General features: G+C 38.7%; 1 protein-coding gene and 1 long non-coding RNA gene across 2 annotated transcripts; both read right to left on the bottom strand.

The window, feature by feature from the left end:
* Positions 1-34,998: 34,998 nt before the first annotated feature.
* LOC308550062 lies at positions 34,999-37,537 on the bottom strand. Its single transcript, XR_013997831.1, has 3 exons — positions 37,353-37,537; positions 36,473-36,578; positions 34,999-35,716 (listed from the first exon to the last, which is right to left on the bottom strand). It is a non-coding gene; the product is annotated as an uncharacterized lncRNA (long non-coding RNA).
* A 2,150-nt stretch (positions 37,538-39,687) lies between these two features.
* On the bottom strand, positions 39,688-121,249 carry ENPEP (glutamyl aminopeptidase). Its single transcript, XM_081123408.1, has 20 exons — positions 120,366-121,249; positions 109,298-109,439; positions 107,227-107,358; positions 93,339-93,459; positions 90,478-90,632; positions 89,736-89,849; positions 86,873-87,007; positions 84,549-84,614; positions 78,412-78,477; positions 78,136-78,284; positions 68,222-68,301; positions 59,548-59,684; positions 59,384-59,439; positions 54,009-54,159; positions 52,950-53,023; positions 52,736-52,840; positions 52,477-52,647; positions 49,868-50,008; positions 42,159-42,237; positions 39,688-41,146 (listed from the first exon to the last, which is right to left on the bottom strand). The coding sequence occupies exons 1-20, from the start codon at positions 120,959-120,961 to the stop codon at positions 40,994-40,996; spliced, it is 2,823 nt and encodes a 940-aa protein (XP_080979534.1). The 5' UTR covers positions 120,962-121,249; the 3' UTR covers positions 39,688-40,993.
* Between the last annotated feature and the right edge of the window lie 2,281 nt (positions 121,250-123,530).

Below are 123,530 nucleotides of genomic sequence, written 5' to 3'. Positions count from 1 at the left end.
ACCAGGTTTTTCAGAAACTCAGCAGGCATCAAGCATGTGGTGAGTACCATGCCTGTGTATTAGTTGGACATTAATCAGTTCCAGGAGAAATGGCTTTGAATTTAAGATGTGGTTACAGCATGTTCATGTCTTCATGTAGTGTTACTGCTAAGTTCAGTGCACACACGAAATTCAGTGTCATTCCCATAGACAAAGAGAGCCCAAGTTTGTCATCACCCAACTTTGTATTAACCCACTTCCCCAAGAAAAACAGAATTGACTAAAATGTTTTACCAGTTACCTCCTGAGACAAATTAACACATCAAAGCAACTAAATAAATACAAATGTATGAATCACATTCAGTTGCCCTCCAGTGATTTAGAGACACAAAGAAACATAGGTTGGAGAAAGGGCATTTGCTTTTAAAGGTGTGGGTGGCTGGGGGAAGGGGTATTATAAAGGGCATTGCAGAGCTCATTCTGCCTTCTCTCCACCAAATTACCATGTTATCTGACACCCTCAATCTATTTGTGTCCTAGTTAACAGACAGTTTGACCAAGAGGTCATCGACTAGAGGGCTTGGGTGACTGCAAACAAGTTTGACAAGAAAGGAATCTGGGTGGGGTGCCACCGTGGAGGTGGAGAGAGGGATGAGACCATAGCTACTGGAGCAGCCTGGCAACCCCAAATCTCTGCTGGACACTGCATCCACACGCAAAGCCTTGTTAGAGAGCAGGGGTTCAGGAAGACCTATCAATTCAGCGGGGAGAAATTACATCTCTCTCCACATCCCTTTTCTTTCCCTTCTGTTGATTTCCTGCCTCTTTAAGTTCCTTCTTTTCTTTTTGTCCTTCTGCCACTCATTGGGCTCTCCCCAGAATTCTGCCTGCTCCCGGACTAGAGTCTGCTCTTTGAATTAAGGTTTCAGATTATTTTTAGTGTTTTCCAGATATGAAACATTTTATCCAATTAAGGATCTACCTGCAGACTATGTGTATGAATAGATATGGAGTGCTTGTATGAACCATAAAGGCACTAGGGCCAATAAGGAAAGCACACAGTGGGACCGTGCAAGTTCTTTAATAAAGTCCCACGGCACGTTGGGCATCCTGGAAGTGTCGGTGAGCACACTCCTTTCAAGGGTAAGGCAGCATTACCCTTGGTGTTAGGACCACCAAAGGGGTGAATCTCAGTTGAGTTTACTATTCTCAACTTGGCAGCTCCTCCCCCGCATGAAACTACCACCTGCGGCCTCGCACACATTGTCGAAACGTTGTGTTCCAAGAGAGCATCTCTACAGATACAGTGCTCTGCAGAGATGATATGTTACATATTTCCATATGAAGGTAATTCTTTTTCTTGGGCTATATCCAATTGTTATTGGCTCAACAAGATTTTATGGTGATTTTTCTTCCTTTTATGGTTGGAAAACACCATCATTGTCATCCTGCAACTCTTTCCAATTAGAATGTGGGAGAAAGGCGTCTTCTCCCACACAAGAGCTGCCTGATTTTAGCCTCTTCAGATTCCTTTTCCTTTCTAACTTCTTTCAATGTCTGTTTTAGTAATTCTAAATCTCACAGCTCTCTCCCCTTTTACTTTTTTGTTGGTGTTTGTTTTGTTAATCCTCACATGAGGATATTTTTTCCTTTGGTTGTTAGAGAGAGTGAAAGGGAGGAAGAGAGAGGAGGGAGAGAGAGAGAGAGAGAGAAACATCAATGTGACAGAGACACATGGATTGGTTGCCTTCTATGCACGTCCCAACCTGGGCTGGGGATCGAACCTGCAACCCATGTATGTGCCCTTGACCGGGAACTGAATCCATGACCCTTCCGTCTGCAGGCCAACACTCGAACCACTGTGCCACGTGGGCCAGGGCTACATTTTTACTTTTAAATTTTCATTTCTGGGTACACATTGTTCTCATACCTGAAACCTACCTTTGTCCATATTACTCCTTTGTCAGTTATCATATGGGTGTTTCAATGAGTTAAGATTTTTGGGGTCATTTTATTTTAAGCTTTTGTGGGAGCCTGACACAATAACTAGTAAATAGTAGATGTTCAATAAATGCCTAGTAATCAAACAGTATAATTAAAAATTTCTCTCACAAAAAAACGAATGTCAAAGATATTAAAGTAGAGTGAATTGGTATGAATTAAATCTCAGATTAATTCTAATTAATTTCCAATCTTTTTCCCAACAAATCAAACATGCAAAAGAATTCTGTAGCAGAAATTTTCTCTTAACTTTTTATTATCACTACCATCATCTTTACTATGTCAGAGCACTTTTAGGGTGATGAATCCTATCATTCATCATTTTGAGGATGATGATTAGGGTTCATAAGATACTGGACAAATTTTAATGTTTCTTAATATATATTAAAATAAAGATTTGAAAAACACAGGGTGGGGCAAAAGTAGGTTTACCGTTGTTCCTATGGAAAATAATACAATAATTAATAAACATTAATACAAGAATAAACTGTGTTTTGAGTACTCACAACTGTAAACCTCCTTTTGCCCCACTTTGTATATAGCTTGGGGACTATGTGGTGAGAGAGACAGAGAAAGGAGATGTGGGGAAGGGGAGCACATATAAGAGAGAAGTTTCCAGCTTACAGTGATCAGAACCAAGGATCATTTTACTAGTTAATTATATGATCTCCAACCCCTGCTGATATTTTACACTTTGAAAAATTTTACTATTCACAATACACAGTAAAATATAGTGCATCAAAGTATACTATGGACAAAGTTGTGTTTTCATTTTTATAGAGACAAGAAAACTTGAGAAGTTAAAAATGCTAGTCAACTCAAAAAGAACAACAAAACATATTAACCCAATCAGACTTTGATTAAATTCATAGACAAAACAAACCAATTATTTCTGCTAATTGTTGACCAGTAAGCCTGAAATGTTTTTGATTAATTTATTGGTGGTACAATATTTCTTAGATCACTTGCCTCGTCCACTGCCCCTTTCCAGCTGCTACCACAAACAAACACATATCACCAGAAAAAATGGGAAGAGTGGTATTACCTTTGATGAGACCACTATAAAGCATTTAACCATTCTCATTATAGACCAGAAATTTTTTTGTCTTAATATGCTAGAAAATGAACAAACAACTACACCTATGAACGAACAAACAAGTGAATGTGGGACTGGAGTGGTGGGGATTTTGAATGAACTGAGTTTTGCTACAGGGCTGTCAAAGAGGCCAGTCTCTGCTGGAAAATCCCTAGTCCTGGCCTTGCTGTTTCTTAGATGGAACTCCAGAAAGGGTTAGATGGCTGGGGATTCAAAAAATCAAGGAAGGGAGAGGATGATTGGGAACTTACAAAATGTGGTAGAGAAATTACCTTTGATTGGCTTAGGGACTATAATCATCATTTTAAAAAATTACACACCCATAAAAACGGGCCAATATTATTTTCACAATGCTCTAAATATCCTTTTACATCACACCCTGATTTATTTTTTGGATAAACTTTTCTAAATATAGGGTGGGGCAAAAGGAGGTTTACAGTTTTGAGTATGTAAAACAGTTTATTCTTATATTATTATTTATTAATTATTGTATTGTTTTCCATAGGAAGAACTGTAAACCTACTTTTGCCCACCCTATATAACTATAGAGTGATGCAGAAGACAATTTACTCTGTACTGTCTATGAGCCAGGCACTGGGCTAAGTGCTTTTCATATATTATCTCAATCAGTTCTCACAGCAACCCTATAAAGTAAATACTATTATTTCCTCATTTCACTGATGAGAAAACTGATGCTCAGAAGTAACTTGCCTCAGGCTGCCTTGTTAATGAGCAGCAGAGTCAGGCCCAGGAGAGGACTCAAGCCAGGCACAATCTGACAAGAGGTTTGTTCTCCCGACCACTAAACAAACGACCACTGTGAAAGAATTGCTATTCTTCTGTATTATTTTCTATCGCTATCATGAGAAAATGCCACTCATAAAATAAAAGAAAAATATGTTAAAAATGCTATGAAAATAATATTGCCTGGTGAGATTAGGAGATGAATACTGTTTGAAAAACTGATGATTATAGCCCAGCCAGCATGGCTCAGTGGTTGAGCATAGTCTAGACATGATCCAGGAGATCCCTGTTTGATTCCCAGTCAGGGCACATGTCCGGGTTGTGGGCTCGATCCCCAGTAGGGGGTGCGCAGGAGGCAGCCGGTCAGTGACTCTCATCACTGATGCCTCTCTCTCTCTCCCTCTCCCTTCCTCTCTCTGATATCAATAAAAACGTATTTTTAAAAAATGATAATTATAGCCTGGCTGGGCATGGCTCAGTGGTTGAATGTCGACCTAGGATCCAGGTGTTCGGGGTTCAATTCCCGGTCAGGGCATATGCCTGGGTTGCGGGCTGCTGCCGATCAATGACTCTCTCATCACTGATGTTTCTATCTCTCTCTTCCTCTCCTTTCCTCTCTCTGAAATAAATAAAGATATATATATATATTTTAAATGATGATTATAGTGACTGAGCCAAAGGTAAAGTACTCTTTCCCATGTGTTTCAAGGAGTATTTTTCAGACTAAAGCAGTAAACATAACTTCTTAAGATATTTTGAAATGCGACACTTTAGAAATTATAAGAAAAGAGTAAATTCTTGCTGATATCAAAGAAAGGATACACACATACACACATTTATCAGTTAGTATATGGTCAAATGCTTTCCTTGGTCTTGTACATTCCGACCTGCTCCCTTGTTTCTTGACTCGTCTCACCCCCATTGTCTCTTTTTGAGGCTAACTCTAGACTGAGCTTAGATTTCCCAGTTCTGAAAAGGCCTCCCTGACATCTCGGAGCTGGATTAGCTGAAGGTGCCACTGCTGTGAGCTTCTGTAGCCATATCAAAGCGCATGATCTTAACACTTTTGAAGATTATAGGCCAGTTATTTTGTGGAATGTCTTTCAGTTTGTGTGAGTGAGTGTGTGTGTGTGTGTGTGCGCGTGCTATTTTCATGTGATGAGATTCAGGTTACATATCTTCTATGACATTCAGGAATATCACAGAAGTGATGCTGTGTTCTTAGATATACAATGCCTAGTTATATAATATTTGGTGATGTTACATGAATGACTTGATTAAGGTGGTTTCTGCTAGCTTCTCTATTGAATTATCACACTTTTTCCCCCATTGTAGTTAGTATTTCACAAGTGGCTTTAAGGTAAGGAGCTGAAGCCTCCTGCCAGAAGCCATGTGAGTGAGCTTGGAAGTGGATTCCTGCTCTTCAAATGACTGCACCCCTGACCGAAAGCTTGACTGCAACCTAAGCTGCTCCCAGATTCCTGACCCTCAAAACTGTGTGCAAAAACAATGTTCATTGTGTTAGATGCTACGTTTTGGAGTACTTTGTTACATTGTAATAGATAACTAACATACTACATATTTATTTCCTATCTTTCAAAAGTTTGTGTCCCTTCGCCTTTGCCTTTGCTATAGTTTCTTCCTTTCTTCTTTGCACTTAGAGGTTTATTTTTTTTATTTCCTTTTTTAACTTCCATTTTAATAACATTTTAAGGGAAATAGGAATAAACAAATGTATTCAATTGACTTTTTTTTTTTTTTTTTTTTTGCCACAATTCCAAAAAGATTTGATGGGGTGAAAAGATAGGACTTGGTGCTGTGTAACAAAAACATTTGAGACAGAAAAAAAAATGAGATAAAATACTAAGAGGCAGAGAAAGACATTTATAGAAAATAATAAGTGACTGAAAAGATATTTTTATTTCATATTTAATTAATCTAATTTTGATTTAAAAGTATAATTTTAAGAATACTTCTTTGATCTGAGCACCACTCTCCTGGGACCAGAACCACCCTCTTTATGGAAGACCTGCCCTTCTCATTACTCAAACTGTGTTGTTCTCCTGGAGGCTGCCAGTTACAGAACTGGTCTCTTTGTTTACTGGAGGAGGCATAGGACTGAGGCTAGCCCTTTGGTCCCTTCCAGAGAATTTTCAAATGGGATTGAGAGAAGAGCAGTAGTTATTTTCATGGTGAGGAGATGAAGTGTCGAAAGCCCGTTCTCCTGGGAAGAAGGTTGCAGTCTCCAGTAGGAGAGGGAGCTGACTCAGAGAGAAACACTAATGAGAGCTGGATGGAAAGAGAATCCTGGCAGCATCCTTGTTCCTGCGATCCTTGTCCAGTTAAAACCATGCCTTTCCTGGGTTTTTGTTACTCAGGTCAGTATAGTTCCTGTTTCTTTCAAGGTAGTTCACATTGGGTTTCTGTTACTTGCAATCAGAAGAGTTCTTGCTTCAAAAGTGTCCCCATGGTGGGTACAAGGTGGTGGCATGAGAGGACACTGAGCTTACCCCCTCCCAACACCACTTCAAATGTACACCTACATGTAGTAGAGCAATTCCTCCTGAGAGATATCTGAGAGCCAATCAAACAGCTTTTGCACAACAAGCAAGGAGGGGCGGGTAGGGGTAGGACTGTGAAAGCTCTCTGGGAGCTGAGGGAACTATCCAGAACCACAAGAACTACTGAAAACCATTGTTTATGTTTCCCTTGCACTTGGACAACAGGCAAGAGCTCTATCCAGGTTCTCTGGCCAACCAGCGGGGCTTCTGTAGCATGTCTCCAGACATTCCTCCCAGAACTATATCCAGCAGGAAGAGGAGGAATCCATAATGCATGTGCATGGGGCTCCTCCACCCTGAGACTGATCTAGCAGTAGGAAGGGTGCTGCTGCATGCACCCACCAGGCTACACATGCATGTTGGGCTCCCCTGCCTGGAGAGAGTTTGGAACCAGCAAAACCCTGTGGTACCACATGCAGGGCTGCCGGGTCAGGAGAAAGTGTGGAGTTAGTAGGGCACTGCCAAACGCACACACCAAGCAGTCCCACCCACTCTGGGCAATCCCAACAGGAGCAAAAGGGCAAGGCTACATTGCCTGGAACCCATTCCTGGCCAGGAAGCACACCAGGCACTGCAGACATCCACCCTGACCATAACTGGCCTGCCAAAACTGTCAGGATACAGTGTGCACAGGGCCATTTTCAATATTGGAAGACATAGCTATTTTATCTAACTCATAGGAAAAAAACCCAGAAAATCAAACAAAATGGAGAGACAGAAGAATATGCCCTAAGTGAAAGAACAAGAAAGAATTTTTAAAAATGAGGATCATAAAAGGGTCCTCTGGGATAACATTGAGTGCTCTGACATTAATGTTTATAGGGATTCCAGAAGGAGAAAAAAGAAAGGAAGAGGCAGAAAGTGTATTTAAAGAAATAAAGGCTGAAAACTTTCCCAATCTGGAGAAGGAAACAGACATCCAGGTCCAGGAAACACAGAGAGTTCCAAACAAAATGAATGGGAAGAAGCCCACACCCAGACATATGTAGTGAAAATGGCAGACTTCAAGGATATAGAGACAATCTTGAAGGCAGCAAGAAGGAAACAACAAATCACATACAAAAGAAACCCCATAAGGCTAAATCAGCTGATTTCTCAGCAGCAACTTTAAAGGCTATATGACAGTGGCAGGAAATATTTAAAGTGCTGAAAAACAGGAACCTCCAACCTAAAATTCTATATCTAGCAAGGTTATTATTCAGTATTGAAAGAGAAATAAAGATTTTCCCAGACAAGTGAAAACTAATTTCACCACCACTAAACCAGCTTTACAAAAAATGTTAAATGGTCTTCTTTATGCAGAAAATAATAGGCCATAACCAGAAATAAGAAAATACAGGAGAGAAAAAAATCTCATTAGTAAAGGCAAATATATAACAAACACAGGGAATCAACCACTTAAAAAGGTAATATAAAGTTTAAAGGACAAAAGTAGCAAAATTAACTATAATTACAATAAATAGGCAGGAGACACACAAAACAAAGGATGTAAAATATATCAAAAACATAAATATCGGGAGTAAAAATGTAGAGCTTTTAGAATGCATTTGAACTTAAATGCCTATCATCCTCAAATAAACTGCTATAGATATGGATGAATATATATGAACCTCATGGTAATCACAAACCAAAAACCTACAAAAAATAAACAAAAAGCAAATTGAAAGGAATTCCATCAAAAATACCAAAGAAACCAGCAAAGCAAAAAGAAAGAGATCAAAAGAAGAACAAAGGAACAGAGAAAAACAACAAAAATAACTAAAAAAAAAAATTAGCAAAATGGCAATAAGAACATATCTATCAATAATTACTTTAAATGGAAATGTACTAAATGATGTACTAAAAATCAGGGAAAATGAACAAAAAAATAAGACCCATGTATGTGCTACCTACAAAAGATTTACTTTAAATTGAAACAAGCACACAGCCTGAAAGTGAAAGGATGGAAAAATATATTTCATGCAAATATAAATGTAAAGAAAGCTGGGGTAGCAATAGTCATATTAGATGAAGTAGACTTTAAATTGAAGAATATCGAAAGAGACAAAGAAGGTCATTACATAATGACATTAGGGTCAGTCCAAGAAGATGTAGCAATTGTAAATATCTACGCACCCAAGTATATAAAGCAAATCTTAATGGGCAGCATGGCAGAAAATAACAATACTACAGTGGTAGTTGGGGACTTTAATACCTCGCTTACCTCAACAGATGTATTATCCAGACAGAAAATTAATAAAGAAATAATGGCCTTAAGTGCCACATTAGAAGAGATTGACTTAATAGGCATTTATAGAAGCTTTCAACTCCAGATTACACATTTCCCTCAAGTGCACATGGAACATTTTCCAGGAAAGATGATATATTAAACCACACAATAAGCCTCAATAAATTCAAGAAGACTAAAATTACATCGAGCATATTTTCTGACCATGATGGAATGAAGCTAGAAATCAATTACATAAAGGAAACTAAAAGACAAACAAATAAACAAACACAAATACATAGAGATTAAACAACATTCTACTAAGCAACCAATGGATCAAAGAGGAAATCAAGCAGGAAATAAAAAACTACCTTTAGACAAATCAAAATGAAAACACCACTTATTTATGGGATGCAGCAAAAGCAGTCCTAAGAAAGTTCATAGCTATACAGGCCTACTTCAAGAAGCAGGAAAAATCCCAAATAATCTAAGTTTACACTTAAAGAAACTAGAAAAAGAAGAACAATGAAAACTCAAAGTAGAAGGAAGGAAATAATAAAGATCAGAGTACAAATAAATGAAATAGAGTCTTTAGAATAATAAAAAAGATCAATAAAATTAAGAGCTGCTTCTTTGAAACAATAAATAAAATTTACAAACCTCTAGCAAGACTCATGAAGAAAAAAGGAGGGAGAGCTCAAATAAATAAAATTAGAAATGAAAGAGGAGTACAACTAACCACAGAAACACAAAGGACCATTAAAGAATACTATGTACACTTATATGCCAACAAATTGGATAATCTAGAAGAAGTACATAAACTTCTAGAAATATACAACCTTCCAAGAATAAACCAGGAGGAAACAGAGAATCTGAACAGTCTGATTACTAGCAGTGAAACTGAAGCAGTAATTTAAAAACTCCCCCAAAACAAAAGCCCGAGACCATATGGCTTCACAGGTAAATTCTACCAAACATTTAAAGAATTAATACCTGTGTTCTCAAACTATTTCAAAAAATTGGAAAGGAAGGAACACTTCCAAACTCATTCTATAAGGCCAGGATTACCCTGATACTTAAACCAGACAAAGACATGAGAAAAAGCAGGGGCGGGGGGTGGGGATTAGAGGCCAATATTCCTGATGAATATAGATGCAAAAATTCTCAACAACATTCTAAAATACTAGCAAGCTAAATTCAACAATACATTAAAACTATTATATATCATAACCAAGTGGGATTTATACCAGGGATGCAAGGGTAGTTCAACATCCTCAAAACAATTAATGTGATTCATCAAAAAATCAAGGATAAAAATCATACAATCATCTCAATATATACATAAAAAACATTTGACAAAATTCAACATCTGTTTTGATAAAAACTCTCAACAAAGTGGGTGTGTAAGAAACTTACCTCAACATGATACAGGCTATATATGACAAGCCCACAGCTAACATCATACTCAATGATGAAAAGCTGAAAGCTTTCCTCTAAGATCAGCAACAAGACAAGGATGCCCACTCTCACTACTATTCTTCAGTATAGTATTGGAAGACCTATCCACAGCAATTAAACAAGAAAAAGATATAAAAAGGGTCCAAATTGGAAAGGAAGAAGTAACACTGTCAGTATTTGCGGATGACATGATATTATATACAGGAAACAGTAAAGAATCCACCAGAAATTAATAGAACTAATAAAGGAATTGAGTGAAGTAGCAGAATACAAAACTAATATACAAAATGCATTGTGTTTCTATATACTAATAACAAATGATCAGAAAAAGAAATGAAGAAAACAATCTCACTTAAAATTGCATCGAAGTGAAAAATTCATCAGAGATATGAAATACCTGCACTCTGAAAACTATAAGACACTGAATAAGCGGAAAGATAAACCATGTTAATGGGTTGAAAGAATGAGCATCATTAAAATGTCTTAATATCCAAAGCAATCTACAGATTCAATACAATCCCAATTGAAAAAATACCAGTGGCATTCTCAGAATAGAACAAATAATCCTAAAATTTATATGGAATCACAAAAAAACATGAATAGCCAAAGCTATCTTGAGAAAGAAGAACAAAGCTGGAGTTATCATGCTTCCTGATTTCAGGCTATACTACAAAGCTATAATAATCAAAACAGTGTGGTATTGGCACAAAAACAGACACAATGGAGCAGAACAGAGAGCCCAGAAATAAACCCTCATGTATATGGTTAATTAATCTATGACAAAAGAGGCAAGAATATACAATGGAGAAATGACAGTCGAGTTAACACATGGTGCTGGGAGAACTGAACAAATCCATGCAAAAGAAAAATGAAACCGAGCCACTCTCTTACATCACATGCAAAAATTAATTCAATGGATTGAAATTTTAAATGTAAGACCTAAAATCATGAAGCTCCTAGATAAAATAAAATAAAAAAATTTAAATAGGTAGTAAACTATTTGCCGTCAGTCTTGTGCCAGGACATCTTTTTGGATATGTCCTCTTAATCAAAGGAAACAAAAACAAAAATAAACAAATAGGACTTCATCAAACTAAAAAGCTCTTGTACAGGAAATGAAACTATTGACAAAACAGAAAGACAATCTAGTGAATGGGAGAATAGATTCTCAAATGATATATGTGATAAAGGTGGATATTTAAAATGTATAAGGCGCTCATAGATCTCAATAACAAATAAACAATCCAATAAAAACATGGGCAGAGGACATAAAGAGATATTTCTCCAAAGAAGACATACAGATGGCCAACCGATATATGAAAAGATGCTCAACATCACTAACCATCAGGAAAATACAAATCAAAACTACAATGACATACTACCTCACACCCGTCAGAAAGGCCATCATCAAAAATCAACAAAGAACATGTTGGTGAGGGCGTGGAGAGAAGGGAACCCTCGTGCACTGCTAGTAGGACTGCAAATTGGGATAGCTACTGTAGAAAACACACACACACACACACACACACCTGTTAAACTTTTCTGCCAACACAACAATATTTATTGAAGGCACTTTTACAAACATTTGTCCTGCATTAGTTCAAGAAACTAAAGTTTCAGACAGTTTCTAATTACACATGAGATAATACCTTTAATATAAAAGATGTTAAATATTAGTCTTTACAAAATAAAGTTATGAGCAAAGACGGTCCATACCTTTTCCATATTTAACACCTTTGGATGTCTCTTTTGCTTTCATAATAAAAATTTACCCCAAGAAACTTGAAATAAGATTTCAAGTGCAAATGCTATTTTGATATTACTATTTGAATGACTTGTTTCTAAAGATATTTTGAGAAACATTATAAAACATGAACAAAAAATCCAAACCAAACTATAATTAAATAGCACGACTTGCCTGGAATCCTAACTTTATTCATATAAGCTTGTGTCCTCCAAAGAAGTGAACTAAAACCAGTCAACCCAAATCTATATACACAGACTTACGACGGGGATAGTTGTGGTGTTAAAGGCATTAATTCCACTTTTGATTGTTGCTTTGAAACTTGGACAACTAGTGTTTGTCCAGTAATTTCTCATGTGTGTATTTTTCCCCCCTCCATCTTCCTCAGGGAAAATGGTTACAACAGCTTAGAGCTCTCTTCTGAAGAAATTTCCACACTGGCAAAGGCACCAACTTTTCACTTTCACAGTGGGTGGTCTGACACAGAAATTCCCCAGTGGCTGAGAATCTGGAGCCTGGCTGGGCCTCCCATTAGCTGCAGTATTTAAACATTTTTATATGTAATTTAAGATGTGAACTGTTAGAATAAAAAATGATTAAACTTTTTCCATTAGAAAATTGTAAGGAATTTCCAACGAATTTCCTTTATATAGTATACTTAAGACTATAAGTCTATGTCAAAAATTAAATTTTTCTTGCTCACTAAAAAACTATCATATCTTGATTCCTTACTTTGCTCTTCCATTTTTTATCTTATTTTCTATACTCTGCTAATGTTTTTTCTTAATTGTTAAATATACATATTTAAAATGTAATTCATAATATGTTTTTGTTTTCTAAATATTCATTTATTTAATAAAAACTTATTGAACATCATTGCAAGACTCTGTCTAGAAACAGTAGAAGATAGAGAGATAATAATTTATTAAGATAAGTGTTTTATACCCAACACTTCATTTCATTATGAAAACAAATCTATGAAACAGGCACTGCTTTCTTATTTTACAGAAAAGGAAACTAAGACACCGGGAGATTAATTAATTTGCCCAAGATCATCTAACTAGAAACTGGTAAAAATGAATTTAAATATGGGGTTGTTTGACATCAAAAGGTTTTCCTCTTTACCTCATAATAGTGTGTTCCTACTCACCACCCCAAAACCAATGTACAATACTGGCCCAACTCATTTCATGACAGTTCCAACTCAGAAACAACCACCTCTAAGTAAAGGAGATGTGCTTACTACTAGACAGGGAATGATACAACCAATGTTCTCAGGAAGCTTAAAATATACAAGAGGAGATAAATGATGTAGGCATATAACTTAACTTAGGATTCAGTGAGTACCTTAGGCGTGGTACAAAGTATCTCAGACTTTCAGAAAAGAAAATACTGGCTGGGAAGATCAAGATGTCATGTTTGAGATTCCTATTGGTTTTGGCTTTGAAAGGTAGGCAGGGTTTTGTTTTGTTTTAATATGTCTTTATTGATTTCAGAGAGAGGATTGGTGAGGGAGAGAGAGAGCTGGAAATATCAATGATGAGAGAGTCATTGATCGGCTGCCTCCTGCACGCCCCCAACCGGGGGTCAATCCCGCAACCTGGGCGTATGCCCTGACCGGAATCGAATGGCGTGGATGCTCAACCGCTGAGCCTCTCCCAGCTGGGCAAGCAGGGTTTTAATAAAAGTAGAAGAAGAACATTTGGGGCAGAGGAAAAAGCACAATAAAGAGTTAATGGTAGATGGGGAATGAGTTTGATGAATCAAGACTAATCCAGTGTGGAGAAGTAATGGAAGTTAAGGCTAGAAAGCTACACTGTGGCTGGAATGTGGCAGACATTGGAAGCTAGGCTGGGAAGTTTGGAGTTCACTGTATAAAAGTCAGATTTTGAGCGGTGCAATGAATGAATAGATGCTGTGCTTTAGCAAGTTAATGTGGCAGGGATGTGTAACCAAACTGCAACAACAGGTAAAATAAAAGGTTGAAACTCAGGCATAGTAGAAAGAAAAGAGGAGAGAGAGCTGAGAATGATAGTCAAAAGGCTACGTTGGAGAAAGAACACATTCAGATAAACTCCAAGTTTTTGAGTTTATGTGACTGACAGAATAATGAAGCCATTAACAGAAATAAGGAAATGCTATTCTTTTGAAAATTTTCTTAACGTGAGTGAACAAGAAAAGAAATCATGACAAGGAAGATATTGAGAAATACAGTCTTGGAACCCCAACATCAGAAAATCCAGATTTTCCTGGTAGAGAATTTACCAACTAACAAGTTCAGTCAAGACTGATGTTACTAAGAAGTCAAGTTGATGGCAACTTATTATGGTTTGCAAGGCAGTCAAAAGCTTGCTCCAAAATTTTCATTTGTCATTTTTATCCAATAATCCACACAATTAGATGCCTTAATATGAATTTAGGTATTGAAAACAAAAGGTTCCTAAATGTTATTAGATTGTTTAACTTCTTCCTAATCAAAATAAATCAAATTTTGATTAGATAGGAGATTGAAAAAGATTCCCATCTTGGACACTGGGAGAAGACTTTGGTAAGTTGCCAGTACAAGCAAGAGGAACTGGGTACCAAGAAGCTTGGGTAGGGGCACTCATAATCTGCCAATACATTATTAATCTATGCATCAATTGAAAAATATTTGTTAAGGATCTGCTGGTCATAGGGCATCTTGCTAAGTCCAGTGGAAGAAAGCAACAATGACAAAAACCTTGTTTCAATTCTTAAGGAATTTAGTGGGCAAAGGATAAGGAATTTAGCTTACTTCATAATTTTGCCAAAGGTTGGTATTTTGTGTATAGCCTTAGCAATTAAGTCATATGTTTCAGGTTTCCAGATTAGAATATTTTAAACATAGTAATCTTTAGCATTCACTTATTGAGTGGTTTGTCTGTCTAATCAATCAATCCTTCAAAACATATTAAGAGTTCTTGACGAAGTGGGAGCTGCCCTTTGCTTAGCATCCTGTATTATCATGGTGCATGAAAGAATGGAATCCCTATTTATATTTGCCAGAATATGGACTTAATGCATGTTTCATTTCTGTATATGTATTTATTTTATCAACTTTAAAAGTATAAATAGACCTAGAGACACAAATGTTTATCAACATTTTTATCAATAAATTGGGTTTTTAAAATTCATAACTTAGTACAGCTATCAATTATTCAAAGCTGGAGGCTGTTGAAGCCCAGCTGGCATGGCTCAGTGGTTGAGCATTGAACTATGATCCAGGAGATCACAGTTCGATTCCTGGTCAGGGCACTTTCCTGGGGTTGTGGACCCAATCCCTAGAAGGGAGAGTGCAGGAAGCAGCCAGTCAATGACTCTCTTTCATCATTGATGTTTCTATCTCTCTCTCCCTCTCCCTTCCTCCTTCCTCTCTCTGAAATGAATATATATATATAAAAGCTGGGGAGTGTTGTTGATATGACAGCATTAAAACTAAAAAATATCTGAATGAATTGAAATAGAGAATTGAAATTACAATTGAAATTTAATGATAGATATGGTTTCTAGGTTTAAAAAAATCAATAAATACCAAAAGGGATGAAGCTGGCTTAATAAACGTCCTAAACTTAAATTATCAGGGATTTTACTGGCCATGGTAGTCAGCCTTCTTGATATCCTCAATAATTCCTATAAGTTCCTATATTCATATCTTCTTGCTGTCTCCTCCCACAGTGAATAAGGTTGACCTATGTAGGTAATAGGATATTGTGGAAATGATATTGTGTGGCTTCCAAGACCAGGGCATAAAAGATACAGCAGCTTCCACCTTGCTTTCCTTTGGATCCCTCTCTCTGGCGGTCACTCGGGCAGCCCTATGAAGAAGTCCCTGTGGTGAGGAACTGAGGCTGCCAGCTGTGGCCAACAGTCAGCACGCACTTTCCAGCTATGTGAAGGAGCATCTCTGTAGCAGAAGGTACAGCTCAAAACTTTCCAATGACTACAACCTCAGCCATCATCTTGAATCCAACTTCCTGAAAGACCCTAAACCGGACCACTTAGCTAAGCTGTTCCCAAAATCCTGACTCACAGAAACTGAAATAGTAGATGCTTACTCTGTTTTGAGTCATTACCTTTTGAAGTAATTTGCTACACATTAATAGATAATATATTTAGAAGTGGGTTGCTACCATAATCTGAGAAATATGGGAGAAGCACTGGAATTAGGCAATGGCAGAAACTGAAGGACATTGAAGAGAGTGTTAGTGCAGTTGAAATGTCTTGAATCACTGATGGTCTTTGAGGAGGTTAATGATGAGGAAAATATTATTGGAAACTGAAGGAAAGGAGAATAATTTTAATATAGTGGCAGAAATTGAGCAACACTGTCACCTGCAGTGAGGTGGGAACTAGAAAATGTATCTAATAAAATGGATGATCTGATTAAGACATTTTCAGTCAAAATGTTGAAGGTGCCACTCAGTTTCTTCCTGCTGTTTATAGTAAAATGTGAGAAGGAGGAAGATAAACTAAAAAATGAATTGTTGACCAGCCAGGCATGGCTCAGCAGTTGAGCGTCTACCTATGACCCAAAAGATCATGGTTCAATTCCCGGTCAGGACACATGCCCAGGTTGTGGACTTGATCCCCAGAAGGTGGTGTGCAGGAGGCAGCCAATCAATGATGACTCTCTCATCACTGATGTTTCTCTCTCTCTCTCCCTTTCCCTTCCCCTCTCTGAAATCAATAAAGATGTATATATATATATATTTAAAAGTGAATGAATTGTTAATCCAAAAGGAGCCAAGACTTGTGAGTCTTGAAAATTGCCAGCCTCTCAAAATGAGAAAGAAAAAAAAAAAAAACTAAAACAAAGAAATAGCTTGTGGGCACAGATCAAATGCAGGCAGTGCCAGGCAATCATGATATAAAAATGAAGCTGAGGTTAATAATCAGGAGATTCCAAGATGGCAGATTGAGTGGAAGCTACACTGATACTTTCCCAGGACCAAACTGGAATTACAACTAAAATATAGAAAAACCAGCTTGAATAATCAACTGCAACTGAAGACAAGTTGGAGAGCACCCTCATAACCAAGGAGGAAAAGTGGAGACCCCACAGAGACTGGTAGGAAGTGCAGACGCGAGAGAGGCCTGGCTGGGCTCCCACAGGCAGCAGCTGAAGGTCCAGGGGGGTATCTCAGCTGTGGGAGGTTCTCACTGAGAAGCCTGGGGTCTAAACCCCATGCTGGGCTTCCCAGCCCAGAGCACCAGAACTGAGAAAGCTGCCCACATAACATCTAGCTGTGGAAAGCATCCAGAATTCTGTCAACCAGGGAGAGATGGCTGGAAATACAGGCACCCTCTTAAAGGGCCAACACACAAAGTTTTTGTGCAGCCACTCAACTTGGGCTCTCACTGAGGGAAAGCAAAGTGAACTAGAGCAGTATGAGGAGAACCCAGGGGGCCTGGCTGGGGGAATAGATCTCAGAGGGCACCCATCTGGACCCTGGTGCTGAGTCATTCTCCCATAAGGCAGAAGACATCTTTCTCAGGCAAACATTTACCTTCCAAGCAGCTCTTGCCTGGGGACGAAGCAATTGCCCCTCCCTGCTGAAAAACCTCTGGCCCCACCCTGTGGTATTTCTATAGTCTGAGGCTCCTTAAGAGACTGGTAACAATCAGCCACCCCACCCTGTGGAGTTTCTATAGCTTGAGGCTCATTAAGAAACTGAATAACAGCCTCTGGGTGCTTTGAGTCTTTGCCTGATTTGCTTCTGGACCCAGGGCTTGGAAAAGCAGGCCTTAATGCATATCTTGGTCCTGTCCAAACATACCCAGACCCAGGAGGGGAAAGCACAAGCTGTGGGGTGTGAAAAACTTCAAACAAGGTACTCAAGTCCAGTCACAATCAGCATCTGACTGGCTGCACCACAGACAATCCAAAAGACTGGGGGTCCTAGCAGATGTACTTAATACATAGAAACAAATCCAAATAGGTAGCCAAAATGGGGAGACAAAAAACAGGCCCCAAATGAAAGAACAAAAGAATTCTCCGGAAGAAGAGCTAAATGAAATGGAGACAAGCAATCTATCAGTTATAGAGTTTAGAATACTGATTGTAAGGCTGCTCCACAGCATGAAAAAAGATATAGAAACTATGAAGGAAATTAAGAATGACGTAGTAGAAATAAAAAAAAAAATATTGGAAGGAATGAACAGCTGATAGGTGAAGCTAAGGATCAGATGAGCGAATTACAAGAGAGGGCCAAAAAACAAATCACTCAATCAGAAATCCAAAAAGGAAAGAACAATTAAAAAACAAGAGAACAGTTTAAGGGAGCTATGGGACAACATGAAATGTAACAATATTTGCATCATAGGAGTGCCAGAAGAGGTAAAAAGTAAATAAAAGTTAGAGAACCTATTTGAAGAAATAATGGCAGAAAACTTCTCTAACTTGGTAAAGGAAAAAGTCACAAGTTCAGGAGGCACAGAGAGTCCCAAGCAAGAAGAACCCAAAGAGGCCCACACCCAGACACATCATAATTAAAATGCCAAAAATTCAAGACAGAGAGAATCTTAAAGGCAGCAAGAGAAAAGCAACCTGTTACCTACAAAGGAACTCCCTTAAGGCTGTCAGATGATTTCTCATCAGAAACTCTATAGGCCAGAAGGGAATGGCATGAAATATTCAAGGTAATGCAAAACAAGGATCTGAAACCAAGACTACTCTATCCAGTAAGATTATCATTCAGAATAGATGGTGAAATAAAGAGCTTTCCAGACAACAACAACAAAAGGCTAAAGGAGTTTATCACCACCAAACCAGAATGGCAGTACATGTTAAAGGGACTGCTGTAATTAGAAGTAGTAGAGAGAGAGAGAAATATAGGCATAAAGAAATAAAATGGTGATAGATAAATACCTATCAATAATAACCTTAAATATAAATGGATTAAACGTCCCACTCAAAAGACATCGGGTAGCTGAATGGATAAGAAAACAAGACCCAAATATATGCCATCTACAAGAGACCCACCTCAGAACAAAAGACTCACACAGGTTGGACAAAAAACGAAACTCCTGGAGGACTTTAAAGGAGAGAGCGACAGCAATACAGTTATAGTAGGGGACTTTAACACCCCACTAACTTTACTGGATAGGTCTTTCAGGTAAAAAATCAACAAGGAAACAGTGACCCTAAATGACACACTAGATCAGATAGGTTTAATTGACATTTACAGAACATTACACTCCAAAGCTGCAGGATAGTCATTTTCCTCGAGTGCACATGGGACATTCTTAAAAATAGACCACATGTTAGGACACAAAACAAGTCTCTATAAGTTCAAGAAGATTGAAATCATATCAAGCATCTTCTCAGACATTTATGCCATGCAATACTATGCAGCTGTACAAAATAAGAATTCCTTACCCTATGAAACAACATGGTGGGACAGGGAGAGTATTATGCTAAGTGAAATAAGCCAGTCAGAGGAAGAATTACCACATGATCTTACTCATATGTGGAATCTAATGAACAAAATAAACTGATGAACAAAATAGATCCAGAGACATAGAAGGATGGAACAGACTGTTGAATCTCAGAGGGAAGGCAGGGGTGGCTGGAGAGAGACTAACCTAAGAGCTTATGTGCATATATTCATAACCCATGGACACATACAATAGCCGGGTGAAGGCCTGGGAGAGGGGTACAGGGTGGAGGGAATCAATGGGGGAAAAAGGGAGACATTTGTAATACTTTCAACAATAAAGATACATTTAAAATAAATAAGAAACAAACAAAAAACATATTAAGAATCAGAAAAAAATTAAAATGAAGCTGAGAGCATGGTTGTAAAATCCTTTGCTAAAACCTTAGAAAGATCTAATGTTGTGACTCAGAGAGTCATTCAGTCAGACACTAGGGCTTCTAGGAAGCTTAAGGGTACTGTCTCTCAGTAATTGCAACAGAAAGTAAGTAGAAAAGGGCTTATCTCTAACAGATTTGTAGATGTGGCTTTTTCATAATGTAGTAAACCCCAGTAAGATTCACAGGTAACCCACAAAATTTTGTGAAAGTATTTAATTAGAAACATTAGCAGTGTGGACTGAAAGGAACAGAAATAGAACAAAAGGAAAAGGGGCTTTGGACCTGAAAATTTCTATAGGCAGGAAGCAGACTAAGAAAACTACACAGCTGCAAACCTAGGCTACCTCCTCATGAACAAAAAGTTTACTCAGAAGACAGAGCCAAGAGCCTAAAGCTAAGAGCCCAGAGATCTGGAAAATCATTCCTAGGAAGGAGTAGGAATAAATTCTAGTAGAAGCACTTCCAATATTTACCTAGCTGGATTACAGAATTACTGTGAACCAGCAACTCCCATATTCCTCTTGTTTTCCACCCATTCAACAGGAATGTCTATAATGGTTATTCTATTTCTACCCCACACGTTGCAGGTTTGCTGTGGGGTGTAGGAGGGCAGATATCTTATCTCTTTAGTTCACAGGTCTTCAGATCACAGAACTTTTCCAAGGACCTATGCTTTAGAAACCCCACCCAAAATGCCTCATCCACATCTGAGCCTCGTTAAGATAAGATTCTAGACTTTGAGATGATATTTTATGGGATGAGACTTTTGGTGGCCTTAAAAAGATATGCGTATACTTTACATGTGACCAAGAGTTTACTTATAAACTCTCTCATTGCGGGATAGAGGATGCACTCTTGTGCTAGCCTCCAACATGCCCATAAATAATCCCTGATTCCTGGTATTCATGTCCCTGTGTAGTCTTCTCCCACGCTAGATAGGGCTAACCTGTGTAACCAACAGTGTATTGTGGGGATGACAATGTGTGGCTTCCAAGACTAAGACAGAAAATATATTGTAGCTTCTGACTTGTTCTCTGCTGGATCACTCACTCTTGGGGAAGTCAGATGTCTTGTCATGTTCTGAGGATACTCAAACAGCCTTCAGGACAGCTCAGTATGGTAAAGAACTGAGCCAGCATGAACCTGATTGGCATGTAAGTGAGCCATCTTAGAAGCAGATCTTCCTGTCCCAGCCAAACTTTTAGAAGATTGTTAGCCCCAGTTATGATTTTAACTGTAATCTCATGAGACACACTGAACCAAAATTACCCAGCTAAGCTGCTCCAAAATTCTTGAGCCACAAAAGCTGTGAAACACAATAAATGCCTGCTGTTTTCAGCCACTATCTATGGGGAGTAATTTTTTATGCAGCAACAGATAACTAATACAGTGAATTACAACTTCAGTATGAGGCAATTGTATGAAATGACTACTTTAAAATGTTATGCACACTTTGACTGCATCATTTGAACTAAGGTTCTATATTAACTATGGTAATAGTCCACTTCGAGACTTACATCAATTTGTATGCAGTTTGAGTCATATACTTTGAAAGACATTGGCAAAGACATTGAGAGCTAAAGGATGATCAGGATAGTGAAGATTGACAAAATATAACATGAAGAATGCATGAGAACAACTGGTGATGTTTAAGCTTGAGTAGACAGGGGTGACGTGGCATTTGTACATGTGTTGAAAAAAGTAACACAAGAAAGATGTAATAGATATGTTCTGCATATCCTATGTTCCTTCAAAGGGGATAAAAAGAACAAAAGGCTAATAGAAGTTATTAGAATGATTTATAAGACTTAAAGTCAACTTGCATATCACAAAGAACAAAGAAGGTAAGCATAAATCATTTTCTCCACTGGGTATCATTTCATTATCTATTGTTTGAGGTCCATCTAGAGGGTCCATATGTGTCATACATGTAAGTGCTAAGCTTTCAATCAGCTTCACAAAGTCATGTAATTGTTGATGACGAGTTGGAAAAAGAACTGATGATTCCCAACTCTTAATTCTCAAGCTAATACTCATAATTTTGGGTCTTTTAGAGATATATTATTTTTTCTTAAATAATGAAAAAACTACACAGAAGATGAATCATTGTCCTCATCCTCAAAAATAACTTTGGAATTATTGTTAAGATAGTATTTGCAATTATAAAGACAATATATCTGCAACACTTTATTTATTAGAAATTTTTGTCTAATGCAATAATATCTCTTTAAACAGAAATGTGGAAAACAAAACCATAGTCTTTTAACAATTGTCTCTGAAGTTATAAAATAATCTTTGCTCAGTTTTACCACCTATAAATGAAGATTTATGTAGAGTATATATGAATGTTATGCAAACATTGATTTGTTATCTATTATACTTTGAAAATGAAGAAACTATTAAGCATAATTATATTTTTTCTTTTTTAAAATATGTATTGATTGATTGATTTTAGAGTGAGAGGAAGGTGAGAGGGAGAGAGAGAGAGAGAGAGAAAGAGAGAGAGGGAGATGGAGAAACATTGATTTGTCATTCCACTTATTTATGCATTCATTCATTGATTTTTGTATGTGCCCTGACCGGGGATCAAACCTGCAACCTTGCTCTATGGGATGGTGTGCTAACGAACTGAGCTACCCAGCCAGGGCTAGCATAATTATATTTTAAAAAATATTTTCATTTTTCCAATTATGACTAATCATATTTTTACTGGAATAATATATATTAAAATGTCAACCTTAAGTCTGAAGCAAACATTTTTTTTGACATTACACAGGCTCAGTGCTCTGAGCTCTTCCCCAAGAACGCCAAAGCCCATTCTTAAATTGTTTTCTTAGGAAGATCTTATGTTTAAGAATTTTTCTTATCATTGCTCCTCCAAGCTAAGCCTCCCAAGTTATTTTTCTACCATCATTATTTTTATTTTATATTACCAGTGTAGATTAAGTAGAAAAATATATAAGGCACAGTATTCATAAATACATCAACATTCAAACAAGGATACTTGCCTTTCAAAATCTTAGTTAATATGCCAAGATTTTCAGATTGTAGTTCAAAGTTCTTAAATCCTTTGCTTTCTAACTGAGGAAGAATGTCTGCTTTTTTCACATCTTACAAAATATGTTCCCAGCCTATGAGCCTCCACCAGTCCCTGGGATCCACTGGGATTAACATTTATAAACTGCAAATACACAAAAAGCCAAGGGCCAAGGCATTCCAAATAGATATAAATTTGTTTTCCTTGTGGTGGTAAAATGAGATAATCTTAAGTATCATTAAGGGGAATAGAGAACACTTATTTTCAATGTATATTGCAATTAAATGTCTAGAAAATGTCTAAGACAGAATATTTTTGATCATGATAGGAGTACCCACTTTTCATATTGGATGATTATTTATGTGTGACAATGTTAAATATGTAAAATACTGAAAAAATAATGTATTTAGTTCCCTTCTTAGAAAGACTGTGGGCTTTTAAATTTTAAAGCCATTGTTAAACTAGCCATGTGTGAAGATTTAGTTTTAAGGACATTATAACATAAACCAACTAAAATATTGCCACAATGTCTTTTACTACTGAGTATAATTTTTTTATTGCTATGTACTTATTTTCCATAATGGGAGGTAATCTCAGATAATTTTTTTAAAAAAAGAAAATTTTAAATGTAGAATGAATGAATTTCTATTTACCCAACTGTCTCTATAAGTTTATATGCCAGTATAAAAATATCTTATTGTTGTTGGCATGTAGAATATTTGTGAAAGTTTAATATTCTCTTTAAAGAATATTTAAAGTTTAAAGCGAGTTTTCACAGTGTTTGACTTCAAAGAAAATTAGTCCACCCTCATCTTTTGTAATCCTTAGTCCTAATATATTTCAGTTATGGTTCTTCCTTTATGGCTCTGATATTTACACTTAAATACATAGAATAGCATTTGGAATGACAACACTGCAATGATGGATATAGAGCTTCATATTTAAGAATATAATTTCATAGACACTTTGATACATTATTATGGTTTATAAAAGACTGTGATTAACCCAGGACATTATAACACTGTAGAAACAGGTACTACTTTAAATGGTGCAATAGGAAAGAAGATTCAGTGTGGAATACTCTAACCATTACCAGGGATTCGTAAGTCACCTATCCTCTCTCTTCATTCTTAAGTGAAGACAAGATCAAAACCACCAATTCAACAGCACAAATATTCAGACTACATTCTTTCGAGAAGTGTTTTAGGGAAAAGTGTTTAGAGAATGCAGTTTGGAGAACATCTGGCCCATCCACATACAAATAAATAGTAGTAAATACTTGACTTAGAGCTGCCAGAATTGACAATTTATATTCTAAACATGTGTCATATATTGGAAGACTTTAAAATTTTTCTTTAAACCCTGAGCTCCTATCATGGTTTCCCAGTGATAAATAAAAAGTAGAAACGTCACTCTTTTCAGTAAAGGATTTGAGAAAGCTTTTAAAATACATAGTTAAAAAAACACAAATGTAATTAAATTATTAGGGAAATTTTTATTTTAAAAAGATCACTAAATTGTGAGCTAAAATTAGAACCTCAGCTCCTAACAGTATCCAGCGTCAGGTAGAAATTCGCTAAATATGTATTGAATGAAATATTTCATGAATAAAAGAAAACTATCATTTAAAAATGTAACATCTGCCCTAGCTGGTCTGGCTCAGTGGTTAGAGCGTCGTCCCACAGACTGAAGGGTCCTGAGTTTGGTTCCTGCCAAGGGCATGTACCTCGGTTGCAGGCTCCATCCCTGGCCTTGGTCGGGTGCATGCAGGAGGCAACCAGTTGATGTGTCTCTTTTACATCGATATTTCTCTCTCTCTCCCTCCCTTGTGCTCTCTCTGAAAAGCAATGGGAAAAATATCCTCAAGTGAGGATAAAAAATAATAAAATTTTAAAAAATGTAGCATCTTTGGTATTAAATTTGGGGTTAATTCAATGATAATAACACAATGTTTATTTTGTTTTCAAGGGCCAAATCTATATCATTAAACATTAACATTTAACAGGTGATCAAAACTTAACCCTTTGCGACAGCATGGATGGACCTGGAGAACATATGCTAAGTGAAATAAGCCAGTCAGAGAAAGACAAGGACCATATGTGGAATTTAATGAACAAACTGAACTGCCAAGCAAAATAGAGACAGGCAGACAGCTCTGCTTTGGAGGGGACGCGTTGGGAGGGTGGATGGATTGAGTAGAAAAAGAAAAAGAGAGAATCATAGACATGGGCAACTGTGGATTGCGGAGGCGGGTGTTGAAGAGGGGGTGAAGGTGGAAGAGGGCATGGAGGGGATAAATAGTGATGGAAAAAGTAAAATAAAATAAAACAATACAATTAGGCATAATTGTATAAATACTATTTATTAATTCCATATTAATTTTTGCTTAAAAATATTTTTCTGGCTGAATTCTAAGTATTAAATATATCAAATAGGCTGCAAATCTAAATGAATTGCTGAGGGTAAGTCGCCAACAACTAAAAAACAGAAATGTATAGCAGAAATATGAGTAGGTCTGAACATCTGTCCCTTATATTACTAACTAGAATGAGAGTCTTCATTCAACTGAATGTGGAGTTTATTTGCATTTGTTTCAGACACTTGGAATCTAGCTATTGTTACTGTGATTGTTGTTGAACTTTTAATAGATTAGATGCTGTGCCTGTAATTTCTTGTCTAAAAGGACAAATGTGTGAAAGTTACAATAAAATGGAAATGATGGTAGATATCCAGCTTGAGTATTACTACCTTGAATTTAATCTATCTTATGTTTCCAAGCTTTCTTTTCTTCTCAGATGCTTTAAAGAAAACCTCTGAACAAATCTTCAGTTGACACTACATCTTTGCTGAGATCTCTCTCATCAATTCTGAATGTATTTTTACTCTCAAATTATGTTAAATGTCCAGATCCAGTCTAAGACTACTAAATGTATAGAACTAAGTAAAGGAATACTAATTTACTAAGAAGGATTGCTCCCTCTAGTGAATTCACAATATTACTTCACTTTTTGGCACTGCTGCACTGAGTAATTTAATAAAGGATATAAATGATGACTATTTGGTTGATGATAGTGGTCTGGCCTACTTTTGTGATATTACATTTTAATGTTTTCTGTGCTTGAATATAGGGAAGGTTTATAATGATTGATTAGAGTGCTTGCTGGATATTTTAGAACACTACATTGAAAAACCCTGCATTGAAAAAATAATTTATTTCTAAAACTCTTCAGGTTACTTTTGAAGCCCATTTGGAACCATGTAGTTTTGAGGGCTATGGCCATGTTGACATTAGCAAAGTTAAGTGGGGGAATTAAAACAACTGTCCTAATAATTAAGTGTTATGGTGGGAATAGGTTTAACTGGAAATCTAATTCTAGATGAAATGGCTGTCTTTGCTCTGGTTACCATATACCTCAGAAAAATTAGACATTATCAGCCTTACTTCTCTTTCCTAGTTAGAAATGCTGTGCAACCCATGATACAGATATAAAAATATTTCAAGGCCTTTGGAGTTTTACTTAAATTTAAATTACTATGCCTGAATATCAAGTAAAATACTGGGGCTGCCATGAAAGGAAGAGCATTATTTCTTAATTTGTTAATGCAGATCTGGTCTTAAAAGAATTAATTTCAAATCACAGGAAGGAGAAATTAAAATTGAGAAGTTCTGAGGGTGATTAGATTTATACAACTGATTAAATTAAATATGGCAATAATAACAGGGCAAAACAAAACAGAACCCATCAGGAGATTCATTCTTTTTCAAAGCAGGATTCCATTTTCTGTGAAATTTAAATTACCTGGATAATTATTTGTATACTGAACCACTTTGCCTCAACAGGCAAAGCCTTTTTACAATGTGATCTCAGCCAACCTAGCAGATGGCACGGGTTACCAAGCCCATCAAGTTATTGTTTTTTTCTGTACCAATAATAATAGGGTACCTCCAACCTTCCAAGTGCTCGGCAAATATTAATCCATCCCTGTAGCACTCCTAGGGGGAAGCTGAAAATTTTAATAAATAAAATAGAGTCTAGATTAATTTATTTGAAAGCACCTGTGAAAGACAAGCAGAGAAACTCACAAAAATTAAATGACTATATTAATCATGTGAAGGAGGGTCATATTGTTTCATGAGTCACTCCCCCTTGAAGTAATTTCGGGAGGAACTCATGGGAGTCAGGGGCCCGGCAGGTTTAAAAGGTTTGGATGCCACTCTCTTTTCCCAGGTGAAGGAACAATGAGCAGTATTTCCATGGAGACGTGACTCAGTGCAGGCGAGGGACCCGCGGGCCCTTCCCGCGCGCCGCCTCTGCGCGTCCCTGGGCCACCCCCGGGTCAGCGTGGCGGGCACCGCGTCCCGAGCGCGCCCAGCTCGTCGTCGGGGTTCGGGTCGCCTCCTTCCCCTGCGAGGCCGAGGGCGCCTTTGGCCGGGAAGCCTGGGGCTCGGCCCCGGTCCTCCGGCCTGTCCGCCCCTGGTTCGGGGCGCAGCGCGCGGCGGCCTGCAGGGGGCCCGGCTGGCGCGGGCGGCTGGGCGCTGGGGGCGGTCCGGGGGGAGGGCGGGGCGGCCCGGGAGGAGCGGGGAAGGTTACCCTCTGCGGCCCCCGAGAGCAGCGAGGGGCGTGCGCGCTCCCCGAGGGCGCGCGGGGTCTGCGCCCGCACCAGCCCGCGCCCGTCCGACTGATGGCGCCCGGTTAAAAGTCGCGGGAGGCGAGCGCGTGTGGAACTCCCTGCAAGGCCCGTCGCTCCCACGCAGTGACTCGCCTTTTCCTCAGTCCCCAGTTGGGGTCGCAGCTCTCGGCGGCTCTCCCCAGCTCCCTAGCACTTTTCTTCGGGGAACAGCTGTCCGCCCGGGACGCTCGCCGAGCCCCCGGGTCGCTCCCGCGGACGGGCTGTGCGCGCCCCGGCGGCCGAGCGGGCCCTGCGCGCAAACCTTCCCTCCCAGGGGCGCTCCTGAGCCTTGCTCCCCGTAACATTGCAGCAATAATTGGTGAGAAAGGACATTTTATTTACTTATTAGTCTTTAATTTCATAAGGGATCGAGAAACCAGGGGTTTGGATGAGTATGCGAGAGTTTAGAGGAAGGAGAGACGCAGGGTTATACAAGAAAATATTTATTTGGACCATTCCCAGCCTTTCTCCTGCCCTGCTGGAGAAAGGAGCCCCTTTTGGAAAGATGCGGTGAGATCCAGGTAAACTCGCTGTTTCTCAGGTGGAGGAGATATTTCTATTTTCCTCCAAGTATTTCTACTTTTGGCCACTCCTTGTTTAGATGGAGAGAAACGCCTAAGTGAGAGCTAGACTTCAGTTCCTCAAACCTGTCTGTCTCCATTTAGGTTTCTGTTGGTTGGTGTGTTTTTTTCCTTGCAATAAAATACTCACATCCTTCCCATGATTCAAGTATAGCTCATTCAGTGGATGGTCCCTGTCTACAAAGAATTTGAGGTAGTTTTTAAAACTACACATATAAAAAGGAACACAAATAAAATATAAGTATTAAGAACACTCAAGGTGTGGTGAAATTATGCATCATTGCTAAAGTCGATTAGCAGATTTGGCTCTGAGCTTCCTCAATTTCCTTGGATGAAACATACTCTCTGCTCAGAGCAAATACAGTCATGTGCTGCTTAACGACAGGGGTCTGTTCTGAACAATGCATCAGTAGACAGGTTCATCACTGTGCAAACCTCACAGACTGCGCTTGCACAGCCTGGAAGGTGTAACCTACTGCACACCTGGGCTCTGCGGGATGGCCCGTTGCTCCTGGGCTGCAAACCCGTACAGCGTGTTACTGTCCTGAGCACAGTGGGCAACTGTATGTATGTAACACCACGGTAAGTACTTGTGTATCTACACATAGGAAAGGTGTAGAGAAAATATGGTGTAAAAGATAAATGGTTCACCTGTATAGAGCACTTACCATGAATGGAACTTGAAGGGCTAGAAGTTGCTCTGGGTGAGTCAGTGAGTGAGCGGTGAGCGAAGGCCGAGGACATTACTGTCCACTACTGTAGGCTTTAGAAACTAACTTTAGAAACTAAATTTAACACTAAATTTATAAAACAACATGAGGTTGAAACAAGCACAAGAGAAGATGATGCACTAAAGAAACGTGGTAAATGAGATATATGAGGCTGTGTATATATATATATGCATAGCACTGCATTACTGTTTTACAGCAAGCTTTTATTTAATTTTAATGTTATTTTTAACATGTCTTTACTGATTTCAGAGAGTGGAAGGGAAAGAGAGAGAGAAACATCAAGGATGAGAAAGTCATTGATCAGCTGCCTCCTGCATGCCCCCCACTGGGGATTGAGCCCAAAACCTGGGGGGGGGTGTGCCCTGACCTGGAGTCAACCCCAATCTCCTGGATCATAGGTCGATGCTCAACTGCTGAGCCACGCTGGCTGGCCCAAGCTTTTATTTTTATAAGTAGAAAGAGTAGACTCTAAAATAACAATAAAAAGTGTAGTAGCCCTGGCTGAGTAGCTCAGTTAGTTAGAGTGTCATCCTGATACACACAGGTTTTGGGTTTGATCCTAGGTCAGGGCACATACAAGAATCCACCAATGATTACATAAATAATTGGAACAACAAATCGATGTTTCTCTCTCAAATCAATTAAAAAATATTTTCTTAAGTGTGTTAAATGGCCTGGCAGGGCATTGCTCAGAGGTTGAGCATCGACCTACGATCCAGTAGATCACAGTTCGATTCCCAGTCAGGGCACATGCCCAGGTTGTGGGCTCCATCCCCAGTTGGGGGGTGCAGGAGCCAGCGATCAATGACGCTCTCACTCATGTTTCTATCTCTTTCTCTCCCTCTCCCTTCCTCTCTCTGAAATCAATAAAGATATATTTTGAAAAATAAAAATAAAAGTGTATTAAGTGAATGGTGATTACCAGAAGAAATGGGGGGGTGAAGTGGGTAAAGGGTGTCAAATACATGGTAATGGAAGGAAACTAGATTTTGGGTGGGGAGCACACAATAAAGTACACAGATGTCAAATTATAATCTTGTACACCTGAAAATTATATCATTATTAACCAGTGTTTCCCCCAATAAATTTAATTAAAAAAATTTTTTAGAAAGTGTAGTATTGTAAATACATAAACCTGTAACATAGTCACATTATTATCAAGTATTATGTACTGTACATAATTGTAGGTGCTATGCTTTTATACGACCCACAGCACAGTAGGTTTGTTTATACCAGCATCACCACAAACACGTGAATAATGTATTGCACAATGACTTTAACACAGCTATGACATCATTAGGCGATAGGAAATATTCAGCTCTGTTATAACCTTATGGAATCACCATCATATATGTGGTCATTATGGGGCATATGACGATAGTAAAAAAAAATAAAAGGCATTTTGGTTTCTGCAAGGCCTCTTGTAAAATCCTTAACCTGCCACTAGAGGCTGCTCTTAATTCTTAATATGTGAAGGCTAATCTAGTGAAAAGAGTTTTTTTCCACAGTCAGTAAGGAAGGAACTGGAAATTACTTTGTAAACTGCATTGCTTTGCTATTTACGTCTTGATGATTTTTTCCTCTATTAACAGACTTTTCATTTTAAATTTTTATTATTTTTGTTTCATATTAGTCCTGTTTCATATTTTGTTAATGGTATTTAAATAGAAGATGAAGGCACACTTACTTTTGACTTACGCTTTTATATATCAGCACTGTATGTAGGGGTGTTTTTTTATTGTTGTTACTAAATTTCCTTTTTTTGCAATTAGAAATAAAACCTTTTTATTGTTTATTGAGGCACAATTTATGACCAAAATGCATTGTCTATCACTTTTCTTATTAATCATTATAGTGAATTAAATGGTTTTTCTCTTTTACCTATTCTTTTTTAAATAAAATAAAGGATATTCAAAAAGAACTTTTCAAATAAACAAGATAAATTATATTTCAAATAAGCAAATACTGAATGAGTAAAGGGGGAGCTGTGCTCCACTTCCTTGAAGGTAGAGTATCTACATTCATTACGTGGACTTCAACACAGGAGACTTTGTACTAACTCCTATTTATTAATTTATTTAATCATTTATTTAGATCAGTGTGACTCGTGGATATTTATTTTCTACTTTGGGTTATAATTCAATACTACTTTATTTATCAAGGCAGTCCAGCTTTGGCCATTGGAACCCTTTCAATTGTCTCCTTGTGTCCCTCTGACATACCTGCAAATCATGAGGTTTTTGTTTTGTTTTGTTTTTCAGCACTTTCTTACTTTCTGACACTATAAGATGCTCTGGACTCATCTTGTATATTTCCAGCCCCAGTCCTAGAATCTGTCATTTCCCCAAGGAGTCCTGGTTTAGTTTATTGGAGAACAGTCTTAGAAACAAGATATGGGTGCTAAATGTGCTCAAGACTATTGAGGTGTTATTGCTTCTAGTTTTTGTCATCTGATAGAGCAAAGAAATATATGTGTGTACACTGATCTCTCTCTATACACATCTCTATCAACATCTCTATTTGAAACCATCTGTGGCTATATTAAAATATACATGAGTTCACACTGATGCCACAAACTCTAATCTATTACCACATGGATTTTTCTAACCTCCTTCCCTTGCTTATCTCTAATCTCCCATTCCAATAGTGAAAAACCTGGCTTCCACCATCTGCCATCCATTTGCATAATTGTTCAATTCTACCACACATGTGTAGCAGTATTAGATTTGTTAACCAGAACTTCTTTGGGAAACAACTACATCAACTACGGTACAGAGCTTATGTATTGTTTCTTCTGCCCTTAGTCTTATAGTCTCCACTAATTTTCACAGTCCCAGAGATCAGCTCCTTTTCCTTCACCCCATTCAGTGAGGTTGTAAATAGATTTGTGATAACAAATTTAGTCACATTTTGTATTCTGAATGCTATGGCCCCCCTAAAGGAACTGGTAAAAAAAAAAAAGTGCATATTAACATTTATTCTTTGTGCTGTAAAATTCTATGGGTTTTGGCAAATGCAAGAGATTGGACTTTAGATATAGAGTTTGGAGGCACCCCTATATATATGACAGATAAAGCCATGCAGGCATGGAGCCCTAGGGATAGCAGCTGGAATGAAAAACAAAAAGAAGGGGCACAAAATCCTGGGACAAACCAATATTTGAGGGTCAGGCGAAGGAAGGGGAACCAGAAAAAGAGAGTGAGGAAGAGTGGGTCACAGATGTATGAGAGGCCGCTCACACAAGAGAGACAGCCCTAAAGAAGCCAGAGGAGAAAATGTCAAGAAGGAGAATGTTAAAGGTTGAGTTGTGTTCCCTCTCCCAAGTTCACATATTGAAATCCTACCCCCCGCCCCCCATACCTCAGAATGTGACCTTATTTGGAGATAGAGTCTTTACAGAAATAATCAAGTTACAGTGAGATCATTAGGGTGGGCTCTGATCTAATATGACTGGCATCCTTATAAAAAGGGGAAATTTGGGCACAGAGACACATGCAGGGATAGTGGCATGTGAACATGAGGATGGCTGTCTGCGTCCTGAATCGAGAGCCAGACCAGATCCTTCTCCCTCAGCCCTCTGAAGTAAACAGCTCTGCAGACACCATGTCAGGCCTTCACAAATGTGAGACAGTAAATTTCTACTGTGTAAGCCACCGAGTTTGTAGTACTTTGTTATGACAGTGTTAGCAAACTAGTAGAGAAGGAGTGGTCAGTTATCTTGGTTAATGATTGTTCATTTAAGAGAAGAAATGAAAAATGGCTCATTGATTTAGTGATTAATAGGTTAATGGTATTTTAGCAAGAATGATTTCAGATGCGGAAATCATATGGTGGTGAATTGAGGAGTGAATACTAGGTGACCAAATGAAGACTAATCATTAGTTTTGCTTTAAATAAACTTGGTGATGCAGGGGAGAAAGGCAGTGTGTCAAGGTTCTCATCACTTGAGATTTCTTGCCTATTTGTACTTGATTCTGTTGCTACTTCTATCCACCTAGCATTAAACAAATCAAATTAGTATTTCAGTCCGTATTTTCAGTATATTATTTCTCTATTCAAAGATTTTAGTAGTTCTGTTATGACTTTGTTAAATTAACATTTGCTAAGTGGAGCACAGGGTGCCGGATAGCTAGTTGCAGTTCAGCAACAGATCAGAAGAGAAATGGAAATAAAGAAGTTCTTTACTCACAGGTCCTGGCAGAGGAACACCACACACCTTGAGGGGCCATAAGAGGAGGTCAAGGAAAAGACCAAGAGGAAGAGAGAGTAGGGGGAAGTGGGGGGGGGGGGGGAGAGAGGCACATTGCCTGGGGAACATGCTTTGTTAGGTTCATGGGTGGGGTGATTTGACGGTCCCAGGCTAAGGTGGATTTGGTCAATTCAAACTAAAAGAGCAGGGTTTTGGCAAGCTCCACAAGGGGAAAGTCCTGGGAGGCAGGAGAGGCTGTTGACCACAGGGCCCCTGGGAAGACATACTGGGAACTGACATTTGCTCGGGACTCTGCAGGCTGTTATCTAGAGCATGCGCTTTCTTGAGGGGGCTGGTGTCAGATTAAGGCTCTCGCAGGCCATTTAGACAAACCAAATGGATGCCAAGGCAGCAAAACAAGGGAGTTATTAATTTAGCTAAACACTCCTGACGCTTTCCTTAACTGCCTATGAGATAAAGGCCTCAGGTGAACTTTCAAGATTTCACATATTCTGGCCCCCACGGCATCAGTTCAGGTTTGCTCTGCACCGTCCTGCTCCTCCTAGTCCCCGCTGGGCAGGGGGGTTACTCCTTTATCATGGGGCCCTGGAGGACTGATGACTGGTTGCCTTTGTTTGGATCATAATGACTATTATATTGATCTTAGTAACTGGGGCAATTATTTAATTTTACCTCTCTGTTTTAAAATGGAGAAAAACATTGGGACTCCTGGAAGACAAATTAGGAGATTTCTTCTCTTCACATGCTGATATGTGACCATAATTGTGACTATTCTCTTATCTTTCCTTCCTTTTCAACTAAAGAGCTTCCTTCCTCTCTCCTTCCTCTTCCTTCCCTTTTCTCTTCCTTTTTTTCTTTGTTTTTTTCTTCCTTTCTTCTATCCAGTAACCATGGTTGACCCTTTCAATTAGCCTTAACACTTGATTTTCCATAACATGTCCCCCTAGCTACATAATTTCAGGGGCGGGGAAGGGAGAATGTGAAGAAACATTATATTGGGGCTCTTTAATGAAAGTGAGAGAAACTCAATTTAAACTGATTTAAATATAGAGAAGATTATTTATAGACACACGTATTTCAAAGATCTAGGAAATGTATATATATATATAGGCAGCTCGATTCAGAGGCTCAAATAATGTAGCCAGGACTCTATCCCTCTCTTAACTCTGCTTACTTCTGCTTGGCTTCTCCATGTGGAGAGATCAGCCCTGAGGATCTCCTAGGTTAGCAACCCCAGCAGAAAGAGAACTTCTCTTCTTTAACACCCATGTATCATAACCCAGTACGTTAATTTGCTCTGCTTGAGTCGACTGGTCACTCGAGCTTACCACTGTCCTCCTGGGGATGGGTACTATAGTGGGAGGGAGGGGAGGTGGGGGACATGAAGCACTGTGACTTTTAATTCAGTCAGGATCACATGGAGTCCTGGTTGATGAAACATTCAGTTTAAGAACCAGCTTCATCTTTGAGTGAAAATGTAGGATCTTATGAACTAAGAGGGCAAAATTCTTGAATCTGGAAGTAGAAACAATTTTAAGGAGACAGATTTCTGCATCTTGGCAGAAGGAAAATTGTCATTAGCTATTGCAGACAATATAAGGCTTCTGCATGAGCCAGCACTAATGCTGTGCTTTTGTTTATTGAGGCTCCAAAGAACCCTTTAAATAATAGTTTTACTGAGATATAAGTCATACACCTTAAAACTCACCCCTTCAAACTATTACAACTCAGTGTTGTTGCTGTTGTTTTTTGTATATTTACAGGGTTGTGCAATCGTCAGCATCGCTATCACACATGGATCATTTTCATCGCCTTGAAAAGAAGGCACTGCAGTCACTTCACATGTCCTTTTCCCAAGCCCCTGCCAACCACTTACCTGCTTTCTATCTTTGTAGAATTGCCGATTCAGGGCATTTCATATCAATAGAATGTGCAGCCTTCTAAGTGGCTACTTTCACTTAGCATGATGTTTTCAAGGTTCATCCATGTTAAAGTATGTATCATTACTTCATTCTTTTCTGTGGCCCAATAATAGTCCATTGCATAGCTCTACCACCTATTGGTTACCCATTTGTCAGTTAATGGACGTTTGGGATATTTCCACTTTTTGATTGTTTATGAACATTAATATGTAAGCCTTTTATGTGGACATGTGTTTTTACTTCTTTTGTGTATAATTTTAGGGATGGAATTACTGGGTCATTTGGTAATTCTACATTTAATGTTTGAGAGAACAGGGAAGTCAACTTTGGTTATCAGTGGTGCCTCTGTATCCCAACACAGAGGGACACACTGCTCCAGTTCCTTTCCCTTTATTACAGGGAATGTGTTCCAGATACCACCTATTGTAACTCCTTCTATATTCCAAAAATTGTCAGGTCCTGAGTGGACTCTTTGAGGGTCAATCCAGTCCTTCAGTCTGTTCCAAAGGATTCAGCTTGCAGCTTTTTATACGCTAAGAACAATGGGCAGGAAAGAAGCACAAAAATGCAAAGCAAAACAAAATCTGTAGTTCCACTTTGTACCTGTCAGGGGTCAGTTCGGGAAATACACTAGATGTTCCAAGCAAAAAAGGATTTATCCAGGGAACCAGGTCCAGTGGTCCCTCAGTTTTCAAACATCTTCGTAGGCGATCATTTTGGTTTACGAACACCATAAACCTGGAAGGAAACGCTTCGGTTCTCGAACACGCCTCGGAAGTCGAACATGCCACACGGCTTCTGTTGAGGGCAAGATCCTGAGGCCCAGCTGTCGGCTGCTGATCCCTCGGTTTTCCAACGTTTCAGACCATGAAGGGTCTTCCGGAACGGATCACATTCGAAAACCGAGGGACCACTGCACTTACATGTCACGGAAAGGCCTGGAGAAATGGAAGTGAGAGAGTGAGGGCCGGGCTTTCGGTTTCAAGGCTGCATAGCACCACTTTCCTCACCCGGCTATCAGAAACCCCTCGGTACCCAGAAGTGAGGAAACTCCCAGTGTCACATCAGGGCGACCCTCACCCAGAGGCAGTGAATATACAAGAACATGGAATTCACAGGCTCCCAACTCACGTCTACCCCAGAAACTGCTCTCGCTTGCCCTGTCCTCAAAAGTGCTCTTTTATAACCCTTCTCTCCTTTCCTTCCAAATCTCATTCAAGTGTGTGGCATTGGCAGAACGTAAATGGTATAAACCTAGGAAGTGCTGTTTTTAGGATCCCAGCCTGGCAACACAGGAGGACCGGGACGTAGAAGGTGGTAGAAATGGTGGCCCAGTGTCAGTAGACGATGTCTAGCACATCTTTAAATCTACCTAAATTGTCATCAGGTCATAAACATTTTACTCACGTATGCAGCAAATATGAATATTGATGGGCTCTGTAGGAACATCAGGTGAAAATGTTGTGAGTTGCTGGCATTAGTCCCTGCCTCACTGCTTTCTCCTGCCCATTGGCGTCCTCCCACCTCCATTACTTCTTTGACTCAACTTTTCCAATTTTTCTATTGTCTTCTAAATTCACTCCTAAATCTAGGACAACCAGTACTTTGGCTTGTCACTCCTAAATCTAGGACAAACGAGGCTTGTCATATAACAGATACTTTATAAATTGTAGTGATGTGAATGAATACCTTACCCAGTACTCCGTTCACTGGCATTCTTTTCCCCAAGCTTCTCTCTCTCAGCTCTTCAGTTCACATAACTCCAGGCAGATTGCTCCCAGTCAGCAGCATCCTCCTCACCTGTCGCCGTAGGAGGGCTGAGTCATGCCTGCAGCATCTGTTCCCAAGTTTAAGGTTAGGCAGCGATTTCCCCTGCGCTAATTTGGCCACACAGAGGACAGTGAGCAATGTTTGGAGACATTGTCGGTTGGGGGAGGTGCTACTGGCAGCTAAGGATGGAGGCCAAGGGTGCTGCGGAACATTCCACCGGGCGCAGGGTCGCCCCCACGACAAAGAGTCAACAGGTCCCAAGAGGCAACGGTGAGAAACCCTTACTGAGAGTGGGGGGGGGGGGGGGCATGAATGTAAAATAAGAGAAGATGCGATCCAGCAGGGGTCGGCAAACGTTTTCTGTAAAAGACCCAGACAGTAAATATTTCAGGCTTTGCGGACCATATTTCTACCGAGACCACTCAGCACCGCTGCTGCAGCAGGACCCTGGCCAGAATCAATACACCGATGAATGTGTGGGGCTGTGTTCCAATAAAACTTTGACACTGACATTTAAATTTCATATAATTTTCACATGCTATGAACTATTTATTTATTTTTTCTTTTTTTCAACCATTTTAAAATGTAAAAACTGTTTTGAGCTTGCAGGTCTTACAAAGATAAGCAGGCAACGTTTGTTAACCCCTGATAGAGGAAAGCGAGGAATGAGAACTGGAAACAAATAACTACGGTTGAGCAGTTAGTTTGGGGTTTATATCCGACAAGGGAGGCTACACGATGCTGAGGTAACAGAGAACCTCAAAAGCTCGGTGAGTTACCGTAAGGAAGGTATGTCTCACTCACCGCGCCTGTGCCCTGCGCTGGTGGCGCTCTGCTCCGTGCTGTTTGCATCCTGAGTTCAGGCTGAATGAGCAGCCTCAGCTGGAGCACTGCTGGGTCTCGGGCAGAAGGGAATGGAGAGCGTGGCAAAGCGTGCGGGGCTCTGAACATTTCTGCCTGAGATCCACATACTTCACTTTCACTATTTCACTAGCCCAAGCAGGTCACATGCCCATGCTGGACTTCAGTCGGATGACATAATGGAATCCTTCCCAGGGAGGGGAGTGACGATTTGGGAACGATCACATCGTCTCTCCTTAGTGCCTTCCGTTGCTTAGGTTGGGTTATTCCTGAACCAAGTTTATTATATTCTCCAAACCACTGTCTTAAGTGGGAACTGGGGGATATCATAAGAGCAACAATAACAGCACCTGTCAAACGTTCAGAAATAGCCAAAGTAAAACCGATGAACCACCAAAGTAGTAATTAGTAAAAATTTATTGTGCACACACCAAAAAGACAGTTCGAGAACTGGGAGCACTCAAACCAAAACATGGAATGAGGCTCCGGGGTAGGTTGCTATAAAGCAGCTTATAGAGTGAGAAGGCAAGTGTCTGTTTATTTCTCAGAGCGGTGGGTTATAATATTAGAATGTTCTTACACGATAGGGAATTGGTTAGTGATTACCTCATAGCAACCTTGGAAAGCGCTGTTTAGTTTATGATTTCCAGAGGTATAAACAAGAAATGACCCAGGTCAAGTTAGTCTTGAAAACGAAGGTAAATTAAGCTTTGCTTGTACGGCTAACCGGGTTTTGTCTGCTCAGGGAGTTTTCAAGGCTGGTCTCCGTTTGTTTTGATTTTAACATATCTAATGTTTATGGAATGGTTGTTTCCCACACATGCATCCCTTACATGCATTTTTGCATTTAATTTGCATAACCCACTGAGTTAGTTGTTATTTTTATCCCCACTTTATAGATGAGGAAACGGAACAATGAAGAGATTAAGGGCACTGGACTTCCAAGTAACTGAAATTCAAATCCAGATCCCTCTAATTTTAATGTGTGCGTTTCTACTCTAACATAGTGGTTAAGGACATAGGTTCTGGTGATAAACGCCCTGAGTTCAAATCCTGGCTGGTGCCAGATACTACTTTAATGGCCCTGGGCAAGTTCTGTAACTTCTCTGTTTCTCCATCTGTAAATTAGGGATACTAACACTACCACCTCATGGGGTTTTTGTAATGTTTAAATATAAAAATTAATGCATATGGAGTGCTGGTGTTTAGAACAGTACCTGGTAAGTAAAAAAGTGTTTGCTATTATTATTGTTGTTGTTGTTGTTGTTATTTAGCAATGTTTTGGAAAACTCTATCAGTAATTCTACTCCCTTTCCTTTTGTTCCTTCCTTGTTCCTAACCTCCTTTGAGAATTACTGTTCCTGAGATTTTTGTTTCCATCTCATATTTATCTATTTTGAACTAATACTTCACCAGCATGGAAGGTAAACTGTAGGAATACCATCGCCTTCAGACCAAGCTGTATATCTCTGCTTTCCAGACCTTCCTTGCTTGTCACATTTACATTCATGGTTTATTATTTAAGCTTCTGGTTTGTTTTATGTGGTGCACAGCAATGATCTAAAACACAGGAGTAGGCTGCCTAGAGGGAAGGCAGTAACATTGGCCCTGCTTCTTGCTACATGACCTTGCCGGTCATTTTTTCCAGTTATATTTTTAAAGTTGATGGTTTTACTATGGTTTAATTTTGGAATCAACATACTAATTTATTCCCCTGTGAAAACTGTGGCCAAACCAAGTCAGTACAGTAGCAAGTTGTGCTTGGCACAAGTCTATCTATTGGTCATCTGCCTTTTAAAAACTAGACACTGTTTGAGAAGGGCCTGATGGGCCAGTAAAGTGATTATGGCAAAGTGTGCACAACTAACCAGTTCATTCTCAGTTTTAGTGCTTAAAATAGAATAGAACAGAATGGCTTATAGACAAGTTGATATCGGTTTTACTTACCATCTTATATTTTTTCTTAAAAAATTCATTTATTACATAAAGCAAAAAGGTAAGCCATCCTACTTCTTTGAGTCTAAATCCCCATGAGCATGCTATAGTTTTCCTGACAATTTATGGTGTTGATGTGTTTTCTCTTCTGAAAAAAATTTAAAATAACATTTTTAAAGTTTTGGTCTAGAAATTTCTTCTTGTCTTTTAATTTCTTCCCAATCTTCATTTGAATATTTCAGTTTAGCTGTGTGGATTGAGAAATGGTAAGAGACAGCAGTGAGAAAGTTTAGGAAGTTTGAGAGAACTCAGTTAGGGCCTGTTATTAAATAAAGCCAAAGCTCAGATTTTGATAGTTTTTATTTGCTTCAACTACCATCAAGCCAGCCGCCAATTATCTTATACTTCTGAAGGTTCCAAATAAATTTAGATTTTCTAGACATAGCAGATTGGAACATAGTAATTTACCATCTTTTCTGCTTATTGGACTTAAATTGTGGATCAACTAGGCATCAAGTAGCATATTAAACATAACTGATGTCTTTAATCAAGTCACGGGTATAAATTTGACCCGTGCTACTCTGTATGGATTAGGATAGGGCTTTATACGTAAATGTTCCTATAAGAAGATATATCCTCAGATATGCAGAGTCATGCTGGAGACGTCCATGGGTTTCCTCATTTTCACACTTAGATTGCTAGGTTAGGTTGAAGCTAAATTCTAATTCCATTTAGTTTTATAGCATAATCAGCCTCTGCTTCTTCCTGACCAGTTTCCAATTATTTCGCCTTTTTCCTCTAAAATCCATGGAGCAGAGTTCAGCACTATCTTCTCTCTAATTTCATAGCATATTTGAGGGAGCTTTGCAGGGAATGGAACAAGTTGATGCAGTACAAGCATGAAAAAGCTGAGTTCTTGAACCATGGTTGCATTGCGCTATGTTATTTGGGGGACACGGCAGTTATTATTCAAGAGTAAAGTGACACTGAAAAACAATATGCATTTTTTCAAGGTTATCATTCAGATTTATTTTTAAAAAGGAGTGGGTAGTTCTCTTATTGATTTTATAAGAGCAAAGGCAACAGTTAGCCATTTCTTTGGCTAATTCATGCAATCCTGGAGTAAAATATAAGCCCCGTTACTTTGGTAAGATTTACAAGAATAAGACATATGTGAATAAAATGGTATTAGACCTGTATAATTCTGAATCATAAAATAAAAATTAAGATGGTAATATTGGTCCCCCTCAAGTACTGTTATTCAAACTTTAAAAATCAATCAAGAGAAAAGATTAGTGGTGTTTCTTTGGTACTAAAAATGTAAAGCTAAGACCAAACTGTTCTATTTTCACAGATTTAAGATACAAAGAATGATATTTAAAGACATTTAAAATAGCTATTAAATTCTCTTCAGTTTGTAAAGAATCTCCTATGAAGTACACTTAGAAGAAATCCCTGAGTATGTTAACTAGCCTATTAGCATCTTCCCTCATAAACAAAGGCGGACAATATAAAACTTTGCAAAACATAATACTTAGCAAAAGCAGTATCTGTGTATAAGGTTCCTTCCACAGTGCTTGTAAATTAGGTCACCAAATGCTTAATAGTAGAAACAACAGATTACAAAATTAAAATGCTACTTGAACACATTAACCATTCCGACGTAATCCCAAAAACCATTCTCTTATGCTCTCTCTATTTTGCTTTAGCCATTCAATATTGTTTTTCACAGTTTCCAGCACTTGCTCCCTCGGTTTTTCTCCTGCTCCAGCTTCTGGGTATCTTTTGAAAAAACTCTCCATCTATAAAAGAGAGGAAAATAATTTTAAAAAGTTATTTTAAGCTCAGTTACTCTAGAATTTCATTTACAGAACTGGATGTGTTTCCTCCTTCCCTGGAAATTCTGTATCACTATACAACATTGAGATGCATCTTTTGGGGCATCATTTAGATCGAGCCCATCTCTCAGCACAGCCATGATCATCCATGGCTTTCGGACACCCAACAGCACGGCAAGCCACGATATACTCTAACATATTGGGGAAGGACGGCAGCATGCTAGCAGCTGGCACGCCCATTCCTGCGTCTGTTCATTTCTCTGTGTTCTGTGCACGCCTTAGGACAGTCCTAGGAAAATCTGATCTGCAGAATGATGGCTTTGCTTAGTCTTTCATTCCAGGGGTCAGGAGCATTTAATCTACTCTCAGTTCACTTATTAAGGACTCAAAAAAAATTTTGTTAAACTTGGTTCTATCCCCCCAGTTTCCTCCAAAACTCAACCATAGTATTATTTGCTATTTACAGAAATAAGAATTATTTTGTTTCTTAGTATAAAGAAGAATGTTAGTATTCTAATATCTAATACACAGATATTGAAAAGCCATACAATGTGTCCAACGTTAATATACATTTTTCCCTCTGGCAATTGAGATGTGTGAAACCTAAAAGATTTGGGTTAAGTTTTGAAATTCCAAAACTATGAATTCTGAAAGGAATCACGTCTTGACCAACTTATTCCAGGGTAACATTTACCAGGAAAAGAGAGACATACTGTTTGTGTGTTGCAAGCTGAGCAGTCTCATGCAGATTTTTAAAGCTCACCTTTCTCAGATTTTAAAGTTTGTTTATCTGTTTCTTATTTGATTTTTTTTTTTTTTTTAGTTTAGAAAGAATAGGTATACATTTAATTAGATACAGGAATTACTCCTTTCTCCTTGTCTTCTCTGATCTGAATAGAGAAAATACCATCTGTGTTTTTTAGAAAAGTTTATTTTGTCATTTCTCAGACAAGTATGGAGAAATCATTCTGCATACCTGCCAGAGCTGGAGTTCAGTGTTGAATGGCTCCGCTATCGTGACAATCCGGCCAAGGCTTCTGTCATTGAGTGTGAATCTGAAGAGATATTTAGGTCAATAAAAGGGCATATCAGTATACAGAATGAATTGGAAGGAATAAACAGCAGATTAGAGGAAGCTGAGGATCCAATCAGTGAATTACAAGACGGTAGAAAAAAAATCACTGAATCAGGAAAAAGAATAAACAATTAAAAAACAGGAGGACAGTCTAAGGGAGCTAAGGGACAACATGAAATGAAAAATAACAATATCCACATCATAGGAATGACAGAGGAGGTTGAAAGTAAGCAAGGATTAGAGAACCTGTTTGAAGAAATAATGGCAGAAAACTTCCCTAACCTAGTCAAGGAAAAAGTCACACAAGTTCAGGAAACAGAAAGTCTCAAGCAAGAAGAACCCAAAGAGGCCCACACCCAGACACATCACAATTGAAATGCCAAAAATTCAAGACAAAGAGAGAATCTTAAAGGCAGCAAGAGAAAAGCAATCTGTTACCCACAAAGGAACTCCCATAAGGCTGTCAGTTGACTTCTCATCAGAAACTCTACAGGCCAGAAGGAAATGGCGTGAAGTACTCAAGGTAATGCAAAACTATCATTCAAAATAGATGGTGAAATAAAGAGCTTCCCAGACCAAAAAAGGGCTAAAGGAGTTTATCACCACCAAACCATCACTGCAGGAAATGTTAAAGGGACTGCTGTAATTAGAAGTAGAATTAGAGAGAAACATAGGCATAAAGAATTAAAATGCAATAGATAAGTATCTATGAATAATAACCTTATATGTAAATGGATTAAATGCTCCAATAAAAAGACATAGGGTGGCTGAGTGGATAAGTAAAACAAAACTCAAATACATGCTGTCTACAAGGGACCCATCTCAGAACAAAAGACTCACACAGGAAATGAAAAAAAAAAGCTGGGGTATCAGTACTTGTATCAGACAAAATAGAAGACCATAACAAGAAAGGTCACTACATAATACTAAAGTGATTGATCCAACAAGAGGATATAACCCTGATCAACATATATGCACCCAATACAGGAGCACCTAAATTTATAAAAAAAACTTCTAGAGGACTTTAAGGGAGAGAGCAACAGCAATACAATCAGTGGGAATTTAACACCCCACTGATTTCACTGGATAGGTCTTCTAGACAAAAAATCATCATGGAAACAGTGACCCTAAATGACACACTGGATCAGATGGATTTAATTGACATTTACAGAACATTCCACCCCAAAGTTGCAGAATATACATTCTTCTCAAGTGCACACAGGATATTCTCAAAAAGAGACTACATGTTAGGACACAAAACAAGTCTCTACAAATTCAGGAAGACTTATATCAAGCATCTTCTTGGACTACAGTGGCATAAAATTAGAAATCAACTACATTAAAAACACTAAAAAAAAATTTAAACACATGGAAGCTAAATAGCATGTTAACAATGAATGGGTTACCAAAGAGATCAAGAAAGAAATAAAAAACTTTCTGGATATAAATGAAAATGAACTCACAACAACCCCAAATCTATGTGACACAATGAAAGCAGTCCTGAGACAGACTCATAGATAGAGAGCAGGCAGACAGCTGGGGAGGGGTGGAGGGCAATTGAGCAAAAAAGAAAAAGACAACAGTGTGGTGTTTGCAGGGGTGGAGGGGAATGGGTGGAGGTGGAAGAGGGTATAGAGAGAATAAATGGTGATGAAAAAATAAAATAATTAAAAATAGTAAATAAAATTAAATCGCCTGGCCGGGCGTGGCTCAGCGGTTGACTGTCAACCTAGGATCCAGGAGACCGAGGTTCGATTCCCGGTCAGGGCACATGCCTGGGTTGAGGTCTTGATCTCCAATGACCCTCTCATCATTGATGTTTCTATCTCTCTCTCCCTCTCCTTTCCTCTCTCTGAAATCAATAAAGATATAGATATATATATAAATAAATAGAATAAATAAAATAAAAGATTAAATCAAAATTAAAATAGATAAAAGCCTACATTCCCTCAAGTTATTCCTCCTGACTGATTTATGATAAGCTGGCACCTGGCTCCCGGCCATTCCACCATGCTGGGCAACTCCAAGGTCCACATGGGTGATCGATGTAACATCTTAGCTCCTCAGTTTCTTGACCTCTTCATTTCTAGTGATATTTTTTCCTCACTACTTCAGCCACCCGTTCCCCTCGCCATACCTTTTGATCATCCATAAGTACTTTCCCACTAAAATGACTTGCTTATGCACCCTCCATGGCATAGTTTACCTTTCAGTCTCCACTCCAACCGTTCCTTCACTTTATCTGGATTTCTGGCCCATTGGCCATCCTTACCCCTACTTTCTCCTGGACCATCAGCTGTTCCTTTTCTTTTGCTTATTTCCTTATACAGTTTAGATTTCACAGTCTACCATTTTCAGTAACATTTTTGCCTAAACCCTAAACTCTCTTATAATTTGTGTCTAGTGAAAACTCCAACTTTGGATGAAATCAATAGCCATTTTCTCTGTGTTTGCACCAAATGCCAAGTTCTATCAAGGGAGGTCACCCAGCTTCTCCAAAATGTCTCACTATACCTTAGCGGATATGTATCTTAAATAAGCTCTCCACTGTGACAGTCCTCCTACATTACTCTGCCCAATTCATTTTCTTCCTCTTTGAGTTGCCTTCTTCAAATGTTTTCACTCTCTTCCAACCTCCAAACACTCCTCTTCTTTCCTTCCTCCCAACAAAGATGACCTTGCCATCTGCTTCACGGAGGAAATATACAATAACTCCTATATCTTTTAGCCTGTGAATATACAAATATGCCTGTTTTCCTCCTATCACCTGTGCAGTGTTTCCTACTTTTGCCCCCTTTCTTAAAAACTCTATTTAAAAAAATATTTTTTCTGTCTTACATATTATATCTCTCTTTCTTCACTGGACCTTTCTTATCAGCTTTTAAATATATTAAACATCCTAAAATTCCATATTTTAAAATACACCCTTTCCTTTGATCTGGCATCTCTCTCAATTTCCTTTCTCTCACCTCCCCATTTGTAGTCAAACTTTTCAAGATATTTCTCTACAGTTCTTGTCTCTATCTCCTCACTTAACTCATTCATCTTTTTTCTTTTAATCTGGGTTCTTCTCCCATAATTCCACTGAAAAACTCTTTTTAGAGTTATAATAGCTTTTATGACAATAAATGTAATGAGCATTTTTTTTAGTCTTCAATTTATTCAAACTTTAAGTAGCCTTTGATAAGGAACTATATGAAACATCTTTACTTGACATCTCAAAAGAGAATCAAAAGCATCACATAGAAGCCCTGGCCGGGTGACTCGGTTGGTTGGAGTGTCATCCCACATAGCAAAGGTTGAGGGTTCAACTCTGGTCAGGGCATATACCCAAGTTTTGAGCTCCATCCCCAGTCGGGGTGCATGTGAGAGGTAACCAGTTGACGGTTCTCTCATATCAATGTTTCTTCCTCTCTCTCTCTCTCCCTCTTTCTCTCTCTCTAAAATCAATAAAGACATATCCTCAGCAGAGGATTAAGAAAACGAAAGCATCATATATAACAAACCAAACTCATTATTCTCCTGCGGTCAATTTTATCTTTTCTAAAAATCTAGGCATTATCTTTGACACCTCACTTTTGTCTCTCATTTCTAATCTGCTACCCAAATCTAAATGTTGTTCTTATGTCTTTGTCTTCATCATTACATCCACAGTCTAATCCACTATTATCTTTTGCTGAAGCTACTGCAATACCTCTCTAACTGCTTTTCCAGCTTCGCTCCGGCTCCCATCTAGGCCTGTGCTTTCTCTCCCCCTTCCTGATAGTGAGCATTCAGCCAGGGAGGCGCCCCCTCTGTTCACCTGCTTAACTCCTGCCCTTCCTTCAGAGTTCAATGCAACCATCACTTCCCCAGGGAAGCCCTTAACCTCCAGCTTCTCTTGACTTGGTCAGCTTTCCCTTCGCACCCTTTCAGTGCGCCCTGAGCCTCTTCTGTTTGTAATTATTACAATTTAAATTATCCGTGCATTTGTGTGATTCTTTAGTTAATATTGGTCTCTATCACTAAATGCTAAGATTCATGAGAACAGGGAGCCAGGTTTGATTCTCTTTACATTGTGTCTTTAATGCTAAGCATAGTGCTCAGCACATAATCAACCCTGATGGTGTTTACCGGGTGAAAGAATTATAATTAAAAATGAGATATCAGGTTTCATGTACTCAATTAGCAAGAGTATTTCAAAATGACAACACTGGCTATTGGCAAGGATTAGAAAAATAGGTCAAGTTATTAGGAAACATTTTTCTGGGTAACAATTCTATGTTACTTCTAGTATTATTTGTATCTTGAGGAAATTGTCAAGGACATTCAAAAAGAATAAAGAGATTCAGTTTCAAAGATGTCCATCAATACATTATTTATATACTGGAAAGTGTAGAACAATTCTGTTATCCAACAGATGGAGACTGACTAAATAAACTAAGATGTGCCTACATACCCCAATACAATTGAACATTAAAAATAACATTGAAAAAGGCATACTTCAAGACATGAAGAGGCATCTACAATATAGGATGATATGAAAAAAATCTTATAAAACCATTTGTATAATATGATTCTGTATCTGTAAATAAATAAATAATCAGCCATAAAAAATGACTCAAGGACAAAAGATAGTGTGACAACAGAGGTTATTTCTAGGTGGTGGAATTATGGGTGATTTTCATATCTTTATTTTCACTTATCTGCATTTTGTGCAAAACAACATATACTCATAATAAGAAAATGGGGATTTAGGGGGTGGGGGTGGGGACTGGATGAAAGAAGGTGAAGAGATTAGCCAAAGAACATATATGCATAACCCATGGACACTGACCACAGTGTGGTGAAGGCCAAGGGAGAGGGGCTGGGTGGAAGTGGGTAATGGGGGAAATGGGGGGCATCTGTAATAGTGCCATAAATAAATAAATAAATAAATAAATAAATAAATAATAGGAAAAAAAGAAAAAAAAGAAAATGGGGATTTAAAAAAGGAAACCACACTAAGTTGCCATCATGCTATTCTACAAAATAAAAGAAAGTCTGCTGATTACAGATAAGAAAACATTTTTATCAGTAACCTTCTATAATTTCAGTAATACATCTCTTGTGTTTTGTTCTTAGAAACTAAAAATTAAAGGATATGTTTGAGAACTAATGATGAATAGGTTGAATAAAAACTACAGCTACCTGTATGAATATTAGAAGTATAAGAACAAAATATGTTCATTCCCAAGAAACCAGTATCACATAAAGTGTAGCATTTAAGGAGAAATATGTTATATATTTATCATATTGATTACCTTTAAACTAAAATAAGAATTTAATTATATCTTAAGTATTTTGAAATATATAAAAATAATCTTCTTGGACTTAGTATTTACATAAGTATTATGTTTCTCATGATTTTGATGCACACAAAACTTTTACTTATTAAACTATTTTGCTTATGAGGTAGTGTTTAGTGCTTTTAGTCATATTCCATTGACTTAATATTTCAGCTATAGTCATAAATTAAAACCAAACTTAATCATACCACACTATTGATTTATTGGGTTCATCCAACTTCCCAGTTTCATCTAAGAGTTTAGTGGAATAAATAAAAGAAAAGAATAAATTCTGAAGTATCTTTGGAACTTTGTGGTTAAGTCTTAGACTGGATAGGACATTATGGTGTGGCCATCAATTGTGATAAAAATCACATGACAAAAACTTTGGTAAAAAAAAAAAAGCAGTCTATTTCAGAATGACAATAAATTGTTCATAAATGGAGGCAGTAAAACCACTCATTTTGAAGTCTGGAAAATGTTCAAGAGTTTTGAAATATTTGGATAAAACTCGGCTCATTTCTGTTTAATTTTTCCTATCCAATTTTAATGGGAAAATTTTATTTATTCAAACTAGCCATAATTAACATTGGACATTTTGTGTGTATGTGTGTGTCTGACATGTGTTTATTATGTAATGTTATGCTTGAGGCTATTTGAAATAATAGCCAATGAGAATTAGATCACTAGACTATGAAGAAAGATTAAAAGCTTTGGGTGAGGGTTTTGGAACTAGCACTGGAAATAGTTTATCAATTTCTTTTTCTTGAAAAAAATTCAGTATTATGTCTAATAGATTTATTTTAAGGTCAGATGACAACATAACACCTGATTTTTTTCTACTTCTTAATTTTTTAAGAGGAATAACAATGAATTAATTTTTTAAAATGAAAAATTTCTTATTTGAAATAAATTACACTAGGGCTATTTAAATAGACCTTGAGAAATACTCTACTTAATAAACAATTTACAAAATTAACATTATTTACTTGTCTTTTCACAATAGTTCAAAAGTAAGCATTATTCTTCATCTACACAGGTTTCTTGCAACATATACCAAAAAAAGTTTTATAGCCTTTTCAATTAAAACAAAATACACAGTATTTCTCAGTGGGCATATATCTTTCAAAATGGAAGGTATTAACTTGCATAATATGTCTGCTACCTCCAGATAACAACATGTTCTGAATAGGTAGATTTATTAATTCTAAACCAATCATTTTCTTGAAACAACTATAAACAGATGAACAAAGCATCAGGTGCTCATGCATGTGCATCAATCAATCTTTACAGAGATGGATGAGCCATTACAATGAACCACTGCAAGAACAGAGAAGGCAAAATATTATCACAAATAGGCCAAAAGCAATGTAGTCTCGGTTGCAAGCTAGAGATTTAATCCAGATCTCAGAAGGATGAGAAATGTGAATCATCATAATGGCACTCTGGTGAATTGTAGGGTAGCAAAGAGAATATAAATCAAAGTTATCATCATAGTTAGCATTTCTGATAAGGCGGTCAATTAGGCAGGGCTGCTGGGAAGACAGAAGAGACCAGAGGGGACAGCAGAGGCTATTTCCTGGTGTGGAGATTACAGATGGCCAATTTCTTTTGGTCAATGCTTTCACATTTATTTGGGATATACAATCTATATTCTGTTTTATACTCTGTCAAAGAAATATCTTTTTAATGGAAATACGCATTAAACTTAGACATTCAGGACTAAGAATAACAATATTTCTTTTGTATGGGGCTGAAGAAATAAAAAACTGGAGAAGGCACCTCTTTGATTAATTTGCTATTTTCCATTTTTAAACTGTTATTGCCCAGGAAGTATGGTTTCCTCTTAGGAACTGTTCAGAATATCTAAAGTTTAATTATCTGGTCAAGGGAGATAAAAGTTATCATTCATGTATGCTCAGTAAGATATAGGGCTCTAATTTGAACCCAGGTCCAAGAATTCTTATTTAGTTTTCATTAAATATTAATTGAGAACTAAAGGTGTGTCTGGTATGATGCTAGGTGCTATCACAACAGGCAGAATTATATTGTTTTAAGCAAACTAAAAATAATGTGATTTAGGCATCTCTCCAGGTCTCAGAATTCTATGGACCAGATGGAAACAATACTTTCCAAAAACAAATTATGCTTCCCTGGAAAGAAAATATCAAGATCCTTTACCTCTGATAATATGCCATTTCAGATACTGAATAGATGTCAGTGAAAGTACAATAAAGAGAAAAAGAAAGAATTGTAGATAGTATCCGACAAAGAGAACAACAAAACATTTTCTGATCATCCCACCTGTTGACTAGATATTCCCAGTTGAGCTGTATCCAGTTCCAAGCCATGCTCTTCCCATAGCTGTTATATGAGATATATCGGATGACCGTAAACACATCCTGACTTTTAATAAGGTTTGAGTCCTTGAGCAAATCCAAATACCTAAGAGGAGCCAAAAATTCAAAATGAACTTTTAATGTTCACCCTTAGCTGAATTCCAATAGAACATAGCTTTCATGCCTGTAATTCAATTCTTGAGGCAACAACCAACAAAGTTAATTAAATATGACAAATAAGAAAACATAATTTAAACTTTTCTAAAATATTTCACTGTTTTTAAAAACAACCTGTGCTTTTGAGGACTAGTGAAATGTAAACTATAAGAACATTAAACTTTCAAAACATTGAAGTATTTTGAAAGTACTAAAAATTTAAAAACACAATTTTAACTATTAATTATTTGCGACAACATGGATGGATCTTGAGAATATTATGCTAAGAAAAATAAGTCAGACAGAAAAAGTCAAGAACCTTATGATTTCACTCATATGTGGGATATAAAATTGAAAGCAACAAATGAACAAACAAATCAAACAAAAAACTTATAGACACAAACAACAGTATAGTGGTGACCAGAGGGCAAAGGGGGTGGGATTGGGATTATAAAGGGTGAAAGGGGTCAAATACATGGTGACAGAAGATCTGACTTTGGGTGGTGGGCACACAATCCAATATGCAGATAATGTATCGTAGAAATGTACACTTGAAATCGATATAATTGTATTAACCAATGTCACTCCAATAAATAAATTTTAAAAATACAAAAAATAATTGTATCTATTGAATAGAGGCACTTTAACCCACTGACCTATTATCCCACTGAACTATTATCAAGGAGCTAGTAACTTAAGGGAAAATATTTATACTCTAATTTTCTGTGGGATAACAGTAGTCTTATTGGTTCTTTCATGGATTGTAAGAAACAGATTCCTAATGTAACCTATGTAATGTTGGATTAATTGGCTATAATTATAGTATAATGCAAATAAGTCTAAATCATTAGGTTAAGTGAGCAAACCAATAGATTTTTATTAAATTTAGGCTGCGGCTGTATCTAGAGGGAAGATCTCAACATTCTCTAGTCCACGGAACTTCCAGAAACTGCAAAGGAGTGGGGGGGCCCTGAATTGTTGTGCAATTATCTTTTACCCTTTAGTTCATAAGAGTTTAAGCATCAAAGTACTTGCTAATTTTCTCATCAGATGCAATCAGCACAATGCCATCAAAGTAATGGGTCGCCCAGCCAGGCATGGCTCAGCGGTTAAGCATCGACCTAGGATCCAGGCGATCGGGGTTCGATTCCCGGTCAGGGCACATGCCCGGTTGCGGGCTTGATCAATGACTTTCTCCTCATTGATGTTTCTATCTCTCTCTCCCTCTCTTCTCCTCTCTCTGAAATCAATAAAGATATATTTAAAAAGAAAAAAAAAAGTAATGGGTCAATATGATGTTCTATGGACTGTCAAGATGATCAAGTTCTGGGTAGACTACCTTAGAGCAGTGAGCAGGAGAATTGACATATAGCCCTGAGGCAAGATGGTGAAGGTGTATTGTTGGCCCTGCCAGGTAAAAACAGTTTCTGGTAGTTCTTACAAATTGGTTATTGCATGGTTATTTATAATTTACATTCTGCCTCTGCCATGAACCTGTCAGTCTCTAAAGGGTAGATAGCATGCCTTATTCATTTTTAGCCCCACAATCTATATACCTATACATAGAAAGGATATCATAAGATTTGGTTAAATGAATGAAGTAAATAACTCAGAAACCATAACTAAATTTAAAAAATGAATTAAGGCAGAAGTTAGTTGACTTCTGGTATAGGTGTGGAGTAGAAGAAGATTCATAGATGAGCTTCAAGAAGTCTTTATACCTTTTGAGTGGAATATAAACACACTTTATGTATGTGTATGCATATTGTGGCAGACACTGCTCTGCTGACAGAAACCAGTTTTGTTCTGGACTTGGATCAAGGTACCCTTGATGGTAGGAAAACCAGATTCCTACCCCAGCCTTGGAGTATCATGATGGAGCCAAGTCAGCCAAAGGAATTCAAGTTCATCCTAGTCCACAAGTGATCATGTGGAAGACCCAGAGTATGACTCAGAATGATCAAGTGTGGCCCAGTCTGGATTATGAGGGGAAGCGGAGGTAACAGGCCTCTTAACATAAAAAGCAGAGCCTTGTGAGGAAGAACTTTTTTGATACTGTCTTTCTTCCATTGAACATATACGTACGAAGACAAAATGTTTGGAACTCTGGAAGTCATGAGACACCCAACACGTTGAGGATGACAAAACAGAAAGAGAAAGAACCTAGGTCCTCGATGAAAACATTGAACCACTGCACACAACTGAAAACTATCTTCCTCGAGAATTTTTTCATATGAGATTACATTTCTTTACTGTGTAAGCCGCTACTACATAGATAGTCTGTTTCTTTCAGGGAAAAGCATTTTTCATAGATTTTCTTGGAAACATATCCTACTTTAATGCCATCTATAAGAGACTGTGACGCATAACCCAGCAAATACCATTCAAAGAAGTAAAAAAAGAAAAGCTCCAATTTACCTTGACAAAAGAGTAATATTCTTGACTGAGGCTAATGCGTACAGCAGCTTTTCTTTTTCTTGAGCTAATGAAGTTTTCTGATATTGACTAAGAGTGTAGTTCCATGAAGTCTCATTGCCAGAATTCTGCATTCCATACCGATACACCAGAAGTCTGAGATTTACAGGAATCCTAGAAGAATAAACAGTGTTTCAGAGATCTTCATTTTTTGTTTCACAGTTTAGAGTCTTCTAGAAATGAACACATGGTGAGCAGTTACCTTACGTTCCCGGTGAGCCACAGCTGAAATAACTGGGAAGCATTGCCCAAGGCTTCGCTGTCTCCCATCTTGCAGGCAAGCCCCAACACAGAGGCACGGAGTAACCTTAGAAAACAAACACACGCAAAGCAGGGCCGTAAGCATTTTTCAACACATTTTAAAACACACAAACAGACACTGAATGGATATTAGTTTTAAAAATGTAAAAAGTCACTTTGTGAGATGGTCTCCAGAATCATTCCATGACAGAGAGTCTGCAACCGGCTTCACTTGACCTCGGAAGTACTCCTGAAATAAAAGCACCACATACAATGAGTAATAATTCATTATTTGTCAACAATCTTTCAAGTATTATCATCTGCAGCCCCCTGGTTATAACCTTTTTTCTTCCTAGTTCAGAAAACTGTGGGCCTGTCATTAGGAAAGGGATAGATTCAGTTATGATCACATTGTAATATTGCTTCAGTCCTGAAGATAAGAACATCCTGAACATTCTCTGGTGTTTTATACAATGTTGGGTAAACCTCTTTTAGCTTCTGCTTTTCACTTAACATTTGTAACAAATAGAATAACACTCGACATACTTGCTCAAGTATTGATGAAATAGTAATAATGACATTATCTCAGTATTTGTGTATTGCCTTTGGATTTACAAAGGACATTTATATTATAAAATCTTAACTATCCCATTACCATAGGCAGCCAAGTGCTGACATTCTTATTGTACAAAGAAAATTAAGACTCAAAGATATTAAACCATTTGTCCAAAGTCTTTCATTTACTAAGTGGAAGAGCCAGAGATTCGAATTTAGAATTTGTGTAAAATTACAAGTGTCTTGCCAAAGTGTTACAGAAATCACAAAGTATTTAAAATGGCTACCTCATAATAAAATCTCAATGTGGAAATAACAGCAGTTATATTTTGGGAAGAATAAATTCATTTTGACCTAGATGAATCCATTAAAAATAGGACCTAGTTAGTATATACAATTTAAAATGTTGCCTATTTTAAATGAAATATTAATTATTGTATCCCTTGTAACACTAAAATATATCTTAAAGAGGTATACTGAACCAGAAATACTGATACATTTCAAGTTGAAAAAATAAATAGCATCTCTTTGCTTTGACTAGTCAAGTCATTGTACTTTCCTTTGATTTCACTTGGCAAGGAAGCTATGTTTTTGTCTCCCAGGAGCTCCTCCTCTCAGAAATTTTCCTATTCTGCTAATGACTAAGCATTTACTTTCACAAGATAAACCATTAACATCACCTCAATCACAGGGTATAGCTCTTTATCATCTTCAAACATGCTAATGATATAGGTTACAGCTGAAATGACTCTCTGCCATGGTAAAAAGTCATTTTCCGTATTGAGATACTTGGTCAAGTTCAGAGCCACTTTATAATCTAGAAGTTTAGCTCTAAGGAAGGAAAAACAAACCACAGTTAATTAAAAAGATAAATTAGTTTCCATGTAACTGAAAGAACTAATATAGGGACTATAGAATTCAAGGTTAATGAGAATCCTTCTATTACACCATTAAGAAAAATGCATGTATTGTTGAAGCCTAATCAAATAATTTTGTTCACAATGATATATTTTCAAACATTCAATAGTAAAGGGGAAGACAGAACATTAAGATGTACATTCGAAAAATCCCTGCGGCAAATTTTCAGATAAAACAAAAGCCATTTAGCTACGTGGTTGATGAATAAAACTTTAAAATGTTTGGTTCAGAAGCTAATTATAATAGACAAATACGATGATAAATATCTTATTGAAATTATTTGCATTGGAAGAGGAAACATGAATAACTGTACTCACAAATCATGAATGCTTAAAACATTCCAACTGAACTTGTATTTCCCATAAAACATCTTCTTTTTAATACATTTCCCAATAATATGGCTAAATAAAAGTGAATTTTGTTCCTCCAGAAAAGTTACTATGGACATTTAGAAGTTTAAAGAATCCAATTTCTTCCTCCTTAGAAGGGATTCTGGACCCCCTGAAATCATGTTCTTAGAAATCTCTCATGCTTCAGTGTTTAGCCTAGGTTTTAGAAGGAATTTTATGGGAATCTTGTTTTTCCAAATTACATTTTGAAAGTTTAAAGAATACATTTTAAATTATTGAATTAGTGATAGTGATGCGCTGAGTGCTGTTGTACTTGAGATCATTTTGTGAGTAGAGAATGTAATTACATCATGAATTCTCCCTAAGAGTTTGATTAGATGATGAACTAGCATTGGAGAGATAAAGAAGAATAAACATCTTCGACATCATATGATTTTTACTAATGAGAGATGATACAGAGTTTTCTTTTCAATTCGGAGAGCTGATTTCTCTTATTTTCTCAGTTCCTGAGCTGAGTTAGCAGGAGTTATATTTTGGAGCATTCAACCTCCCTAGGAAAAGTATAAATAATATTGAGAAATGGAGTGTTTTATTGAGAATGTTTGTTAAGTAAAAAAATATAGAAGTTGTGTTGACATTTGAAACTTGATAATTTTCTAATTTTAATGATTCTCTATTTTCTTCAAGGATAGAGCAACAATTAGGTCTAGTCAGTGTTTTCTTTGGATACTTCTGAAGAATAGTTGTTGCTCTAAGGATCAAATTAGCAAAGAGGCTAATGAAATTTTAGGAAGAATGGCAGATAATTTGGTCAGAAATCAAGTGGGCTGCACATTTCTGGCAGGTGAAAAGATTGGAGGGGTCTTGGTTACAAGGACCAGAAGAATTGGCTAATTGGGTATCATAAATCGAAGGAGGGAATCTGATGATCCAAATGTGAGAGGTCCTGACTAAGTACTATGTATTCAAATGTTGAAAAATCAATATCCTGTCTTAACATCTTATTTTTCCAGCACACTTGATAGCTATGAAAGCGTTCCACTTTGATAGCACTTGCTTTCTTTAAGTCTAAGTCATATGGTCAGAACACTGGACTGGGAGTGAATTTTTGATGCTTGATATTACAGAAGATAATATTTTGAGAATTAAGATAATGTATTCTGCAGCTCCTCCCCATGGAATCAGTGATATCTGATACTTCAGAGGAAAAGCAATACCATTTAGAACCAAGATTCTCAAATTTGAGCATATATCAGCAACACTGGGCAGTTGGTTAAATCACACATTCTTGGGCCCCATCCCCAGAATTTCCGATTCAGTGAGTCTGAAGTAGGGCCTAAGTATCTACATTGCTCACAGGTTGCTAGGCAATGCTGATACTGCTGGGACTACAAGTGAAGAACTATCTTTTCAGTGCAAAGGCATCTATAGTGCCCCACCCAGATCTCTTTACAACGCTGCGTTGGCTAACAGCTGCCGCCTGCTTCAGGCAACAGCCCTTGACCACATACACCTATCTTGCTTCTAAGAGGTTCTGCAACCCCTACTCCTAACCACTGATCAATCGTCTGGTTCAGGAATGCAACAAACCTGCCTGGGTCCCTCTAATTGGTCCCACTCTGTGGGACAATTCATAGCTTCCCGGTAGAATCTGGCAGAGCTAGACTCCAGATGAGGCCATAACTCTGCTCAGCTTCCCCCGCCCCCCAGCCCCATCCTGCTTCTTGCACTCTCTACCTTGAGAGATACTCTGGCAATAACTACATGGACTAGAACCCCCATTTCAGACTCTGCTTCTAGGGAACTCCACCCAAGAGCATTCTTAATCAATTTTGAGTCTCAAGTTCCATTTCTTTTTAAACCTGTAGCAAATAGCAGTTCTGAAAGCCAGGCTTGATTGAGAATTTTCTTTGTTCCAAAAGCTTCCATTTAGACAGTGAGAACCAGCCGGAAGGCCTCGAATCATAGACTTTCCTGTAATTGCTAGTGTAGAAAGGATGGAGGTTATCACTTAAAGAAATTCCCACCAGACTCATGGAGAAGAAGAGAATGAAGGGGCCCTCCTATCTTGGGCTGGGGCACGCAGGAAGCTCGGGGAGTCTTGTAACAAAGGTTTGTTTCTGCTTCCCTGGGTGTGGCCTGGAAGGACTGCACAGTCCTCAGAGAGAAGTCCAAGTTCAGCACAGTATCCTGTTAAACACGGCTCTTAAATGGGATAGTAGAGCAACTGAGAGAGGTGCCCAGGTGGATGGGATGGACCCCAGGTGCTCATGCTCAGCAAGGCCTCCAGGTGCTGTGGAGAGTTTGGGAAAGTTTCCATATATCTGGTCTCTCAGCATTAACTTGCCAATTAAATTCAGGTTTCTGTCTTAAAACAGTCTCTTTGCAATCAACTAGACCCCCCTTTATCTTTTCCCATTTTCCAACTCCTCCTTTAAAAAAAAAAAAAAAGGTGTGGGGGGGCATCCAAGAGACGTAGGAAAGTTCTTTATCTGGTTCTGTATGGTCCTCTGGTCACCTCTGCAAGCTGGTCAACTTGATGTTCACCTGGGGGTGTTTATTTGCTAGCCTGTTCCTCACCTTGCATATTGTTGGAGCCACTGGTCCTTAAAACCTGGCTGGAATTCCCTTTGCATCATTGGCTTAGTTGGTCCTTTAAGCTGTGCTCTGTGCCATGCTTCCCTCTCCCAGAAACTCCTGCTCCCACCCCTGGGCTTGTTAGCCAGCTCTCCGCTTTCCCTTATGTTAGCCTTTACCCCTCTCCTGGCTTTAGCACACAGAGGGCTGCCGAGCACAACAGAAGTGATCAAAAATGACAAACCCTCCTGCAACAGGGGTACAACAGAGGATCTTCTTGTGTCAGTTTTGGCAAGGCCCCCAAACTAGGCCCTTTGGCCTACACTCCAAAGTAAGATGCAGGCCCACCCCATCGGGGCTCACATGGTCAGGAACAGATTTTGTGACCCTTTGCTAATAACGCACCATCATCCTAATAAAGAGGTTGGAGCAGCTAAGGGGGAGAGAGGGACACTGTAGACGAGGGCTCTGGGGAGTGCTGTCAGTGGACTATGAGGTTGTCCCCTCACATCAAGCCTAGGGAAGGGGCCTGTAATGGGACCACTTGGAGAATTTTATAGGTGTGTCCTGGAGCTTGGAGGCACAGTGGTCTGGTGTCTGACACTCCGAGGATTCTAAAGGAGGAGACACCGTGTCTGGCTAGTGCTCTGACCTCAGAACCAAGAGATGGGACTGCATGGGATGGCTTGTCCTTTCTGACTTTGTTGGGGCAAAGAATAAATGAATACTTGCTAAGGACCAGAAATGGGTCAGACGTGTGCACTTGCCCCTCAAGGTAACTGCAGGAGAAACACCCTTGGTCATGGAATGGGTGTGAGCACCAAAAAAACACCACCTCATGAAGGGAGCTTTCACCACACAAGGAGAAGAGTCAGTGTTAAACATCGACGAGGTTCAGAGAGGAGCAAAAGCAGGCCCCGTGTCCTGAGTGTTCCTCTCTTCACTGGCTCTACTCACTTGAATGCTGGGGAACCCAGAGGCAGCATGAGTGAGAAGCAGAAATTCCATGCAGGGAAATGGAGGGGAAATCAAGGCACTGATTTCCCACCGCAGGTGGCCGGCCTGAAGCTGGCCGGAGCTGGAGGCTTGAAATAACTTTAAATGAAGTTGAAAACGTTGATGGTTTCATTGGACTGGGCATATAACGAACTGAGCCTGTTTGGGAGACTCAAGGGGACTGGGTGAATTTTTACTCCATATCTTAACAAATGTGTCCAGCTTGGTATTTCATCCAGGGCAGTGAGAGAACTAGCTAGCTCCTCAGATCTGGGGACAGGGGAGTCAAGAAAACATTTCTTTTTAGATGCGCCCTTTTAGTCCTGTTTATGAAACAGGAGAGTTACACTTCTTTTTGAACACGTGAGTAGATCTGCATAAATTCACCCAGGCACTTACTTGCCTAACTACACAGTCCTCCTTTTTTTCTTCCTAAAGTTTCAGAGTGGTCTGGCCCCATCTCTAACTGAGCCTGGTGGAGTCTGCTCCTCTCCGAGTCCTGTTTTGCTCATGTGTTGCAGGAGGTTGGACTGTACCTCAATAGCTCAGGTCATATCTCAGGTATTTTCTGGATTGGTTGTTGTGTGATTCTTCATGTTTTTTCATTTTCAAATTTGTTTCAATTTCTGCCTTTCTGCAGTTCTTCAGAATGTTACGGGGCTACGGCCAAGGAGCTGAGAAAATGTGACTTGTGTGAGTTGTTGGTTTTACGCATAGATCCTCAGAGGGAACTGTTCAAGAGGCTTTCACTCCTTAAAGCACAAAGAACTGTGTGTGTTGTGTTGTGATGGGAATTAGTCTATAAAGATATTACAACATCTGTGTAATTTTTAACAGCAAAGGTGCTAAGCTTTGGAAATGATCATTATGTATTCACAGGAGAGTTTTCCTGGAAAAAAAAAAAATCTAAATGGTTCTATTACATTTTAAAATATTAATCATCTTTTTTCACCACTTAATTTCCCAGGTCTACGTGGCGCCCAGGCCAACACTGTAACCACTGAGAAACACCAACCAAGGATAATATCAGTATTTTGGCTATGAGGTTCATACGTACTTTAAAAAAAAAGTTAAAGAAAACAATTATGTTATAAATAGTGGCTTTGAATATTTTAAACTAAAATTCATTCTTAAATTTTGTTGTAATTCATTAAAAAAAATTCATGACAAAATCCACAGTATTTTAAGTGATCTAGTCTCATTCCAAAACCCACCTTGCCAAGGCAAAAGCATCATCAATAAGACTTGCACGATCAGCAGAAGAAAAACTCTGGAAAGAGGAAGAAAAAGAGGTAAAAAATGTGGTTCTTAAAGCAAAGTGTTAAGATGCTGTTCTTAGAACAAAAATAAAACAATTCACAGTCATTGCTACTCTTACCTCACGGTTGGAGGAAAGATTGGTAGCGATCAGTTCCCAAGTTGGTACTTCATAATTTACACGATAAAACCCAATGTGATCTGGGTTTATTTTGAGAAAACCATTTCCACCAGGCTTAGGAGAGTTCAAAGTTATTCCTGTGGTAGTAAATAAACACTAATGAGAAACATATTTGCATATAATGTAAACACAGAAATTAGACCCAGAGGGTAAAGAAAGAAAAGAAATATTAGCTCAAAGACCTGAGTTTGATTTGGATCCTGAGCCCCAAAGCCTAATTCTTATTTAGTTGCCCAACTGTAGAATGTCACTGTAGTGCCTAAGCTGAAAAAAAAAGGAATGTAAATTAGCGTCCTGTAATTTGTGACTTATACTTTTTACTGGCAGAAGCTTGCCAAATGTGTAAAATAATTTTGTGCCTCAATCCTTCACTAAAAGAAAACAGTACCTAAAAATAGAGAAGTTATAATGGATTAATTAATTACACAAAAAATATTCACTGGAACAGCCTGGGGAGGCGACAAAAATGTAAACATTTAAAAGAACAGTTTGTTTATTTAAATCAACATTCAAATGGATGGAAATGGCTATGGCTAAGCAGAATAATGACTGGAGAATCAGCAACGCTTTAAAATGTCCAGAAGGCTTGCGATAGAACTGAAATCCAAACATGACATTCTTGACTTCATAATCCATTTCATACTTGCTCTTCCAATTTTATTTATCTTTGTAAAGTCTTCTACTTCCTTATTTCAATTGATTACATCAATGCCTTTTCATCAATGGATTTTCTGAATTAACTTTCTAAAGTAGCATCCACTATTTACATAAGGCTCTAATAAATAGATTTTAGAAGCTCAACACTGAAGGAACAGAGGCTTATGTTTTAGGTAAAATACACCCTTAAAGTAATAGCTATGCTCCGACACGACCAGATTTGTTAGGATCATGTGTGTGTGTATAAATATGGTTTGCATGGACAAAGTACAATTTACATAAGGGTGTGGGAATACTTAGTATATTAACATATTTGAGGAATTGCAAATAGTTGGATGTAGTGACAGTGTAGGATGTGATATTGGGAAACAGGAGATGAGGCCTGAAATAAGGGCTGGGCTTCAGTGTGGAGCCACGTTAAGGAATCCATCTGCTGAGGACGGTAAGATGGTGAAGATTTTTAGCAGAAAAACAGGCTTAAGTTTGTTTTCTAGAAAGACAATTTTGATAGCGGTATGAGAGACCAATTGCAAGGAGATTCTAGAGCCCACTGCAATGATCTAGGGCAAGAGAGAGGAGGGCTTACACTAAGGCAGAGACGGTGAAAACAGAAGAGAGGCGATGTATTCAAGAGACACACCGCAGGCGAAATCAACACCGTTCTTTTTTCTGTTCTTTTTTTTTTTAGCATTTAAAGAAGCCATTTATTGAGTTTATCGTTTTGTTTTTGCATATTACACTCTTTTTTTTTTTTCCTGCCGTGGAGGGTTAGGGGAGGGAAAGGGCCTGCACGGTGGGACGAGCATGTCACGCTGCAGAGCAAGGAGAGGGATCCGTTTGGGAGGAAAGGTGATTTAAATTTTGGAAGTGGTTGCAAGGTTTGGAAGGTATCCAGGACACGGTAGTTTCTCCTAATATATATGTGTGCCCTCTTCAACAGGACAGTATGTTTCTTTAGGACCTTTCAGAATAGACACTTGACAAATTATAAACTTTTACCTCACTCATGTAGTATTTATCTTTCTTTGTCATTCTCCCGTGGACAGGTTGTTAAAAGGAAGCTAATCTTTTGGCAAACGCACCCTCTGAATGTTTGTATCAGGAGGAGAGCCTCTGGCGAAGCACAGGGCCATGTGTTAGGGGAGAAAGAGAGTGGACTTGCGGGGCTGACAGATGGAGGAAAAATCCTTGCTCTGTGACTTACTGGCTGTTTGATCTTGGCCAAAGCACTTGACCTCTCTGTGTTCCAGTTCACCATGAGGGAGCTAGGGATAAAATTCCCTCACAGGGCTGTTGTGAAGATTAAATAAGATAACACAGTAAAGTGTTGGTCATATAGTTATGTGTCCAACAGATGGTAGCTATCCCATTATTATGAAAGGGGATATGCCTCCAGTTCTATAAATAGCAAAGCAAATATAAATAAAGTTGAGAAGTTCCTGGCAATCCATCTAAACACTGCAGTATTTTAGTGTGCTTTATATATACCTAGTTAAGCCTGTCTAAAGTTACTGTGATTTTTCTCACTTTATAGATGAGGAAGCTGAGATCCAGGAAATTAGTAGTTAAAGACTTTCCAGGTTCATGCTTCTTTCAGAACAGTTGTCAACAGCGAAATCCTGCTGGGTTGTTTAGTTACACAATGAAGCAATTAGGAGTAAAATATTGATGCTTATTCCAGAAGTAACATTATGTTTTTATCTTCTGTGTGTGTGTGGCTTTCACATACATGCACGTAAAAACACACAATACACAGAATGGACCCTTACTGTTTTTATGATTAGTAATCTTTTTCACTTGAAATTATATTGTAAGCACCTGCAATTTTGTTTTATATACATAAAAGTGTAAATTTAATGGTCACATACTCTATTACTCAATTTATGAAATACTTTGTTTCTTTTCATGCTAATTTTGTGCACAGAAGTGTTGAATGAACTATTTCTAGGTAGGTGTTCTTTCTAGAAAATTATTTTTTTCTTCTATTGTTTTTCTAGATGGTATAGAAGACAAATAATTACCTTTCCAAAATTTCATGCAGAGGTTAATTTCAACCCAAATAGATTTCAGTAACAGAGCACACATAACAGCTCTTTAATGTACTATTTTATATGAATAATTATAACAAACTTTAGACAACTGGACAGCTTGTGATAGCCTGAGATTCCTAGGAAAAGAAACATTTTTCTTTGGTGATAAAAATTCTGTGCTGCATTAATCCTTATGTGAATTATTTTTCAGTATAAAATGACAGCTTATATCTTATTAAATTTTGTGTATTATTTAATAGTAAAACAGCTGAAATATACAAGGATAGTACTTTTTTACTAATGCACACAAACTTTACTAGAGAGCTAAAAATTTCAAGCAGATTGCACTATCAGGATTTGGGGTCAAGGAGAAAATTTCAATCTCTGGAATTAAGACTAACATGAAATTTGTAAAATGGATTGCTTATCCATTTATGATAATGTTTTCAACAAGTTACTTATTCAAGAAAGTATTAATGATTGTGCCCCTTCTCAATTCCAGCACATGGCCTAGAGAATCTCCCAGGGAAAAAAAAAAAAAAGCTGTAGTATTGCTATGTAATACATAATATGCAGGAATCTGGAAAGATGCAACCTGACTGTGATGATGAAGGATTATCATTGGCAGTGGTTTTGGTGATGGAGAAGACCTCCTGCAAAGAAGAGTTGGATAGTGAAGGTCTGTCAGTGTGCCTCCAGCCTGCCCAAGGAAGCAGGTGCCCAAGTGAGCTGGTATATACGTGCCAGATCTTTGGACAGAGCTGCTTCTACAGAAAACAATGTATGTGGCAAAGACTTGTTAGTTATTTAGCACACTGTTCCCATTTCCTCCTGGGTACAGTTACACTCTAATTATGAGCTTCCTTTGCAGTTAGGTGGCAATGTCTGATTGAAAACTGGCCATAAATGTGGGTAAAAGTAATAAATGCTCTTCTAGGCCTGATCCCTTCATTATCTTCCTCTGCCACCTGGCCAAATGCGAAAGATCTAGCAGGGGTGCCCCAGATGAGGGGCAGGAGGGAATGGAACCATAAGAAGAAAGAAAACAGAATTGCTAAGTCATTTTTGGGGGAAGAGCCACTTAGGAGACATGGCAGGTCAAGAACACTTTCATTGGATTGTTGCATGAACAAGAAATTTTTATTGCGTGGAGTCACTACTGATAGCCTCCAAATGCAATAATTAGACTCCCCTGGGTAGTGCGATGTGTAAGGCTATCACAGTTTGATGACATCTCCAAAATAATTGATCTACCTTAGTTCTTTCTTTACCCTTATTAAGTACACTTTCTTCCTGGGAAAAGAAGCCTAATTACCTGAGTATTCTGGTTCACTGTGGCAAGTATATCTTTATTTGTGTAAATTAACAAATTAGCATTCTCATGTGTTTGACTTATCTGAATAAATCTTCCAAGACTTGCTTGACCAGGGCTGAACTGATGAAACTGAGCTTCTCAACCTGCAAAACTGAATCCTTAATGATTCAAAGTCTAAACATTCCATGAAGCTCAACTTGAAAGAATAAAGACAGTCTCTTGTTCTCTCTTTGCTATTAAATTTAAAAATATATTCCCATTATTATTTTGATATGAAATACTTATATATAACTACTATCAAATCTTAGTAATATCCTACTTATTTGATAGTTAGGATTTGGCTATCTAAACCATCCAGAATGGATTCTCAAATTTGAAAGAATTACGAAGACAGTCATCACACGGTCATGGTGAAGGACTGTGTCCTAGATCCTCTCCTAGACCCTATGTATCTAGGGATGCCTATTTTAAAATATTATGTTTTAGCAAGATTGATTATCTGATATCACGTGATATCCTTCAATTCTTCTGGATGTTAGAAAGCAGCAGATTAAAAACAAAAAGGTGGTATGCTACTAAATGTAGATGCACTGCCAATAGCCATAATAGTGGCTAATACTAAAGATAGAGAGAGGTATGAAGTACACACAGGTAACCTCTAAAAGCACAGCAGTGGGGCAGACATGCTTCCAGTGAGCAGTGACTTCCTAAACTCACCCTACTGGGAACAGGGCGGGCAGGGGACAAGGAGAGTGACCTGTAGTTAGTGTATTCCCAGAGCTTGTAATTTACTTAAAAAAGAAAAGTCAGAGCATATGAAACTTAAACAACAATGATGATGTTTTAAATATAAAGTAATAATACTAAGCATAAGGATTAATAAATCTGACAGCATAAACTCCACTATAGATGGCAAGAAGAGAGATTTTTTTTTTTAGGGCAAGTTAGAATAACCAGAGAAGCTTCTGTGATAGAGGTTCTCTTCTTGAGTTATAGATTGCTTGTTTATTTTTTTAATGTTTAAAATATTATGTAAAACACAAATGTAAATAAAAGGCCTTGGGGGAAGTCCCAGCATTGCCTGGGAAGTTTCTAGCTGATGACTCATCAAGGAAACCTAGAGGAGGGAGGTGAGGCGGGTAACCTGAGCTGACAGCCCACTCGGTGCTCTCAGGACTTGATCTTCTCTGTGCCCTGAGCCGAGAGCAGAGGAGGCCCCCAAACAGGAGACAGGAACTTAGAGCACAGCCTAAGAATGGAGCCGGCACTTTGAAGTAGGAAGAGATGTCTAGTTTGCTTCTGGCTAAGTGACCAGTCATGATTCTGAAGTTTCAGATAAAAATATGTTTTGTCACCAAAGCTCTGTGGACATTAGAGTTTATTAATTCGTTCACTGATTGGTTCATTCATCCATTCAATAAAATACTAGGTACCTGCAGGAGATACAGAACAAACACACACACACACACACACACACACACACACACACACACAAATAAGCTCCATTTCCCCAAGGAATAATCTATGGGAAGGGGACAGACAGGTAAGTCATTAGTTATAGCCAAAAAAAAAAGTTCTAACTCTAACGACAGAGGGCTAGAGTCTCTGTGAGAGCCCTGCTCTCTCACTTTCATCCTAACATGCTCTGTCCAGAGCACAATTCCTGTCTCCACTTGGCCAAGGCTGTTGCCCATTTAAACTCTACCTGTAGGCCCCCTACCTCTAAGCCTAGATGTCTTCTTTAGTAATCTTTCCTGAACCCCCAAATCTGGGCCAGTGCCTCTCCAGTGAGCCCCTTTGGATATTATCACAAGAGGCACTTATGACACAATATTATATTTGCCTGCTGACCTGTCCACACCCTCCCTAGACAGTAAGTGCCACAGGATAAAGACCGTGCATTTTCCCTTTCAGTATTGTCTCCATGCCTATCCCTGTGTCTGGCACTTAGGTTGTCCTCAAGAAATCCTTGCTTGAAAGAGCTAATTAATAATTTAACTAATTAAAGATGAAATTCATTATTCAAATATTCTGTCTAATATGTATATAAAACATGTAAGAAAGATGTTTATTGTTGTTAATGCTTGAAATTTATTTAATGAAGTACTTGAGTAAGCTTTAGTTATCTGAGAAATTCACTTGTGTGGAAACCTCACTCCATAAAAAATGATAGGCAAATTGTGTCAGTGTAGGTGAATTATTCATGCTATTAAATTTGTAAACAGCAAGTCAAGCAGCTTCCAAGACATTTCTCCAACCTTCAATTAACCAATGGCGATCAATGGTGAAAATATGCAGTAATAGTTAAACCAAGTTCACTGAAAGCCTCCCAGTGGAATCCTGGCCTCGTTATGCCTTGAATCAGTGCTATTACACATTTTGAAAGGTGCCTTTTTCTCTGATTCTCCATTTTCCTTTGGCAAATGTGCTTCTGAGTAAGAAAATGGTCAGAAGACAGTTTAGGAAAAAATAGAGCTTGGTACTCAAACACAACATAATCATAAAATGCCGAGACAAAATTGCATTGATCGGGGAATTCTGGAAAGATTCAACAGAGTCGTTGACCACTATAATTAAATTGTCAGCATAAATGGCCAAGAAAAAGTTTTGTTGTAAAAGCAACAGAAAGGGATCTTAGCTTGGCAGTTGCAAAGCTGGTAAAGATTACAGTAAAAGTAAAAATAAAAAATAAAAAATCACAAAAGAATTTATAATGAAAGTAAAAAAACCCAAAGTTGAAAAGCACCTATTGTACCCACACAGACTTGCACACAAGTGTTTATAGCAGCATTATTCACAAAACAGCCCAAATGCCCATCAACTGCTGGATAGATATATAAAAGGTATATTGATATGACACAAGTATAATTTGGCAATAAAAAGAAATGAAATACTAACACATGCCATGAGATGAACGAACCTTGAAAACATTATGCTAAGTGAGAAATCCAGTCACAAAATACTACATATATCATTCCCTTTATATGAAATTTCCAAAGTAGGAAACTCTATGAGGATAGAAAGTAGATTAGTGGTTGCTTAGGGCTAGGGGTGTGGGAGAATAGAGGGGTTTCTTCTCGAGGTAATTAAAATGCTCTAAAATTGACTGTGTGGCCCGGCCAGGCGTGGCTCAGCTGTTGAGCATCAACCTAGGATCCAGGGGGTCGGGGTTTGATTCCCGGGCCGGGCAGGTGCCCAGTTGCGGGCTTGATTCTCGGGCCGGGGCGTGCAGGAGGCAGCCGATCAATGACTCTCTCATCACTGATGTTTCTCTCTCTCTCTCCCTCTCCCTTCCTCTCCCTGAAGTCAATAAAGATATATAAAAAAGAAATATTTTAAAAATCGACTGTGGTGATGGTTACATGCATCTAAGAATATAATAAAAACCATTGGGCTGTACACTTTAAAAGGGTGAATTGCACAGCATGCAAATCATATCTCAACAAAGCTGTTCTATATAAATAATCTACTAGAAATACGGTAAAATTTTACTTGCCAGGGGAAATAATACCTAATTAATATTTTAGAATATTTTGCAGGAGCAAATAGGCATATGCAAATAAAGAATAGGCTATCTACTTTTATGCTCAAGAAGCCGTGGTTGTAAAATTGAATGCCAAATGCTATTCTGACGGTCCTAGTGAGGTGGGGGGAAGGAGAGTCTCTATCTCCTGTTCTGTGTCACCTGCAGGTTTGTGTTAGATAAGAAATGGTTTTTGAAACACAAAATAAGTACAATGGTAAAAGTATAATCAGCAGGATTCTTCTGGGATGGGTGCTAAAACATGCCTTATTTATTATTTTTTCAGCTATTTGGATGAGACATGTGATAAGGTCTCTTTGTTTTTATATAACTAAAATTTTTCAAGAAAGAAAAAGACAAATCAATGGAGACAGAATAGAGAAATTCATTTCAAATCAGTTTAAGTGAGCAGAAGACTCACAACTGAATTTTAACACAGGCAAGTGCCAAGAAATTCATTTAGGGAGATGATGGATGGATGGATGGATGGATGGATGGATGGATGGATGGCTATAGATACAGAGAGTGCCTTGAGCTATTGATGACAACTCACGGCTCAGAAAAGATCATTTGAAGTAATTAAAGATTCTAATATGTTGATTTAGGAAAATGATAAGTCCAATTTGATGACAGTATTTTTAAAGAACAGACTTGTCACATAACACTTTAAGAAATTCAATGCCTTACTAATCTGATAAAAAGGAAAACAAGAAAGGAAGGAAGGAAGGAAAAAGAAAGGAAGGAAGGAGAGAAGGAAAGAAAGGAAGAAAATTTATTTATTTATTGATCTATTTTTTTTAGGAAGAAAATTTAGATTGATTTTTTACTTGTTGAGCATGGAACCCTTCTCCTTTGGATATGGGTATTTATTATTGTGCCAATCACGATAAATCATTAAAAAATATATTTCAAGGTAGAAAAGTTCTCATCATTGTAGATAAGGATTTGTAGTCATCAATAAGTAATTTTAGAGATTCCTTTTAGCTGAAATTTGCACTGTAAGTTCCATCTTTACTGTTATTTTTTACATTTATATTAGTTTAATGAACTATATTAATCCAAAGAAGAAATCAATCAATTGATATTTACCTCCTGTTTCTGTCCTGTTGTAGAATGAAACATTGGACACATTATCTTCACTCCATTTAACTGGAATATTCCATGTGTAACTGAAGTATTTTAAAAATAAAAATTTAACTTTTATTACTAAAAAAAATAAACATGTCCAAAGTAAACATAATTAGAAAGCAATAGACAAGCATATTTTCCTTATCGGTGATCATCCAGTGTACAGAATACAATTAATACGGTCAATACAACACTCTTCAGTGATGAAGATAGGCCACATACTTGTTTTCAATTTCTATAAATCTCTAAAATTTGTAACTTTGGACTAAAAACAATAGCTGAAGATGACGATGAAGATTATTTCAATAGCCTTGAGGGCTTTGAAACAAAGATATTGCACAAATATAACACCTCACAGAATAATATTGAGCACTCATACACATTCTTGCACATACAGTACTCTAATAGGCTATAGTTTCTGTCAAAGAACACAAAGCATTTTTAGAACTCAGAAGACAATCTTAAAATGCTGTAAAGGAAACAACACATTTTAGAAACTACATTGAAACTGCACCACCACTATCACCTCTAAATTTCTCATGCTCTAAAATGTCTCCTATTTAGAATCTTGTGAACTAGTGTGATACAAAGGAAATATCATCAAGCAAACACGTTTCGATTTTCTTTAGCTACTTAGTATTTTCCTGTGGTGCAGAGTGAGAAGGTTAGCTTTGTATTTTGATACAATATATATTTAACATTTTAGTCTTAAATGACATCTGCACCCCTGTGTTCATTGCAGCATTATTTACAATAGCCAAGATATGGAAGTAACACAAGTGTCCATCAACAGGTAAGTAGATTAAAAAGCTGTGTGTATATACACGATGGAATATTACTCGGTCTTAAAAAAGAATGAAATCTTATCTTTTGTGAAGCATGAATGGACCTAGAGGGTATTAGGGTATTATGCTAAGTGAAATAAGCCAGTCAAAGACAAATGCCATATCATTTTACTTACTTGTGGAATCTAAAGGACAAAATAAACACATAAAATAGAAACAGACTCGTAGATAAAGAGAACAGACTGACAGTTGTCAAGAAGGGGGAGTTTGGCCGGCTGGGTGGAAAAGGTGAAGGGACTAAGCAGTGCAAATTGGTAGTGACAGAATCGCCACAGAGATGTAGATTCCAGTACAGGTAGGGAATATAGTAAATAATACTGTAATAACTATGTATGGGGCCAGGTGAGTACTTGAAGCATCTGGGGGGCCCACTCTGTAAAGTACATAATTTTCTAACCACTTTGCTGTGCATCTGAAACTAATACAGAATAATATTCAATGTAAATTGTAATTAAAAAATAAGTAAGAACAAAACAAGAGGTCTTAAATGTCTTTTTGATTGTTCTCATATCTCCTATTAGTCAGAAAATACAGGAAATCTAGAGAGAAGAAGAAATTGTTTGGGTTTCAACTCAAAGTTTGATTTTTTTTTTTATTCATCTGTTCAAGCCCCTGGTAGAGAATAGGGGAATGATACCTCCCATTTTCAATATATAATAAAATTTATGTAATTTGGGGAGAGTATATTTTGCCATCTACATGAAAAAAATTATTCTGTTTCATAAGTACTGAAATGTTTTATAAGATTGAGTTTTTCCTAGCTCTTTCTCGGAGGATTTTGTTGCAGTGGAATGTTTTTGGTTATAAGTTTCATAGGACCAATACAGAAATTGTTTCTTGGGTCCTGCAACAGATTGTCAGTGCTCCACCCTTACCGCCTTGAGTCCCTGTCATTTTTGGACACCCCAGATTCCACTGTGCTTTCCCTGCCAAATGCCAGCGCCTGGGCCTCGCTGTCAGAGGCCTGCCTCTGGCTGCCTGAGCAAGGAAAGCCAGAAGTTCCAGGGAATTTACATTCTTGGATGCGGCCCTTAGCCAATGATGGGCGGGCATGAGATTCTTGCCTCGCTGTCAGGCTCTCTCCGAAGCACTGTCTTCTGTAGGACCTGACTGATATTGTACCTTTTTCTTCTTGATTTCCCACTTCCCAGTCTCCTACCCCTCTTTCCTAGAAACACTTCCTAATGAGTGGCCTTCAGGAGAATGGTCATCTCAGGGTCTGCTTTTAGGGAAGCCAACCGAAGAGTGATCCCTTGTGGCTTCTCAACAGAGAGACAAAGAAGCATTTTTAAAAATCACATCCTACCTACACATTTTGCTCTTTTACTGCTCTGCTGATTTGGTGCTGTGTATAAGCTGCTAGCATTTCAATCCTCTTTGCCTTTCTCTGATGCCAACCTGACTGAAACAACAGAGTGCAGTGTCTGGATGCCCCATGCGCATGCTCAGGATTTCACATTTCAACCGTTCCTTCTAAAACACGATGTCTGGGACTTGCTGTGCCTAAAAGTGGGCATAAGTTATGCTACTAAGGTCATGTTTAAAAATATTGTTCTGCCCGGCCGGGCGTGGCTCAGAGGTTGAGCATCGACCTAGGATCCAGGCAGTCAGGGTTCGATTCCCGGTCAGGGCACATGCCCAGTTGAGGGCTTGATCAATGATTCTCATCATTGATGTTTCTGTCTCTCTCTCTCCCACTCCTTTCTTCTCTCTGTAATCAATAAAGATATATTAAAAAATAATAATAAAATAAAATAAAATAAAATAAATAAAAATATTGTTCTGAGGTCTGTCTGTAAGAATATCATTAAGACAAAATGAGAGAGGAATGAGGCTATATAATTGTATCGTTTTAGAATCACAGGATCTAATCTAATTAAAGCTGAGTAAAATAATAGCCTAAAGGGTACAAAATGTCAAGCGATGGAAATTACAAAAATGAAATAATAGAGTCTCCTAAATGTTATCTAGAACTCAGGAGTATCAGATTTCATTTTTTAAAGTATAATTCACTTGTCTTTATATCTAACAATATAACAGGCTCTGGTGGTATTAAATATGGCCAATTTAATTTTCACTGAGGAAACTGACTTTGATTGACCTAAGATAACACCTACTCCTCTCCTTCCACCTTGAGTGGACTGTCACAGACATGAGCTTGCCCGACAGAGAATTCCCCCGATGGAGAGGTGAAACTGGCCCATTTCTAAGAGCTGGTGGAGGCCACAGTGCTAAAACCATAACTTGTACGTGTGGGCCATTTGGGTTGTAAAAAGTTTCTGGTCAGTAAGAATTCCCTAATCTCGGAATATTTAGGCAATGAGAAGAGGGAGGATGCCATTCAGTTTATAGTACAACTTAACCAACCACATTGTCTACCAGGCAGGAATATATCTGAACAGAGAGCAGTGGACACTAGGGTTGGAGAAAGAATTCATTACTTTCTGGGGCACAAAAGAATATATATTCAATCTAAGTTTTCAATCAAATGAAAAGTAAGGAAGAATGACTTTTGATATGTCTCTTGTCTCACTTATTTGCTCAGGAGCTATTACTGATTTTTAACAAATGTTCTCAACAGGGAAGCATCTGTTTTCTAGGTTTATTTTTCTATGCATATATAACTTTGTGGTTGTTTTTTTTTAAAGGAACAAGTGGATTGACTTTGCGATAAAGGATCACTAAAAATCATGCAACTATTAATCTAAATAAAATAAAAACAGTCTCTGAAGGTAGAAACTAAAGAAAGTATTAGAGAAGAGTATAAATGTTACTATAGTTTCATGTTCTAAATCTTGGTGAACGCAATTTAAAGATTTATTATGACTTAAAAAGTAATTTTAGACCCGATGATATATTTAGTTCACTTGGAAATAATTTTTCTTGCTTGTGTGGAAAAGCAAGAGCATAACCAAAGAGCAATTTTTAAAACATCCAATTCTTCTGGTTCAAAAATAGTGTTAACATGTCTTTGGCTCAAGGAATCAGTGAGCATATATGACAGAAGGGAGCAATTACTGTGATCTCTCCCATTGGAAGTTTGTTTCTCAAGAGAGAAATTATTTTTTTCATTTTAATATCCAAAGGCTATTAAATAGAAGTTTTAAATACAGCCAATCTAATTTGCTAGAACATAAAACAGTAACTATAAAATAAACAGTTTATAGTTAATAGGACAATCACAGACTTCAGGGTGTTGATTTTTGTCATTATATTACCACCTAATAACAAGTCACCTCTGTGTTTCAACTCAGTCATATATTAAGAAGGAGAAAGAGTGAAAAAAAGTTTTTGTCATCATAATTTTTGTTTTCCAAAGTAAACAAAGTATAAAGAAGTATGTACAGACACTCCCTGACTGATCTCACTTGGTCTAGGAACTAGATTTCCCTTTGTTTTGGTGAGAACTGTTAATTTTCAGAGCTTGGATTACACTAAGATATCCAGTCTCTCTGAATTTCCTTTACTCTGGGAGAGCTGACTGTCTGAGATTTCAGGAGGAGAGGCCGGAACAGGCCTCCGCAGGTGAGCATCCCTGGCTTCGTGGGTGTTTCTCCAGTTCAGGTACCAACCAGGACCTTGGAAGTAGCTGATTTAATAATTCTCAGTGCTCCTCGTTCTCTGAGGCCTTGGACACGAAGCACGTGGGCAATCCGAACTTTTGTAAACACGCGAGAGTGCTGTTAGTGCGACATCATCCCCAAAGCCCTGACTTGGAAGCCAGAACCCAGGCTCTGCTCCTGTCTGCATGGACCACATATCAAAGCTGGTCTACAAACATCTTTCACGTCTCTAGAAATACGGCCATGAACACTATTGAACAATATTCTAAGAGGAGATTGCTCTTTGCAGATTCCTCCAACTCAATTCCCTGAGCATAGCCTATCCTTTAATTAGGAATCTTAGCTCAGCTCATCTTTGGAACATGGGCCTCACCCCTCCGGCATGGCCACTCTCCCAGGGCGCCGATCATTCCATTGTCTCTCCGATCTCTCCCCAGTATTGTCCTAACCCATCTCCCTGCCCCACTCTTGCCCCTGTGATTTGTCCTCCACAGTGCAGCCAGAGGGGAACTTGGAAAAATGTAAATGATCCGCCAATTCTCTCCTTAAAGTCCTCGAATGTGCACACAATCTTGAACATGGCCCGCACGCCAGGCACCTGCCTTCCTCTCCAGCCTCATCTCTCGCCCTTTCCCAGTGCCTCTCTGCCGCCCAGTTTCTCGGAGCCAGACTGCCTACCTGCATTCAAATCTACCTCCATCACCTATATGCTGTGTAACCTCGCACAGATTATCATCCTCTGCCTCCATTTCCCCATCTGATATAATAATACACCGTGAAATATTTAAAACATTGCCAGCTACATAGAAAATGCTCAATGAGTGTTGCATAGTATATGTATAATGCTCCTTTTAACTCTGGAGCCCTCATATATGTAGTAGTTTCTGTTTTGAATATCCCCGATGGTCAACCCCCCCCCCACCACCACCAATTTACTCAGCTTAAATATCACTCCCTCAAGAACGCAAGTCCTCTGTAGCCCTCCCTACCCAGCACACGGCCAGGGCCCCCGGTTAACTCAGGCTCAACCTATCAGTGGATACATACGACAGGAGAGAATGATTGCTGTGAAACTTTCAAATGGAAGCTTGTTTCTCAAGAGAGAGATACTTTTAAATTTTAATATTTAAAGGCTCCAGCAGTATTAAATTCGGCCAACTAATTTGTTAGAACATAAAACAGTAACTCTAAAGAAAGGAGATTATAGTTATTAAATGACACACTTTCTGAGACACCTTCACATCCTATAATTCTCCTGCATGTTATCCTAATTGCTACTGAATAATTGATCTGTGGTAGTTTATATATGTGACTATAAGGCTGGTGAGACTATTGAAAAAGAGATGGGGAGAGTAGAAGTCTTTTCAGTGAAATTCGGGCAGTGGAGATTAGAGGCTGCCTGAGTGGGGTGGGTGCAAAATCCCTCGACCCAAATTGTGTTAAGAAGTTGAAAGGAGAAACAATGAGAATCAGCATGGGTGAAACCGGAGCAATGTCCATGGGGACCAGTGCCACACTGTGCTGCTCCCAGGTAGCCAGGAGCAGTCTAGGAGAGGCCCAGCTGGGTAATGGGGGTCTGGAGTGATAACCCCAAAGGGGCACACCCAGGGGCTGCAGGGCCTGAAATCCTGATTTTGTTCCCTTATACTCCAGAAGCATATATAAAAATAGCCATTCAGTTATTCAGAAATGGATATAGTACTAAGACTTTTGTACAAGTAGTATTTACACGAGTGATAACTTGTGAACCCATCGGCTGTGTTGACCATATTTTGTCAGCTTTTACATATTTGAATGTTTTTTAAGATCTGGAAAATTAGAGAAAATTACATATTTGATTTGTAATTTGAACTGAAATTCTTAGAATACTTTATTCTTTAATTCATAGTTGTATTTGTCTAGAAAGGTATGTAGTTCAAGGTTTGATTCTCAGTATGTTGAAAAGGCCCAAGAAATTTGATATACTATATTTATAAATTTTAACTTGTTAAATTCATAAAAATGTATAGGAAGGTGTTCTGGTTTTTTTTTTTTTAATTAGATTTATAAACCTGTGACTTTAGGTGTTTGTATTTTGAAATTATAAATGGAATTTAACAAAATTTTAAGTAGTAATGTTCAAAAGTTTCTTATAAATGATATATGCAAGAGAATTTGATTGAGTTTGCAATTGCTGTTTAAATGCTCAGGACAATTTTATTTGTGCAATTAGTAAGTAAAAACATCCTTAATCAAAAACTAGAAAGAGTGCTGTTGAAAAGCCATAGTGCCTTTCTCCACCTTTCCTTCCTACAGGCCAGCACCTCTGAGGGATCCTCTGTTAAATGCTCCTGGGTTTAATTATTCTGATTTCTAGCTCTAAAACTCTTAATACTTCTACTTTTTTTTTAAAAAAAGTATTTTCATTGATTTTTAGAGAGAGAGGGAGAAAAACATCAATGTGAGATGGGAATATCCATTGGCTGCCTCCTGCACGCCCCTCACCGGGGATCGGGCCACAGCCCCAGCACGTGCCCTGACGAGAAATCAAACCAGCAACCTTTTGGTGCATGGGACGACTCCCAACCAAATCACACCAGCCAGGGCTCAATACCTCTATTTTTTAAGATAGTATTTATTAACGCCCATGAGAGAGAGTGATTTAGTTACTTATATTTACTTTCTTTTCCATTCCCTTTAACAGTCAAAATTTAATAAAGTAAAATTATTATTATTAGACGTTTTGTAGGTTGCAATTGTTCCTTTAAATAATATACTCATTTTGCTATTTTTGTTTCATAAATGTGAGTATTGAAACTCTCTCCTAACTGTAAAAGAAGGTATCTTGTGGAGTGCTGGTAATTAATCAGCTAAGGGGGCTGGGGAGAATATAGTATTTGTTGATGTCCATAAACTGGCATTACGACCAATTATTTCAAGCTACCAGCATGATGTTACTGAGTTAGGACTGGAGCCATCTCCAGCACAAGACTGAATTAGCAACCCAACACTTTCTTCTACCTTTCTCCCTCTTCCAGCTCTTGTGTCAACTATTTTTTTTGTATGACAATGTTGACTATTTATATTTACAATCTACTCTGCCACCGTAACAAAATTTCTCTATTTGTTATCCATTGGTTGATTATAAAAAACTTAAGCCAATAAATACCACTTATGAAATTATACTATACACATACTGACCAAGAAGTGTTGGAATTATATTTCCATCTCTATGGTTGAATTTCACAGCCCCTGAGTCACTTAGATAAAATTTCCCCCTAGCACCCTAACATAAGGGTCAAATGGACTCCTTTTTCTCAATGGTATCAGATCATTCTACCTGCCTCATACTTTTTAATCAGTTTTAACATATAGCCATTTATTTATTTATTTCCCTCATTACAGTTGATCAAACTGATGAGCTTTCACCAAGGCCTCAAGTTTTCCCATTCTCCCAATCACTCTCTTTCCTGGAGATCGCCTACCTTACCCAGTCACCTGCTCTGATCACGGCACTGAACCCACTGGCTGGCTGTGAGCCTGTTTCCTTTCAGGGCTTTCTTAGGCTGGATGCACTGTTTCCTGGATCCCATCTCTCCCTCTTTTATTGATGTATTCATATTTTTTCTCTCTCTCCTCCAAACCCTTTGAGGGCAGCCCTAGTAACTTTCTAAGAAGTGCTGTGTAGAAAGCACTTTCTGGGGCTGCGTGTCTGAAAATGTCTTCACTGTGCTTTTTTGCACTTGGTTTAGTTTCACTGGGTAGAGAATGAGAGGTTGAAAATATTTTTTGCTTCACCATTTTAGATGATTGGTCTATTTTCTTCTTGCATCCAAGGTCGCTATGAAGAAGACTAATGTCACACTAACTCATGCATCCTTGTTTTCTAAAACTTTATGAAGTAGCTTTATGAAGATGTGTGTACTCAATACAAAAACATGTGCACCCAATGGGGCCTGTTCATCAGAATCTTTGTGTCCTTTGTTGTTTCTTTGATACAATTTGCCCCTCAAGTTTCTGTTTTCTTTTTTTGTGAGATTTCTATTAGTTTGCTGCTAGATTTTCCGTATTTGTCTTCTCTTTCTTGTTTGCCAGTTCTGTGTGAGTTTGCTTTATATTTTTAGAGAATACAAAATTTATTTCTAGTTGTCTATTAATTTACAACCAAAAATTTAATCTTCCAGAGACCTTTTGTCTTCTCAGCTTATCTTTTCAAAGACATTTTTCTCTTAATGAATGGGTATAATAGTTTCTTTGATCTCTCACTGTTCCATAAATTCATTTTCTGTTTCCTCAATTGTGTGTCTTATAGAGACAGGTGTTTTGTTTGGTCATGTGCAATTTTACCTTTTATGCTTTTAGATTCTTTTCATATGTGTGTGTGTGTGGGTGTTTAATCTGTTTTTATTGATTTCAGAGAGAGAAAAGGAGAGGGAGAGAGAAATAGAAACATCAGTGACGAGTCATTGATCGGCTGCGTCCTGTACGCCCCCTACTGGGGACTGAGCCCCCAACCCGGGCATGTGCCCTGACCGGGAATCGAACCGTGATCTCCTGGATCATAGTTCAACACTCACTCTGACAGGGCTTTTCGTGTGTTTTTGGGTCCTTGATTGTTCATTTATATTTAAGAAAGAACAACAAAATTCATTATTCTTGGTGTTTTCTGTGTAATCCCACTGCTGTTGAGTTGGGAGTTACATTTTTAAAACAGTCTCCTCCACTGAAGGGGAAGGCTGGCTGGGAACTCTGTGCACGGTGAGGGGAGCTGGCAGCTGCATCCATCCATCCTGCAAATGCCATAAACGAGGGACAGCGGACATCTCAGCCCAAGGTAAATCCTTAGCTCCTCCCCGCTGATTAAGGCAATTTCTTTAGGGGGCTGGGGGAAAGCCCTCCAGATTTTCACCTTGGGGCATTGCCAGCCTTCTGGGAGCTCTGCACAGGGGAAAGGTTGGCAGTAGATAAAGGGAAAGTGGAGGAAAAGCCTGATGGCACAATGTCCTGCGTGAACTTGAAATTAACTGCCCTCCTTTCAGCCTCACTTCTCACTCCTGCTCCCCACTCTTCATGCTGACACTGAGCCCAGGGCCCGTCTAGGGAAAGGGAAGGTCAGCTTTCGCTTCTACAGCAAGTCTCTTTCTATTGGCTGCATCTTCCTCCGTTTGTATTTTGTCAATATATCTCCTGCTTTTCTTCTAGAATTTGACGGTAGATATAACCCCTTCCCTTTATTTTCTTTACTTTTATGAGTTTATTTTCCCCCCAACACTTCTGTTTATTCAACAGTTTCAGGGAAGAACAGGACCTGGGTGCACGTCGAACCTGGAGACCACTGAGCTATTTTTAAATGTCTCTGTTTTCCTAAAGACACCATGCTTTTATCTGATCACCCATCAATCATGTCCTGAAGAGCAAGATCTAAGCAAATGGCCATTACTTCCATCAAATTTCTGCTTTTCTCTTGAAATGCATTACAGATCCTTACCCAAGGTCTGAATGTGGCAGAGAAGGATTAGCTCTTGGGTCCAACAGAAAGCGTTTCTGTTTGACGGTCCTGTCTTTCACATCAAGGACAGGATAGCCCATCTGTTTGGTCCAGGTGTCCATTACTTCTTTCACTGGTAGATTACTTGCCTAAGGTTTAAAAAACATGGAGGGTAACTAACAAATATGGGGAAATAAAAAGAATCAGCTAAATAAGTGATTGATAAATCATTTGTTAATAAAACAAAGAAATATTTGGGGATATACTCTTTCTTACCTCTTCAAGTGCTGCCCAAAAATCTGAAGTTTTTGCATTCTTAAATTTGTATTTTTCCAAGTAAATCTGTATGTGAAAGATAACAAGTACTTTAGAAGTCACCGTTTGCTTTTCTTATACTTCCACAACATGAGCCGAACCCCCAGATATATTGCACTCAAATGTATAATATAGCAAGTGTACGTGGAATGAAAGCCAAATGATACATTGTATGAAAAACATTTTTAAAACACTGTACAAATGCCCTAGCTGGGTTGGCTCAGTGGTTAGAGCATTGGCCTTCGGACTGAAGGGTCCTGGGTTCGATGCGAGCCAAGTGCACTTACTTTGGTTGCAGGTTCAGTCCCCAGCCCTGGGTGGAACTGAGCGGGAGGCAACTAATTGACATGTCTCTCTCAAATCAATGTTTCTCTCTCTCTCTCTCTCTCCTCTTTTTCTCTCTCTCTTTCCCCCATCCTCTCTCTCTGAAAAGCAATGGGAAAAGTATCTTTGGGTGATGATTTAAAAAAAAGACAAACAATGGGGGGGAAAGGGACATTTATAATACTTTCAACAATAAAGATAAATTTTAAAAAAGAGAAAGAGAGAATTTCATTTTTTCAGGACAAGTAACATAAGATACTTAAGGTGAGTCAAGTATTCAGCAAACAGTCAACAGTCCACAACATTTCTGATTCACTGTGAAGAGGAAGCCATAATTCTATGATCTTTATTTAGTGGTGTTGACCTGTCCACTTCTGGCTGCAACCCCAACCTTCATTTATAGTGATGTTTTCTCATCTCAGACACTATGTGACCCCATCACACACACAGGTGATTGAGGTGATACACGAACAAAACAAGTGAGCTTGGCTCTAAGTCAGGCCTCTGCAAACTTCTATAAAAAGCTATATACTAAAGATTTTAAGCATTGTGGGCCACAAAATCTCCGTTTCCACTACTCAACTCTGTCTCCCGAGCAGAAAAGCAAACATATTTAAGTGAATGAGCATGGCTGTCTTCCGATAAAGCCTTATTTACACACACTGATATCTGAGTTTTACATAACTTTCATGTGTCTTGAAATAATCTTCTTTAGATTTTTTTTCAGCCATTTAAATATTTAGAAATAATTTTGTTTGCATACCTTACAAAAATGAGTGGTAGGCCAGATTTTACTCACAAACAATAGTTTACAGGCCCCTGCTCTAAAGAAATGAATATACAGCTTTTTGAGAAATGATGATGGTGGTGGTGGTGGTAGTGGTAGATAAATTGGGGAAATTATTCACCTAAAGAACAAATATTTTTTAAATGCAAATTTTTAACTAGCTGACTTCCCCTTTTGACAATTTTATTCACAAAATCGCTCTATATATGAATTTTCAGCTATCATGTGACATATCCCTAGAGAAGTTCTCGGTCTTCTCCTAATCTCATAATTGAGCACCACCAGTGGGTCTCCAGGAAGCCTCACAAAGCTCCCACTGAATCACTCCTCTGTTACTCTCTGGAGTTGTCCCATTTAAAACATGGAGTCTTTGATAGAAACAGAAGCTTCTTAAGTATTCTTTGAGCCTTCAAAGAAAATAACTAGTGGTTGACTTTGCACATATAATTTTCACTCTCAGTTGCTATAATTTTCAGGAAGCGCTGTACCAAAGTCACATTATCTTCTGAATTCCTCTTATTTTCAAGTATAGAGATAAAAACAGCATTAGCTGGACTGCTCCACGAAGCCTGACAGGGCTGAGGCCAGTTTGGAATGTGGCCTTCAGATTTACTCTGCTGGTTAGTTCACCAGTCGGCACTGCCACCAGAGGGCAGGCAAAGGCAGGGAGAAGGAATGACAGGCACAGACTCCATGTCAATTTTGGGTATTCATTCCAGAGTTTGCACAAATCATTCATTCCATCTTAATAAAATAATTGGATAGTTGGAATAGTCATAATTATAACCAAAGATGCCTGTTAATGACAAGTTTTAGTGAATAGTAGCTTCTTAAAATTAATTTAGAGTTTATCAGTATTTTCACAATGTCTTGAGCTTAGAAATAAGCAATCTTGAAACTAGAAGGGACCTTAAATATTATTTAGTACAGCTCCCACATTTAGGGGCTGAGGGAAGGAAACTGGTGCTTAAAGAGGTAAAGAGATTTGCCTGAGATGACCTTGATGAGAATTCTGAATCCTGGACCAGTTTGTAGGGTTTTTGTCACTATAGTTATTACTATTATTATTACTTACTTATTTGAGAGAGAGAGACATCAATTTGGTGTTCTTCTTATTTATGCATTCATTGGTTGCTTCTCATAAGGGCCTGGGCCGAGGATCTAACCTACAACCTTGGCGTATCGGGACAACTCTCTAAGCAACTGAGCTACCCAGCCAGGGCTGTTATTATTATTTTTTTAAAATTGCATTTTCTTGTTTCTACTGAGCTAGAGACTAAATGGACATTTATATAAACATTATATTAAAGGTACTCATTTTAGACATACAGATGGCCTATAAACATATGAAAAGATGCTCAATGTCACTAATTGTCAGAAAAATGTAAATTAAAACCACAGTGAGATATCAGCTCACACTTATCAGAATGGCCCCCATCAATAAATCAACCAACAGCCCAGCCGGGCGTGGCTCAGCAGTTGAGCATCGACCTAGGATCTAGGCGATCGGGGTTCGATTCCCTGTCAGGGCACAAGCCCAGTTTCGGGCTTGATCAATGACTCATCATTGATGTTTCTATCTCTCTCTCTCCCCTCCTTTCCTCTCTCTGAAATCAATAAAGATAATATTACTTGGCCATAAAAAGTGAGCTCTTACCATTTGCAACAAACAGAATGGATGACCTAGAGGATATTATGCTAAGTGAAATAAGTCAGTCAGAGAAAGACAAATACCATATGATTTCACTTATATGTGGAATCTAAAGAACAACAACAAAATGACTAAATAAAATTGAAACAGGCTCATAGACACCGAGAACAGACTGACAGTTGTGAGAGGGGAGGCAGTTTGGGGGATTGGGTGAAAAAGCTGAAGGATTAAGAACTACAAATTGTTAGTCACAAAATAGTCCCAGGGATGTAAAGTACAGCACAGAGAATGCAGTGGGTAATACTGTAATAACTGTGTAGAGTGCCAGGTGGGTACTGGAAATATCAGGGGAACACTTTGTAAAGTATATGATTATCTAACCACTGTGCTCTACACCTGAAACTAATGCAAAATAATGGTAAATGTAAAAAAAGGTACTCATTTGATTTTGTCTAGATTTGTACTTCTGAATGTTCTATATTAAGAAATTTCCTTCTTCACCTTGAAAAATCACAATTCCAGTCAAAATTCCACGATGACCTAGGTCAACCAATAATAGTCTCTCATTAGGTGGTATCAGTGAGCACGAAAGGAAGGTGACAATGTTTCCATTACTAGTATCACAGGAAGGGAAATAACACTTTCCAGCTGAGCCATCCCCGTCTTATCAGGGGTACTGCTGTAACCAGGAGGAAAAGGAAGGATGGATATGCTTCTCAGCCCTTATTTCATGACCATATTCTAGGAATGTCCCATTACCTATTAGGTGTTTTTGTTTTATGTACGAGCACAGCCTTAAAGATTTTCCAGTTGATGGTTTTGTTATTTCCCCCCTCATTCTGTATGTGCTTTGCTGTCTAACCTGGGCTTGGGGAAAGGTTTTGAGCACGAATGAATACAGCTGGCCATCCCCAGGTTTAGTGCCACAACTGGTTAGCTAAAGAGTCACTTTGGGCATAAAGTTAGTATTTGCAAGGGAAAGATCTTGAACTATACCACAGATTGTGATAACTCAACGAGGGATTCTGTTTGGATAGTTGAACTATGTGAAGGAAATGTTCCAGTTGGTTCGAGAGCTTATTGAGGCTTATCGAGTGTGGCTTATATTGTTGATATACCAATTTCAAATACTAGCTAGTGTCTGAAAATGAAGGGAAAAGAGTTCATGGTCTGCATTTTTTGGGGTAAATTCACTATAATAGTAAGAAAAATTATCTATTCTTTCTAGTTCAGCTTCTAGCATCATCTATAGTCATAGTTAGGGTTAAGGAAGGCAGTTTTAACTTGAAAAATATTAGTTTTAGGCAGGACTGGGTTTTTAATTCATTATACCCCAGACACTGGGTTAAAGAATATACAACAGCATTACTGAATTATTAGAATAGCTACTTACTTTTAAAGACTCTTTTGGTACTTATCTAAAACAATTAAATATGGAAAAGCATTTAATTTAAAGTCAGCTTTGAAGAGTCCAAGAATGTGTTATTCATGAATTTAATTTAGAATGAAAACCATGCAAATGGAATTATAACTTAATTTTTAAATAGGAATTGGCTGTTTATTTCTAGACTCTATATTAGTTATTATAGACCATTCATTCATTCAAGGAACATTTTTGGGATCTCCTAGCGTGTGATGCATTCTGTAGGCATTGGAGTGGATGCCAGGATCCGGATGACAGAGTTCCCCATGAGGGGTGCCTTCAGCAGGAGAAGATACGATGAAACTTGAACTTGAAGCTCACAGAAAACTTACAAGATGTCCTAATGCGCATCTAAGAACAAACACTCAGCTTCTCCCTTTCCACCTGATGTCCACACAGACACTTTATCGATGCACAAAAGGAGGGAAAAGGAGGGAATGGTACTGATGTACTCCCTGAATACTTTTTTTTTTTTTTTTTAAATATATCTTTATTGATTTCAGAGAGAGGAAAGGAGAGGGAGAGGGAGAGACAGAAACATCAACGATGAGAGTCATTGATCGGCTGCAGCCCGCAACCCGGACATGTGCCCTGACTGGGAATCGAACCCTGATCGCCTGGATCCTAGGTCGACGCTTAACCGCTGAGCCACGCCCGGCTGGGCTCCCTGAATACTTCTTAATTCTTGGTCTTCTTACTTTAACAGTGACCGGGCATTTTCGTATTGGGACGAAGGGGGCCATTTCCTCTTGGGGCAGTGTAGGAAGTCCTGACGCCCCAGAAGCGGTGGTGGTGAGAGTCAGAGGTCTGCGGGACAGGCCCGGCCCTGGGAAGCCACTGCACGCATGCTCTGCGGGAAGTGACAGGGCCACTGCTCTGACCTGCGCCCCACGTTACGGGTTGGACACCATCTGCCTAACTACCGAGGACACCAGGGGAGACGGAGGTGGGAGGCAGACACCAGCAAGGCGGGTCCATGTCCAGGCCGCTGCGGGGCCCACTGCAGACAGGGTGAGGGCCACATTGTCGCTGCTTGGTACTATAAGACCCTGAGACAACTGGCTTAGAGTCTGCTAGAAGGACAGAGTGAAACCGAAACATGTGATGGGAGAAATAAGCTTGAGGGGGATATGTGAACTGCTTCAGAAAGTCTATTGTCATTTCCATTTCCAAAGGAAGCAGGCCCTTTGTATCCACCGACTCCACCCTACTAGGAACGTTTACCTTAACCATTTTCAAATCCAGTCATAAGGAAAAAGCCTTTCTAAAACCCGTAAGAGAAGACTTTAATAGATAGGTTTATATTTTTAGGTCACGTTGCTACAGACTAACTTGTCTTCCCCAGAAATTCACACTTTGAAGTCCTAATCCTCAATGCCAATGTAACGGTAACTGGAGGTGAGGCCTTTGGGGGGGGTATTTAGGTTGAGATGGGATCAGTGTCCTCATAGGAGACACAAGCTATCTCCCTCTCTCTGCCATGTGAGGACACAGCGAGAAGGTGGCCATCTGCAAGCCAGGAGGAAGACAGCCCGGGCCCAAATGTGAATATACGGCACTTTCATCTTCGCCCCCTGAGCCTCCAGAACTGCGAGAAAATAAGAGTCTGTTGTTCGGGCCACTCAGTCTGTGGCATTTTGCAGACCCACCCGCAGGTAAAGGAGATACAAAAAACCCAAAACAGACGAAGTCATTTGTTTAAAATACCCCATGAAACTTTTGCCACAGGGTAATTACTGTGTAGGCACTTAAGTGGATGTGAAATCACTTTTTAATGTTTTATTATTTACCCCTGAGTAAGGAAAGTAAAAGTTAAAAGGGAATTACCCTTAATTAATTATATTATCTTAACATTCATCAGCCGCATATCGATGTAGTTTACTTTTAATATCATTAAAAATAAAAAACCATACCTGACATCCTCTTTGAAATTTCTGTGGTGTTATCCAGTCTTCAATCATCCTCAGAATGGAAGCTCCCTGTGATGGAAAAGAATGAGAAATTAAACTAATAAAAGACACGTAAGGGACAAATATCAGTAATTACTGTGGTGACTAGTATTTGATGATTATATTTGTGAGACTTCTTGAAGAGGATTCTGCTAAATTACATGGTTATAGCTTTGTGACTTTAGGGAAACAATGCCCCTTGGCCCGCCCCCTGCACCTGTGCATCTGAAATAACTTACAGGTCAAGAGAAATCGAAATGGACAAAATACCCAGCATTTCAGAGACTTGAGGTTCAAGCAATTATTGCAGTTCACACAATGAACCAGCAGAGGGGGCCTTTTTAATGAAAGGGAAGGAGAGAACGTTTCAGAAATGCTGTGTTCTTTCATGAAAAAGAGAAGCGGTTTCAGGATGCAATTTTGTCTACTTATAATGTACATTTCAATACTTGAAAAAGAATTATATTTAACAGAGGGAAGTAGATATTTGAGAAACTACCTTGTCAAATAGTATAATATAGATGACAAATTGATTAATTGATAGATAGATGATAGATAGATAGATGATAGATAGAGATAGATGATAGATAGATAGATGATAGATGATAGATAGATGATAATAGATAGATAGATAGATGATAGATAGATAGATGATAGATAGATAGATAGATAGATAGATAGATAGATAGATGATAGATAGATGATAGATGGATAGATGATAGATAGATGATAGAGATAGGTAGATGATAGATAGATAGATAGATAGATAGATAGATAGATAGATAGATAGATAGATAGATAGATAGATAGATGATAATAGATAGATAGATAGATGATAGATAGATAGATAGATGATAGATAGATAGATAGATAGATAGATAGATAGATAGATGATAGATAGATAGATAGATAGATAGATAGATAGATAGATAGATAGATAGATAGATAGATGATAGATAGATAATTTAGGCATAAAATCCTTCCCTTCAAAAGTGTCTTATCTCATGGGGTTTTCTTTAGTCTGAAGAATCTGATGAATCCCCCTGCTCTCTACATTCTTTTCACATGGTATAATATTAGCACTAAAATTTCCTATTAACAGAATTTTAAATCAATGTTCAAGTAACTAAGCAGAAAAACATTTAAGCTAGTATTTTTTTACTATAATTTATTGAGCACTATAAATTATTTTTGTACATAGAAGAATTAGAAACATCTATTTATTTCTGACCTAATATCATAAACCCATGGAGTACCCAGGACTCAGGAAAAAAACTGACTCAATTAATATAAGCTTCCTCTTGTGAGTTACTGGAATATACTCTGGACTGGAAACTTTCATTTTAACAGAAAGATGAAAAAGAATCACTGACAATGTGAAAGAAATAAAGGGAGCCTGAAAATGCCATAGGAATAGGTGAGAGAAAAAGACAAAACAGATGATGCTGTATATTTCAAATACTAGTATATAGAAGGCTTTTCTTTTACTCCAGTCAATTTTATCTAACATGCACTTTAATAATTATAATATTTTTTCTTATATAAAACTTTAGGTATCACTCAGAATAACAAAATGTATTACTTTTCAGTGGCTTTTGAGCAACTTAACATAGTGTGTAAACTCTAAGAAGCTGAGGTGGAAAAATCACAAAATTATGCTGCATTCAGGTCTGGACCTGTTTAGAGAGGAAGCTGTAGGACGTGTTGTGGAAGAAAATGGGCAACAGAAACCTCTGGGTCACTACAGATTTTTCAGCCACTTTTCATAGAATTATAATGGATAAAACTGCCCCGTTTACAACATGTTAACAAAGTCATCATTAAATCTTATCTAAAAACAGGTAAGAGTCATTCCTCCAAACTGAGATGGATTTAAATACTTATTATAAGCACTAAAGGATTCTAGTAGAAAAGGTGTCCACATTTATGGCATTTCTTGTTGACCACGTGGGGAGAAAAAGATCTACTGCCTTTTAAAAAAATCAAATAAAACAATTTAAAACTTGAGGCTTAAAGTGTAAATGTTCAATTATCAGAATGAGAGCTGTAATAAACAAAAGTAGAAAGAGAAATTTGAAAAAATCTGCTTCAAAATCCTGAGACAGTGATCAGCATTGATCGGTTTCGCTGAAAAGTAGCTATTGAATACTTGGCACTCAGGGTAAGTCCTACAGTGTTTCCAAAGCCCATTCACATAATCTAACCCTCTTACTGTCATTTTGGGGCATTTACTGAAACAAAAGTCACTAAGCAGGAAGATATGAAAAACTATGCCATATTTTCCCCACCTTGCTGTAGGATATTCCATCAAAGGCAGATGTTATTTCATCAGGATTGGTCACGGTGACAACAATTGGGTGTGAAGACATCAAAGAATCATCCTCTTGTACAGGAAGCACATCTTCAAGCAACATCTGGTCCCGCTAAAATGACAGAAAGAACCAAAGAAATGAAGTGCTTCCTTTACACTGTTCATATTTCAGCATCATGTATATAACACACAGTGGGGGAAATAAACATGAATGACTTCAATTATTTAAAACAAACATTAGGTGTTCAAATTAATCTTATTTTACACTAGTTGGTCTACACTGATTCTATTATCTACTCCTGTTTTTAACTCCTTTGACTTGCCTCTCTATTTCAGGCCAAGAAGGCACAAGCATCTGTGAATTCTGTTTCTGGCTTTCAGACACGCGCCGAACTTTTCAAGCCCTGTTTCCATATCTGTGCAGTGGGAATATCACCTCACAGATTTGCTCTGAAAATTAAGGGAGGAAACACATTGACTTACCAAAAATTGATGTTTGGGTTTTAAAAAGAAAACTCGTCAACTAATCATTGGAATTTGGATGATATATAATTAATTGAAGAAAACATTAACTTTTGCTTCAGTTCTAATTAACAATCACCTTCTCATTCCAGTCCTGTTTTCTCACCAAAATAGAGTTATTGAGTGGTCTAGAGCTGTAGTCAGAATTCCTCGGTTCAAAGCTCAGTTTTCCCATTTTCTTGACATGTAAGTTTAAATAAATTCCCTTACCTGTTAGATAGGGTAATGATGGCATTTAGTTTTTAGAACTGTGCAGCTGATTCAATGAGCTAATGCAGTTGGCACAGTACCTGGCATAGAAGGAAAACTTAACACAGCTGCTATTGTTATTTTGATCCTTTATCAATTAGATTCTAAAAATCCAACTTTTTAAAACCACTACTAATAAAAAAAAATCAAAAGCTTTATTGGGCTTACTGACTTAAAAAAATTAGTTTACATTTTCTGATTTCCTTTTATAATAGGCAAGATACTATTGTCAATCAAGGTAAACTGTGAGGAATTAAGAGAATAAACTTTTCAAATGAGGACTTAGAAGTACAGAGTTTCCAAGTGCACAGAAATATATTTCTGCCTGAGGTTACAGAATATTAGAGTGATGACTGCTAAGTGATGACTGTCAATCAAGGTAATTTTGACTTGGACTTTTTTTCTGTCCCTGTAAAACATTTAGGTAAGTAGACAGAGTCCTGTTCTCAGTGTCAGAAAATTTGACTCTGGTCTTAGTTGTGCTACCAATTGTCTGTGTGACAATGGAAAGTTATATTCCCTTCCGGAGCATCGCATTTTCACCTGTAAAATGAGGCTCCACTATTGTGGTACTTACCAACCTCCCTTATGGTGCATCTTTATCTGTCCTCTCCACCCACAAGACACTAATTTGGGAACTCCTTAGGGGCAGAAATTTTTTATTCAGCTTTGGGTTCTTTATAGTGTTTACTGAATGAGGAATGGATAAAGAATGAATGAGTTGAATCATGTGATTAAATTTCATTTAAGAGCTGCTTACTAAATTCTTCTGGAATTTAATTGGTGTTTTTGAAACACTAAAATTGGAATGTTAAAATATTATGGATTATATATAACAGCATTAAAATGTTATAATTTCTTATAATATCTTGCTACAAGAAGGACATTAGGTTACTTTAAAGAAAATAAAAGACAATTGTTTTTCATTTAATAGCTTAATTTCAATAAATTATGAAATCAGCAATTTTCAGTATAGATGAGTAGTTCTCAATCAGAGGATTACATTTTTGTCCTCCAAGAGGCATCTAGAAATATGGGAAGGCACTTTTGGTTTTACAACTGGAATGGGAAGATTACTGGCATCTAGTAGATATAGTAGGTAAAGGCCCAAGATGCTGCTAAATATTCTACAAGACACAGGACAACAGCCCACAATAAAGAATTATCTGGCCTAAAATGGCAATAGTTTCATGGTTTAAAATGCTTATGTAAATTATATTTATAAAGAAACAGTTATTACAAATTAACTTTCACTTTTTAAAGTACTAAGTTGTGGAAACTGTAAGGGCTTCAAGCATTTAACATTGTCTTTTTATTCTGTCCAGCAGAGGGCAGTAGTCTACACAGAACACAGCTGTAATTTCTCTCCTTGCACACATCTACAAGCTTATTCTTTCATATATACAGATAAGAATGCTTTCACTATCTAAATATAAATACAAACAGATCTAGCTTTTTGGAAAGAAATATCTGTAGAGTTCACAGAAGCTTCTATTCCAGTCCCCTCAGGGACACACAGTATAATAATAGTAATTACATTTACAGTTTGGGAGCTTTTAAACTGAACTGACTCAGAAAGGATATGTAACTTGCTCAAGGTCACATTCCCTGTAAAGCATCTAAGAAATGATGCATCTAGGATTTGAACCTGAATTGAACTAAGTTTATGCTTTTCTCTCTTTGTCACACTATTTCAGTGACCTGTGAAAAGTAAGTCATTTACAAAATTAGGCTTAGACATTTTTCAAAGGGTTAGCACTACAGATACTTCCTTGAACACAGAGTTGGCATTGTCTAAGCTAGCTATTTTTTCCCCACCTTGACACATGTTTTTGAGTGACTCTGTCAAGGATATACTCAGACCCTGGTGGTCAGCTGCCTTCCAGGGCCTGGCCATAGGCTCTGAGCGAGGTACAGTTGAGTATAACCATCTGGCTCCACCCCAATCTCACAATGGAATTCCCAATTCACCACTTCCTTGGCTTAGGACTCAGGGTCATAGTCCACATGCTTCCATCTGCTTTTGCATTAGAAAACTAAGATTTGGAGTTTATGTGTTTAGCACTCACCATTTGCCAATTTTTTTCTGCATGGTTTACTCCCAGGAACTCAAAGAAGGAAGCGAAGCCTTCATTTAGCCACAAGTCTTCCCACCAGTCCATGGTCACAGTGTTTCCAAACCACTGAAATGATAAGCAACAAAGTGATAGTTAAATTCTTGTGCCTTTGGTACAGGCATAGAAAATTTCAATACATTTATTTGCTCATGTAAATTTTGTCACTTGAGACAGAAGTGGTAGGCTTTCTTAGCACTTATCTCCTGGTTTTAAAAATATCTTAAGCCCGGCCAGGCGTGGCTCAGCAATTGAGCATCAGCCTAGGATTCAGGCGATCGGGGTTCGATTCCCGGTCAGGGCACATGCCCGGGTTGCGGGCTGGATCAATGACTCTCTCATCATTGATGTTTCTATCTCTCTCTCTCCCTCTCCTTTCCTCTCTCTGAAATCAATAAAGATATATTAAAAAATAAATAAATAAATAAATAAAAACATCTTAAATTTTCCTGTTTCTTGCCATTATTTAGGTATTACTAGGAATATTCAAAGTTGTAGGTAGGCTTCTTGTATGTTCACTAAAGGCAAAACAATGTGTCTTAAAAGTATCTCTATGGTAAAATATTTATTAGAGCTAAGAAAGACTTTCAAGCAGGATTTTCTGAGTTGGCTATTTTTAATTCGCTAAGCTATAATCTATTTCAATTATTACTGTGGTCTAAACCATGTTTTAAAATTTGATGCTAAGAATCTATACCTGATGCACAAGTTCGTGGGCAACCACTGTGGCCACCCTCTGCTGGTTTGATGAGGCTGATTCCTGGGGGTCATAGAGCAGGTTTGTTTCTCTGTACGTGATGAGCCCCCAGTTCTCCATAGCTCCGGTGCCAAAGTCTGGAATAGCGATCTTATCTACGGAAAAAGAAAGAGTCCAGCGAGAAGTACATTCTTTCCATTTGTTCATAACATTTCTTAATAACCTACGTTCTCTGGATGAATGTATTTTTAAAAATCTAAAAATAACTTTTCAGTCTTCATGCACTCAAAATTTCCAGGCTCTTTTCCTGTTGGCTTCAGATATCAATGTGTCTTGTTTCTTAATGGCAGTTTTATTAATTACACATTTTTACTAATGGCTATGCTCTTTTCAAGCCCTCTGTAATTGTTCCTCTTTGTGCTTTCATTTTTATTAGCTCAAAATCATTTTCACTTAGATAATACAGAGTATCTGTTTGGTGGATAAGCTGTGAAAAATTAAGATAATAAAGTTTTCAAATGAGGACTTAGAAGAGCTTCCAAGTGCACAAAAATATATTTTTATCTAAGGTTACAGATTAGAAAATATAAATTCTACTTTTTCCCTAACTCTGTACAATTTGAGATCAACCTGATTCCTTACAAATCAAGTAATTTACCAACCACTTGTATGGATTAAGTTAGCTGGATCAAGATGGAATTGAACATATTCTCTCTAAATTCCCTTCCAGGTCTAAAATGTTGAATTCTATCATAACTTCCTATTCCTTATTTTTGTGGGGCCTATAATCTTAGACATATTATCTGACAGGAAGAGGCAGTGTTGATTAGTTCTATGTTAAGTCCAAAAACAGAAAATATTCTGCTTGATTACTGGACAGAATTCTCCAGTTAATAAACTATAATAAGAATATAATTTATTTATCATTACACAGAATTTACATGAGGCACATAAATAAAAATAAATTAAAATTTCATCTAATATATAAGAAAGGCCTTTTCTGGTTGAAATAAAGATTCTTAAAGCATTTTATAGAGGAATCAAAATGGATATATCACATATGAAGGTCAAGATTATAGCTGTAGTTTCCTTTTCATGTTATCTTCATTCTTAGGTTTGGTTATTCTTTTCATAAGAATACCACTTAAAAGCTAGAGGAGGCCCAGCTGGGCATGGCTCAGGGGTTGAGCATCGACCTAGGATCCAGGAGATCACAGCTCGATTCCCGGTCAGGGCACATGCCTGGGGTTGTGGGCTCAATCCCCAGCCGGGCATGCGGGAGGCAGCCGATCAATGACTTTCTCATTATTGGTTTCTCTCTCTCTCTCTCTGTCTCTCTCTTTTCCTCTCTGTGAAATCAATAAAGACATATTTAAAAAAAAAAGTAGAGAAGTATTTCCCACAAGGGCCAATATTTTCCATAGTATTATGGAGTATAATCTAATTTGGGGAGTATAATAAATGCAGAAGTCATCTCTAAGGAAAGTCTAAGATAGAGAATATTGAAAGGATTGAAATGCAGGTAGAAATATGAAGGCAGAGAAGGAGGAAGAGAAGTTGTAGTAGTTAGTAGTAGCAGAAGTTGTAGCAGTTATTATTGTAGTAGTTACAGTAGTAATAATAGTTGCAGTAGTAGCAGTACTTGCAGCAATTGTTGGAGTAGAAGTAGTGGTGATGGTGGTGGTGGTGGTGGAGAGGAAGGGACAAAGCAAGGAGAAGAGAAAAATAAATTGGTGCGATTTCCACCTCCAAGGTTTTCTTGGGTGGTACAAGTGAGATAAAGAGACTTTAAATTGATGTGCTGAAAATTTTATTAAACATTATTCTGATTTTGATGGAAAGTTGTTTCTTTTCCTGTCTCCTCTATTGATAGTAGTTGCGGAGCAATCAAAAAAGAAATTGGATCCACTGCCATTGAAGAGAAAATCAGGCATCTACGAGCTTGCTTAGACCAACAGCCATTCCCATGTAGAGAATCTGGCATCCCAGGCGCTTGGCATCGAGAATTATACCAAAATAAGGGCAGAAACAGTAAGAGAGAAGCCAAGTGTTGGTTGCTTTGTTTCCTTGTCACCTTTATTTCATCCCTACAGACATCAATGTGGGTGTTCCATTTAAAGTCTTTGCTAATACCATTCAAGCTTACTAATAAAGAATTTCTGCTATTAATGGAAGTATCATATCAATATCATTTTTTTAAATATATCTTTATTGATTTCAGAGAGAGGAAAGGAGAGGGAGAGAAACAGACAGAAACATCAATGATGAGAGAGTCATTGATCGAGCTCGCAACCCGGGCATGTGCCCTGACCGGGAATCGAACCCTGATTGCCTCGATTCCAGGTCGACGCTCAACCGCTGAGCCACGGCCGGCCGGGCACCATTGTTTCATTTTAAGTGCTGGAGAATCTAGAACTAGTCTTGCACAACAATAGAAAGACTGGAGGCACATGGGGCTTCGGCAGCATCATTTATTCCTCTTATTTCCCAACTCACTGATGGTAGGGAGGCAAGGTAAGCTGTTAGGATGGGTACTAATTTTGAAATTAACTGACCTAGATTGCTATTTCTGGCTCCATCATTATGAACATCTGCAGTTTTGTGCAATACCATACTTTAATTTTTATTTGGAGATAAAAGACTATATATTTATCAGGTAAGAAGAGAGTATCAACATTATTCTTGGAGGAATCCAAAACGGATTCTTTCCACACCTCCTAAGTATTAGGCACATACTGTAGGCATAAACGAAAAAGACAAGGATGAGTATTAACTAAGGACGATAGAACTGGAGGAAGGGAGTTAACTTAGGCAAAAATAAAAGCAATATTAAAAATAAGAAAACAAAAAATGATTCTCACCTAATTTAGGAAGTGCGTACTCCATAGCGAAGTATTCTTCATAATAATCAAACACACTTTGAGTTATGTTGGCAGCATATTCACCTGTGTGCTTTTGCTCTGGCTGGACATACACAGTAAGCTGTTAAACAAAACACAAACATTCCGTGAAATGACTCTTCATTTGGTAAAGCACACGAAGTAGTGGAAAGAAGGTGGGCTTTAAAGCCAAATAAACCTATATGAATCTCAGTTCTGCATGGACAAATCTCTTCACGTCGCTGAGGCTCATGTGGAAAGTGAAAAAATACTGCATAGTTCACTGAGTGATTTCAATGGCTAGAAATAATTTAAGGCAATGGTTGGCATACTGTTCAATACATTTTTTAAATGTTATTGCTTTTTTCCATTTAGAACATATATTGCCATTTTAATGTCTATGTATCTATGTATCTACCCATCTATCCATTTTCCTATCTACCTACCATCTATCTATAATCTATCAATCGATCCATCATCTATCTATCATCTCTGTGTAATTTGTCTTTGAGGAAATCAATCATGTGATCTTTCTCATCTAAAGAGCCCTTGGAGCTCGATCCCCAGTTGGGGGCGTGCAGGAGGCAGCCAATCAATGACTCTCTCATCATTGATGTTTCTCTCTCCCTCTTCCTTCCTCTCTCTGAAATCAATAAAGATATATTTAAAAAATAAAAAAATAATAAAAAATAAAGAGCTCTTGGATACATGTTTACCATAGGCTCTTTAGATGAGAAAAATGACATGATTGATTTGTTCTATTAAATCAATAGAATAAATTGTTCTATTCTATCCATCACTACCCAAATGACTGTTTTGATATTTTAGCTATTCTATTCCAAGAATCTAATATATGCTGATTCAAAATTTTCTTGAGAGGGAGGCACCTTGATAAGCTACATCATTCTCTAAATCTTTAAACCAAGTATAGATACCCTCAAAACCAATTCTAAGCACTTATGACCCACAAGAGCCAACACAATGTTGAAAGAGGAAAAACAAAGTTGGAGGACTGATACTATCTGATTCCAAGATTTACTATAAAGCTCCAGTAATTAAGACAGTGAGGTATTAGCAAAAGAATACACACATAGATAAATATAACACAATAGAAAGACCAGAAATAGACCAACATAAATGTAATCAACTGATCTTCGACGAGACAGCAAAGGCAATACAATGGAGCAGGACAGTTTTTTTAAAAAGCAAATAGTGCTGCCCAGCCGGCGTGGCTCAGCGGTTGAGCATCAACCTAAGATCCAGGAGATCGAGGTTCGATTCCCAGTCAGGGTACAAGCCCGGGTTGTGGGCTCGATTCCCAGCAGGGGGCATGCAGGAGGCAACAAAGACTCTCCTTCATTATTGATGTTTCTATATCTCTCTCCCTCTCCCTCTCTCTGAAATCAATAAAAATATATATATATATTTTTAAAAGTGCCTAAACTGAACATACATGTGCAGAAAATAAAATCTTTCACAAAAATTAACTCAAATGGATATTGACCAAAATGTAGAATATGCAATTATAAAACTCCTAAAAGATAACACAGGACAAAACCTAGATGGCCTTGGATGTAAAGATGACTTCTTAGATACAACACCAAAGGCACGATCCATGAAAGAAATAATTGACAATATGGACTTTAGTAAAAACTTCTGCCCTGTGAAAGATAATATCAAGAGAATGAAAAGACAAGCCACAGGCTGAGAGCAAATTATTTGCAAAAGACACATCTGATAAAGGTATGTTCTCCAACATATACAAAGAATCCTTAAAACTCAACAAGAAAACAACCAGATTAAAAAATGGACCAAGGACCTTAACAGATACCTCACCAAAGAAGATATACAGATGGCAAATAATATATGAAAAGATGCTCTACATCACGTGCTATCAACGAGATGTGAATGCAAAAACGAGATACTGCTACACACCTACTAGACACTACGCACCTACTAGACACTACACACCTACTAGAAGGCCAAAATCTGGAACACCGACACCACCAAGCGCTGGTGAGGAGGAACAACGGGAACTGTCACATACTGCTCTTGGGAATGTAAAATTCTACAGCCACTTTGGAAGACAGGACACCAGTTCCTACAAAATATACTCTTACCGTATGATCCAGCAGTCACTCTCTTTGGTATTTACCCAAAGCAGTTCAAAAGATGTCCACACAAATACCTGCACTTGGCTGTTTATAGCAGCTTTATTCGTAATTCCCCAAACTTGGGAGCAACCAAGGTTGTTTCCTAGCAGGTGAATGGATAAACTGTGGTACATCCAGACAATGGGAAATTATGTTGTTTAAAGAGAAATAAGCTATGGAACTACAAAAAGACAGGGAGAAAACTTAAATGCCTATTACTAAATGAAAGAAGTCAATCCGGAAAGGCTACATCCTATATGATTCCAACTCAGTGACATTTTGAAAGAGACAAAACTATAGGGACGGTAGAGCGATCAGTGTTTGCCTGGGGTGGGGGGCGGGGAGGAAGGGAGGAATAGGTGAAGCACAGGATTTTAAGGGCAGCGAAAGTGCTCTGTATGATATAATTATATATGTGTGTGTGTGTGTGTGTGTGTGTGTGTATAATTGTACATTTATTGACACCCATAGAATGTATAAGCAAGAGTGAACCCTGAAGTAAACGATGGACTCATGGACTTTGGGTATTATGATGTGTCAATATAGGTTCATCCTTGGTTAAAAAAAAAAAGATACTAGTATGTGAGGGAGCAGAGGATATATGTGTAATCTTTGACCCTTCCCTTAATTTAGTTAAATCAATTTCATTGTAAACTAAACTTACACACTGCTCTAAAAATGTCTTTTTAAAATTGTTGTGAAGACTTTAAATAAAGTATATTTGCTGAATTTAAGAAATGATTCAAAACCCTTAAATAAAGCAAAAGATGCAGTCTTCTGGTTAGTTCCAGCCCAGATACCTAACCAAAGTAAGTGACTTATTTTTTTTAAAAAAAAAAATTATGTCTACTTTCCTTCTATATTATTTCAAATGCATCGCTACTTCTGGTTTTCGCTTAGGCACACATCTGAGCCGTCCTTTCTGGGAAGCGAAAGACAATGGCGAGGCCAATCGTCTCAAGGGCGAGTTCTGAGGGGGCACCCCCGGAGCTGCCAGCGCTAGCTCACTGTTCTCGCTTCCACTGGGCAACTGGCATTCTGTTTTATTTGCGTAAGTGAAGATGCGATCGTCTTTATCTCCAAAGGCAACACAGCTCACTCAATGATCATCCCAACATTCTCTGAGGTTTTTCTTTTCTTTCTAAATTTGCCGTAAGTGGTGATACATCTCCTCTCGGCCCTCCTGTCCTGCAAGGACATGCATTTTCCAAGAGGTTGAATGAAACGAAGGGTCCAGCTGGGGGCCACTAACAGAGCAAAGGTAACTGCCCCGCATGAAACCAAAACCGTCGCGTTCGGACAGCACTGCCACGTTGCAAATGGAGCTTCTCAGAATTTTTCATCTGTGAACTAATTAGTGTGACAAAACCCCCTCCGAATTCCCACCACGTCTGTTCCTCGCCATTAAAAACTTCAGGAAGGGCGGCTCCTCTGGACTCGCTCCACCGCTGTCTACACTCTGCTTCTGTGCGGCACATAACATGTGGAGGGTGAGAGGGCTGAGAAAGGGGAGGGGGGTCACCTGAGGCCTCCCACCCCACCTGGAGCAATGTGGGGGGTGAAAGACAATGTGCTCTCTCACCCAGATCTCATTTCCCACGCCGGTGGGCTGACTCCCTTCAGTGCCGCTGAGGCCATACAATCCCGTTTCTCTGACTCTCAGCATTTCTGTCGTTGGCAGCAACAGGAACACAGTGTCCTTGAGTGGGACTGATATAATGTAAACTCAATCAAGATAAAATAGTCCCTTTCTCTTTTGTTTCTGAGAAACACCACCCCACAGAACTATGTCCTGTCTTTGCATCACCTGTGAGCCACGACTCTTATCTTGAAGGCTCATAGATCACATTTATGACCACTGCTTTCATCAGCTGAGCTGGGCAATAGCACGATATTAACCTCGTAACGTCATTCGCGAAGCATGCCTGTGAGTGTGTCCTCTCTGCCGTAAATCACAAGCACGCTTTTACTCTCAAGGCGCTGCCAACGTGCCAGCATTGCCTGCTATCTGGGGCCTCACAGGAGTTTCTGCGGCATCGTTCCACAGCAGAAGGCCTGTGATGTTTGGATTTGGAGATTTAAAAAGTATCCTCTGTCCTCGTGCCTTCATTCAGCTCAGCCCTTCTGCTCTCTGACCCCGTCTTCCGCCCGGGCTCCGCCTGCACCCCCCTCTCCTCTCTGCGGGCTTCCGAGGGGGGCTGGCACCCCTCCATCATCTGCTAAGCCTCAGCGCTCTGTCCGTGACAAAGATCAGAAAATTGCCCCTGAACTGCCATCGTGTTTTAGTAAGAACTGTCGTCTTTCAGTTTACACGCTTGCTCTAAGGAGAGGGCTTTTCAAACACATTCAGATGGCACAGAGAGGGGGCAGGCAGGCTCCGGGGCTCTGTTCCTTCTTACCGTCGAAAAGGGTCGCGTACGGATTATTCAAGGACTCTACCGAAGGTTACACATAAAGTTTATACAAGACTTATGACTTTATGAGTAACTTTATACATAAAGATGAAGTTTGTTAGACTTCAAGAACCTAACTTGTATGCATATATTTTCCATTTTTAAAAACAGTAAATTCCCTAAGCAAACTGGGCCATCGAGGTAGGCCCCCGCCGGACACCGTTAGTCATGCCTCAAACCACTGAACCTGCTGAGCCTGCGCTTTCTAAGGCCATGTCCAGCTGACCGTTCTTGTGCGGGGCCTGACACGCCTGCGTCAGCATTGTTGCTGCTGCTTTTCTCTGATCGTGTTGGAACCTACGGTAAAGAATCGTTTTAGAATTCTTAATATTTTCCCTTCCGTTCAAGTGTCTCCAGGGCTTTGAGAAACCGGATGTAAGCCCTGATTCATGATTGGTCACTGTCACTCCCTTTATGTGTCCTTTTGACAATGATTAGACACACCAGATCTCCCTCGCTTAGAACAACCTAATGAAGCCATTCAATGATTATTAGGTCTCTGAAACCAAAACCAAGGAGAAAGCCCAGGAGTGTAATCAGCATGATTAATTATCAGCTTTACTGAGTACTTAAAAATTTCCAGATAATATAGCTTTTCTCATATAGTGTCTCACTCTATACATCAATTCTATGCATCTGACATTATTATTAATAATAGAACATAGTATTTTGCATCACTGATAACTTTACCCCAATCCTTTTACTAGTCCAGCTTCTACAATTATAAAGTTGAAAGAGCTCTGAAAATCAAAAAACTTTTTACATGTTCAAAATAAACTAATTTGGCATTATCATCTAATCCGAACTGATAGGAGGTTTTTTTTTTAATAATCTTAATTTTTCTCTCTATGAAAATATTGCTGCAGAAATATTACTGTTTGATTACAAGGTGCTGCCCCAGATCCCCCTGTAGTTAATAATACAGAGTATTTTTACCATATCACTTTGCACAAATCTGAATTCCAACATTCAACAGCCACAGGGGTTTTAAATAAGGTTGTAAGCTCTAATTAAAATTTGAGTTTGAAGAGTTTTAAAAGTAAACTTCCTCATTGTATACATGAGAAAAATGAAGTCTAAGGCAGAACTGACACTAGAATTAGTACATAGCTTGTTTTTAACTATATCAAACTGCCTCTTGTCTCTATTCCCACCAAGGAAACCCGACTTCCTCTAGCTGCAAAGTGAGCTAACTACTGTGCCCATCTCACAGAACTCTTGTGAGCATCAACCACACTAATGCCTACGCGGTGCTTGGCACGTATGAGTTTCACGTGGCTTATCAAGAGCATTGGTATCATTAGAGATAATACACAGAATTATTAACCTCTGTGACTTTCTCTGTCTGTACTTCCCCATATGTTGGGGATCTCCACACTGTGGCATCCACGTTACCATTAGAAACATTAGGAGAATGCAGGGGGGAAGAGGAAAAGTTAAGTTTTTTACTTCCAAAATACACTTTTCATGCTCACACAATAAATTTGAAAACCAAAACCATTTGATTTGTAAGAGCCCATTTGGAAAGGCTTTTAGCAATAAAAACAGAAGGCCAAGAAAAATGCAAACCACAGAATAGACTGCAAACCAAAGACAGATTGGAAATAAAATAGAGTGAAATCTAGATATAGCTTTGTCTCCAAAAAACCCCCCAAAAACAAAAAACTAGGTAAAAGTCACCTCGGCCAGGAGAGAGGTAGTAAGTACACTTGATGGCACAAGAATCTGGAAGGGGGTGTGTTAGGGTCTGAGGTGAAGGTGCCGCTGAACTTGGAAAGACCACGGGAACAGAAAGGGATCAGCTTGAACGGAGTGCCAGCCACCACGGCCACTGTCCCCGGTCAGCAGCCGGTCAGTGGGGAGCACTGCAGGTGACTGTGCCCTGGATCCACGCCTCCCTGTACTCTTCTGCTGAGCATCTTCTATTGGTAAAGGTGACCATCCATCCAGGCTTGCCTAGGAATGGCCCAAGTCTGTTGCTTCCCTGTTTACATCTCTTGTCATAATTAATAATTGATAACACCTCATTATTTATATTTTATAGATGATAAAATGTATGGTCACTTTGCCTATCGACAACAGCCGGCCTTTCTACTTCCTATCATCCAGCAGAATAAGAACCTGTTCCTCTGTTGAGGTTTTGCAGAGTCTCATCTGAACTGCTCCTAAGAGACACATCTCTTTAAGTGGCCTAGGATATTGCAGGACCCCTAAAACCGAAGGTGAGGGCTTTGGTGTTCAAAGGGATGGTGTAACCAGCAAAGGCTTGAAAACATGCTTGGGTGACACTACACAGTGGAGATCACCTTTGTTTCACATCTCTATTGAGCTGCATGTATCTTAGCACATTTCACTCCCTTTAGGGCTTAGTATCTTCCTTCTGCACATAGTAGGTGCTCGATAAGACCAATAAAACAATCTGATGGAAGGGACAATCTGTTTCATTATCAATGCTGAGGTAGCAGGATGGGAAAGAGAAAATAATTTTATAGTTTTTAATTCCATAAATGCATATTTAAGTTACATAGTTGATATCACTGAATATGTTATCAATGTGTTTAATTTTACAAGTTTACGTTCTTCGAAACGTTTTTTTCAGCAGTGGGCAGAAAGTCGAAGGGAAGTAAAACTTGGTGGAAAGGAACAGTGATATATTATTTTTTTTTGGGTTTTGCTTGTGACGGCCTTATCCCAGGACTGTGATATCTTTTTTCTAAATTTTAATTTGCTCCTGACCCATAGACAGATCATAAATATGCAAACCTTGGCTTGTTGTTTGGGTGACTAAGAACAGTTTTTCTGCTGTAACTATGAATATTGAAAACATGTTCAGAACTCAGCTGCTGTGAAGTACTGTTTGAGAAGAAACCAAGCACTGTCATTTAGGACATACAAAGCATTTCTCGGCAGCTCACTTTGTATTTGAATCAAAATGTGTTTGACGCATGGTGATTATTATTACTGCAGTCAAATTTTTAAAAAAGCAAAAATAAACATTTAAAAAAATTTAACTTACTTCATAGAACTTGATATTATTTTTATTAATAGTTTTTTTCATTTAAAAAAAATTTAAATAAAAATCATTAGCAATCTTCTATGGCTTCCTAAATTAAATATATTCCTTTGGAGAAAATTAGAGCCCTTAATTTAGAATAAACAGGTAAAAAAAAGAATTTAAAAACTTATAAAATGTTATCAAAATCAAAATCCTTCAGGAAATAGCAAAACCATAACAAAAATATCTTTATAAAATAATACAATGAGCCTATGTTAAAGTAGCTCTGAGGGAAGTAGAAAACTGCCATTAGAACATGACAAAAGTTGCTGTAGGCAAGATGCACTGGGGCATGTGACAATGACCCATCAAGATTTTAAGGAGAAATAGGACATTTACATAGTCTTGAATTATCTCTTCCTATGTGTTTATTAATCACTGAAGAGATTATAACATACATCCATAAATTCTTTTATTTATTTATTGTTGACACTATTACAGTTACCCCCCATCCCTCCCCGGGCCTTACTCACCTCCTCCCAGCCCCTGCAGCTCCCCTCCCTCTGCCATCTCCACACTGTGGTCTGTGCCCATGGGTTATGCATGTATGTTCTTTGGCTCATCTCTTCACCTTCTTTCATCCAGTCCTCTCCATGCCCCTCCCCTCTGACCTCTGTCAGTCTGTTCCATGCTTCTATGCCTCTGGTTCTATTTTGTTCATCGGTTTATTTTGTTCATTACATTCCACATATAAGTGGGAGCATATATCCATAAATTCTTTGATAGTTCTCCAACGAGAAAGTGCAGCTTAATTCCCTTCCCCTTGGGTGTGTGCTGTACTTAGTGATTGCTTCTAACAAATAGAACATGGAAAAGAAAAACAGTAATTTACAGTGGAGAAACCCAGCAGACATCACCTTAACCAAGAGTTCAAAGTTAGCATCACCAGCATTGTCATCTTAATAGCATGTAACTCCTGATATATGATATATATTATATGATAAGAAGGGTACCACACTTCTGCAAAACTCTCCTCAAATCCAAACCCCAGTCTAAGCATGAGAAAACATCAGACAAAACCAAATTGCAGGATATTCTACAAAATGTCTGACCAGTACTCTTCAAAAATGTCAAGATCAAAAAAAAGCAAGGGAAGAGAGAAAATGTCACACAGATTGGAGGAAATTAGGAGATATGACTAAATATAATATGGTATCATCTACTGGTTCTTCAAACAGAAAAAGACCATTAATTGGAAAAAACTGGTGAAATCCAAAAAGGCTGTAGTAGTTAATAGTTTTATACAAATATTAATTTCCTAGTTTTGATGAGTGATTGATAAATGGTTATGTAAGATTTCAATACTGGAGGAATCCAGGTAGACGCTGTAAGAGAACTCTGTTGTATCTTTGCAACTCTTCTGTCAGTCTCGAAAAGTTTAAAAATATATCTAAATATATCTGAGTATTAAAACAATCCATTTTTTTCTAATAAGACTATTTTCATGTAAGGAATGCATAAATTAAAAAACCTAAAACAGCTCTAAAAAATAAAGTGTATTTAAAAATCCATGACATCCATATTTTCTGTCCTCGATCAATCTTCCCAATCCAGACAAACAATGGACTGAGACAGAAGCAAGTTAGAAGACCTAGGAGTAGGAAGGATTCAGTCACAGGTATAATTCTAGGTGCAACTCTTCAGGAATCATCCTGTAAGAATTTTTGGAAGAAGGTACAATATAATCTTTTCCTGATTATTAGAATTAATATGTTTATAATATCAGCCTGGCTAAATGGATACTTTCAACCAGCATTCTCTTAGTGAACAATTCCTCCCAACTTCCTCTCCTCATGAAAGCCAGGGGTTGGCATGATCTCTAGCAAGATAAATGCTCCTCTTAGCACATCCTTCTTTACAGAAGATACAGGTCAACTGACCCAAAGAAATTCAATACTTAATTAGAACTTAATTATTTTTCAGGACCAGAATCCCCCTTGCCATTAACTTGTCCTGAATCTGGTTTTTAGGAGACTAGGGCGAAGTTAAAAATTCTGGCAAAGTTACTGAGGATGAAGCTCAAATGTACCTCAGATAGGATCACAAACTTAATAATTTCCCACGGTCTGGGAAAACATATTTGCCAAGGATGTATCTGATAAGGGGCTAATTTCCAAAGTCTACAAAGAACTCACCCTACTCAGCAAGAGGAAGACAAACAACCCAACTAAGAAATGGGCAAAGGACCTGAATAGACACTTCTCCAAAGAGGACACACAGATGGCCAAGAGACATATGAAAAGACTTTCAACATTATTAACCATCAGAGAGATGCAAATTAAAACTATAATGAGGTATCACCTCACACCTGTCAGAATGGCTCCATCAACAAATCAACAAACAACTCCTGCTGGCAAAGGTGTGGAGAAAGGGGACCCTAGTACACTGCTGGTGGGAATGCAGACTGGGGCAGCCACTATGGAAAACAGTATGGAGGTTCCTCAAAAAATTAAAAATGGAGCTGCCTTTTGACCCAGCAATCCCACTTCTGGAATATATCCTAAGAATCCTGAAGCACTCATCAGAAAGAACTTATGCCCCCCTATGTTCATAGCAGCGCAGTCTACAATAGCTAAGACATGGAAACAGCCCAAGTGCCCATGAGTAGATGAGTGGATAAAAAAGCCATGGGACATTTACACCATGGAATACTATGCAGCTGTAAAGAAGAAGAATCTCGTACCCTTTGGGACAGCATGGATGGACCTGGAGAATATTATGCTAAGTGAAATAAGCCAGGCAGAGAAAGACAAACATCACATGATCTCGCTTATATGTGGAATCTACAGAACTTAATAAACTGATGAACAGAATAGATTCAGTGACATGGAAGCATAGATGAGACTGATTAATGTCAGAGGGAGGGAGGGGGGCGGGTGGGTGGAGGGGGAGGGAGTAACCAAAGAATTTATATGCATATATGCACAACCCAAGGACAGGGACAATGGTGGGGAGAGGGACTGGGGAGGAGGGTGGAACGAGGTGGAATGAGTCATTGGGGGAAAAAAGGGACATCTGTAATATTTTAAACAAAAATAAATTAATTAATTAAATAAAATAATTTTACATATGGTAACACGGGGACTCTTCCTTTTCCCTATTTGCTTTTTTTCTTCCAAATTTTCTACAATGTATGTGTATTATATCTATAATTTTTAAAACTTAAAAATATATTAATAACTCACAGTGCTCTGGATTTGAAAATGGATTGCAGTATATCCCAATGGGAGACTTTGAGCTGAACTATCAAGTTAATAACATGCCCATTGGGGATTTAGTTCCCATGATATGACTCCTGCAAGAGCAAGAGAGGCACATTTTAACTTGAGTTAATTCACATAACTAAAAAATCATATAATCTCTCTACATTTTGTACAGTTCAGGGTATTTTGTTTTGGTTTCTCTGGGACAGAATTCAGTGGTTTTATTTACTTTAAAACTCTTAATCAATCAACTAAATTTGGAAAAGACTTTAGGGATAGATTTCTTGCCAATAGTTGTAAAAAAATCCATCAATGGCTGGCCTCAATTGTTGCTAAATTACTGTAAATTACTCTCCAAGTTACTCTTTTTTTTTCAGGATTGAATCAAAATGTAATACAACTAACATTTTAAAAAGGCAAAATGCAGAGTTAAAATACTTTTGAGCTACCTTCCAAACTCGGTTACCTTTTTTCTTAATAATTTTTTAGGATTAGGTCCTCCAATATAATTTTTTCTCATGAGCAATGAAGACATTTTAACATAATGAATAGTTTGACTGCTAATATCTGCTATTTTCTCTTCAAGTAAATAATTACAAAGAACACAGGGCTTGAGTCTGTGTTTATTGATATAAAGAACTCTTGCCAGAAGGGTACACATACCCAAAAAAGTTTAATCAGGGTATTATAGATCTTTGGATTACACAGTATAAACTGATTATGAATAGGGGGTGATTAATGTACCAGAATAATACTGTAAGAAGCAGAGTGGATAAGAATACTCTTTTGATTCATGGATTTTCTACTAAATATGTTGTATTACACAATAACTACCTACCTTCTTCTTCTTTCTAACTGGCAAGGTACTTTAGGGACTTTGGATCAAGATGGTGTAATAAATTGAAACTTCGATGTACCCCACTGCTCATACAGGAATAGCAGATGCATTGGAAATCATGTTTTTAAACTTTGAGTATTGTTTCTGATTGTTTTGTCACAGCTTTCTGTTTTTATTTTATTGTGGTCATATTTTCTTGAATCTGAGTGTAATAATTAAAGTTTGTGTGTGTAAATGTTTAATTTTGTATGTTCTTTTTACAATTATCTTTTGTTTTCTCAGTTATCACCATTTACCCCACTGTGTCTTGGGTTTCCTTTTTTACGTTGCCTGTTTTCCTCACATGCCTGCCTGGCTTGGGCTATCTGTTCAGCTCTAAGAGCCTATACTGTGTATCTGAGAGCCTGGTGTGGGTTCCCTCTGATGTTACATTTAAGTGGATTTAAGTAGGGTAGGGGTGTTTTGTGTTGTATTTTGTTTTTCATAAATCTCTCTGGAGTGAGAAATTGTACTGGGAGCATTTGTGCTTAGGTGTCAGCTATAGGATTTCAATTTAGAGTGAGTGGGTAAGGAGCCAGGCAGGGAACCTCCTAAATGTCAAAGAGGTAGAATTTATGGTAAATTTTCACTCACACTAAATGCCTTGAAGTTCTCCCTTAAGGCCTGTTCAACTTTTGAGGCAAACAGCCCACAGGTTTTTTGCAGAAGGGCAAACTCTGGCTGCCTGTCATCTATGATGGGGCACATTGGAGTCTCTGGAAAATATCCAAAGAGAGCCTGGCTTTCTCTTCCTCTCTTATCAAACAGATGATCAGAAAGTAGCATATCTTCATTTCCCACCCAAAAGAGGAAAACTTCACCGATTTAAGATAGAATGTTATGTACTCAGCTTTGAAAGAGCCATTTAAAGAAATGTTTACCACTTAAAGGGTATCTGGGGATCTTTGCCAAACTGTATTTCCCATGATGTCCTTCCAAATCCTCTATATAGTAAAAACCCATCATTACAGCTCGGCTAACTAACTTACACAGGCTCTAAAGGCTCACCCAGCCAGTATAGCTGCACAGTAATATTATCTCTGAGCCAATGGGAGCGCTCTTTACCACATCTGAAGGCCTCATCAAAGCAACATACGTGATAAAGGAAAGACAAAGGTTGGATGAGTCATCATGATATACAACACCTTTGGAAAGGTCTTTCAAAGACCTTTGGAAAAATGGACATTGCTCCATTTGCTGTAATCTGGGTACAGAATATAGGCAGCACACTGAAAACGCAGGTGTCGGATATCTCAGTACCAACCTCTACTGTGCCCACACTAAGATCAATTTCCTGGGAGCTAGTTTCCCAGGGAACAGATTCCGTCCCTCAAGTGATTGGTAAGGAGGTCAAGATATTTTCAGAATATCACACTTTGGATTCGGAAAGATTTGAGGACTCTGAATCTCCACCACTTGCCTACTGGGTGATCTTGAACAAATTACTGAAAGTCATTAAATTTTAATTCTCTCATCTTTAAAATGGGGGTGATGAGTTCTTCCGTATAAAATTGTATCAAAAAGATTATAAGAATAGATATGATTATGTGGCACGGAGGAGGAATTACAAACTACGTAAGTGTTTAGGAAATAAGCAAAATGGAGGCCTCCAAAATGAGAAAAATGATTGCATAAAAGTATTTAGTTCGTCAAAAGAAAGTTGTTGAATTAGTCATCTTGATAAAAAATAAACTTAGTATTTATATGTTCTTTAATAAAATGCTTGTTGACCCTTTGTTGTTGTCCTATTTTGAATTAATTACATACAGGAATGCCACCAACGAAAACTCAGTGCTAGTCACTGGATATTGGTCTACCTCTGGCTTCCTCCGCCATCCCTGGCCCAGCTGGGACCCCACCCAAACACCTATACTCAACCGTTTTTACTAAATTGGTCATGTCCCAATACTGTGAGGATGCCCATTTCTATGTTTGTTGTGTTTATTTTTCACCTGTGTCGGTCTAGTTCACATTTTTCTATTTTGTTCAGGGTACCATCAAGCTCACAGACCTGGGTAACTAATGGGCTTTTCTGTTCTGTTGTATGAAAAAAACCAAAATTTTAAAAAGTAGAAAATGAATTACAAGTGCATAAGTGATAAATTTAAAAAACATATAGTGTGACTCACAGGTATTCCCCTCTTTGACTTTCTCTCTATGGGATGAAATTGATGCACAGCAAAGCACACCAGGTAAGTGCTCATGGGGACAGACTTCTGGAACGTTGTTCGAATCCATTTATCATCCACCGGCTCTTCTTTCTATTGAAAATCAAAGATAATCTTTTATTATCAAAAAACCAATCATGTACAAAGATAAATGATTGCTCAGAACCTGACTTTCTAGTACTTTCTAGTATTTTCAGTACTGTGAAACAGTGATTGAACTATACACTGTCTCTCGGGGAGAAACACAATTTTGACTGTGACATAAACTGGACAGGAGTTCAGTTATCTTTCTACATGAAACACAGAATCCTGCCCATAATATTTAAGGAGACACTGTGATTCCTTAACGAAGACTTAGGCTGGTGCTCAAAGCCTTGCCCAGAGGAAGAACTAAGTAGGTATTTGCTGATTTGAGTACGTGCAGGAGGGCAATGAGTTATACCGGGCAGAGTAGGATGTTGGATTCTCTTTTCCTTCTCTGGTTGTATACATTGAAGACCCAAGGTGTGGTCACTAAGGTCACTGTCTGGGTTACCACGGAGAGAGAAGGATTCCATTGCTTGGTGCAGCTCCTGATCCCCTCTCTCTGGGTTTCTCTCCACGCCAGCTTTGCTTCCTTACTGCCAACCACCTGTCAGACTACTCCATCTATGACTGCTTTCCCAACTCCTGCTGCCCACTGTTTAAACATTCCCACATGCCCTCCAGCCACACAGTAAGTCACAGGACAGCGAGGAGCTTTAAAAAGGGATTAAGCGAGGGAGGCTGAGCCAGAAGTGATGCCGAGTTGACAGGGCAGGCGTGTGCGCACATGTGCTTGAGAGGGGGTGTTGCAGCTCCAGCGAAGACGCTCTGCAATGAAGACCTACTGGTGTTAGTTTTGATCTCCTGATGACCCAGATGGTCTCATTCTTCCAGGCCTTTCGGAAGTATACTCTGTGAAAGTTAAAGGTCCTATGGGGAGGTCTGAAGCAGAAGCTAGTAAAGGTTGCTCTTTCTCCCACCTTCCCCTTGCCCTTTCCACGCCAAGACATTCCAATGGCAATTTACTCGGACCCACTTTCTCACTGGTGTCTCACACTTGAAGTTTATCCTGTCCTTTCTTCTGCAATCGAAACTCAACTGCTCAGGCGCCTGACACCGGAAGAAAGCAAGCTGACAAACTAATTCACGTGGAGGCATAGATGGATGGTGGCAGTCGCTTTTTAATCCTCTTAAGATTTCGTTTTATAGTGTTCTTGGTATTTTGGAGGAATATTTATAATAAAAAGAGATGCATTTCAGGGATGATATTTCACATAGTAGATGAGAAAGATGGGATATATCATCTTGACAGGGTGTCCTTCTGATACTAGGTAGCTGAGAATTCTATCTAAGGACAGGCTTGGCCCTTTTACATGTCAAATGTTTAAGGTATAATATACCCCAACTTTGAGGTAATGACACTTTAGTTAACTACATTACCCATTATGGGGATGAAGAACAGAAACAGAGGAAAGGGTCTTATGTTAATAATCATACAGATAGGACTTATTGTGGCCTTTTTTTTTTTTAACATTTAATGAGCATGTCAAATTCATTATGGGTATGCTGTTCCCCGGGATTGGCTTCTACATTCCAATATTTAAGTCATGATATTTTGCAGTATCTCTATTTTTAAAACTGGCTTTATATTCAAATACAAACCAAGAATAGTGGTGAGGCCCTTGACTACTTTTCAGTCTGCAATTCCTTTACTTAGCCATGAATCTGTCATTCTTTCAGTTAAGCAGAGCCCAGCCGATCTATGGCTACTGTGTTCTCTCCTGCTTAGAAAGCCCAGCGTGGCTTTTTGACTGGATTGTGATCTCTTGGGTTAAAGACTTCCAGGAGTCAAAGAAAAGAGATTGCCAAAATGTATTTTGAAACCCCTAAAGTGGTTAGAGCACATTTAATTTTAGAATTCTATGGGGTTCTTTCATAGCAAATCGGATAATTTACCTGATATTTTAAACAGACTGTCTTCATAAACAAAAAGTTTGAAAATACTCACCTCCACTGGCATATTTGAAAGTGCCTTATAGTCTTTGGTATGGATGATAGATATCGTATAAGTTGCCTTTTTGTTGGGCTCATCAAAACAAGGGAAGGATTTCCTGGCATCTGTTGGTTCATGATCAGTGGCTGCTATGCTCCTTGGAAACAAACACACAAACAAACAAAATATATGTTGTCTCTTCTGACAGCCCCTATGTTTCTATCCCTATAGAAAAACTTCAACTATGTAATTATATCCCTTACATTTCTTAAAATGAGTTTCCATCCACAAACTACCAAATAGTTGCCAAAGTCTTTTCTGGAATGTTTAGGTTTAACAGATAAATGAAAGTCCAGAGATAACTTCAGATATTTTCTATGACTATTTGGATAGTTTGGTTCCATAATTAAAAATATGTGAATGATAGATGAGCAAAAATAAACCTACTTATGAGCTATCACTCTCTTCATTACAAAGTTGTCGAACAAGCAGATAATCACAAAACCAACTCAAGGGCTTGTCTCCAACTGCCTTGTGAGAGTGAGCAGCGATGTTCTGTCACAGAGCAGAGGAGCACGTCCCAGTCCCAGCTCCTGTTCCTATTGGCACATTCTTTCTTAATGTTACACCAGGGACAAAACCCAGCTTCATTTCCATGCAAAGGCAGTGCTCCGAGTAATCTCCCAGGTGAAGCAATCTTTGGCCAGGTTTAAAGCCCATTTTTGAGCCGAGAGCATTTTTTATGGCTCTAACTAGGCACATGCTTATGTAAGCAAAAATGTTTATGTTTAATGTTTCCATCATTTCAAAGAGGAAATACTTTTTCTGAGAAATTACTCAAAAAAACAATAATAGTGAATATATACTTTTTATGTAGTCATATCACAGTAAGATAGTATTAGTATATTACTCATTAGAAGAGTAAGCCAAGTTAAAAAGATAAAAGCAAGGAAAGAAAAAAAATGTTGACTTATATTCATTAATAATGTGTAAGGAAAATATTTTGTCCTTCAAGATCCTCAGAGACTAAGGAAGGTATATCACAAAGATTTCCAAGCTAAATTATTAGATCACTTATTCATTCAACAAATATTTATTGAACGCCTTCCTTCTATACACTACACACACACACACACACACTCTCACACACACACATTTGCTAGGCATTATTCTAGGTGCTGAGGGAATGACAACAGTGAAATAAATAGATATACAAATAGATAAAAACAAATCCATAAATGAAGAAGTAAATTAAAAAATAAGGAGCATGATGGGAGCTCTGTACAAAATAAAACAGGGGGAGTGACAGAATAACTCAGGAAAAGTAGTGAGCAACACCAAGTAGTCAGGGACAATCTCTTAAAGTAGGGGATGGTTTGCTGAGATCTAACTGATGAGAAAAAGCCAAACAGGTGAGATGAAGGAAAATGTGTTCTAGCAGAGGGAACAGCAAGTGTACAGCCTCTAAAGTGGAAAAGAACTGCATGTGATCGAGAACCTGAAAGGTGTCCAGTGTGGCTGAGGCACAGTGAACCAAAGGGACTGGGAAAGGAGGAGTTTCGAGAGGCCAGCAGAGGCCACTATAAGAATTTGGATTTCCTTTGGGTTCAAGGGTCTTTTATATGCATTAATTTACTTAGAAAATAGTATGTCATAGCTCAATATCCATCTATAAGAAATTAAAATATTTCTGAATTTCTTTAAAATATCTCTCTAGATATGAAAATTACTTGTTAAAAACTCAGCCAAGAAAACTAATCTATGTTAAAAAAACACACAACTAGCCCGGCCAGGCGTGGCTCAGCAGCTGAGCATTGACCCAGGATCCAGGAGATCGGGGTTCGATTCCCAGTCAGGGCACATGCCCGGGTTGTGGGCTCGATCCCCAGTCGGGGGCGTGCAGGAGGCAGCCGATCAATGACTCTCTCTCATTATTGATGTTTCTACCTCTCTCTCTCCCCTTTCCTCTCTCTGAAATCAATAAAGTCATATTTTTTACAAAATGGTGGCAGCAATAACATTAAAAATATATATATATATAAAGAAATCTGTACACTTCCCTGGGGTGTTAAGTTTTTCTAGTGAGCTACACCAAGCTCCAATCCTATGTTTTGTCAGCTGCCTTTTTCTTCTGAATTCTTCTGGCTTCTGATTTCTTCCAGAGGCAGATGAAAAGAAAAAGTCACTCTGCAAGAATGTTACAGCTTAGTCACACCTCAGAAATAAGCCAGCTAACTAATTTGGGAATATGTGTATGTGTGAGTTTGGGGGGGTGTACATGAGCCTGTGTGTAGGAGGTGAGGGTGAGAATTGATAGGGGCACTTATAATGTCCAAAGATTGAGCACCTGAATTAATCTGAAATATAATTATATCACTTATAAATTATAGAACACATATAATTATGTGAGCAGGGATTTAAGTTTCCTTTTCCTTAAGTTTCTTTTTCCTAGGGCTTTGCACCCATACACTCCCCTTGATTCTGGAGAAAGCAATTCAGGAGGTGGCGCAGCTGTGGACAGTGTGTCCTTGAACAGCACGGTGAGGCCGACCCACCAGGAGTCAAGCTATCATCTTATCGAGACATTGCCAGACGACCAAGAACAATAGCTGATGCCTGAGGACCTCCAGGGCTGCACAACAGCTGCATTCTATTCCCAGCCTCAGTTTACCCCATTTCCCTATATAACCTCAAGGTCATTCCTTAAGACAGGTTTTGGATGCTCATATGCGCTCTGTCTTCTTGGTTGGCCGGCCTCCTCAATAAACGCCTCATATGATTCAACCCTGCCTCCGCTGAATTGGGCACAGTGACAGGCAGCCTCAACATCACTGGGATTTCCCAGTAACAGAATTACATGTTCTTCAGCATAGCCAGGGGGTAGGTTTTCAAATACTCTTTTCTAGTCTCTACCTTATGCCCCAGCACCCAAGAGAGAGAAGAATTTTCAATCCTTGCCTCGTCTCTCTTTAAAACAGGTTATGTTTGAAATCTCAGAGATACTGTACTTTGGAAGTGAGTCTTTGGGTGGTGTTTGCTGGTCGTCAGGGAATGCTGATCACGGCAAACTCACTCAATTACAGTGATCTGGACGTACACTGGTGTAGATAAAGTGACATTCATTAACAAGAAGGGTTATAAAATGTGCACTGTTTTTTCTAAATTGTAGAGCCAATAAGATTTCATGGGGGAAATTCTCTTCTAAGAGTAAAACTTCCTAGATTGTAATTCTACTTCAGCCCCTTAAGTGTGATCTTGCACAAGTTACAAAACCTACGATTCTTCGTGCCCTCATCTATAAAAGCTGGTTACCAGAGCACATCTGGCCTCTTCACAGGGTTGAGGGGACAGAGAAGGGGTGGGTCACAGGTAGTAATATATTTGAAACTCTCCTGAATTTACCTAATGGAATTAGAATGCATCTCATTCTATTGTCTTAAATTCTACAAGGCTAACTATACTTCCTTTTTTCTTTTTTTTTCTTATTCACACACAGCACATGCAACTTTAATCAACCAAAGGAAAAAGTCCCAAAAGTAGATGCCACTTCTTGGTGGAGACACCAACACTTCAATTCACATCTTAAAAAAAAAGAAGACTATTTCTAGGATTGACAGCACCGTGAATCCTGTATGCAGACCCTGTAGGCTCCACGCAATTGAAGATGCTTTCAGCCTGCAGACACCAGGTGCCCAGGCCACCCTGGAACAGCTTTGCACAGCGCTCCAAAGGAAAAGCTGTAAACCAGCCCGAGATGAGGAAGCCGAGTCCTAACCAGGGAGCCACCGCAGGCCCAGGCGTAGGTGACCCTAACTGTGCTTTCTGATGTAGCACCTTCCACAAGCAACAGACTTCAAAATTCACTCATTAGACACCAGTATCTGTCCTGAAACAAAGTTAGTTTTTTAAAATTTGTGTGTAAATACTGTAGGAAATATAACAATTAAAAAAAATAACTTATTTTTCTCATGAAGTCTTGTGTAACTCAAAAGCTCCTATTTAAATATGCTAAATTCCATCCCAAGTTTACTAATGTTTTGTAAATATGTGCAAATTTGAAAACAAGGTATTTGGGATAGCAACACAAAACAGATCGCAACTTCTTTAGAGAGGTTTTACTCGGTGATTAACATTTTTTTCTTTTTAAAATCAGCTGAATTGTGTTGTAAATTAAAGGGGAAAGTCTGGCTAACAGCACAGTATGTTTAGGAGTGGCTGCAGGGTCCGTCCTGAATAATTCCCGTGTCAGGCAAACTGCTGAGTAAAGCACTTTTCCCTGAGGGCCTCTCTATGCTACATTAATAAGCCCCTCTCGAGGCCCAGCACATTAAAAATATAATTCTATGTAGCTTATTAATTTTTAAAGAGCCACCCCTTTGACTTCTCTGAGTATGTCACATCAAGGTGACTTTAGAGAAAGCTGAAGAGAGGAGGTGACGGTGCAAGTCACAGGCCAGTTCACCCAGAATCAACTTTAAAAAAAACCCCAAACTACTTGATTATCTCACAAATCATCTGGCATACTATTTCCAATGAAGACTCTCAGGCTATATTCAACAAGTTAATAACTTAATCCAGGAAAATAAGTAGCAAGGTCTAGGTGAAAACCTTAAACAAAAGGCTCCTGATGCGAGCGAGCGGCCACGGTGGCTCGGCGTCTGTTCTGTGCAGACTAAAGCGCTGCTCCGGATTTAAGCAGGGCAGCCGGTCAGAACAGGTCAACCCTCCAGCCTGTTCCGATGCCAACATGCTTTTGGTGGTTTGAATGAATCCGTTAATTATTTAACTTTTTTCCCCGATTGTTTTTTTCCTATGTAGAAGACATTCAAGGTCAAATTACTAAGGAAATTACTATGGGGAATTGCTAAGCCTCCTGCAACAAGTAAACAAGACCAAAAAAATCAGTTTTTTATTGATCATGGCTACTGATAGCTCGACATATCAATCTAAGAATATAATGAACTGACATACGACTAAAATTTCAAGATCAAAACTACAAATGAGTAAACACGTCCACGCTTGTGAGAACATAGCACACAACACATTTAGCACCATCCCACTTATTTCTTTTTAACCTAATCTCCACTTAACTCCTAAGTCTTTACGACAAGCTTTAACCTCGTGCTTCAGACTTATTTATCCCAGGGCCTCCTAGACGTCTCCTCCTGGGTGTCTGACAGGCATTCAACACGCCTGACACCCGACTTAGGACCTTTCCGTCCCAACCTGGCTCTTCTCTTCAATTTCCGATTGACGTGTGGCCCGTCACTCACATTTGGTGTGTGGAGCATCCTAGGCCCGTAACTTTTCCTGAAGCCTCTGCATAGCCCATCCATTTGCAAATCCCGGCTCCCTCACCTCCAAACAGTCTTCTCCACTGCGTCTTCTTCGGCCTTGAAACCACTGTCCTGCCTGACCTTCCTCTCCTCTTTCCTGGGCCACTGCACTATCTCCCACTTACCCAGGTATGTATTTGGCTCTTTCCTTCACCATCCACATCTAAATAGTCACCAGTTAATTTTTCCTTCATAATGCCTGTCATTAGTTATTCTTCTTTTTCTCTCTCGTGGGTTTTCCAGAATAATCTCCTATTTCTTTCTCCCCGCTCTGCTCTTCTGACTTGGTGCCTTTCTTTTTTACCTGCTTTTACCTTCTCATTTGCCTATTAAAATCCCACCATAATATCAAAATTCATTGTCAACCCTACCAATGTTATAAAGAACACCCAGAAAACTCAAACTAGAAACCATCTGTCCTCCTTTTAAATTCTTATAATTTCTGTCAATTCCAATAATCTCAATCTTTAATGTGTGGAGACTGTGTTCCTAAATTTAAAAAAAAAAATATTTACCAACTCCGCTTCCCTTCAACAAGATGGACAGAAAGGAAGCCAAGGGAAATTTGTCCACCTTGGCTGTAGCCATGCAACCTGTCTCAGCTTGTACCAGAGGACACCGGGAGTATAAAGAGCTGTACGAAATGTTTCTATATATTCATTCAATAATATCTGAGTAATCACTGTGTGCCAGGTAGTTAATAAGAGACACTCAGCTTACTCTCAGAGACCCACCGAAGAGTCTACAGTGAGGTAAGTTTGGGAAATTGCAGCTATGGCAGTCTCTGGAAATTCATAATGGACACTGTCATATAGAAGTCTCTGAAAAGCCTCACCATTAAAAAACACAAAAAATCTTGTTGTATTTAATATTACTGCCCAAACTAATTTGGCCACAGAATCCCTCCCCTGCTTTTGTTCTGGCAAAATCTATTAATATCCCATGCAGCTAGAGCTCTGTGGAAGACTTTTGGGAAATGCTATGGAAGAGCAATTCAAATGCCGAGAAAGAAATGCTCAACCTGGGAGAGAAAAATATATTTCTATATATTTGAGATCTGAGTTGAGTCCCTGTCTGGGAAAAGAACAGCTGAAAAGAGTGTGGGGTTTTGGTGGTGTGGGCAGGGAAACATTTCAAAGGTTCCAATCCTTTAAGTGGTCTTCCTCAGACCTTAAGGAACAGACCAGAGAGTAGTAGGAAAAGTGACTTTTAAGTTTTTCAGACTTTCTTTTCCTAAGCCTCACTGCAAGTCTGTCCCCAGCAAGATGATGCGGATACTATTGATGGGAAACTCTAAGCTGGCTCCACCTTCTTCTACAACTCCCCTTTATCTCAGAATTTTGAGGGAAAGGAGCTCAGATAGTTGTCTCCCTTCTGTGAAGTTCAAGCCCTGGTTATATTGGCAGAAATCAAGTAATTTTGGTTACTACTGAGTTCAGTCCTGTTGAGTTTGCATTATGGTTGCAACAATAATATCCCAAACTGCTAATACTCAATCCTGGAGTTAAATTTTACATTAAGGCAACAAAGTCAGAGAATATAATTTTGATTGCATACTTAAAATGTATTACTGTAGTGGTGTTTTAAATTGTATGAGCTCCGAATGTTACAAAGCTCACTCTATAATGTGAAAGAATGGTGCTGCTCCAGTGAATTCACCCTTGCGGTCCTTGTATGGACACTGTGATAGGAACCCCTAGAGGCATGCATTGTCCAAAGGCTTGAAAAAAATGCATTTTTCTCATATGTTTGTAATATTTCCTAACAGGCAAAACCAAAAGTATTCCATTGAGCCTAAATGAAGTTATTGAGTATGTGCCAGAACTATTCCAAAGCGTGTGTGCAGTGCAGAATTGGCAGCATCCTGTGTAATGTGAGAGCCTCGAAAGCTACCAATGAAAACAGACAAACTTGGGAAGCCCAATCTTCCCTGAGAACCTAACAGCACAGGGCTTCCTCGCCAATCTTGCTGTCGCGTGCTATTTTCTGCCCAACTATTAAGACAGCTGAGTTTCCCAGTGTCAGTTCTCATATACATATTTTATGGTAAAATTAGTTGGTGTGGTAAAATGATCCAAAGAATCAGAGAAGCTTGTTTCATATTTTTTGGCCTTCCTATAGTGTACAGAATTTTTATAAAACATTTTTATGGCTTTACTTGGAAGAAATTTCTATTGTTTTCACAATCTAAGAAGCAGTTTTAAAGTCTGAGAAATAATCATCTTAAAGTTCTGACTCATTTTCACTTTACACTAATGAATTTTTAGAATCTCTTGAGGGTGGATATTCTTCAGAATGTACACTTTTCTTCCACCAAAGTGAAAACAGTTAAAAAAAATCGTGTCACTGTTAGTGCAGCTCAGAGAAATAGGTACTTTCATTCATTGTTGGTGGAAATGTAATTTGGGACATACTTTTTGAAAGTCAGTTTGGAGACACACACATACATACTCATGTGCATGCACATTTTATATATACATATATAACATATATATGTATACGTGTGCATACATTCATACATATGTAGCTTGGACCATCTTCCTAAAGAAATATTAGAAAATGTTTTACATTATTATAGAAATGTCCATTACATTTTTATAGGTATTTATAGGTATAAAAAAAAAAAGTAGGAGTGTTATAGTGTAGTAAGAAGCTAGGAAAATTCCAGGACAAATGGAACAGGAAATCTAAAACAGATAGTTAAATAGCAGTTTGCAGCTACCCAGTAAATCCTATCTTCCCTAAACCAAGAGCACTTAAGAGTGAACAGTTTGTACTTCTCCTCCCCAAACAGAGGGCAAATAAATAGCTTAAATCACCTTACTCAGGGAGACAGATAACAAAAATCCAATTAGTGCCATTTGCCAACCACACCCAAGGACAAATTAAGAGAATAAATCTCATTTTGTTATATCAGCATAAAGTCCATGAATATTCTATTGATTGTCCCCTAAGACTTCCCCTAAACACCCAGCCTCTAAAACGCCTGAAAATTGTAGGGTTGTAGGGTTCTGGCCCTCCCGGGAGCACACCCATGCCATTCCTTTCCCAATCTCCTTCCCCACAGGCACATATCCCCTAATCTCTAAGGAACCTCATGAGACTTGGAACCAGGGGAGCAATGGGGCAGCGGGCTAACCCCCTGAACCTGTCTCCAAGGCCCCCTTTTCTCTGACTTCCCAGTGACCAAAGCAGCCCAGCCTGGGCTCTCCTGTTGCTTCTTCTATGTCCTTCCTAGTTTCACTGTCCTAAGTGTGCTTTTGCTGCGGTCAATAAATTCTTGCTTGCTTTTCTACACTTTGTCTCTTGATTGAAATCCTTCCTTCAAGAAGACAAGAACCGAGGTCTAGGCATCTCGCTGAGAACAGGAACAAATTAAATGACCAAGTTTAATGGAAAAGTTGAATAAATTATATTATATTCATATAATGAACTATCATGTATCCATTAAATCATTTATGGAAGAATAACAAATGAGGTGTTAAAGTGTTGATATATCCTAAGAGTATGTCATGAAATGCTATGTATAATACATATGTATAATGCCATGCTTATCTGTGTTCAGAAAAAAAAATGATAGAAGAATATTTGCCTAAATATTAACAATGACTATACTTGAGTGATGGACTTATAAATGGATTTTTTTCCTGTAATGTTCTCTGCCTTCCAAGTTTTCTGCAGCAAATGTGTATTATTTATGAAATAAATAAACAAAATAAATGTTATAAGTTTCTGGATATATTCATACCCTTTATATCCTAACATGAGGAAATAAACAGATAGACACTTAAAGTCTTTTCTGACTTGTTTATACTAATAAAATACTGGAAGCAACTCAAATGTCCATTAGGGAATTGATTTCAAAAAATAACAGTGCATTCATGCAGTGAAATATTGTACAATTTAAAAAATCAGACTCTTAAAAGTATTTAAGAATGGGTGGGAAATGCTTATAATATGTTAAGTTAAAAAGATACAGATAAATATGTAAACATAATATTATTACAATTTTGAACACCTAGAAAAATATTAGAATTACATTAACATGTGAATGGGGTTGCCACTGGATGGTGAAAGTATTCATAGGTTCTTTGGATTTTCATTTTAAATAATTTTCTATGCTTTCAACATTTGTAATTTTTATAAACAGAAAAATGTAAATAAAGAAGTATGTTTGGTTACTAGTGATATTAAGATACACACACCATCTATAGCAGCATGATCCCTTCAAATATTTTTTTCAAACTAGCATCTCCACCCAATGGATTAGTGTACCACACAGTAAGATGGGGATATTTAAATATTCTATTTTAGTACTTTGGTCTCTCTGACAAACAACAGAAAGAATTTTGACCAAAAGGTTTGCTTTGCTCTATAGGATACTTGAAACAATAGAGGAAAGGGATGTGCCATGAACTGGCCCCCGATTCACATTTCTGAACTATGATACTAAGGTATCTTAATCATTTACCTGTTCAGAATCTAAGTAAGCAAAGGTCAAAGCAGCTTCAAGTTCAGTGACACCTCAGGTGTAGCCTTCCACCCTGATACAGGGGCCGCACCCACAGTGTGAAGGTTTTTTAAGATCATCGAGTTTATGCCTTTAACACAACTCTAGTAACAGCCTCTGATTGATGTTCAAGGGAAGTAACATCTTCACTGGACTCGGGAAATGAAATTGCGTCTACACACACACACTTGGAAGACTGTGGGGAGGAAAATGTTTTTATGTCCTTTACATATCTTTTAATGTCCTTAATATATCTTTTATGTTGCAGAAGCCTTAGCATCACCATGCATACTATAGCATTATGGGCAATAAGTCCAAAGATTTATCTCTGCGCTGCCACTGACATGTGGACTCAGTATTTATTGAAAGCTTACCTGTAAAGGCTTCTGGCTAAATGAAATAAAAGGACACAGCCCTGCCTTCATTCCTGGACAGATCCACAAAGACAATTCCACGAATTTTTACACACTCTTTCAAGGTCTTTTCTCCGGCAAAACAGTCAAAATTACAATTGGCGTGTACTGACTTCCGCTTAAATGTAGTGTAATAGCATTTTAAAGGTTCAGCTTAAAATCACTGCCTTGGAGCCCAAGAATACCACCTTGTGAAATTTACCCCACACATGCATTTTAAAAACCTGAGTTAGTTTATACGAAATATTAAGGATGGGGTTCAGCACATTATGAGTTTTCCAATGGAACAAAAGGCTTACACTGGTGATAGATGATAGATAGATGATAGATAGATGATGATAGATAGATAGATAGATAGATAGATAGATAGATAGATAGATAGATGATAGATAGATGATAGATGATGATAGATGATAGATAGATAGATAGATGATAGATAGATGATAGATGATGATAGATGATAGATAGATAGATAGATGATAGATAGATGATAGATAGATAGATAGATAGATAGATAGATAGATAGATAGACAGATAGATAGATAGATGATAGATGATAGATAGACAGATATGTATATATTTTTTACACTCTGTGCAGCTCACTCAACACTTTCAAGCTTTCTGATAGGCATGAACATAAAACGGCGAGAATTTTTGCTTCCCAGAGCAACAACAGGCAGCACTGACACCAAGTAGGGATACAGAGCAGGCCAGCAAAAATAATTAAAAGGTGGAAAGTGGAGAAGAAAGAAAAAGAAACGGCAAGCAAGCGTGTGAGTTGAGGGCAAACGGAGCAAAAATAAAAATAAACCATCAGCATTTACTTGACTTGGCCTTTCTCCACGTAGGTGGTCCTGTAGAAGCCCACGAGCGAGCCGTTGAGGCGGCCGGCGAAGTCCAGGCTCAGGCGGTAGAGCCCCGCGGCGCCGCCGGGCGGCAGCTCCTCCGCCGCCTCCAGCACCACGAACTCGCGCGGGCGGTACTGGAAGCAGCGGCGCACGCCCACCGGCGCCCCCGACGGCCGCGCGAGCAGCGGCGGCGCGCTCACCCTGGTCTCCCGCAGGTGCAGCCACAGGTGCCGCGTGGGCGCCGTCAGGTTGATGGCGATGCTCACCGTGCCGGTGTAGGTGTCCTGGTCCATCTCGGGCTTCACCTGCAGGTCGTAGTGCACGGGCGTGATGAAGTCCGGCAGCCTGAAGTCCTTCCAGGCCCCGCTGTCATCGTCGCTGGGGGGGCAGGGCAGAGGGCTCGCGGTGGGGGGCGCCTCGGAAGGGGCCTCCTCGGGGAGGCCGCACGACCGGGTCAAGCCCACCGACAGCCCCACTATCAGCCCTACCGCCACCACCGCCGCGCAGAGGATGGCCACGTGTTTCCCTCGAATGCAGTATCTCTTAGAGCCGTCTCCCTCCGCAAAGTTCATCTTTCTTTTGTTTCCAAAGTCAAACGCTGCGCATGAAACGCTGTTAAATGGAACTGAGTAACGTCGGCAGACTTCCCTTCTCAGACTGGAAGGACTGCCCCGCTTCGGCAGCGGGATCGCGCTCGCCCCGCACCCCGCTCTGGCTCCTGCGGCCTCGGCCTCGGCCGCCCGGCTCCCCTCGCGCCCAGCCGCTCCCGGCCGAGAGCCCAGGCAGGGGTGGGGCAGAGGCGCTGAGCCGGGAAGAGGGGACTGACCGGAAAGCTGTCCCTGCTCCCTTATAAGCAGTGCATCCCCACCCCACCCCTCGGGCGCTGGAGGGAGTTAAATATAAAACTGGGCTTCACTTATCAGCCGGCTGGGGGAGGAGCCTTTGCCAAAGCTCTGTCAGCAGCTTTCAGAAGGAGAAGGTTTGGGGAAAGGGTGTGCTTTGCAATTAGAAAAAAAAAAAAAAACGCAACCTTTGTCACTGGGTCTCTGGTTTCGGCCTGCAGCGCTCACACCCTCGCTCTTAATCAAAAGGGCTCCTTGAATTTCAGCTGTTTTATCGGGTAGCTGGCCAGAGAAGCTGAGTGTTTCCTTTTCCTCGTGTTATGTAAACATTCAGACCCTGCCTTTTGCCAAAGTCCTATCCTGGAACTGGACGCTCAGAGGGATGCGTAAATTAAAGGACCACTTAGGGATGCAGGAGGTATTTGTTGGACTGGTGGGTTAGTAAAGTGTAGCCCGACAACCCTAAGCGAGCACACCGGCTGCGAGGTGAAAGAGATGGGGGAACGTGAAGGAGTTGCCCCAAGCAGCGCTGGAAAGGACTGAAAAATCAGAGCTATAAGGAAGGTCAATTTGTCAGATAGGTTAGATAACTGGTCTAGATTAGATAAATTTATCTCTGCAATTTGCCTCCAAGCCAGATTTTCTTTAGACTTTGATGTGGTAGATCACATCTGGGAACAGATTCTGATGGGAAAGGAGACCTGCTGGGAGATTCATTAACTGTGCAAACCCATTGCTTCGGGATGACAAGGTCAAGGAGAGAAATCACAAGAACGACCCCCTTGTTTATGAGTAGCTAAAATGTAGGCACCTGAGCCATCTCTAATAGGAGCAATACAATAATAATTATTTAAAAATTTGAGAACTTTCTACCTGCCGGATACTGTGCTAAGTACCTCATAGAAGTTATTTAAATCTTCCCAACAACCCTATAAGAATGGTACTATTATGATGCCCATCTGAAAAATGGGAAGACTGGCATTTAAAAAGGTTACGTTATGCAATGCCGGGAGGGGCTCAGCGGTTGAGCATCAACCTAGGATCCAGGAGATCTCTGTTCAATTCCCGGTCAGGGCACATGCCCAGCTTGCGGGGGCTCAATCTCCAGTTGGGGGCGTGCAGGAGGCAGCCAAGTAATGACTCATCATTGATGTTTCTCTCTATCTCCCTCTCTCCCTTCCTCTCTCTGAAATCAATAAAGATATATTTTTTAAAAAGTAAAATAAAATAAAAAGGTTATTTTCTCAAGGCCACACAGCTGGTAAATGGCAGAATTAAGATTTGAACCCAGGTTGTCTGAATCCTAAGTCTTTATCTCTAACTCACTGCCTCCATTCTCTGAAGAGGAGAAATCTTTAAAGGTTAAGTAACTATGAAAAACTTGGTCAATATTTCCCAAAGTGCAGTCTGTGGATATTAATAGATATACTTACAGAGCAGGCGATGCTGGGTTAAAAAAAAAAAAAAAGAAGTTCTTTCACTGCCCTCCATTCTCTCAGAGCCTCCAGATGGTAGCACATATTGTGAATGTCCCAGACAGAATGTACTATTGAGTAGTTTCTACATTTAGTAGAAACATTTCTCAGTGTTTTTTCTATATCTGTTGATATGATCACATTGTTACCGGGGAGATGATAAGGAGACCTTGGTTCTTGTCTTCTTGAGGGAAAGATTTCAATCAAGAGACAAAGTATAGAAAAGCAAGAATTTATTGGCCACAGCAAAAATATACTTAGGACAGTAAAATATGGAAGGGCATAGAAGAAGCAACAGGAGAGGCGAGGCTGGCCTCTTTGGCTCATTGGAAAGTCAGAGAAAGGGGGCCTTGGAGACAGGTTCAGGGGGTAAGCCCAAGATGAGCTGCCACTGCCCATTGCTCCCCTGGTTGCAAGTCTCATGGGGTCCTCTCAGAAGGAAGAAGATGGCACTGGTGTGCTCCCCTGGGGGTGGGGGAGAGCTCACACGCTGGGTCCTTTGTCTCTTTCTTGCAGGCGGGAATCTTAGGGAAGGTCTTAGGGGAGAAGCTTAATAGAATATTCATCAGCTTTCCAGGTGTGCTCTTTCAGGGTCCTGGTCTCCACTGCTTGGTCGGTGCCAAGGCAGGGGGTCACTAGTCAATGCAGCTGGCCCGGAGGCAGCACAGAGCCACTGGTCTGATTTCGCTGCTTATCTGGGCCTGGAGCTGAAATACAACTGAGGCCTCGACGTTATTTTAGGGAGGAAAAGGTTGGGGTGGCTCTAAACTGCAAGACCAGAGATATGCTGGGGGAGGATAGGTTACCCTGGGGACAAAGTTCTT

This window comes from Miniopterus schreibersii, assembly GCF_964146895.1.
Source record: "Miniopterus schreibersii genome assembly, chromosome: 1".
Taxonomy (NCBI): Eukaryota; Metazoa; Chordata; class Mammalia; order Chiroptera; family Miniopteridae; genus Miniopterus; species Miniopterus schreibersii.
Note: the sequence above shows the minus strand (reverse complement) of the source record. Positions and strands in the feature narration are given on the sequence as shown.

Excerpts from the sequence above, each read along its gene's own strand:
- ENPEP (XM_081123408.1), bottom strand. The coding sequence starts at position 120,961 with ATGAACTTTGCGGAGGGAGACGGCTCTAAGAGATACTGCATTCGAGGG. Across the intron at positions 89,850-90,477 it reads CCCACGAACTTGTGCATCAG|TGGTTTGGAAACACTGTGAC; the intron begins GTATAGATTCTT and ends TTATCATTTCAG. Across the intron at positions 84,615-86,872 it reads ATGGAATATCCTACAGCAAG|GGAGCTTCCATTCTGAGGAT; the intron begins GTGGGGAAAATA and ends TTTCCATCACAG.